The sequence below is a fragment of the Mustelus asterias genome, chromosome 11, assembly GCF_964213995.1.
Source record: "Mustelus asterias chromosome 11, sMusAst1.hap1.1, whole genome shotgun sequence".
NCBI classification, from domain to species: Eukaryota; Metazoa; Chordata; class Chondrichthyes; order Carcharhiniformes; family Triakidae; genus Mustelus; species Mustelus asterias.
This window is the reverse complement of record NC_135811.1, coordinates 95889165-96019577: the sequence shown is the minus strand read 5'-3', so window position 1 is coordinate 96019577 and position 130413 is coordinate 95889165. Positions and strand designations below refer to the sequence as shown.

Here is a 130413-nt window from a genome sequence, read left to right as displayed (position 1 = left end):
TACTCTACGGTAGTCATGATGTGAAGATGCACCCGGTGTTGGACTGGGGTAAACACAGTGCCATTAGCTTTCGGAGCCCTGCTCCTTCGTCAAAAATCCTGTCCATAGAATTTTACAGCATATAAACAGGCCATTCGGCCCAACCTGTCCATGCTAGAGTTTATGTTCAACGTAAGTGTCCTCCCACCAACCCCCCTGCATTTCACATATTGTCTTGGATAGATGATTGGCTGACTAACAGGAAACAGTGGGTGGGCATAGGTATTTTTCTGGTTGGCAAGATGTAATGAGTGGTGTGCCACAGGGATCAGGGCTGGGGCTTCAAGTTTTTACCATTGATAGAAATGACTTGGATGAAGGGACAAAAGTATGGTTGCTAAATTTGCTGATGACGCAAAGCTGGGTGAGATGTAAGATGTGAAGGGGACACAAGGAGGTTACAAAGGGATATAGATTGTTTAAGGAAGTGGCAATTGGAGAATATGTGGGAAATTTAAATTGTCTATTTGACAGGAAAAATAGAAAAAGAAGCATATTATCTAAACGGTGAAACATTTCTCAGAAGACTAAGGAAATTCAGCATGTCTGCTACAACCCTCACCAACCTTTACAGATGCACCATAAAAAGCATTCTTTCTGGTTGTATTACAGCTTGGTATGGCTCCTGTTCTGTCCAAGACCGCAAGAAACTACCAAGGGTCGTGAACGAAGCCTAGCCCATCACTCAAATCAGCCTCCCATCCATTGACACTGTCTACACTGCTTCAGAAAAGCAGCCAGTATAATTACAGACCCTACGCACCCCGGACATTCCCTCTTCCACCTTTTTCTGTCGGGAAAAAGATACAAAAGTCTGAGGACACGTACCAACCGACTCAAGAACAGCTTCTTCCCTGTTGCCATCAGACTTTTGAATGGACTACCTTATATTAAGTTGATCTTTCTCTAGTTATGACTGTAACGCTACATTCTGCATTGTCTCCTCTATGTTCGGTAAGCTTTGTCTGTATAGTGCGCAAGAAACAATACTTTTCACTGTGTACTAATACATGTGACAATAATAAATCAAGTCAAGATGCAGAGGGATCTTGGGGATCTTGTGCATGAATCGCAAAATAGTATGCAGATACAGCAAGTAGGGAAGCTAATAGAATGTTACCATTTATTGTGAGGGTAATTGAATATAAAAGTAGAGAGGTTATGCATCAGTTATACAGGGGAATATTTGGAGTACTGTGAACAGTATTGGTCTAAGGATGTAAACTAAGGAAGCAGTTCAGAGAAGGTTTACCAAGCTATGGGCAGGTTGTCTTATGTGGAAAGGTTAGACAAGATTATATCCGCTGGAGTTTAGAAATGTAAAGGATGACTTGATTGAGACAAATATGGTGCTGAGGGGTCTTGACAGGATCGATATGGAGAGGATGTTTCCTCTAGTGGGAGAATCTAGTACTAGGGGCCACTGTTTAAAAATAAGGGGTCACCCATTTAGGATAGAGATGAGAATTTTTTTCTGCCAGAGGATTGTGAGTCTTTGGAATGCTCTTCCTCAAAAGGCAGTAGACGAAGAGTTATGAATATTTTTAAGGCAGAGGTAGATGGATTCTTGATAAGCAAGGGAGTGAAAAATTCAGGGATAGGTGGGAATGTGGAATTGAGTCTCCAATCAGATCAACCATGATATATGAAATGGTGGAAAAGGCTTGAAAGGCTGATTTATGGCCCTAATTCATATGTTCACCCTGTCAGCATATCCTTTTATTCCTTTCTCTATTTTCTTTCTTTGTGTTGAAAATTATGAAGGGTTTTGATACAGACATTAAGAAGAAACTAATTTTCAGTGGCAGGAGGTCAGTAAATTGTGGTTAAATAGAATTACAATAATTAACAAAAAGGAGAAGATGAAGATAACTTTTTAACCCACCTCAGTGCAATGTCTATTTTCTTTGTGTGTAGAGAATTATTGCATGGTTAAGTTAGGACTCAGCACATGAAAGTTACAGATTCTCACTTATTTGCTTTATCTTGTGATTGCTTAACAGATAGAACAGAATCTGCAGCTAAGTCTATTTCTGTGTTTTCACCCATGCTCTTCCAGTAAGGGGTTCCATGTGAAATGAACATTTTATACAAAAGGAAAATACTTCCAAATGCTGGAAAACTGAAATCACAAGAATAGAAAAATGTCCGGAATACTCAGTAAGTCGGGCAATATTTGTTGGAGAGATCAGCGGAGTTAATGTTTCAGAAACTTTTCACCATGCAAAAACCTTTTATGCAGCCCCATTCCCCCCACTTAATTCTCATTTCTAAAAGACAAGCCAAGCTGCCAATCAATCAGCAATATTAATGCCAATTTTCTTGTTTCCTCAGGCTAAATTTAATTTTAAAATGTATTTTTCTCTTCTAAACCTTTCATTACTTTCAATACTCAGGCATATTAAATGCATTTATAGTCTGCTTTACTGGAAGGGTGTTTTACTGGGATTATAATTTGTAGCATTAGTATGATTAAGAATGTAAAATAATAGGTTGTTGTAACCTACATGATTATGCATTATTTAAATCTACAGCAGCAGTCAATGTGGCAACATGTGCATTGGGTTCTTAAGGCAGATTATTCCAGGACCTTAACCTACCCAAAGATTCCCCACATACAGCAATATTTCCTCACAAGTAATAACTGTATTGCAAATAAAAACAGAAAATGCCAGAAATACACAGTAGGCTCGTCAACATCTGAAGGAAATGAGACAAATTAACAGGAGACCCTTATTCAGACCCCATTTGATGATAGCCATGTTTTCCGACCCTCCAGGATTTGGTCGGTAAAATGAAATCAACTCTGATCCAATAGCACTTCCTCTGCCTTATGTGTTTCAGTGTCAAATTTTCTTTTGGTTATGCTTATGTGAAATACCTTGGGACGTTTTAGTATGCTAGAAGCAGTACATAAATGCAAATTGTTTTTATTGTTGCTATGTTTGCTAGTAAATAGAGTTGGCTGTGATCCCTGAATTTCTTGGAATTGCAGATCCAGTTGCAGCCTTGAAGTGCAAACCAGGTTCATTACTCTCCAGCAGAATTTAGCAGCCACATATATACAGACATGGGCATTGCCTACCCATTTTGCAATAAACACATGTTTTGGTTTAGATGATCTGTATCAGGAGACAATTAATGGCATTGTAACGTAAAATGTACAGAGATTACAATAAATAATCACTGTTGTAGAACTCACTTACTTACCAGTGCTGTGTCTGTCAAATGTAGTATGCCCATTGACATTTGGCAGGTTTCTCAATATATTTTTAAGCAGCATTATTACAGACTGTATAGCTCTCCTTTCCTGATAGAACTGACTCATACTGACTGGGATATGGTCCCAAAGTGCCACTTTTTGAGTCTTTATACTGCATTATGTATCTTCCGTAGCAGTTTTGTACAACTGAGTAGCTTGCTTGGCACGTCTAGAGGACAGTTGAAAGTCAATCATGTTACTGTGGGTCTGGAGTCACCTCTAGGTCAGACCAAGTAAAGGGCCAGGTGAACCAGGTGCATTTTTACAACAAGGAATAATAGTTTCATGGCACCATGATTGGGACAAATTTTCAACGCCAGTTTTATTAATTAATTGAATTGAATTTTTGTACTCGCTGCTGTGGTGAGATTTGAACCCATGTCCCAAACATTAGCTTGGACCTCTGGATTACTAGTCTAGTGACATTCACCACAATTGCACCCCATCCATAAACTAAAACATTCACACTCACCACCAGCAATGCACAGTGGCAGCAGTATGTACCATCTATATGATACACTGCAGCAACTTGCCAATCCTCTTCGATAGCACCTTCCAAACTCATGGCCTCTCCTATCTAGAAGGAGAAGATCATGACAACATCACCACCTGCAAGTTCCCTTCCAAGCCACACACCATCCTGACTTGGAATTATACCACTGCTCCTTCACGGTGCTAAATAGAAACCCTGAAACACCCTTTCTAACAGCATTGTGGGAGCACCTGCACAAGATGGACTGCAACAGTTGAGGAAGGCAGCTCACCACCACTTTCTCAAAGGCAATTAAAGTGGATAACAATTTCTGGCCTTGCCAGTGACGATGCATCCCATGAAATAATAAATTAAAAGATCTGTGGTTCAGTGCCACCAATGTTCACATTAAAGGACCTAAATTCCCCAATTATCCTAGTGAACCTTTCCCTGCTTGACATGTTGGTTATCAATAGCTAGACTCAGGCGTCAGATCAGATGACATTGAATTTGTTTATCAACTGCTGGTTTGCATAATATGCCTCCATGTGATTCTCTGAAAGGTTGGTTAAGTATACACACTTGTCGGGGTAAGAGTCAGGTTTGAAACCATGGATAATCTTATTATCCTTTAAAGTATTCATCCTAATTTACTTTATCCCCATTAAGTACCATCACAATGAGGAGCACTTTAAGAAATTTCTCTAGAGGTTGATGAGATTTTTTTTTCATCTCTCCTCTGCACCACTTCAGTACTGTGTCCAGTACTTTGGATATATCTGAGCCAGAACACTATAAGTGTGACATCTGAGGCTCTCCACTCAGCCCTTAAAGATATACTTTAGGATTCAGTTCTCTCTATTTATTGCTGTATCATATTGGGTTGGGCACAGTGATTCAGATTCATAAAACTTCTTGGCAAAAGGCAGTGAGGTTTGTTGGCATTATGCCAAATGTAAATGCACTGATCAGGGAAGCAAAGGTTAATGAGATTAGTAATTCTTGCACATCATTTATAGTGTTAACTATGAAGATACCTGGACATAGTCTTTTAGAGTTCAGACATTGTATGAACAAGTAGTAATTTGTTATTGCATAATAAACCCAAGAATGCTAGCTCAGCACACAAGTTCAGCTTGGATAGCTTTTGACTGGTTGATATTTGCAAGTGAACAGAGTTACTCCAGGGTGCGCCATTTGAACAGCTTCAATGGTAAGCAGATACCAGAAATGGTAGCTTTCCAGAGGAAAGGTTTAATCAGTTGCCAACCTGATTTCCTGATGTAGGAAATATGCTTTTCAGTGAGAATGATTGAATTGCTTCATTTAAAAAAGAGCTGTCTCTCAGCTTCCCTTACATGCAGTGAATCTCAATAGTTTCATAAATTAATTACAACAGACAAAATAGTCTTTTTTAAGTTAGTTGTAGTCATTGCCAGGAAGGCCAACATTTACTACCCATCCCTAATTGCTCCGGAGAAGGTGGTGGTGAGCTACCTCCTTGATACCCAACAGTCCTTTTGGTGTGAGGAGTCAGGATGAAGGTCAGCAGTAACCCTGCAAAACTACAGCAGTGGGTTGGGGGGCATATGTAGTTGCACCTTCCAGATTAAGTGTCCTGGAGTGGCTCCACCTTCCACCTACCAGCCTCATAACATTCCTAGAGATCCATCTTCTTTTCAGGAGGTCCACCTTTCTTCAATAATGGCTCAGCGATGTTGAGCACCTTTTCAATATGGCACCTGGATAGGATGGTGGACTACATGCCAACAGGCCTGCCCTTGCCGTGGAATACAGCTCAAAACACCTGGTTGCATAATTAATAAGGCTGAGGCCGGAAGCTTTGACATGTTTCCCTGCCAGCCTTCATAGCGGGCAATACTCCACATTCCCGCCTCTGCCTCTGCAACTTAGTCCTCAGATGGGAGAATTCTGGCCCAGAATGCTAATTTGGCCTCTTCCTGGGATGTACATTTCTGAACAATCTAGATCGTTTCTAGCCTCGGACTCCTTAGAATAAAATCATACAGTTGAGACCATTTAACAGAAAAATTGTGAATTTTCATCCAATCAGAATTTTATTTGTAATGTTGGACTTATATCAGGGTCCACATGCCGCTGTCCTGCTCTAAAGCTATCAGAGAGGCTTGACTGACTGCTGAATGACAAGAGATTTGCTAGGGTTTGGAATTATTTGCAGTTAAACACAGTTAGGGATAAATCAGGAGCTTGGGGCAATCTTCAGATGAGTTTTATAACTATACTCACCATCATTGATCATCTGGACAGCATTGAATCAGTATTACTGCTGCCTGAATGAAGTAGACTTTGGGGATTAGATTGAAAGCATTAATTGAAAGTAATTACTCAATAGCAATGCATCTCATAATTATGATTTCGAACATTTTAGAAATGGGGCTGGTGAGGTTTTGTCTTCATTCCATGATTATTCCCTGAATAACAAGGACGCATGTCAGACTCCTATTTATTGACTACAGCTCAGCCTTCAGCACCATTATCGCAACAAAGCTCATTTCCAAATTCCGTGGCCTAGGGCTTGGCTTCTCCCTCTGCGACTGGATCCGAGACTTCTTAACCCACAGACCTCAATCAGTAAGGATAGGCAATGAGAGCTCCTCCACGATTATCCTCAACACCAGTGCCCCGCGAGGCCGTGTCCTAAACCCCTTACTATGCTCTTTATACACTTACGGCTGTGTGGCCAAATTCCATTCCAACTCCACTTTCAAGTTTGCTGATGACACCACTGTAGTGGGTTGGATCTAAAACAATGATGAGATGGAGTACAGGAAATAAAGAATCTGGTGAAATGGTGCAACGACAATAATCTCTCCCTCAATGCCAGTAAAATGAAGGAGATAATCATCAATTTCAGGAAGCATAGTCGAGGACATCCCATGCATCTGCTGCTTTTCCAGATTGTAGCGTCTGTAAAAATTGGTGAGAGTCGTAGCAGACATTTCCTTAGCATCCTGAGAAAGATGGTGGACTTTTTTAAGGATGGAGGGACCAGGACTGCTTGTTGGTGGTCTGGACACCTAGAAACTTGAAGCTCTCAACCATTTCTACTTCATCACCTTTGATGTAGACAGGGGCATGTCCTCCATTATGCTTCCTGAAATCGACGATTATCTCCTTCATTTTACTGGCATTGAGGGAGAGATTATTGTCGTTGCACCATTTCACCAGATTCTTTATTTCCTGTACTCCATCTCATCATTGTTTTAGATCCAACCCACTACAGTGGTGTCATCAGCAAACTTGAAAGTGGAGTTGGAATGGAATTTGGCCACACAGCCGTAAGTGTATAAAGAGCATAGTAAGGGGTTTAGGACACGGCCTCGCGGGGCACTGGTGTTGAGGATAATCGTGGAGGAGCTCTCATTGCCTATCCTTACTGATTGAGGTCTGTGGGTTAAGAAGTCTCGGATCCAGTCGCAGAGGGAGAAGCCAAGCCCTAGGCCACGGAATTTGGAAATGAGCTTTGTTGCGATAATGGTGCTGAAGGCTGAGCTGTAGTCAATAAATAGGAGTCTGACATGCGTCCTTGTTATTCAGGGAATAATCATGGAATGAAGACAAAACCTCACCAGCCCCATTTCTAAAATGTTCGAAACCATAATTATGAGATGCATTGCTATTGAGTAATTACTTTCAATTAATGCTTTCAATCTAATCCCCAAAGTCTACTTCATTCAGGCAGCCGTAATACTGATTCAATGCTGTCCAGATGATCAATGATGGTGAGTATAGTTATAAAACTCATCTGAAGATTGCCCCAAGCTCCTGATTTATCCCTAACTGTGTTTAACTGCAAATAATTCCAAACCCTAGCAAATCTCTTGTCATTCAGCAGTCAGTCAAGCCTCTCTGATAGCTTTAGAGCAGGACAGCGGCATGTGGACCCTGATATAAGTCCAACATTACAAATAAAATTCTGATTGGATGAAAATTCACAATTTTTCTGTTAAATGGTCTCAACTGTATGATTTTATTCTAAGGAGTCCGAGGCTAGAAACGATCTAGATTGTTCAGAAATGTACATCCCAGGAAGAGGCCAAATTAGCATTCTGGGCCAGAATTCTCCCATCTGAGGACTAAGTTGCAGAGGCAGAGGCGGGAATGTGGAGTATTGCCCGCTATGAAGGCTGGCAGGGAAACATGTCAAAGCTTCCGGCCTCAGCCTCATTAATTATGCAACCAGGTGTTTTGAGCCGTATTCCATGGCAAGGGCAGGCCTGTTGGCATGTAGTCCACCATCCTATCCAGGTGCCATATTGAAAAGGTGCTCAACATCGCTGAGCCATTATTGAAGAAAGGTGGACCTCCTGAAAAGAAGATGGATCTCTAGGAACGTTATGAGGCTGGAAGGTGGAGCCACTCCAGGATACTTAATCTGGAAGGTGCCACTGCATATGCCCCCCAACCCACTGCTGTAGTTTTGCAGGGTTACAGCTGACCTTCATCCTAACTCCTCACATCTGCACGCCACATTGTACCAAATGTGTTTTGCGCTGGTATATTTTCCTGCTGGCACCATGCAGAATTAGACGAAGGTGGTCGTAGGTGGTTTTATCTGCATTCCATCAGTGAGATGCAAATGAAGTTCACTCCAGCCTCCAGTGGGTCTTCCAATCTGCCATTGTGGGCACCAGTGGAAGATCCTGCTGTAAACCCACGCAGGCGAAAAGTCAATTTCTGGGCCTCCCACTGAATTCCTCCCAGCCCCACCTTGAACTAGCCGGCAGGGGCTTGGAAGAACTCTGTCCCGATTTGTTAATTAGCTTGGGTCAGCCTGAGGCAGCTACAGCCAAAAAAGGGAAACCCAGCCATTGCTCCTGCACCTAATCACTGTCCAGATCTTTACTGTAAGGAGGTGTGTGTGTGTGGAAACATTGGGGTTGACTGTAATGTCCTCTTCGTATCAAGGTTCACATGTAAATAATTGTCATTACCAAGATACTGGAAACTCATGGAACCGTGCCTAATGAATGAGTCATTAAGAAGAGGAAGGGAGAATGCTGGAGAGAAATTTTAAGGAAGGATTCGAAGTTCAATTTTCTGAATGTGCTATACTTTTTGTTCTGGTTACCATTTCCCCAGTATGTCATTAACACTCACACTCTGCAAAAATTACTGTTAATTGTTGTGCAGGGGCAATGATTATATCTCAGCTTCTTCATCTCATTTGGTAAGAGTTTCTATAGTGAATAGAGGATGCAGCTTTGCGCAAATCATTCAGGGCCCAAAAGAAATGATTGAATGCCAAGCTGCATATTGAAAGAAGAACCACTCCAAGATAGTATCAAAGAACAAAGAACAAAGAACAGTACAGCACAGGAAACAGGCCCTTCGGCCCTCCAAGCCTGTGCCGCTCCTTGGTCCAACTAGACCAATCGTTTGTATCCCTCCATTCCCAGGCTGCTCATGTGACTATCCAGGTAAGTCTTACACGATGTCAGCGTGCCTGCCTCCACCACCTTACTTGGCAGCGCATTCCAGGCCCCCACCACCCTCTGTGTAAAAAACGTCCCTCTGATGTCTGAGTTATACTTTGCCCCTCTCAGCTTGAGCCCGTGACCCCTCGTGATCGTCACCTCCGACCTGGGAAAAAGCTTCCCACTGTTCACCCTATCTATACCCTTCATAATCTTGTATACCTCTATTAGATCTCCCCTCATTCTCCGTCTTTCCAAGGAGAACAACCCCAGTCTACCCAATCTCTCCTCATAGCTAAGACCCTCCATACCAGGAAACATCCTGGTAAACCTTCTCTGCACTCTCTCCAATGCCTCCACGTCCTTCTGGTAGTGCGGCGACCAGAACTGGACGCAGTACTCCAAATGTGGCCTAACCAGCGTTCTATACAGCTGCAACATCAGACTCCAGCTTTTATACTCTATACCCCGTCCTATAAAGGCAAGCATACCATATGCCTTCTTCACCACCTTCTCCACCTGTGTTGCCACCTTCAAGGATTTGTGGACTTGCACACCTAGGTCCCTCTGTGTTTCTATACTCCTGATGACTCTGCCATTTATTGTATAACTCCTCCCTACATTATTTCTTCCAAAATGCATCACTTCGCATTTATCCGGATTAAACTCCATCTGCCACCTCTCCGCCCAATTTTCCAGCCTATCTATATCCTGCTGTATTGCCCGACAATGCTCTTCGCTATCCGCAATTCCAGCCATCTTCGTGTCATCCGCAAACTTGCTGATTACACCAGTTACACCTTCTTCCAAATCATTTATATATATCACAAATAGCAGAGGTCCCAGTACAGAGCCCTGCGGAACACCACTGGTCACAGACCTCCAGCCGGAAAAAGACCCTTCGACCACTACCCTCTGTCTCCTATGGCCAAGCCAGTTCTCCACCCATCTAGCCACTTCCCCTTGTATCCCATGAGCCTTAACCTTCTTAACCAACCTGCCATGTGGGACTTTGTCAAATGCCTTACTGAAATCCATATAGACGACATCCACGGCCCTTCCTTCATCAACCGGATTGCTGATTTGAAATCAGTGGATAAATCACCCAGGGTATTTTAACTCTCCGCCCGCTTGGTTTCTGTGAGCTGGGTAGAGTTAAAAATCATAGAATGGTTACCACACAGATAGAGGCCATTTGGCAATGTTGCGCCTATGTCTGATCACTAGAAGAGCAATTCACCTAGCCCCACACCTCCTGCCTGTACCCTGAAAATGTTTCCTCTTCAGACAAGTATCCAATTCTCTTTCGAAGGCTCTTTCAACCTTCTTTTAAGCTTACTTCTACCCTACATCACCTCCAGGTGACTTCAGTGAGATTAATAACTGCTATTGAAGATCTGTGGGTGCCAGTTTGATATCACGATTCAGTAAAAAATGCATTGTGCTGATAAATGGCCTGAAAGTTAGCACTTGTTTTGTTGGCAACCCTGAGGATGATTCATTCAAGACCACTTACCTCCTTAATTATCTGTTTGAGACATTTCTGTAGACCAACAACCTTGTCTCATAGCTGGAGAGTGCACAATATGACGTGATTTTGTAAGCAGTAGTCTGTTAGTCGTTAAATTCCCAGCCTTTTTGATTTTTTGATTGACGTCTATAAATTATATTCATCTGAAAATAATTACTGATTATTGGGATTCATTGATCTAGTTTTGTTTCTCTTTCAATCATTTGAACTGTCCAAGTTACACAGTTGATGGTGGGGACTGCCATGATGCTTAATTGCATGGTGCAATTGTAACATGTTTTCTCCTTTGCAATCCTTTCCAATCCTTTCCAACCTCTTCAATTTATGTGTTACGAACATACGAACGAACATATGAATTAGGAGCCGGCCATTCGGCCCCTCAAGCCTGCTTCACCATTCAGCAAGGTCAGGGCTGATGTTTGGGACTTAATGGCAGAAAAGGAAATAAAGGAACATTGATGTGCAAGTTTGTAATGTTATTTTTTTCACATTATTGGAAAATGTAGTAGTAGAATTACTAACACTACAGGATTATACCCTATGAATCTTCAATTCTTTTATTTACTCAGCAGGCCAACATTTACCCCTCAATCACAATCATAGAAACAGATTATCTGAACATTTTCAGATTACTGTTATTGGAGTTTACTTTATGCAATTTTGGGCTGCCACATTTCATACATTACAACAATAACTCAGTTTCAAAAAAATCTTCATTGAATGGAAAGTGTTTTGAGACGTCTGGTGATTGTGCAAAGTGCTATCTAGATATGTCTTTCTTTGTCATTCATAAATCCATGATTTTTAAGATCTGAAGTGATAAGTGGCTATCATGTCTTCAGCAAAGAAGAAAATGGTAGAGCCTGCATACCATTGTTTTCATTTGCAGCAATTTGCTGACTAAGGCTAGTGCAGGTTTCCGTTGATGAGACCTATGCATAAAATGTACCGGGCATGCAAAGCTCATGAAGGCCTTTTGTCCTTTAAAGTAAAGAGATCCCCAAACAGCCACTGGAACATCCGAGCTGTGCTTCAGGTGCTAGGAATCTATTTGGACATCAACAGAGGCCCATTGGACGGTGGGGTATGTGTCACTTCTTTGTTGCTGCTATCTTAGGCCTTCAAAAGCCACATTGAGCAATGAGACTTATGTCCCTGTGGTAGCGTTATTCCTTTAATGGGCATTCCCTCAGGGCCACGTGGTCGTGCCAGACTCGATGGAGTATTAGGGTGGGAAGCTGAGCCAATTGAGTGCAAGAGCGCAAATCCTGGGCCGTGGGAGATCCACAATTGGAGCCAAGAAGGATTTGTGTATAGTCACATAGTTATTCTGCCTGGCTCATGTAAATATAGTTATTTGTTCATTGGCAATACAACCTTTTGTTCTTTATCCTCATTGATTCACCTTTGATTTATTATACTGGCGATGAGGAACAACTTTCCAAGTCTTTAGAGATCGCAATGCACAGATAGAGGGGGAAGAGACTGGAGCCTTGAAAATAAGAAGAAGTAAGGTACAAGCACATGTTAAAATGCCTTTGATTGGGAAATTAGAATAATTCAACCTGAAGTAGAAAACTGGGGGAAATATATTGAGAGGTCTTCCAAAATGAATGTGTAGCGGGAGCTAAAGATAAAATGTATCTGAATTTGGAGGCAACACCTACATTTTTCAGGGCTCAAGTTAAGCTCAACAGCCTGGAAAATGTAGATATCATAAAGCCTGTACAATTCTCAGAATAGGCAGCATCCATAGTCCCTATCCTAAAACCGGATTAGACCGTAAGAATTTGTGGGGACTATAAATTGACAGTCAATAGAGGAGCTCAAATAGACAGATACCCCATTCCTTAAATTGCCTCAACCGGGATCTTGAGTTCATGTTATACTACCTGTAACCCCCACAACTTGCCTGGGCTTGCAAAATCTCACCAACTGTCCTGGCTGGAGACAAGACACATCTCTTTAACCTGTGCTTAACCCTCTCTCCACTCACATTGTCTGTACCTTTAAGACTTGATTACCTGTAAAGACTCGCTTTCCAACCATTATCTTGTAAATTGAGTTTGTGTCTTTATATGCCCTGATTGTGAACAGAACTCCCACTCACCTGCTGAAGGGGCAGTGCACCGAAAGCTTGTGGCTTGTGCTACCAAATAAATCTGTTGGACTTTAACCTGGTGTTGTGAGACTTCTTACTACTCTCATATATGCAGTCAGAAGTTTCATCAGTACATTTATGGTTGGCATTTTACAATAGTTTCTGGATCACAAGTCACTGCTGGGCTTATTCAGAGAAGATAAGCCATTGTCACCAATAGCTTTGGCAGGAGTGCAGAGGTGGGCCCTCTAATTAACCATTACACTTTTCAGCATCGCCCAGTGACACAGATATCAAATGCGATGCACTCAGCAGATTGCCCCTGCCACAGACAGTGGCATCGCTGCCAGTTCTACAAAAAATGGTGTTGGCACTGCACATGATAGAGTCTCTGCCAGTCTCAGCGAAACACATCAGAATGTGGACAGAAAGAGACCAGTATTGTCAAAGGTGAAGAAAATGGTCATACAATGGTGGAAATATGAAAAGTCTGAGCTGTTTAAGCCTTACCAACAATGGAGGATGGAGATAAATTGTGAAGGTGGGTGTTGTTGTGGGGGCTAGGGTTATAGTCCAGTCCCAAGGAAGATGGCTATTGTTGCAAGAGCCGCACCACTCATATCCGGGTCAAAGCAGAATGAAAGCACTAACCAGAAATTATGTGTGGTGGTCAGGTCTGGATCGAGAAATAGAGAGGATGGTTAGTCAATGCCCCAATTGTCAAGCTCAACAGACTTTGCCTCCTCCGGCTAATTTGGGAGTGGCCAGGTAGACCCTAGGCAAGAATACATATCGACTTTGCAGGACTATTCATGGGCCATATGTTTCTTATATTAGTGGAAGAACACTCAAAGTGGCTGGATGTCCAGGTGATGAAGCCCACGATGGCAGCTCTCCCACCATTTATAAATTGAGAAAAGTCTTTGTCATTCATGGTATCCTGGAGGACTTAGTATCAGATAATGGCACAACCTTCAGAGTGGAAGAGTTTCAGACATTTATAAAATCAAATGGCATTCCTCAAGTTAGATCAGCGCCCTACCACCCAGCATCAAATGGGTTCGCAGAACAGGCTGTGCGAACGTTTAAGGTTTCAATGAAGAAACCAGTCAATAGACCTCTACCCTTACGTATTGCCAGCTTTTTGCTGGCTTATAACACAATGCCAAATGTGACCACGGGAGTCATGTCAAGTTGGCAGCATGACTTCCTGCCCAAACGTGGCAGGTAGCCAATTCTATTAATTAGTGATCCATTATTAGAGGCTGAGTGAAAAGTTCCAGTCGGCTGCCAGGTCCCCAAAGGCAGCAGAGGAAAGGGCACATGCCTGGAGGTGGCCTTCGAGTGGTACAACAGGGAGCCAGTGCTCTATAGCTGCCACTCTCTGCCAGCCTGGCTTCAGCTAGGACCACAGGCTACTCTTGGGAAGAATTGCATGCTCCCCCCGACCCCAACACTGTCAGCTCCACCACCTCCCCACCTCGCAACCCACCACCCAACACTCAACACTCTGGTAACCTGGCTGCTGAAGATCTTTTTTATTTTAAATTTTTATTTTGATTTGATTTGATTTATTATTGTCACATGTATTAACATATAGTGAAAAGTATTGTTTCTTGCGTGCTACACAGACAAAACATACTGTTCATAGAGAAGGAAACGAGACAGTGCAGAATGTAGTGTTACAGTCATAGCTAGGGTGTGGAGAAAGATCAACTTAATGCGAGGTAAGTCCATTCAAAAGTCTGACAGCAGCAGGGAAGAAGCTGTTCTTGCGTCGGTTGGTACGTGACCTCAGACTTTTATATCTTTTTCCCGAAGGAAGAAGGTGGAAGAGAGAATGTCCAGGATACTGGGGTCCTTAATTATGCTGGCTGCTTTGCCGAGGCAGCGGGAACTGTAGACAGAGTCAACGGATGGGAGGCTGGTTTGCGTGATGGATTGGGCTACATTCACGACCTTTTGTAGTTCCTTGTGGTCTTGGGCAGAGCAGGAACCACACCAAGCTGTGATCCAACCAGAAAGAATGCTTTCTATGGTGCATTTGTAAAAGTTGGTGAGAGTCGTAGCTGACATTCCAAATTTCCTTAATCTTCTGAGAAAGTAGAGGCTTTGGTGGACTTTCTTAACAAAAGTGTCAGCATCGGGGGACCAGGGATAAGGAAGGACCAGAGAAAAAGAGATAATCAGCCATGGATATTGAAGGAAATAAAGAAGGGTATCAAATTGAAAGAAAATGCATACAAAGTGGCAAAGATTAGTGGGAACATAGAGGATTGGGAAATCTTTAAAGGTCAGCAGAAAGCCACAAAAGAGGCTATACAGAAAGGTAAGATGGATTATGAGAGTAAACTAGCTCAGAATATAAAAACAGATAGCAAAAGTTTCGACAAATATATAAAACGAAAAAGAGTGACGAAAGTAAACATTAGTCCTTTAGAGGACGAGAAGGGAGATGTAATAACTGGAAATGAGAAAATGGCTGAGGCATTGAACAGGTATTTTGTGTTGGTCTTCACAGTGGAAGACACAAATGACATGCCAAAAATTGATGACAGCAAGGCTATGGCAGGTGAGAACCTAGAAACTATCATTATCACGAAAGAGGTAGTGTTGGGCAAGTTAATGGGGCTAAAGGTAGACAAGTCTCCTGGTCCAGATGGAATGCATCCCAGGGTACTAAAAGAGATGACGGGAGAAATAGCAAATGCACTAGTGGTAATTTACCAAAATTCGCTGGACTCTGGGTTGTTTCTGCAGATTGGAAAACAGCAAATGTGACGCCACTGTTTAAAAAAGGAGGTAGACAAAAGGCAGGTAACTATAGGCCGGTTAGCTTAACTTCTGTAGTAGGGAAAATGCTTGAATGTATCATCAAGGAAGAAATAGCGAGACATCTGGATATAAATTGTCCCATTGGTAAGATGCAGCATGGGTTCATGAAGAGCAGGTCATGTTTGACTAATTTGGTGGAATTCTTTGAGAACATTACATGTGCAGTGGACAATGGGGAACCTGTGGATGTGGTGTATCTGGATTTCCAGAAGGCATTTGACAAGGTGCCGCACCAAAGACTGCTACATAAGATAAAGATGCACAGTGTTACAGGTAATGTACTAGCATGGATAGAAGATTGGTTAACTAACAGAAAGCAAAGAGTGGGGGTAAATGGGTGTTTTTCTGGTTGGTGATCAGTGACTAGTGGTGTGCCTCAGGGATCAGTGTTGGGACTGCAATTGTTTATGATTTACAGAGATGAATTGGAGTTGGGGACCAAGTGTAGTGTGTCAAAATTCGCAGATGACACTAAGATGGGTGGAAGAGCAAAGTGTGCAGAGGACGCTGAAAGTCTGCAAAGGGATATAGATAAATCTAAGTGAGTGGGCGAGGGTCTGGCAGATGGAGTACAATGTTGGTAAATGTGAGGTCATCCATTTTGGGAGAAATAACAGCAAAATGGACTATTATTTAAATGGTAAAAAATTGCAGCATGCTGCTGTGTAGAGGGACCTGGGTGTCCTTGTGCAGGAATCTCAAGGAGTTGGTTTGCAGGTGCAGCAGGTAATTAAGAAGGCAAATGGAATTTTGCCCTTCATTGCTAGAGGAATGGAGTTTAAAAACAGCGAGATTATGTTGCAGCTGTATAAGGTGCTGGTGAGGCCACACCTGGAGTACTGTGCACAGTTTTGGTCTCCTTACTTGAGAAAGGATATACTGGCACTGGAGAGGGTGCAGAGGAGATTCACTAGGTTGATTCCGGAGTTGAGAGGCTTGGCTTATGAGGAGAGACTAGTGGACTGGGGCTATACTCATTGGAATTCAGAAGAATGAGGGGAGATCTTATAGAAACATATAAGATTATGAAGGGAATAGATAAGATAGAAGCAGGGAAGTTGTTTCCACTGGCGGGTGAAACTAGAATTAGGAGGCATAGCCTCAAAATAAGGGGAAGCAGATTTAGGACTGAGTTGAGGAGGAACTTCTTCACAAAAAGGGTTGTGAATCTGTGGAATTCCCTGCCCAGTGAAGCAGTTGAGGCTACCTCATTGAATGTTTTTAAGGCAAGGATAGATAAATTTTTGAACAGTAAAGGAATTAAGGGTTATGGTGAGCGGGCGGGTAAGTGGAGCTGAGTCCACAAAAAGATCAGCCATGATCTTATTGAATGGTGGAGCAGGCTCGCAGGGCCAGATGGCCTACTCCTGCTCTTATATTCTTATTAGGACAAGTTGTTGATGATTTGGACACCTAAAAACTTGAAGCTTTTGACCATTTCTATTTTGTCCCCATTGATGTAGACAGGGGCACATTCTCCTTTACGCTTCCTGAAGTTCATGACAATCTCCTTCGTTTTGTTGACATTGAGAGAGAGATTATTGTTACTGCACCAGTTCACCAGATTCAGATTGAAAGGGTACCTGCATCTTAGAGTGCCTCTCCCTCGCTTACCTGCCATGGCACCCTGCTGCTGAGCTGGAGGTCCTCCTATTTGCCTTTCAGCTTCGAGAGTGCATTTGGACAGTGAGCCAACCAGCTAATCACTAATGGATCGATTTGTGGAAAATCACAGATGAGCGACTGTTCCCCACACATTGCTGTCTTCTGATCATGGGGTAGGGTGCTAAAGCCCACAGGGAAAATCTTGCCCCTTATGTTTTCATTCAGCAGCTTTTTACTAACTGCTGGCAGCTGGTATTCTGGCCTTGACCTCTTGATACATCATGTGTTGCAGACACAGACTGGTAATAAAATGAACTGGACTGGACCTACATGATGAGGCACTGTTAACACTTTAGGTGCTAGTGCAACCAGGATTTCAGCAGCAGCTGTCCCTGGTATTGCTGGAATCACATTACTGGCCACCTAGATGTGAATTTCCCAAGATGTGATCAGAATTCAATTATTCCGCCTTGATCATTGTTGAGTTACTACGTTGACAGATGATCTGCCTTGGCGAAGAGCCTGAAAATCTCTATTTCATCGTGACAACCTTCTGGGAATGGTAACTGACTGTAACGTTACTTGACAGAACAAGGAAGTAAAACATCTATTCTGAGAAAAGATGTTGCAAAAGGTTTGTTATTTAGAATGCTGTTATGGCAGTAAGCTAACTGACTGTATGTGACTCGCAATGTGTACTTCCTGCAAGGATCTGCTTTGGAGCCTTAACCTTCCACTATATTTATTAATAACTTACATGGAGGGCTTGAAAGCGACAGATCTACATTTGCTGATGACACAAAGGCAGGCAACATTGCAAGCAGTGCAGGCAGAAGCATAAAATTGCAAAGAGACAATGATGGGTTCCAGTCTATGGTCAAAAGTGTGGCAACTTTCAATATACGCAAAGGTAAAATAGAACAAGATACTTTCTTTATAGGGAGAAGATGGAAACAGTGGTGATCCAAAGAGATTTGGAGGTATAGATACATGGATCATTCAAATGTCATGGAGAAGTACAGAGAATACTGAAAAAGGAAGCTGGAATGCTAACCTTTATACCTAGAGAAATAGAATACTAAAGGATATAGCCATACTTCAGCAGTATAAAACCCTGGTTACAAGGGCCGCAAATCTCCTGTCTTGCCCACTGCAGGAATTGTAGCGAGCGAAACAGAAAATTTGACCCATCATTTCAAGGTCCATTGAGCCCGGCAGTGAATTTCCATTCTTGGGGTGCGTGCGGACGGAGAATCCACTCCGAGAATTACTGTGAGCAGTTCTGGGCACCACACCTTGGGAAGGATATATTGACCTTTGAAGGAGCGCCGTGCATATTTACCTGAATGGTACCTGAACCCCAAGGGTTAAATAAGGAGAGATTTACACAAACTAAAGTTGTTTTCTGGAATTTAGCAAGTTTCGGGGTGAATTGATCAATATTTTAAAGATATTATGAGAAACAGATAGCTAAAATTGAGGCAACCATTTCTGCTTTTTGAAGAGTCTAAGACCAGGAGACATAGTCTGAAAATTAGAGCCAGATCTTTCAGAACATTTCTTCATGTAAAATTTTTTTTCTTCTTTCATGGGATATGAGCATCACTGGCGAAAGCCAGCATTTGTTATCCATCACTAATTACCCTTGAAAAGTGTTGGGAGTCGCCATCTTGAACTGTGGCTGTTTCTGTGGTGTAGGTACACTCATGGTGCTGTTGGGAAGGGAGTTCCAGGGTTCTGATCCAGCGACAGTGAAGGAACAACAATAAAGTTCCAAGTCAGGATGCTGAATGTTTTGGAGGGGAACGTCCAGGTGATGGTATTCCCATGTGTCTGCTACCCTTGTTCTTTTTGCGGGTAGAGGTTATGGGTTTTGGAAGGTGCTGTCAAAGGAGCCTTGGTTACTTGCTGCAGTGCACCAAGTATATAGTACACATTGCGTGTACTGCGTCTCGGTGGTGGAGGCAGTGAATGTTTAGGTTAGTGGGTGGGATGTCGATCAAGCGGACTGCATGGTGTTGAGTTTTTTAAGTGTTGTTGGAGGTGGACTCATTCAGGCAAGTAGAGACTACGCCGTCACACAGGATAGTTGAAACTTGGAACTCTCTTCCACAAATGGGATTGATGCTAATCAACTGCTAATTTTCATAAGAATCATAGAATCATACAGTGCAGAAGGAGGCCATTCGGCCCATCGAGTCTGCACCAACCACAATCCCACCCAGGCCCTATCCCCACAACCCTCATGCATTTACCCTAGCTAATCCCCCTGACACTAAGGGGCAATTTAGCATGGCCAATCCACCTAACCTGCACATCTTTGGATGTTAATTTTAATTTTAAAATTTTAATTTTAAAATGCTCATTTTAAATCTGAGATTCAAAGATTTTTGTTATCTAAAAGTATTAAGGGATCTGCAGCAAAAGCGCGCATATGGAGTTCGGTCACAGATCAGCCATGATTTGGATGAATGGAAAAACAGGCTTGACGACCGATGGCCTCATTCTGTTCCTGTGTTTCTATGATATAGGAATAATTCTATTTGAATTGACTTACTGTCCTTCAACCCTGCCTTGCTCATCTTTCATTCTGTACTTGTACATGACATACCTGTAGCTGTATTCTTCTTCAGTGTGGTTCTACAAATAGATCAGAACGATTTGCTGCTAATCAAGGGAGTTACATTTTCTCCATCGAGGGTCTCTGCTAAGCTGAAGACAGAGGAATCTAAACTCAGTGATATATTTGTCTGATGCAGTAGAAACCATAAAAACTGATGATTTTTTCCCCCTGTTTTTGGCAGTTGTGTCTCCCATCAAAAAGGCATTCATGTGTCGTTCGATTGTTTCTTTGAGCTCAGTTATTCTGTTGATATTTACTCTTCACATTTTAGAACCATATGTTCACTGTAATATGCTCTTCTCCTGAGAGGAGTAAATGGTCTAGGATCATGCAGCTGTTAGATGGAATCCATTATTTATTTTAAATGGGTATTGTCTATTAACGTGGAACATTTTGGTCCACAGAAGTATTACATTGGACCAATTGACTAAAAGGCCTTGGTACCATTCAATGGAATAATGTGATACTTGGAGTCACATATGTTAACAGGGTCCAAGCTGGCTAGTGATGCAGAAACCAAGACACAGAGCTTCTCATTAGTGTCCGGTCTTTTTTTTGGTACCTTTCAGTACTTTATTTCTAATCAAAAAAGCCAATTCGAATTAAGTCCAGTCATGATCCCCACATGAGGGACAAACTAGGTCCAAGCTGACAAGACAAGGCTTTACATCTCATCTTAGGCTCAATCAAACAAGATCCAAGCTGACAGGATGAGGCACTGCACCCCCTCTCGGGCTTGGTCTAATGCCAAAAGGCTGAGATGACTTTGAAAAATTGCATCAGGTAAAGTCTCAGTTTAACCTCATTGGCTATCCTGACCCTTTACTTTACCCTAGGCAAACTACAATTGCAGGCAACAGCACACCCCCAGTGCAATGGGCTAGCCTCGTGCCCTGCCTGATCATGTCATTCAGCCTTCCTCCCACTCAACCCAGAGACCCATTTATCCCCTATTTTTTATGCTGAAAGACAATTAATACACATCAACTGTTTCTCTTCACTTTAGCAATGTAAGTGACATTAACAAACCTTAACAAGGCAAATGGTAAGATGTTGAATATATATTTTCTTTAGTTTGAGACTGCTATGGTCAGTGCATTTAATGTTATTGTATTATGATGTTCAACTGTTTTTATGCTGGGATATAGTGCACAGAACTGCTTGAAATAAAGGACAATAACTTCAAGTTTTCAATTAAAAAGAGACCTCAGCGTTATTGATCATTTTCACTGGACTACATGTTGTGCACTTTTTTCCCGTTTGGACTGACCATTTATTGAGAGTTTCAGTTTCTACTACTTTCCCTCATTTTGTCCATTTTTTCTGGGTCCATCTTGTGTTTGTTGATCTGCTTCAAGGTATCCGCCAATAATGCTCTTCAGCATAATGTGAGGCATGAGAAACTGGCCCGGTCATAATGTTTTCTCTCATTTCTCCTCTAACTTGCTGGAAGATAGATTTTTAATCAGTAAGGGGATCAAGGGCGATGGGGTAAGGTGGGAAAGTGGAGTTGAGGATTATCACATCAGATCAGTCATGATCGCTTTGAATGGTGGAGCAGACTCGGTGGGCCGAATAGCCTACTTCTGCTCCTTTGTCTTATGGTCTTTTACATACCTGGGGCGGGATTTTCCGACCACACTCACCCCAAAACTGGAAAATCCTGTCCAATGTCAATGGACCTTTGCATGATCTGCCCCCACCCGCTATGATTCCCGTGACAGGAAGGACAGGAAAATTCCTCCCCTGGTTTTTCATCAGTCACTGTTAACAGCAGATCAAGATCTCAGCAGGATGGCGGTCTAATCTGTGTCTCACCTTACAGTGTGCTGATTGGTGCTTTCTCCAACAAACTTGAACTTGTCACCAGGTAATACAACCTTTACTTCTACCAGAATTGTCCTAACAAAGTCCTTTAGAATGAAGATTCATATAGTAGTGGGGTTTATTTGCCAGATTGTGAAAGTAGATATGTGATAATGTAGAATATTGTTTGCCATTATAAACATTGTCCACATTGACTAACCTGCACCTGTTTATTCTTTCCAATGTGGGGCCAGTTGGGGAACATATAAACCATTTCGGCGGTTCAGTGATAATTTGACCACATAGTTATTTTTAGAATTGGGCAACATGGTACCGAACGGTTAAGTTCTCTGACAACAATTTCGCAACAAACGATCGTCTGTTGTTTAGATTGTTCAGATTCCATCAGTGCGTGCTTCAAGTGACATTTGAATGAGCTTGAATATTTTATGAATTTCTAGGTGGATGCAGGAAATTGTGACTGCTTTGTGTAATAGGGTTAGAAAATGGAAAGTGCCTATTGAATTGCACCCCAGTATTAATTGAGTGGGAGTGAAGGAGACAAAATGGGAGAATTTTATTGAGTGAAAAGTCATCAATTTTAGAAAATAAGAAAAGGGTCACCTTGCAGTGGCACAGTGGTTAGCACTGCTGCCTCACAGCGCCAGGGGCCCAGACTCAATTCTGGCCTTGGATCACTGTCTGTGTGGAGTTTGCACTTTCTCCCTGTGTCTGCGTGGGTTTCCTCTGGGTGCTCCGGTTTCCTCCCACACTTCAAAGATGTGCGGGTTGGGTTGATTGGCATTGCTAAATTGACCCTAGTGTCAAGGGGATTAGCAGGGTAAATGTGTGGGGTTACGGGAATAGGGCCTGAGTGGGATTGTGGTTGGTACAGACTCGATGGGTCGAATGGCGTCCTTCTGCACTGTAGGGATTCTATGATTCTGCAGAGTTACCATATTAAATCCATTTTACATTGTAGCTCTTCTATTGCATGCTGTGAGAAAGTGGTGATCGTATTACCTTAGATACCTTAACACAAAGGAATAATACAAGCCCACAAACAATGACCTCTTGTATATTAGATTGTTTTTTATTATGAATTGTTAAGCATTTGCCAACATTAAAAATACAATATATAGAAGGCAATGAGTTAAAGTCTCCTGTGAATAAACACTGTTATTGTATTGAAAAATCGTAAGCCAAAAAGCAATTCTGTTTTTCTATGTTTATTACATACAGATATTGTATATCTGCTTTATTTCCTGCTGATCTCCAGGATACAGTGATATACTTTACCATATACATGTTATCCATTTACTGATTTGCGTTCAGACTCAAATTGACAATTGGTGGAAATGTACATTTTGGAAATTTAGATTTTGCTGAAAAATACAAATATGGAACAGAACTTTGCAACACTTGTTTTTCATTCATACATGACTGCATTGAAATAAAATCATAACATTAAAGCTAATCTAATTTTAAACAGGAATCTGTGTGATGCAAAGGTATCAAAGCACGTTGGACTACTGCAAATTAGTGTGGTGCATTGACTGAAAAATGGGCATAGGAACATATACTGGAAAGGTAAAGACCACTGAAACACATGGTATAAATGTGACAAATAGCTAATTAGGTATTTGGATTACTGCGTACAATTCTGGTTCCCCTGTTATAGGGAGGATGTCATTAAACCAGAAAAGGTACAAAAAAGATTTACAAGGATGTTACCGGCACTGGTAGGTTTGATTATAAGGAGAGGCTGGGTAGACTGGGTCTTTTTTCCCTCGAGCATCGGAGGATAAGAGGTGACCTTATAATGCTTTATAAAATCAGGAGGGGCATAGATAAGGTGAATAGCCAGGTCTTTTCCCCAGGGTAGGGGAATCCAAAACGAAAGGGTTTAAGCTGAGAGGGGAAAGATTTAAAAGGGACCTGAGGCACAACCTTTTGACACAGAGGGTGGTGTGTGTGTGGAATGAGCTGCCAGAAGAGATGGTAGAGGCGGGTAAAATTACAGCATTTAAAATACATTTGGACAGATACATGAATAGGAAAGGGTTAGAGGGATATGGGCCTTATGCAGACAAATGGGACCAGTTCAGTTTAGGAAACCTGGTCGGCATGGACAAATTGGGCCGAAGGGGCTGTTTCTGTGCACTATATCTCTATGACTGTAGGGGTGCTTCTTTATTTTTATATTTTCATTATAAATTCCTCTGTCCACATTTATAATGGCCATTGCCAATGTAAACCTGTCATGCTGTGATTAGACTTTCCTGCCAGAGGTGATGCCACATAACTTCTACTGGCAGGGAGCTATCATTGCAGCAGGACACATTTACAGAAACCATTATAAATGAGAACAGAGAAGAATTTTTCATAGCAAAAAGATAACAGTGTGCGCAGATACAAGATCTTTAATATATTCTAGATAGATGCAAAAATAACATTGCATAATACTGAGTGTAATTAAAAAACTGTAGTGCAGGACATTTGTCTGTAAAATTATAGATTGAAGAAGTATTTTGATATGGTGCAATATCTCCTTTGCAGAAATCAAAAGGTTACTTCGACATATCATCAACTAATTTCTATGATTTATAAGTAGCTGCTACAGGAAATTTGTGTAATTATATATATAAATTCTTAAAATGAATTATTATACAGTAGTGATGCGGTTTTAATGCCTGTAACATGCAAGGCATTACATCTCTGCCTATTACTATGGTTACTGTGTATAAAAGCAAATTAAACAAAACTGCAAAGGTACGATGTGCCATGTAATTGATATGCCAGCTATGTGATGAATGCAGAACATGTTTCATTCTATATAGACAAAAGCATTGACGCCATGCAAGGTTTCTCATTTTCGCGTGTTGGCAAGAGCAATATTCTGTCCTACTTTTAACAAATTCCATTGCCATAGCAACATGATGCACAGCAATCTTCTGAATCATTCCCCATTCTCTAGCCTTCCTTTCACATCCTGAAGCATCAAGTCTACTCCTGGCCTCTAACAAAGTTAATTTAGCCTTTGCCTTGGCCTGTGTTGTATCAGACAACACTTTGTCCATATTTTCAAATGTTACCATCAGCTAGTATAATCTAATCTCAGGTGAGAAAGGCTATGAAGCTACATTAAATCCTGCATTGCTGCTTGATGATTTAGTTCTTGATGGCAATGTTTCACTAGACCTCATCCCAATATCGGTTGCCAACTAGAAAACAAAGCAAATAACTTCTCACTTTGCACACATGTTCACTAATATTTGTGAGCTTGTTATTGTTTGATGAAGCTGGCCAGCACAAGGTCACGTCTTGTGTTTCTTGGGAAAATTAATCAGTAAAATAAGATTATGAATTCCAAAAGGAAAGAAAATGTGGTTGATAGTCATCTGTGTTAAGCTTCGTAATAATGAGAAAAAAATCTCTTTGGGCTGGACATTTCCAGCCCTTCTCGCCGGTGGGATCTTCCAGTCCCACCGAAGTTGACCCCTGCTGCGGGTTCATGGTGGGTGAGTCCTGGTAAATACCGTAGACTTTGGTGGGACTGGAAGATGCTGCCGGTAGCCACTGGCGAGTTGCCTCCGCCCACTGCTGGGGTGGGGGTGCTGGAAAATTCCAGCCACTGCCTTTAAAATCTTTCATAATACACAAGTTGCTCCACAAAAATAAAAGTACAAGTTGTCAGAATCCTCATGATTACAACTTCCGTCTCGTTTGGAAAGCAAGCATTAACTTTGCTGATTTATTTCTCATTTCTGAGAACAAGATTGATCCATCTCATGTTGGGAGTATCATTTAATGCGATCATAATTTTGATTTAAAAGCCGTAAGTATACTTTTAGACAGCTGTTTCTTCAAACTGAAATGACTTGGAAATGGAATTCTGTTTAGTACTTTAGCGGGGGTGGTGATACAGGACTTGTTTTAACGGATCAAAGCAATGCTTACTGGTAACAAGTCATTGGAATAACTGAGACCAGGGGATTACCATGCTGCCAAACACTCTTTTCGTAATTTATTCATACTTTACAATCATCTATTCCCTAAACTTTTCACTCCTCCATTCCGGTTTGTTTGCTTTAGCCAACTAGCAAGTCACATGACGTCACTTCCACTAAACAAAGTCATTACTCAATTCCTCTTTTCTGAAGCAGCAGGAGCTCGGTCTCCTCTGAATCTCTATCTTCCTCTAGTGATTCCTCAGGGATCTCTTCGATGAGAAGCTCAGTGTTGTCTTCATCTTCTATCATGTGGTCCTCCCCTTGACCTTCCATCATCTCCACCTCCTGCACCACCACATCCCCATCTCTCATTTTCTTAACCCAAAACGTAAACGGCGGAATTTTGTAGACGGTTGTCCGACACCTCGCTGTTTTCTGATGATCTGGTGTGAAGGACTTCTTCAGCCTTGCTCTTGAGTCCTTCATCTTCTCTCTCCTTTCTTGCGTCACTATCTTGTTGCCGAGCTTGTTTATTTTCTTTTCAAATGTGTGCTTTGTCTTTTGCAGGTTTTCCCTTGTCACTTGTCTGGTCTTCTCCATGCTCTCCTTTGTTCTCAGCCGGGTCTTCTGCAGATTTTCTCTTGTCTGTTGCCTAGCCTTTTCGACTGACACCTTAGAGAATGCTTTCTTGAAGTCATCCATACGCTTCATGCTACTTCTTTTCAGGCGGACTGCTGTTGTTTCTTCTTCAATGACTTCAAGTTCCACCTCTTCATCAGAGGAGAGTGAGATTGTTTCGCCTTCAGGGTGGTTCTCATTGGTCTCAAGTTCTTTTCCTTCGGCAGTTTCCTCCGGTGCTTTCATGTGCTCTTTTACGGATTTGCTAAGGCTCAGTTTTGCGGGCATTGGTGTTTCATCCTGAAAGATAAAAAATACAATATTATAGAAAGGAAGTTTCTTTGACAAAAAATCCTCTAAAAGCCATTCAGTTTTAGTGTTTGATGATATATTGCCCAGGTTAGCTCAAAGGTTTTCACTGATAGGTGGAATCCTACTATTTATCAACAATAAGAAGTCTCACAACACCAGGTTAAGGTCCAACAGGTTTATTTGGTATCACGAGCTTTCGGAGCACTGCTCCTTCATCACTCACTGAAGGAGCAGTGTTCTGGAAGCTCATAATACCAAATAAACCTGTTGGACTTTAACCTGGTGCTGTGAGACTTCTTACTGTGCCCGACCCCAGTCCAACGCCGGCATCTCCACATCATATTTATCAATAAGATGTAGCCTGATGAATTGTGATGTTTTGTGTTCTACCTTTCCTGTCTGCACACTGTTACAATCCTGTTAGACATCATTAACATTTAAAGAGAAATCCAAACATCCCGTAATTAATTGACAGAACTACATCACAAGATTTCACATTTTTAAAGAAAAACAAATTTTGTTTAATATAAAAAAAGAATTAAGCAAAGTAAGCATGTTTAGCTTAAGTCTATAGCTTATAAATATTTATGCTATGAAATGTTGGCTTTTTACTTGTTCCAAGAGTTCTGTTACCTTATGGAATCTTGAAGGTTTATTCACTTTTTCTGGGATTAAGCCAAAGATAAGCCACAGTCCTTCAGAATTTACTTTAATTCCCCTTCGTATTTCAGCTATTCCTCAAGGTACAATTTTCATGGAGATCCTGCCATTAGCATTTGGCTAAGTGACCCTATATTTACTTTAAACACCTTGTGACTATGGACTCTTCGGATCCTGGTCCTGGCTTTAGACAAACAAAGATTTTTCCCCAGTTTTCCCTAGTTTGTTTCCATAGCTTCTGTACAGAGGGCCGAAGGGCCTGTTTCCTGTGCTGTACTGTTCTTTGTACAGCTTTTTCTAAGCTAACGATTTAAGCTGATTACTTTCTACCACAAGACTCTATGAGGACCACTTCTGCTAGCTCCAAGCTAGAGCAAATCTTTCAACTGATTTTCCCTCTCAAAACCCAAACGGCTTTGACTGCTGTCAGCAAACACACACATATGGATACGTAAAACAAATTAAACAAATTCTAATCATGGCTCCATCCTGAATCACTATCTCTATGGTAATGTGGCATGATTTGGGATGATTCAAGCAGAAATGCAAACAAATTGTTTTACCTTCAACACAACTCTTTTATTCTGCAATCCATGTGAATAATTTATATAGCTAATTGAGTTTTATGAGTTTCCTTTGACATCCTGGCTCTGCCAAGATATGCAAAAATGAGTCATCTCATTTTCAGTGTTTACACTTCTAACTCTGACCTTGAAGATAAACATAAGTTAATTTGGATGTAATTAATGTTCAAAGCAAAATACTGCAGATGCTGGAATTTGAAACAAAAACAGAAAAATGCTGGAAAATCTCAGCAGCTCTGACAGCATCTGTGGAGAGAGAGGAGAGCCAACGTTTCAAGTCAGGATGACTCTTCGTCAGAGCTCATGAGTTCTGAGGAAGGGTCATCTAGACTTGAAATGTTGGCTCTCTCTCTCCACAGATGCTGTCAGACCTGCTGGGATTTTCCAGCATTTTTCTGTTTTTGTTGTCGTAATTAATGTTAAGCTTGTTTCAATTGCATTTATTTCAAGTTTGCTTATCAGCTTCTCAGTCAGATGCTTCCATTTTCTACGGTTAAAGTTTTAATTCCTAAAACTAAAAGTTATCTAGTAAAACATATAAATCATGAAACATATTTTCATAGCAACACATGATTGTTTGTTCTTGAAGCCATGACAAAGAGGAGGGGGTGAACAGGAAGGGTACCTGGTTTCTATTTGGAGATAGAGAGGGTGAGAGGCTGTAACCACTCATACTGTAGAAGTGATGAGAGTTCAGTTCCAGTTCCAATTCGAGAGTGTCTCACCAAGGTGGTGTTACAATGACCCCAATAATTTCAGTCTAGTGTAAGAAAGATCTACCCCACCACTCCCATGACATATTCAGCATTTTCTCCTGTTGGTTGAACTTGTATCCAATGATGTAAAATGTAGCATGACTGTGAGTGGCGCAAAGGTGAACTTCTCTATTAAAGTAAAACAGTACAACTCAGTTTCTCAGAAATTCAGGGCACATTGCCCATGCCTGGGCCTCCACCTCAGAATGGAAAAGTCCCAAGCAGTTTGGATGCTATGCTGAGAGACTTACAAAAGTCCCATCTCACCAGGTGCGCACCACAACCGTGAACAGGGAAAGGCTGACAGTGGCCAGACAGAAACTGGTAGCATGTTGTCACTGTCCCTTAAGGTCAACCCAACAACAGGACCAGAAAAGGTGAAACAACCTTTGCGCATCCAATCTCTGACATTCAACAGTGGAAACAGTAGGATAGGGTTTATATAGAATAGAAATGTGAGCCTGCACTGACTGTCTGACAGAGTGCCTTACCTAGGCCCTCTCCCCTGTCCAACCCCTGTAACCCCCACACATTTACCACAGTTAATCCATCTAACCTACACATCTTGGGACACTAAGGGGCCAATTTAAGCATGGCCAATCTGCCTAACCTGCACATCTTTGGACTGTGGGAGGAAACCGGAGCACTTGGAGGAAACCCACGCAGACACGGCGAGAACATGCAAACTCCACACAGTCACCCAAAGCCGGAATAGAACCCAGGTCTCCAGCACTGTGAGGCAGCAGTGCTAACCACAGTACCACCCCTTGGACTAATAATCATTGGACTAGTAATCCAGAGACATGGACAACTAATTCAGTGACACGAGTTCAAATCCCACCACAGCAGCTGAGAAATCTAAATATAGTTAGTTTAAATAAATCTGGAATTATAAAGCTAGTGTCTGTAATGTGACCATGAAACTACCCTTGATATATAATCGGGAGGGAGATTTTCACACCCCTACCCTCTCTCCCAAACTCGCCTCCAATGACATGGGAAGAATCCGGTCTCTCCTGGTTTCCCTATCTTGCTGTACTGAAATGCTTTTCAATAGCTGCGAAACAGCTTGGGCTCATTCTGTAATCCTAAAGGCCCAGGTTATACATGCAAATTTGTCCTTTCTTTCATGATACTGCAGAAGTTAAGATCTTCAACCAAACTCTCTGTTGTTAGGCTGTTTCCAACCTGTATAAATTGAGACTGTATAAACTATGAGAACAAAGGAGTCCAGGAAAAGACTGGTATGTACAGATATCTCCCTTTCAAGATGATGTGGCAATTCTTTTCATGGTACAAAATGATTTGTTATTGACGGACATTTCAGTTGCCTGTCACTCCTACGCCCGTCTTGCAAAATTAAACAACCGCCTGATCTTTCAAATAAATCCCACGATGAAAACTTATCGAAGGACGTTTACAAAGAAATTTCCACACATTTTGGGTGGTGGGATTTTCCCCCGAGTAGGCGGGAACAGATTTACGGCCAGTGACAACATTACTGCTGAGGGGAAAATCCTTCCCCTATCAGTGAACAATCAAAATGTTTCAGAGCATCAATATACAGCGAGAAGCTGCTGTACGTAGCTGTGTAATTTTCTGTGCCCTATCAACTAACTTGATGACAGAAGAGCTGGATTTTCTGGTTATACCGCACATACGGCACATACGCTGCACATGATTAAAATGGTCTTTTTTAATATGCACCTTCAGAGAAGGAAACCCACAATCCCTCCTGAGAAAGCTATCTGTAGGGGTTATCAAATGTCTCATTTTGTTATCAGGCAATCTGTCACCTTCCTGCATCCTGATTAAACTAAGGACTGGGTGGTCTGGGGTTAACACTGTTGCCTGTCGCCGGGTTCAATACCTGATTTGCGTCACTGTCTGTGCGGAGTTTGCACAACTCTCCCCGTGTCTTTGTGGGTTTTCTCTGGGTGCTCTGGTTTCCTCCCACAGTCTGAAGGACATGCTGGTTAGGTGCTATGCTAAATTCTCTCTCAGTTTTAAGTTTAAATTTATTTATTAGTGTAACAAGTAGACTTACATTAACACTGCAATGAAATTACTGTGAAAACCCTCTGGTGTACCTGAACAAATGCCGCAGTGTGGCAACTAGGGGATTTTCACAGTAACTTCATTGCAGTGTTAACGTAAGCCGACTTGTGACACTAATAAATAAACTGAAACCGAATTGCACTGTGGGGGTGGAGGAAGTCAGAGTGGGGCTTCCACTCACAGTGATGTCAACTTAGTTTTTACTCTGAGCGTCATTATTTATACTTGCCAAGATGTACACACTGACCTCCATCACCAAGAGGCGACACACTGCTATTGAAGGGGGCACACAGAGCATTAAAGGGCAGAGTCTATTTAAAGAGGGTAGAAGCACTCAGAAGAATTCAGCAAACATTTTTCACTTAAGGAATGAGCTGAGTCCTGAAATGTGGAGAGGGGATTATGGAGGGAGGGGACGCTTGTTCAGCGGTCTTCCTAAAATCAGCCAAGTAAGGGGGCTTGCCACTGGGATCTCAGGATCTGCCAATGTCTTTGATGTTGGTATCAGTGAATAATAAGTAGAGAAAAGGTATGGGTTCTCCTCAGTGTGAGAATAGAAATGCTGCAGATCGACTGGGTGGGCACACGAACATACGAATTAGGAGTAGGCCATTCAGCCCTTCATGCCAGCTCCGCAATTCATTTGATTGTACCTCAACCACACATATCTGCCTACCCCGTTAACCTTTCACCCCTTATTAATCAGGAATCCATCCAGCTCTGCCTTGAAAATATTCAAAGAATCTGCTTCCACTGTCTTTGAGGAAATGTGTTCCAGAGATGCATGGTGTTCTGAAAGAAAAAAACTCTCCTCATCCCTTACTTAAATGAGTGACCTGTTATTTTTAAACAGCGACTTCTGGTTTTAAATTCTCCCACAAGAGGAAACATCCTCTCCACATCCATCCTGTCAAGACTCCTGAGGATCTTAAAGCTTTCAATCAAGTTGCCTCTTCCAAACTCTACAACTCTCTAATCTGTCTGACCTTTCCTCATAAGACAACCTGCCAATTCCAGGTATTAGTTCAGTAAACCTTTGAATTGCTTCCAACTAATTTACATCCTTTCTTAAATAGGGAGACCAATACTGCACACAGTACATCAGACATGGTATCACCTGCATCCTGTACAATTGAAGCATAACACCCCCTACTTTTGTAATCACAATAAATGACATTTTCCTTACAATAAATGATAAAATTTTATTATCTTTCCTAATTTAACTGAGTTAACCTGTGGCTTACATAAAGAGGATTATTATGTGCCTTTTCTATCCCCTTAGCCTGCCCTACACCTCCTTGTTGTCCATTGACCAGTTGCCTCTATCAGATATCCAGGCATACTCTTCTTGATTTGGGCCATTAGGTGACACGTGGACAAGGCAGATATGACTCTGTTCATCCTTTGGTGGATTGGCAACCCATTCGACTAACCTTTGTCAAGTTTGTGAGGATTTACATGGAACCTAAAGTTGATGGTACCTTCCCACACACTGATTTCCCATTATGTCGGGGGTGTTGTTGGGGGTGTGGATGGGGGGGTGGGTGGGGAGGGTGGGGTGATGGCAAATTGATCACCGAGGCTGGCAAATCCCCAACAGGTGGTGAAATTTGCTTTGGTTTCCAGAGATCAGGCAGGAGCCAAACCGTTGGCCAAATGTAGGCATGAAGCATTCACATCGGTTTTACTAAGTAATGGACTTACCTTTTTAAGGCCATAGATTTTTCATGCAGAATTCAACCATTTGATATAGAATCCCTACAGTGCAGAAGGAGACCATTTGGCACAGCAACTCTGCACCGATTCTCCGACAGGGCATCCTTCCCAGGCTCATCCCCCCATCCCTGTAACCCCACGCATTTACCGTGCTAATCCCCCAAACCTATGCATCTTTGGACACTAAGGGACAATTTAGCATGGCCAATCCACCTTATCTGTACATCATTGGACTGTGGGAGGAAACCGGAGCACCCGGAGGGAACTCATGCAGACAAGGGCAGAATGTGTAAACTCCACGCAGACAGTGACCCAAGCCGGGAATCAAACCCGGGCCCCTGGCGCTGTGAGGCAGCGCTAATCACTGTGCTACAGTCTGGCTTGTTTTTACCTTTCCTGTAATTTTTAACCCGATAAAGTCTGCAGATAAACTAAAGTCAATTGTCTCTGGCAACTATGTGTGGAATCTGATGAGAAGGCAACAGGCTGAAGATACGCAGCCAGCTCGTCAATGCTATGGGTCACGTGTCAGCCAGCCACGAAGCAGCTCCTTGCATGCCTGCGCCGTTAATTTCTAATGTTGGGATTATATAGTTTGCACTTAACAATAAAAAGCATTGAAAAGCCATGCGTCCAGGAGATGCAATGCCTACTTTCCACCAGCATAGTTATACTACAGCCAGTGAGATAACCTCCTGAAAGCAGTTTTCACATGTTTTTACTTGTGCTTGCAGAATTATTTTTGAAGGTGAATAAAAACAAGATAAAGAGGTTTAAATTGCAATAATTCAAGAGTTTTATATCTGTACAATTGCAGAGAATTCCAGCCTGAACTGCAGTGCTGGTCCACACAGTCGCAACATTTACAAGTAAATTTACATAGCTTACGCATGCCCTCTGGTGTCAGTCATAGAGTATTGTAATGTAGTCCTCATTCTGAGAGAAAATACAGAAAACATCCCAACAGAAAATGTTGGGGAACACGCAGCAAAAAAACTTTTGGGTCTTTTCATAGGCTGAAGTATTACTGATCTAAAGTCTCAATATTTTAATCCCTTGTATGTTGTGATGTTTCCCTGTCTGTATAGTCAATTTCATTTGTATCATGGCAGCATTTTAAGATGAGAAAGATTGCAGTAAGAGGGTTTTGAATGCTTTGTTTTGATGCCATTGTTTTAATCATTATAATGGAGCAAAGAACATTTATAGGCGTTGTGCGATGTTGACATTGAGTGATATTGGCATTTTATGGTGCCGTGGCTCAGTTGCTTTTCACTTTTGCTTCAGAGTTAAAGTCCTGCTCTCGGGGTTGAAGATTACGCGCCCTCGGCAGATATGGTTCCCTCAGGAGGCACTAAAAATGGGGTGAGCACCTATCCCACCACCTCCCCACCCACGCCTGAGCTCATCTCCATAATATGGTTGGGGGGAGGGGGGGAAGAGCGTTGGGGAGGGGGGGTTGTGGATGGGCACCCTAATAGGCATCATGCCCACCATATTTAAATGATTAAGTGTCAATTAGGCTCTCTATCAAGTCAATGGACCTGATAATATGCTGCTCAAGCCAGAAAACATTATAGGGGGGGACAGGAAATCAGATTTTGTATGCTGAATGTTTAAAGGGTGGGGAGAAAGGCAGTGCCGCTCTTCAAGGGCACATTTTGCCAATCCTCACCGCCCCCCACCCCCTACAGTTGAGGACCCCCCTTTCCTCCTACCTGTTTTCACCCTGAAATCCAGACCCTCCCCCCCCCCCCCCCCCCCCCACCCACTGCCCCTCTCCCTAACATACCAAAACTCTCCCAGCCCAAGGCTCCAGGTTTACCAGGCATTGGAGTTCTTTCTTCTCCAGCATTCCCGGCAGTGGCCATTGATGCCAACCTCGCGCTGCCAAGAATGATGGGACTGCCGGCCAATTGGATTTAGAGCGGAAGTCTCAATTGGCCCTTAGTAGTCCACCCTGCAGCGCTTTATGGCTGCCGTGGTTTTCGGGTGGTGGGTAGGGGGGGGGGGGGTGACATCCGCCACCCCCAACCCCCACCCATCAAACTACTCAGCCCCAGGTCTGGAGCACAAAAATCAAGGCTGACATTCCAGCGCAGCACTGAAGGAGCGCTGCACTGTTTGCGGTGCTGTCTTTCAGAAGCCCAGCTGCCGGCTCAGGTGAATGTAATAAATCTCACAGCGCTACCTCAAAAAAGAGCAGGTCAATACCACTGAAATGTATTCCTCAATCGAAACAGATTATCAGAGTGCTGTTTGTGGGAGTTTCCTGTGTGCAAATTGGCTGTTGCATTACAATATTTCAAAAATTACTTCATTGGCTGCAAACCACTATGAGAAGCCCAGTGTTAAGACCATAAGACATAGGAGCGGAAGTAAGGCCATTCGGCCCATCGAGTCCACTCCACCATTCAATCATGGTTGATTTCAACTCCATTTACCCGCTCTCTCCCCATAGCCCTTAATTCCTCGAGAAATCAAGAATTTATCAATTTCTGTCTTGAAGACGCTCAACGTCTCGGCCTCCACAGCCCTCTGTGGCAATGAATTCCACAGACCTACCACTCTCTGGCTGAAGAAATTTCTCCTCATCTCTGTTCTAAAGTGACTCCCTTTTATTCTAAAGCTGTGCCCCCGCGTCCTAGTCTCCCCTGCTAATGGAAACAACTTTCCTACGTCCATCCTATCTAAGCCGTTCATTATCTTGTAAGTTTCTATTAGATCTCCCCTCAACCTCCTAAACTCCAATGAATATAATCCCACGATCCTCAGACGTTCATCGTATGTCAGGCCTACCATTCCTGGGATCATCCGTGTGAATCTCCGCTGTGAATCACCGTGTTGGTGAGAAGCATGATGTAATTGCAAGACTTTTATTTTAAGAAAGTTGTGACATCTTTTTTCCCCATTCTGGATGTAAAATTGGCAATCTGCAGAGGGCATGGACACTTAAATATACAAATAGAGTGTGTTAGTTCAGTCTACTTTAGAGTCAGTGGCCGGAATTTTAGCGCCTCACCCGTCCCGAAATCGGGGCGGGCGAGGGTCGCAGAACGGAATTCTCCGCTGGCTTCGGGTGGGACTTTACGAGCCCGAGCGAGGTTAAAAAATAGCGGCCAGTGTCATTAACGCCAAGTGATAAAGGTGAACCTTTGCAACCTTTACCCTCAGGTGGATTTTGAAGATTTCTCCGTGTGAGGCACAAACAAGCACAAATATGCTCGATTTTCACTCTGTGCAAGTGGCTGGGTTTTGAACGAGCTAAAATTGCTTTCTAATATCTTCTTTTTCCTGGTTGTAAGGTATCAGCGGCGGAGAAGGTGAAAAATATACATTTTAGTTTATTCTCAAAAGGCCAAAATCAAAAATCAATGCTCACACTGTTGACAATGGCTATTTTAAATTTATTAATTAAACTTAAAACTCACACAAAAGCTATTCTTTGAACATTAACCCAAGCACATTGATCTTATATTCTATGGAATCATAGAATCCCTACAGTGCAGAAGGAGGCCCATCGGCCCATCGAGCCTGCACAGACAACAACCGCAACCCAGTTCCTATCCCCATAACCCCATGTATTTACGTTGCTAATCCCACTGACATTAAGGGGCAATTTTGCATGGCCAATCAACCTCACCCACACAGTCCAAAGATGTGCGGGTTAGGTTGATTGGCCATGCTAAAATTGCCCCTTAGTGTCCTGAGATGCGTAGGTTAGAGGGATTAGCGGGTAAATATGTAGGGATAAGGGGGTAGGGCCTGGGTGGGATTGTGGTTGGTGCAGACCCGATGGGCCAAATGGCCTCTTTCTGCACTGTAGGGTTTCTATGATTTCTATGATGATCTTTGGACTGTGGGAGGAAACCGGAGCACCCCGGAAGAAACCCACGCAGACACGGGAAGAACATGCAAACTCCAAACAGCCACCCGAGGCCAGAATTGAACCCAGGTCTCTGGTGCTGTGAGGCAGCATTGCTAATTACTCTGCCACTGTGCCGCCCTATAAGTTACAGAATATGTTTGCATGTTCTCCTCGTGTCTGCGTGGGTTTTCTCCGAGTGCTCCAGTTTCCTCCCATAGTCCAAAGATGTGCAGGTTAGGCGGATTGCCAATGATAAATTGCCCCTTAATGTCCAAAGAAGCTGTAGGTTAGGTGGATTGCCCATGATACATTGCCCCTTCGTGTCCCACGATGTGTAGGTTAGGAGGATTAGCGGGGTAAATATATGGTGTTATGGGGATAGGGTCTGAGTGGGATGCTCTGTCAGAGAGTCGGTGCAGACTCGATGGACTGAATTATCTCCTGCTGCACTGTAGGAATTCTATGATTCTATGAGTTTGGGGATCTCGTCATTGGGATGTACAGAAACAACAGAATGTCAAAATAAACAGCAATGGAGAGGAGGAGTACACCATGATTTTACTTGGAAGTAATGAGATTTGAGTTTTCTTTTGCAGCCTTGCCAAGCTCGCAGGCTAGTTGATGAAGGTAATTTTCCAGGTCTGAATTGAATTAACTAAAATTGAATTAACTTGAATTGTCCTGTTACTGTACTTACAATGAACACAGCAGTGAAACTTGGCATTTTACATAGAATTGCATGGAATTTGCAGCATACTCAGCCCAACAAGTCTTTCCAGGAGTTTCTAGACCACAAGAACCTTTTCGTATCTTGGTTCATCTCACTCGATCAGTATATGCTTCTGTTTTGTCCTTCCCCATGTACTTAATTAGCGTGTCCTGAATGCTTCTATGCTATTTACCTCAACTACCCATTCTGAGTAGCAGGTTCCACATTCTAAGCACTCTCTATGTGAAGAAGTTTCTCAAAGTGGTTAGCACTGCTGCCTCATAGTGCCAGGGACCCTGGTTCAATTCCAGCCTCGGTTGACTGGCTGTGTGGAGTTTGCATGTTCTCGCCGTGTCTGCGTCGGTTTCCTCTGGGTGCTCCTGTTTTCTCCCACAGTCCAAAGATGTGTGGGTTAGATGGATTGGCCATGCTAAATTGCCCCTTAGTGTCAGGTGGATTAGCAGGGTAAACACGTGGGGTTACAGGGATAGGGCCTGGGTGAGATTGTTGTCAGTGCAGGCTTGATGGGCTGAATGGCCTCTTTCTGTACTGTCGGGATTCTATGAGTTCCTTACTGGATTGGGCTGTTGTTCTATGGTTCATTGCTGATTGAATTTATTTCTTGAAAAAGACAATGATGTGGCGAGATGGTGTATAGGTAATGCCACTAGGCTAGTAATCCAAAGGTTCAGGATACGGGCGGCATGGTAGCACAGTGGTTAGCACTTCACAGCTCCAGGGACCTGGGTTCGATTCCCGGTTTGGGTCGCTGTCTGTGTGGAGTTTGCACATTCTCCTCGTGTCTGCGTAGGTTTCCTCCGGGTGCTCCGGTTTCCTCCCACAGTCCAAAGATGTGCTGGTTAGGTTGATTGGCCATGCTAAAAAATTGCCCCTTAGTGTCCTGAGATCCGTAGGTTAGAGGGATTAGTGGGTGGATATGGGGTAGGGCCTGGGTAGGATTGTGGTCGGTGCAGACTCGATGGGCCAAATGGCCTCTCCCTGCACTGTAGGGTTTCTATGATTCTATGATAATATCTGTGGACATGGGTTCTAATCCCTCCTAGGCATTTGGTAAATTAATAGCTCTGGAATATGAAGCTAGTCTCAGTAGTGTTGACCATGAAACTCTCATTGATTGTTGTGAAAACACCCATCTGGTTCACTAATGTCCTTTGGGGAAGGAAATCAATCGTCTTTATTTGGTCTGGCCTACATATGACCACTGATCCATATGACCCAAATAATAATGTTGAGGTAGGGAGGGCTATAAACAAGCAGATAAGGGATGCGTGTAAAAACGGAACGGCAATAATCATGGGGGACTTCAACATGCACATTGACTGGCAGACTCAAGTCGGTAAGGGTGGAATGGAGGAAGAGTTCTTAGAATGCTGTCGGGATAGTTTCCTTGAACAGCATGTTACGGAACCGACGAGGGAACGAGCTATTTTGGATCTGGTATTGTGTAACGAGGTAGGTAGAATTAAGGATCTTATTGTGAAGGACCCTCTTGGGTCTAGTGACCACAATATGGTCGAATTTCTGATTCAGATGGAAGAGGATAAAGTTTGGTCTCAAACCAGTGTCCTCTGTTTGAACAGAGGGAAATATGATAGGATGAGGGATGAATTGGCTAAGGTAGACTGGGAGAGCAGGCTGGCAGGTAGGATAGCTGAGGAACAGTGGAGGATTTTTAAGGAGATCCTTTTCAGTTCTCAGCAAAAATATATTCCAGCAAAAAACAAGGATTGTAAGAAAAGGGAGAACCAGCCGTGGATAACGAAGGAAATAAAGGAGAGTATTAAAATAAAAACAGCTGCGTACAGAGTGGCCAAAAATAGTGGAGAAACAAGTGATTGGGAAAAATTTAAGAAACAACAAAGAGAGACTAAGAAAGCGATAAAGAAAGGAAGGATAGACTATGAAGCTAGGCTAGCAATTAATATAAAAAATGATAGTAAAAGTTTTTATAAATATATAAAAAGGAATAGAGTGGCTAGAGTGAATGTTGGACCCTTGGAGGACGAGAGGGGGGAGTTAATAGTGGGAAATGAGGATATGGCTGAGTCTTTAAATAAGTTTTTTGTGTCGGTCTTCACGGTGGAGGACACAAATAGTTTGCCAAATATTAACGATAGAGGGTTGGCAGCAGGAGAAATACTTAATACGATTAATGTTACCAGAGAGGCAGTGCTGGGTAGACTAATGGGACTGAAGGTGGACAAGTCCCCGGGTCCGGATGGAATGCATCCCAGGGTATTGAAAGAAATGTCAGAGGTAATAGTGGATGCGTTAGTGATTATTTATCAAAACTCGTTGCATTCTGGGGTAGTGCCGGTTGATTGGAAAACGGCTAATGTTACGCCGCTGTTTAAAAAAGGAAGGAGACAAAAGGCGGGTAACTATAGGCCGGTCAGCTTAACGTCTGTAGTAGGGAAAATGCTGGAATCCATTATTAAAGAGGAGATAGCAGGGCATCTGGATAGAAATGGTTCGATCAATCAGACGCAGCATGGATTCATGAGGGGAAAGTCGTGCTTGACGAACATGTTGGATTTTTATGAAGATGTGACTAGGGCGGTTGATGGAGGAGAACCGGTGGATGCGGTGTTTTTGGATTTCCAAAAGGCGTTTGATAAGGTGCCCCATAAAAGGCTGCTGAAGAAGATTAGGGCACACGGAGTTGGGGGTAGTGTGTTAAAGTGGATTGGGGACTGGCTATCCGACAGGAAGCAAAGAGTCGGAATAAATGGGTGTTTTTCCGGTTGGAGGAAGGTAACTAGTGGCGTGCCGCAGGGATCGGTACTCGGGCCGCAACTGTTTACCATTTATATAGATGATCTGGAGGAGGGGACGGAGTGTAGGGTAACGAAGTTTGCAGACGACACAAAGATAAGTGGAAAAGTGAATCGTGTGGAGGACGGAGAAGATCTGCAGAGAGATTTGGACAGGCTGAGTGAGTGGGCGAGGATATGGCAAATGGAGTATAACGTTGAGAAATGCGAGGTTATACACTTTGGAGGAAATAATAACAAATGGGATTACTATCTCAATGGAAACAAATTAAAACATGCTACCGTGCAAAGGGACCTGGGGGTCCTTGTGCATGAGACGCAAAAGCCCAGTCTGCAGGTACAACAGGTGATCAAGAAGGCAAATGGGATGTTGGCCTATATTGCGAGGGGGATAGAATATAAAAGCAGGGATGTCTTGATGCACCTGTACAGGGCATTGGTGAGGCCGCAGCTGGAATACTGTGTGCAGTATTGGTCCCCTTATATGAGGAAGGATATATTGGCATTGGAGGGAGTGCAGAGAAGGTTCACCAGGTTGATACCGGAGATGAGGGGTTTGGATTATGAGGAGAGGCTGAGGAGATTGGGTTTGTACTCGTTGGAGTTTAGAAGGATGAGGGGGGATCTTATGGAGACTTATAAGATAATGCGGGGGCTGGATAGGGTGGAGGCGGAGAGATTCTTTCCACTTAGTAAGGAAGTTAAAACTAGAGGACACAGCCTCAAAATAAAGGGGGGTCGGTTTAAGACAGAGTTGAGGAGGAACTTCTTCTCCCAGAGGGTGGTGAATCTCTGGAATTCTCTGCCCACTGAGGTGGTGGAGGCTACCTCGCTGAATATGTTTAAAACGCGGATGGATGGATTCCTGATCGGTAAGGGAATTAAGGGTTATGGGGATCAGGCGGGTAAGTGGTACTGATCCACGTCAGATCAGCCATGATCTTATTGAATGGCGGGGCAGGCTCGAGGGGCTAGATGGCCTACTCCTGCTCCTATTTCTTATGTTCTTATGTTCTTATGATGTTGTGAGACTTCTTACTGTGCTTACCCCAGTCCAACGCCAGCATCTCCACATCATGGCTACATGTGACTCCAAAGCCACAGCAATGTGGTTGTCCCTCAACTGCCCTCTGAAATAACCTAGCAAGCTGCTCAGTTGTATAAATCAAGGGCAACTAGGGGATCAACAATAAATGCCGGCCAGCCAGTGACGCGCATGAACAAAATAAAACAAATTCCGGATTTTAACAACCTACTGAATGAAAGTCTGGTTCTTTAATGTTTGTCCACTGGTTTCACACCTCCACTTCTGCTCTCAAGGTATCGTCCCATTCACCCGGTGTGACATCATGCCAGCATGAATCACTACTGGTTTTCAAAAATTACAACCAGTCATGTTGACCATGCTGGGGTGCATGAGTAAGTATAGCCCCTGGGTGGGGAGGGACATACTTAGGCTGTGCCACCCTGGCAGTGCTAGGTTGGCACTGCTGGGCTTGGTGGGCACTCTGGAGAGCTCTATGTGCAGTAGGAGGGGTGTGCCCCAAAGCCTGTGAGGTAGGGGTGAGTACCCCGATGCCTGTGGCAGGGGGAGTGCACCAATGCCTGAGTAGTGTCACCCTGAGGCTTGTTTTGGTGGGGAGAGTTGCCCTGATACTTGGGGTGGGGGGTCTTCCATGTTCATGGCAGTAGGGTAGTTTATTTTCACGGCAGATTGGGGCACCCTTTAAAGAGGGCACCCATACCTCTGTGGAGCCAGCCTTGCCAGCTCTATCAGGCCCCACCGCACCAGAGTGATGGCATAAACCATGCCCCCAGATTCTCTGTGCCAGAAAACCTGGAGTGAAAACTCAGCTGTGGAGTTGGAGAGCTACACACTGGTTTTCAGTCTGAACCTGACACTCTTGACAAATTTTGGGAAAATTCCGCCCATGCAGTTATAAGACCATAAGACATAGGAGCAGAATTAGGCCACTTGGCCCATCGAGTCTGCTCCGCCCATTCAATCATGGGCTGATATTTTTCTCATCCCCATTCTCCTGCCTTTTCCCCATAACGCCTGATCCCCCTTATTAATCAAGAACCGATCTATCTCTGTCTTAAAACACTCAATGACCTGGCATCCACAGCCTTCTGCAGCAAAGAGTTCCACAGATTTACCACTCTCTGGCTGAAGAAATTCCTCCTCATCTCTGTTTTAAAGGATCGTCCCTTTAGTCTGAGGTTGTGCCCTCTGGTTCTAGTCTTTCCTACTAGTGGAAGCATCCTCTCCAGGCCTCGCAGTATCCTGTAAGTTTCAATAAGATCCCCCCTCATTCTTCTAAACTCCAACGAGTACAGATCCTGAGTCCTCAACTGTTCCTCATACGACAAGCTCTCCATTCCAGGGATCATTCTTGCGAACCTCCTCTCGATCCTTTCCAAGGCCAGCACATCCTTCCTTAAATACAGGGCCCAAAACTGCTCACAATACTCCAAATGGGGTCTGATCAGAGCCTTATACAGCCTCAAAAGTAAATCCCCACTCTTGTATTTTAGCTCTCTCGACATGAATGCTAATATTGCATTTGCCTTCCTAACTGCCGTAAAAAAGTTATACTTTTGATGTATAATGACAAGGCCCTTTCACCTTTTCTTCAGTGAGACAGATGGCAAATCTGGCCTTCAATCAACCAGCTGTGACTACAAATACCTGGGCGTTGTTCAGAGGCGAAAATTCGATCCCTGAGAACTAAAAATGAACAACAGTAGCCAAAGGCATCATGTTTCCACTCCCCCACCAACTGACTGTCAACCTAGCCTTGAGATTTGGAGGAAGGATTAGAGAATTGCTTCGGCATTGAGCTGCCTTGTGTTCACTAGCCAGCCATTTCAAAGGAAACTGTCAGATAAAAGTTAATTCAAAACATAAACAGCTCTCCAGACTCCTCAAGTGCTGCTTTTAGAATTGGAGACAAAAAGAGTAGGCAGGAAAAAGGAAAGGCATTGGTGCCCACTTGAATGCAGCTGGCAAGCAGAGGGGCCTCTGCTGGATCTCTGCAGATGTTGGGCATAGGAAGCAACTAGCTCCTGTTCTGAGTCAGTAGAGAGGGTGGGCCTGGGGTGGTCAGGGGGCGAAACCCATTCCAGGAGGGGCCACGTGCATAGGCCGACAATGGACCATATTTTTTGCTGATTTGTATTGCAAAATTGCAATCGAGCTCCTATGAGTGTGTAGGATTCCAACTTGCTGACTTCTAATGTGAGTATAAATGGACATGGCTAAAACGGAGGTCAACATATATACTGAATGCATGCAAAAGCATGATTTTGGGGGCCAGGAAAATGGATGGGGTTGTCTTATTTTTTGGATCGACTTATATAGCGTGATTTGTGTTAAGTCTCAGGAATGTGGCTTAAACCCATGAACTTCTGAGTCAGGTGAGAGCGCGACCACTGAGCCAGGACACCTGGTAACAAGTGAGGGTACCACACCTTCAAGAATTGTGGAATGCAATCCAAATTTCTGCCCAGTCAGAGTATATTTGAAGGTCAGAGGGGTAATTCAGACTGAATCTTTAGCCTTGTTTTCAAGGGTTTTACTCTCAGCTAGGTCAGCACAGCCATCAGTGTCCCACCCCATGGACAAGAAGATTTTGGAGAGCATCCAATACTTCCCCCGTCAAACCAGGGTGAGGGATTGGCCACATTTATGGTGCCATCTATCCATCCCAGGGCATGAGCTGCACAGAATGTGCAGGAGAAATGTAAAAGAAATGAAATAAACTTTCAACATCATTTCAAAAGTTACAGCATGGAATGTTGGACAGTGAGGAATAGAGGGAGTGTCCAGAATGGAACCCTTTTGAAGAAACAGAGGGCCTGTGTGCTATAGCCCCAATTTCTGATAATTCGATTTTGCTGCATTTTTCCGCAAGCTTCTACTCATGCTTTTGGAATTAAGCAATTAAAGTTTCAGCCCTACGCACATAAAGGAATTAATAGATAGCAAAGTTCATCACAGTCCATCAGAGGTAAAGAGCAACCCTGTCAGCAAGAGTGGGACTGAATGTTCCAACATTTGGGGTCACTTTAATCAAATCCACTGGACAGGAAACTGATAGAATTAGATTCATCGTGCATTGCCCAGATTTACTTTCTATTGATTTCAAGTTAGCTTAAGTTTACAATGACCATCTGTTCGAGTGAAACTCAGTACTGATAAGTTGATATGGCGATACCGCTGTTGCTGTTAACTGGGTCACACTGCACTGTTAAGCTTGAGCTAAGTTCATTCCATAATGGAACCAGTTCGCTACCTATGGCTTGTTTTTCAGCCCCTGCAGAGGCTATTTTTGCATAGATGGGGCAGCAGCAGGCTGTCGATCTGCATGTGGCCGATCCATTTTGTTAATCACCACTTTAACCCAATTTAAGGAGGCTGACTGGGATGTCGTGGTTGGCCTCCAGGTTCTTACAGGTGGCAAGGATCCGTTTAGCTGCACAGAGGTAGGTGGCTGTCCAGCAACAGACTGGAGCTCAAATGTTATAGCCATTCACGCCGACGGGATTTTCCCATCTTGCCGCAGTGAACGGAGATTTGGCTGGGCGCCAAATTCTCTGACCTCGCTGCAGCAGGAGCAGGACATGAACGGACAGTAAGATTGCACCCCACCCCCCTCGCACCCCCCCCCCCCCCCCCCCCCACCCCCCCAGGTGTCCAGTACTCCAGGCAGGCTTAGAGGCACTCACTGCCCGCCCAATTGGCTGCAGGAGCCACAGACCACCCAGCAGAAAGGTCCCCGGAGACAGGGCACCCCCATTTTGTGGCACCATCTCTTTTACTTACCTTCCAATGCTGCTAATTGCTGGAAGGTCCCGAACTGCCTCTCCAGCTTTGAGATCCCACCCGTGGTCTATAATTGGATGGGAAGCCCACCCTCAGGCCATGAATTGACTATTCCAGGAAAAAGGCTCACTCTGAATGACTATCCAGCCACAGAATGTGGGCTCCACATTGAGCCTGACAACCGGATTCACAAGCAGGGAAATTCCAGCCCTTCAACAAAAATATGCATGGAAAGATAAAGGACAGAAAGGAAAGGTTAATTATTTGAAACAGATTTATATCTATTAACAGTGGGGGCACTCTTCCAACTCGACAGTATTTGCCAAACATTCCTCGTGATTGTTTACATGCAGAGAGGGATCATTAACCACAATGGAATGGTATCATCCACCTCACCCACTGCATTGCCACAGAGAAAAAGTTATCTGTTACAAGATGTGTAGATTAGATAGAATAGCCAGGGGAAATGCGTGAGATTACAGGGTAGGGAAGAAACTCTGTCAGAGAGTCGGCACAGACTCGATGGACTGAATGGCCTCTTCTGCACTGCAGCGATTCTGTGATTCTATGACAGCCTGCAGCACCCCTGCAAAGCCTGTAAAGTCAAAGTCAGTTCTCTGAGCAGATTTTTTTTTTAATTTTTTAAAATATTTTTCCAATTCAATCAAATCAAATCCAATTCAGAGTCTCAACAAGTTGAGACATTTCAGATCCAGGCTGACAAGACAGGGCGAGCGACCAAACCACCCTGTCCTGGGCCTGATCTACATGAGCCAAGCTGATTGGAGAAGGGGGAGGTTCCTCCTCCAAGACTTGAGCTCATTTGCATCTTAGCCAAAAGGCCGAGATGCCGCTTTAAAAAATTGCTTCATATGAAACATATGAAGCTTCAGTGTAACCTAATGACCTCAACCATGGGCTGCCGACCATACTACACTTGATCTTAGCCAAAGGCCGACACTTTCATCAGATGATGAAGCGAGGGACTCCGATAGCAGATATCGTATCTACCATTGGGTGAATTTACACTGTGGCCAACATGGTGACTTTTCTGAGGTGTGGCCTGCAGACATCTCCTCTTGAGTGCTGATGCTGATTTTTTTAAACAATACATTCCTGAAAATGTTTTATCTTCTGATTCTGACCTTGTTTGGCAACCACAAAGAGTAAGTCATGGAGAGTGATGGAGAACTGGGATCCCGATTTCCACCCACCCAGCACTGTGACACTGAGGTCAAATGTCATGTAGTTTACTACCGCTGAGTTCTGAAACATCAAAAGTCACTTTCTATCCCAATATCTTTTTGCTTGTTTCATTGGAGCTGTCCTGGGCCCGTTGCCACTTCGTAATGAGCTGAATGTAACATTTTACTAAAAACAAAAGAAATATCTGAGAAGATCCGGGCAAACAGATTCTGCTAATTACAGTATAATGTACAAATGCTTACTCTGTTCAAATATTCCATTCATTTCCACCCTATTGACAGATTATTTTAGCTGTTGCCTTAGCAACAAAATATGTTAGTCTCCCCTCCCCCACACGATTTTATCTGGGGATGAGTCATGAGACTAAAAACAAAAGTGCAATGAAGTATCTGGAAACATGTTATCGGGCCAGTGTAAAGTGCCAGTACCATTCCACAGAACTTTCTGATTGTTCAATGCACCCTTTGCTGTTTTGAAAATGCACGCACTTTTCTATAATCTCAGTTAAGATTCACCAACTGTCCAACAGTGAACTGCACATTTTGAGTGAGTAAAGTTTATGCCACTGTTTGCTTGCCCAACATGTGACTCAACGAATAAATTCTCATGCTTGTGCCCAAATCTCTCCAGGGTTTCACCCCACCTTATCTCTATAAAGATCATCCACCCGACAACCCTTCGAGACATCCGTGCTTCTCCAATCCTGGCCTCAAGGGCATCCCCAATTTCCTTCACTCCACCATTGGTGACCACAGAATCATAGAATCATAGAAACCCTACAGTGCAGAAAGAGGCCATTTGGCCCATCGGGTCTGCACCGACCACAACCCCACCCAGGCCCTACCCCCATATCCCTACATATTTACCCGCTAATCCCTCTAACCTACGCATCTCAGGACACTAAGGGGCAATTTTAGCATGGCCAATCAACCTAACCCGCATATCTTCGGACCATGCCTTCAGCTGTCTAAGCTCTGGAATTCCCTTCCGAAAACTCTCCACCTTTCTCCCATTCCCCCCACAGCATGGTAGCACAGTGGTTAGCATTGCTGCCTCACAGTGCCAGGGACCTGGGTTTGATTCCCGGCTTGGGTCACTGTCTGTGTGGAGTCTGCACGTTCTCCCCGTGTCTGCATGGGTTTCCTCCGGGTGCTCCGGTTTCCTTCGAAAGACGTGCTGGTTAGGTGGATTGGTCATGCTAAATTCTCCCTCAGTGTACCCGAACAGGCACCGGAGTATGGCGACTAGGGGATTTTCACCTAGCTTCATTGCAGTGTTAATGCAAGCCTACTTGTGACTAATAAATAAACTAATAAATTGATGATTAGGATGTGTGTGTGGCCAATGTCTAACGGTAACAGGCTGTGAACACAGTGGGAAGAAATTGCTTTGTTTAACATTGTAAATGGGTTCAGGAAGATTTCCGTTGGTCTGTGGGAGCTCGCACTGTTGAAAGATATAAACTGGTGGAAACCTTTCCAAGCCTATTTACACCATGACTTCATAAAGCCCTCATCCCCCACTATTTCATTTAATGAATAAACAGTTAAAGCAATTGGAAACATGCTGGATTTACTTCAATGTTCAATCCCATACAATACTAAGAGTTACCTGTAAACTCTGTAGTTTTTTTTCAATGAAAAGACTAGTAGGCATTTATTTTGGACTTAAAAATATTCTGTTTTTATTTGTTTATTGGATTTGGGCATCACTGGCAATTCCAGTTCTCTGCCTGCACCTAGTGGTTCACAAGGCAGACTTGCGTCTGTTTCCATAGCTAGTTATTCCTGGGACAGATCACTAGTCTGTCTCAACATTCCTAGCAAGGCTCGTATTTATTGCCCGTTACTAATTGCCCTTGGGTGAGCTGCCTTCTTGAACCACTGCAGTTCATGTGGTGAAGATACTTCTTGAGTGCAACTACATTGGGAGTTCCAGATTTTGACCCTGCCACAATGAAAGGACGGAAATATATTTCCAAGTCAGGATGGTGTATGACTTAGAGGGGAACTTGCAGGTAGTGGTATTCCCATGTGCCTGCTGTCCTTGTTGTTCTAAGTGGTAGAGATTGTGGATTTGGAAGGTGCTCTTTTATCCATACTTTTAAGTACTGAACACTTTCAAATCCTTACATCATTATCCACCTGCAATACACTTTCTAGGTTGTCTGTCTGCTTTCACTGTTTTTCTGGCTTGAGCAAGGTGTAGATCATTGTCCAAAGGAGACCACTCAAGGTTGGAGCTCTATCTCTATCCGACCTGTAATAAGTCTTCGGAGGCAGAAGTCCCTTCACCAAAATCCCTTTATTTACAATTCCAAGAGCAGTACACAGAGTGCTATCAGTCAGCAGTCTACCTTCGGGAGTGCCAGAGGAACTGACACTCTCAGTTAAATACAAGGAAAAGACTCCCTAATTGACCCAACAACTGACTACTTAATCAGGGAGTTCACATTCCAATAGGCCAACTTCAATGGCCTGATTGAAGTCATTACAGAGAAACACCAATACTTTCACTAATTCTCCTAACAATTCAGGAGAGTTAAAATTCCCTTTGATAGAACAAAGTTCCTACCTTCTGGGAGCACTAGATGAAGATACTCAAGATTTACTAAAGCATCTGATAATTTTTTGACCTCTGTTGACCAATCGTTGTTGACCAAAAACTTTTTGACCAATTACACTATGATGTGGAAACTAGTTTTGCTAATGTCTTCTGCAGCATTGCTAGCATTCACGATTTCAACAACTCTTTTGTATTAATTAATGCAATTCATGGACCTAAAAGGCAGAGAGGCAAAACCTATCCCTCCATGTTATATGTGGGAATCCCATGTGTTAAAACAATGGTGCAAAATCAGGAGAACATAAGAAGTAGCCAAATGTTGAGGAAAGCGGGAGATATTTGCAGAGTGGCTTTTCTACTGTACTATTCAATTCACAGTAAGAAGTCTCACAACACCAGGTTAAAGTCCAACAGGTTTATTTGGTAGCAAATACCATAAGCTTTCGGAGCAGTGCTCCTTCATCAGATGGAGTGGAAATGTGCTCTCAAACAGGGCACAGACACAAAATCAAGTTGCAGAATACTGATCTCCACATCATGACTATTCAATTCAAACATAGAAACATAGAAACTAGAAGCAGGAGTAGGCCATTCAGCCCTTCGAGCCTGCTCCACCATTCATTTAGATCCTGCCTGATCATCAAATTCAATATCCTGATCCCCTCTTCCCCCCATATCCTTTGATCCCTTTAGCCCCAAGAACTATATCTAGTTTCTTCTTGAAATCACACAATGTTTTGGCCTCAACTACTTTCTGTGGTAGTAAATTCCACACATTCACCACCCTCTCGGTGAAGAAATTTCTCCTCACCTCAGTCCTAAAAGTTTTACCCCTTATCCTCAAACGATGTCCCCTAGTTCTGGACTCCCCCACCATTGGGAACATTCTTTCTGAAGCTACCCTGTGTAACCCTGTTAGAACCCAGGGTAGAATTTTATAAGTTTTTGTGAGACGTCCTCTCTTCTAAACTCCAGTGAATACAATCCTAACCGACTGAGTCTCTCCTCATAATGTGGAGATGCCAGTGTTGGGCTGGGGTAAATACAGTAAGAAGTCTAACAACACCAGGTTAAAGATAAACCTGTTGGACTTTAACCTGGTGTTGTTAGACTTCTTACTCTCTCCTCATACGACAGACCTGCCACTTCTTGAATCCATCATTTTGCACCCAACTGCAATATAATCAAGCTTTATTCAGTGTTTGGACGACTGATGAAGCAGGTGCACTTGTTCTGTACAATGTTAGAGACAGTTGATCTCTCAGTGGTATGGCAACACCCTCTCAACAGCAGAAAATCCCACCCAGTGAGACAGCTGCAACCTGATCAAAAGTGCATCTGGAGTGATGGGAATTCATGTGCCTCAGCAGTTGACCACAAGAATGTTCAGCATGCTTTAACCAGGAAGCAGTGTTTTTTTTTCTGTATTCATACCTTTATCTTAGATTTTTTTTTGATGCACCAGGTTCTTAGCTGATGCCCTTCACCATGTTCGCTCCAGCACGTTCTCCAACAGATCCACCTTGGAAACTGTTGTCAACAGACAGGGTGGCACAGTGGTTAGCACTGCTGCCTAACAGCGCCAGGGCCTTCGGTTCAATTACAGCCTTGGGTGTCTGTGTGGAGTTTGCATATTCTCCTCGTGTCTGCGTGGGTTTCCTCCGGGTGCTCCGGTTTCCTCCCACAGTCCAAAGATGTGTGGGTTAGATGGATTGCCATGCTGAATTGTCCCTTAGTGTCGGGGGACTGGCAGGATAAATACATGGTTTTATGGGATAGGGCTGAGGTGGGATTGTTGTCGGTGCAGGCTCGATCGGCCGAATGGCCTCCTTCTGCACTGTAGGAATTCTATGATTCTATGAGACAATTCTGTGATTTAATGGACAGGTGGAATGCTTAGGGCTGCTCCTGTGGGTGCAGTCAATCTCGGAGGAAGGCCCACCTCTGTAACCACAAGTGGTGCCTCCAAAAGATTTAAAAACTGGAATCCGCCCAGGTGAATCAGATAAGCAGACTGGGGCTTGGTTCTGAGAGGGAGAAAAAACAGAAAACAGCAAATGCTCAAGATGCAAGGAATATTTGGTCAACATTCTAAAAGAAAAGGTTGGGAAGGTTCTTGATGACTGATTAAGAGTCGCATCCTAAACATTAATCTGTTCTGTTTCAGATCCTTGCACACTTGTGGTTCACTTTGCTGATTTCCTTCTCGATTCAGATGTTAATCTTTTATTTTTTTACTTCTTTCTTTCAACCCGGCACGGTAGCACAGTGGTTAGCACTGCTGCTTCACAGCTCCAGGGTCCTGGGTTCGATTCCCAGCTCGGGTCACTGTCTGTGTGGAATTTGCACATTCTCCTCGTGTCTGCGTGGGTTTCCTCCGGGTGCTCTGGTTTCCTCCCACAGTAAGAAGTTTAACAACACCAGGTTAAAGTCCAACAGGTTTATTTGGTAGCAAAAGCCACACAAGCTTTCGAGGCTCTGAGCCCCTTCTTCAGGTGAGTGGGAATTCTGTTCACAAACAGAACTTATAAGACACAGACTCAATTTACATGAATAATGGTTGGAATGCGAATACTTACAACTAATCCAGTCTTTAAGAAACAAAACAATGGGAGTGGAGAGAGCATCAAGACAGGCTAAAAAGATGTGTATTGTCTCCAGACAAGACAGCCAGTGAAACTCTGCAGGTCCACGCAACTGTGGGAGTTACAAATAGTGTGACATAAATTCTGATTCTAGGATCGCATGATAAAGACTCAGGAGGAAAAAAGCAGAAATATTTATGTGAAATAGTGTGACATAAACCCAATATCCCGGTTGAGGCCGTCCTTGTGTGTGCGGAACCTGGCTATCAGTTTCTGCTCCGCGACTCTGCGCTGTCGTGTGTCGCGAAGGCCGCCTTGGAGAACGCTTACCCGAATATCAGAGGCCGAATGCCCGTGACCGCTGAAGTGCTCCCCAACAGGAAGAGAACAGTCTTGCCTGGTGATTGTCGAGCGGTGTTCATTCATCCGTTGTCGCAGCGTCTGCATAGTTTCCCCAATGTACCATGCCTCGGGACATCCTTTCTTGCAGCGTATCAGGTAGACAACGTTGGCCGAGTTGCAAGAGTATGTACCGTGTACCTGGTGGATGGTGTTCTCACGTGAGATGATGCAAGAAAGGATGTCCCGAGGCATGGTACATTGGGGAAACTATGCAGACGCTGCGACAACGGATGAATGAACACCGCTCGACAATCACCAGGCAAGACTGTTCTCTTCCTGTTGGGGAGCACTTCAGCGGTCACGGGCATTCGGCCTCTGATATTCGGGTAAGCGTTCTCCAAGGCGGCCTTCGCGACACACGACAGCGCAGAGTCGCGGAGCAGAAACTGATAGCCAGGTTCCGCACACACAAGGACGGCCTCAACCGGGATATTGGGTTTATGTCACACTATTTCACATAAATATTTCTGCTTTTTTCCTCCTGAGTCTTTATCATGCGATCCTAGAATCAGAATTTATGTCACACTATTTGTAACTCCCACAGTTGCGTGGACCTGCAGAGTTTCACTGGCTGTCTTGTCTGGAGACAATACACATCTTTTTAGCCTGTCTTGATGCTCTCTCCACTCCCATTGTTTTGTTTCTTAAAGACTGGATTAGTTGTAAGTATTCGCATTCCAACCATTATTCATGTAAATTGAGTCTGTGTCTTATAAGTTCTGTTTGTGAACAGAATTCCCACTCACCTGAAGAAGGGGCTCAGAGCCTCGAAAGCTTGTGTGGCTTTTGCTACCAAATAAACCTGTTGGACTTTAACCTGGTGTTGTTAAACTTCTTACTGTGTTTACCCCAGTCCAACGCCGGCATCTCCACATCATTCCTCCCACAGTCCAAAGATGTGCGGGTTAGGTTGATTGGCCAGGTTTAAAAAATTGCCCCTTAGAGTCCTGGGATGTGTAGGTTACGGGGATTAGTGGGTAAAATATGTGGGGGTCAGGCCTAGGTGGGATTGTGGTCGGTGCAGACTTGATGGGCCGAATGGCCTCCTTCTGCACTGTAGGGTTTCTATGAACCCCCAGAACCACTGGGTTAACAAAATCTGTGTACTTCATTTGGAAATCAAGAAATTCTGACAGTCTGGAAAGGAATATTCAAGGCTGTAGGTTCAAAGATTTTTAAAAATGCATTGATTTTTTTGAAGCGGCCAAGAGCCACAAATGAGAAATTGCTTTAAAACATTCTCTCCTTTGTGTCTCACAGGTTGGGGTCGCAGTTTGTGCCCTCTGTTACTGCATGCCCAACTGCCCAGGTTAACTGCTTGGTTGAATAGAATAGAAACCCTACAGTGCAGAAGGAGGCCATTCGGCCCATCGAGTCTGCGCCGACAACAATCCCACCCAGGCCCTATCCCTGTAACCCCATATATTTACCCCACTAATCCCACTAACCTACGCATCCCGGGACACTAAGGGACAATTTAGCATGGCCAATGCACCTAATCCGCACATCTTTGGACTGTTGGAAGGAAACTGGAACACCCGGAGGAAACCCACACAGACACGAGGAGAATGTGCAAACTCCACACAGACAGTGACCCAAGCTGGGAATCGGATACAGGTCGCTGAAGCTGTGAGGCAGCAGTGCTAACCACTGTGCCAACCTGGGCAGTGCTGTCACTGTTCTAAGCAAGCTCACAGGGTAGTGACATTCCCCTTTGAAGGGGATTCCAGTTTATCTCCACAATGAATGACCTAGCAGCAAAATTACATGTTGAGAAATTGTGGGGTAGATTTTTTATCCTTCCTGGTGGGCGCCATGGACAAGTTGGGCCAAAAGGCCTGTTTCCATGCTGCAAACCTCTATGGCTCGATGTGTGTTCAGTATCATCCAAGGGGAGATGAGAGGGAATTCAGAGGGGGGAAGTGCCCACAAGCTTCCATCAATCAGTTTAATTGGAAGGCAAATGGAATAAGACCACAAGATATAAGAGCAGAATTAGGCCATTCGGCCCATCGAGTCTGCTCTGCTATTCGATCATGGCTGATATGTTTCTCAATCCCATTCTCCTGCTTTTTCCCCATAACCTTTGATCCCCTTACCAATCAAGAACCTATCCATCTCTGTCTTAAATACAATGACCTGGCCTCCACAGCCTTCTGTGGCAATGAGTTCCGCAGATTCACTACCCTGTAGCTGAAGAGATTCCTCCTCATCTCGGTTCTAAAGAGTCGTTCCTTTACTCTGAGGCTGTGCCCTCGGAATCGAATCTCTCCTACTAGTGGAAACATCTTCCCCATGTCCTCTCTATCCAGGCCTTTCAATCTTCTGTAAGTTTCAATGAAATCCACTCTCATCCTTCTAAACTCCATCCAGCACAGATACAGTGGCTGGAATTTTACCGGCACGCCCGCAAGGCTCACAGAGCGGCAATCTCCGTTGGCTTTGGGTGGGATCCTACGAGCCTCAGGCGGGTGTGCCGGTAAAATTCCAGCCAGGGTCCTCAAACGCTCCTCATACATCAAGCCTTTCATTCCCGGGATCATTCTTGTGAACCTCCTCTGGATTCTCCCGAAACCCAGCACGTCCTTCCTTAGATATGGGACCCAAAATGTGGGATATGTGGAATGTGCTGTGTTGCAGGAGCACAGTCGTTATCACACAGTTTTCCTCTCCTCCTTCCACTCTGCTGAATCTTGTCCCCAGCGACGAGAAGTAAAAATTTTACACCATGCATTTCAAAGACATACGATCTTGCAATTTCGTCAGCAGCTCATTAATAATGAAGACCAAGAAACAGGTATTCTCCCAACACATTATCAAATGAGAAATGTCACTTTTTAAGTTGTACCCAGTGGTCCTGATCACTATTATCTTCTTCTAGAGGTGGAAGTTCGGCACAAAACACTATCCAGCGTCTTTAGCATAATAAATATCCTGAGTTCTTCCCCGCGGTACATCAAACATCATTTAAGAGCCACAGAGTTATATTTTTGAGGGGACAACTTTCATTAAACCAAAGAAAGGGCTCAGGTTATTTAAAGGAAGCAAGCAAGTGACTTGAAATGATCTGCAGGATGCAGAAGCAGAGAGGTTATTATTCATTCATGGGATGTGAACATCGCTGGCAAGGCTAGATAGAATTCACTGCCTATCCTGAATTTCCCCTGAGGAGGTGGTGGTTAGTCGCCTTCTTGAACGCTGCTGTCCATGTGGTTTATTTTATTTATTCTTTCACTGGAAATGGGCATCGTTGGCTACGCCAGCTTTTATTGCCCATCTCTAATTGCCCTTAAGAAGGTGGTGGTGAGCTGTCTTCTTGAACTGCTCCAGCCCATATATTGTAGGTACACCCACAGTGCTGTTAGGAAGAGAGTTCCAGGATTTTGACCCAGCGACAGTGCAGGAACAGCAATATAGTTCCAAGTCGGGATGGTGTGTAGCTTGGAGGAGAATTTCTGGATGGTCATATTCCTGTGCATCTGCTGTTCTTGTCCTTTTAGAAGGCAGAGGGCATGGGTTTGGAAGGTGCTGTCGAAGCAGCCTTGGCAAGATGCTGCAGTGCATCTTGTCGATGGTGCATGCCACTACCACTGAGCGTTGGTGGTGGAGGGAGTGAATGTTTAAGGTGATGGATGGGGTGCCAATCAAGCAGATTGTTTGTTCTGGATGGTGTCAAACTTGTTGAGTGTTTTTGGAGCTGCACTCATCTGGCAAGTGGAGAGTATTCCTGACTTGTGCCTTGTAGATGGTGGACAGGCTTTGGGGCATCAGGAATTGAGTTACCCGCTGCAGAATCCCCAGCCTCTGACCCGCTATTGTAGCTACAGTATTGATATGATTAGCCCAGTTCAGTTTCTGGTCGGTGCTAACACCGGATTTTGATAGAAAGGGACTCAATGATGATAATGCCATTGAATGTCAAGGGGGAATGGTTAGATTCTCAGTAATTGGAGATGATCAATCCTCACACTTGTGTTGCAGAAACGTTAGTTGCCAATTATCAGCCCAAGACTGAATGTTGTCCAGGACAAAGGCTGGTTCCGTATCTGAGGAGTTGTGAATGGTCCTCAGCATAGTGCAATCAGCAGCGAATGTCAGCACTTTGACTTTATAATGGAAGGAAGGACATTAATAAAGCATTTGAAGCAGATTGGGCTTAGGACATTACCCTGAGGATCTCCTGAGACTGAGATGATTGAGCTCCAGTAACCACAACCATCTTTTTTTGTGTTAGGTGTGACTCCAATTAATGGCAAAATTTCCCCTGATTCCCATTGACTCCATTGGGCTCCTTGATGCCACACTCAGTCAAATACTGCTTTGATGCCAAGGGCAGTTACTTTCACCTCGCCTCTTTAGTTCAGCTCTTCTGTCCATGTTTGGACCAAAGCTGTGATGAGGTCAGGAGCTGAGTGGGCCTGGCAGAACTCAAACTGAGCATCAATGAGCAGTGTCAGTGAGCAGTTAAGGTACACCCACAATGCTGTTAGGGATTTCCAGGGTCTTCATATTATCTTATATTACTGGACTAGTATTCCCGGGCACCTGGATTAATAATCTGGAGACATGGGTCTAGATTTTACACTGGCCTTCTGTGACGGGTGGGGGGGGGGGGGGCGGGCGGGGGGCACATAATTCCCAGCAGAAGGCCTTCCCATCACCTACCTGCCTCCACTGCAATTTTACCATTGGCAGGTAGGTGATGGGAAGGCCTTCTGCTGGGAATTATGTACCCCCCCACCGCACCCCCCCCCCCCTCCCCCACCCCACCCCCACCCCTCACCCGTCACAGCAGGCCAGTGTAAAATCTAGACCCATGTCTCCAGATTATTAATCCAGGTGCCCGGGATTACTAGTCCAGTAATATAAGATATATGAAGACCCTGGTGGTGGTGCCGCCACCCCACCAATCGACTAATTGAGGCCCTTAACTGGACAATCAATGTTTGCTTAAGGACCTCATCCTGCTGCCATCAGGATTGAACTGGTGGCAGGAAAAGCCCATGCCAAGAGACAGATTTCCCTGGGCAGACTGGTGATGGATAGGGGGGAATCCCTTTTGAACAGGTAGCCGTTCTTCACATGGGTGGGCTACACACTCCGGCCCCCTCTTTGACCTTTTAGCCAGGGAAGCACAAGGATCATGGTGTCCTGTAAAATCCGGTGCACAGTTTCAAATCCCTCCATGTCATTTTGGCAACTTACATTTACCTAATTCAGTAAATTTAGAATCAAGATCAGCATGTTAACTATGAAGCTACCAGATTGCCATAGAAACCCAATGTTGTTTAGGAATGGAAATCTGCCTTATCTATACATAGCTCTGGACGAACAGCAATGTAGTTAACTCTTAATTGTCCTCTTCAATGTCACAACAAGTCACTCTGTTTCATTAAGTTCTGTATCACACAGTTGCAATGGCTCAAAAAGGCAGAACACCACCACATTCTCGAGAGAAATTAAGGATGGCCAGTAAACTTTGTCCCTTCTAGTGACACCCACATCGTGCAAATGAACAAAGGAAAGTACTTTTTCAACACGGTATTAATCATGTTATATTATAATGTTTGGTAAGTTTAATTGAAGTGATCACCAAGCTAACCTAACCAATGGAATTGACACTAAAGTCATTGGGAGGGGGAGGATACAGGCTGAAAGGAATGTTCCAAATCGTATAGTACATACTGGAAAACACAGTGCTCTGGGCTTGGCTTTGCTGGAATAGAGTCCAGTATCTGTCATTTGAAAGATATCCAAAGCAGCTGATAAAGCGAGAGCTTTAGTGACTCCATTCATCAGCTGACATTTCCATCTCACTAGTGTCAGCTTTGAAATTCCCGTCCTGCACAATTACTGAATCTTGCTGACTTAACTCTTTCAATACTGAAAATTAACATTCTGATTTGGAATTGCTTTTAATCCCCCACGCAGGAAAACAGCCTTGCCATCAGTTTGACCCATCTGGGGGATACTGAATGAAGTCTTGGCTAATTTTAAACGTGGTTAATTTAGCCAATGAGGCATTGACATGCCTTTCACAAACTTCCCTCACCAATGTTGTCCCTGGCTCAAGATAAGTGGTTGTAAGAGCTCAAGGAGGTAAAAGCTGGTAGAGGACAGGAGGAAAGCTTAGGATGTCGGAGGCCAAAGCTTTTCTTGTGGGGCTTGGCGGGGCAATTCCCATGACCCATAAGGAATCCTTCAAAATAAATATAAAAACCTACAATACGGTGCATTGTATGAACCTGGCTCCTATTCTGAGCAAGTTTGGCAATGGCAGGGATGTCGACATTCCTGCCTGTGATAACCCGGATGACTTCCATAGGGAATCTCTAATTGATCTCCCTGTGGGGCTTGTCAAATACGAGTGCCCTTGGTAACAGGCAATGGCCTCATCAGGTAGAACTTATCACCTGGGCCCTTTATAAGGCAGACACCGGGAAAAGTCTGCAGAACTCTTGTTCTGGCTGGGACTTGAGTGAGAAATGTTGTTCCAATTGGGACTCATGCGTCCTAGAAGGTGAAACCCTGGATGGCGAAACCCCGGATCAAAGCCCCAGACGGTGAAACCCCAGAAGGCGAAACCCCAGAAGGCATAACCCCGGAAGATGACAGCTAACTTACAATGGACTCCATTTTCATTGGAAGGGAGGTTGTTTGCTGCTGTATTAAGAAAGGTATATTTGCAGTTGACATTGTGTTTATATCAGCTTGTTGTTTTAATAATTTATCATTGTGAAATTATAATTTATTTGGATTGTAATGTATTTGGATGAATTGTTTAAATGAAAAGAAAGTTGGGACCAGGGAGTAGTGGCTTTATTTTGTGTTTAACAATAAATTTAACAATAAACACCATTCCTTTCCAGTTGGGCTTCCTGAGTTATACTACCCGACTCAGGCCGCTGGTAAAAACAGATAGGTCGCAATTATGTAATTGGAGCTTGATCTACATATTTAAAAGTGCCCCGCGTGTCTTAGGGTGAGGAGTATCCTTTGCGTCTGCAATTTAAAATTACAGTTTGCCAAATCTGGCTGGAAACCCCAGTGGGTAAATTCGCCATTCCAAAGTTAATAGTTTTCAATGGGTTTAAATTGCTTCTGAGAAGGGCTGGTTGGCTCAGTTGTCCAGATGGCTAGTGTATGGTTCAGAACAATGTCAACAGCACAAATTTAATTTCTATTCTGGCTAAGGTAGACTTGGGATCTGCCTCTTTGCCTGCCTTCTGCTTGTAGAGTGGTGACTCCTCAGGCTATATAACCTCTCTCTCTTTCTTTCTAATAGAGAGATGTCTACAGTCCCATGTGGACAATGGCTAATTATTTATCCATCTACCGATTGATTCTGAAAAGATTTGAAATTCAATCGAAAAATATTGATTCCGATAAGCAAATCTGCAAAGATGAACCCACTGCCCCGGACAGAGTTCAGAGGCAACAACAAGGTCCTGAAGCAGGTTGGTTAAAAGGCTGGTTAAAAAGAAACAATAAAACCAAAAACAGCCATATAGCCTTCACTCCCCACACACTCTCCATTCCCCATCCATGCCAACTCATGCTATATCATATCCCCCAACCAAGGTCCATGGCTCCATGTGCCCATCTATCCATGCCCTCATGCCCCCTTATACCCTCCATGCCAAGCTCTGCCCCTTTAACACACCACATGGCCCCTTATACCCTTCATACCAAGCTAAGCCCCTCTATCCATTCTCATTGCCCTTCATGCCAACTCAGTGTCAACTCATGTCAACACATGGTCCCCACCCACCACCCTTTTCACTTATACCCCCCATGCCAGCTCGCCCAGTATCCACAATGAACAGATCTCAGGAGCCACGCTGATTTTAAGTAAAATTAAGTTCTGAGTGTCTACTGATGACTTCACTGTTAAAAAAGAATGCGCTCATTGATAAAAAACACATTCAGTACATTTAAATTCCTTCAACTACTTAATCCTCTGTGAAAACAAACATTTCATTCAAGTACCTAATCATACATAGAAATATATTTAGAAAATAGAAGTAGGAATAGGCCATTTGGCCCTTCGAGCCTGCTCCGCCATTCATTATGATCATCAAATTTAGTACACTGATCCCGCCTTCCTCCCCATATCCCCTGATCCCTTTAGCCCCAAGAGTTTCTTTTCCTTTTTGAAACCACACAATGTTTTGGCCTCAACTACTTTCTGTGGTCGTGAATTCCACATATTCACCACTCTCTGGGTGAAGAAATTTCTCCTCACCTCAATCCTAAAAGGATTGTGTCTGCATGGGTTTCCTCCAGGTGTTACGGTTTCCTCCCACTGTCCGAAAGACGTGCTGGTTAGGTGCACTGGCCATGCTAAATTCTCCCTTGGTGTAGCCGAACAGGCGCTGGAGTGCGACGACCAGGGGATTTTCACAGTAACTTCATTGCAGTGTTAATGTAAGCCTATCTGTGACACTAATAAATAAACTTAAGAACTATCAAAGGCTGGATTGCATATGTTTTTAATCATAATCCTTAGTTCAAAGACCCAATTTCATCATCAAGATGAAAAAGGACAAGAGGGAAGGTGAGATGAATAGGTTAGACTGTTCGGATAGGTTAGGTCGTTTTGGAGGTTGCGAAAAAGAGAGGCTTACAGTATTTTTTAACTGGAAAGATGGAGGCTGAAGGGAGACCTGATAAAGGTCTAAAAAATTATGGGAGGCATAGACAGGGTGGATAGTCAGAGGCTTCTTCCCAGGGTGGAAGTGTCAATTACAAGGGGGCACAGGTTCAAGGTCAGAGGGGGAAGGTTTAAGGGAATGTTTTTCATGCAGAGAGTGGTGGGGTGCCTGGAACGCACTGCCAGTGGAGGTGGTGGAAGCTGGCACATGAGCAACATTTAAGAGGCATCCGGATGGGTAGATGAATAGGGATGGAATAGAGGGAGAATGGACCGAGTAAGGGCAGTAGGATTTTTTTTAAAGTTTAGTTAGGGCATCATGATCGGCATGGGCTTGGAGGGCCAAAGAGCCTGTTCCTGTGCTGTACTGTTCTTCGTTCTTTGTAGTCGACGACTCTGCCAGGAATTTTGAAATACCTGCGGATGCGTGCAGCAGAATAAACACATAAGTGATGCATTTGAAACTCAAAGCAACTAGAGAGGGACGTTTGGAGGAACGATGACAATGCGAGGAGAGGAGAAATTTGTGATTGAGAAAGGTCAGTTATAGAGAAGGACCAGCGACTCAATGACAAGCTAATTACCTAATTAGTCTAACTGATATTACATAAAAATTTGAGGGAAATACGAGAAACAGATATGTGATCTTACTGGGGGTGCAAGAGGGATTGTTGTTCATTAATCTACCCAAAGATGTTCAGTTACAGCCTTAAGTACATTTTGTTTGAGATAAATTAAGCTGCAGTAACACAATACACAAGATCACATGGTCTGACCAAAATTACTTCGAGAGAAAGAATAAACCCAACTCCCATCCTTCCGAAGGTCCATTAACATAAACCCACACAATGTCACTGAGGGCTCTTCACTGCAATGATGTATTTAATGGTTTATAAATAAAATAGCAACTGACTTCTACAGCTGCACAATTCTTTGACCAGAGTTAACTTCAACATTCAGGCCTCGCTCTTTGTTTATGATCCTCAGCACTGCTCCAGCGAGTCACTGAAAATGTCCCTTTAAGGGAGTATTCGTGCTGATTTTTGGCAGCTGAATTCGGCCCATAAACCAAACAGTCTCGCTCACAGCATGGAAAAAATTACTGCTCTTGCATCCCCTGGGCCTCTTTGATAGTCTGATGGAAATAGAACTCACAGCCGGCTCGCAGAGTATGTGTATTTTTCTTTAAAGCTGTGGTACAGTACTGGAAACAGTGAAATGATTTGGCACAAGAGAGCATCGCTAGGTCTCTTTATACAAAGAGCGAGCTGCTGGCAGGACAAGTCACAAGGAAAAATTTACACACCTTTCTTTCCTCGACAAAAAAAAATCAACTTATGGTGCGCAGCATTTAATACTCTTTCGTAAATTTACTTTTGCCCTGATTGCAAAGCAATTTTACTTGTCTTGAAGGCATTTTCTGTTTCTTCTGTCCTCTTCTTATGGAAGTAGAGACTCTTCCTGGGTCCACCCTCTAATTGTTGTTCTTTGTGCATGAATATAGAATGTTGCTGGTTAGGTGACCATGAAATAGATCACAGTAAAGTCCAATCTGCTCCTCAAGGGCAAAGGCTTTCCAGTATTGGACCACTGAACAAGAATGTTGATCACCTCACCCTCCCCACGCCCCCCCACCCATCCAACTTATTCCAGAGCTATGTCAGCACTACTATCACTGAAGCTGAGTTCAATTCTTTAGTTGGAGATTGGATATTGGATCACTGCTGGTCGGTATGGCTCACTTCGATACACAAGTGTGAACATAGCAGTGATTCATAGAGTCATAGGGTGGGATTTTACAGCCTTGCTCGAACAAGACCGGAATTCCCACCCGAGTTCAATGGACATTTCGGTTCTCCGCCCCTTGCCCGCTCCGATTCCGTGGCTGGCAAGGCAGTAGAATTCCAGCAATAGAATCTGTACAGGGCAGAAGTGGGCCATTCAGCCTATCAAGCCTGCACCAACAACAATCCCACCCAGGCCCTATCCCTGTGCCATCACATATTTACCCTGCTACTCCCCCTGACACTAAGGGACAATTTAGCATGGCCAATCAACCTAACCTGCACATCTTTGGACTATGGGAGGAACCCCACACAGACACGGGGAGAATGTGCAAATTCCACACAGACAGTCACCCAAGGCTGGAATTGAACCCAGGTCCCTGGTGCTGTGAGGCAGCAGTGCTAACTATTGTGCCACCCTGTTGTCCATTGAAGAAACTCAAGATGAACACCTTAAAGGGGCTGCAACCAAAAAAAAAATTGCTCGATGGATTCCTAGATTTGTAGAATTGTTCTGTATTCTCTGGAATTTGGAAGAATGCAAGATGCTCTCATTAAAACGTATAAAATTCCAAGACAACTAGACAGGGTAGATGCTGAGAGGTTGTGTCCCGTACAGAGGCTAGGTTTAGAAAGCAGGGCCTCATGATGAGGGTTCTACAATTTGGGACTAAAATGAGGAGAAGTTGCCTCACTGAGAGGGTTGGGAATCTTTGAGATTCTCTACTTCAGTGGGCTATGCAAATGCTTAATCGATCAGTAAACTCAAGAGATAGATTTTTTTGGACACTGCGGAATCAAGGAATATTGGGATAGGGTGGGACAGTGGAGTTAATGTAGAGGTTCAGCCATGATTTTATTGAATGCTGGAACTGTCCGGAGGGGCTGTGTGTCCTTCTAATGCTCTTATTGCTCATGTTCTTAAGCATCTGACAATCTTGAGATTCACTCTGTACCTCAGATTGACACCAACAGAAAAATACTCACAGGTGAAAAATTAAGTGTATAAATATCTTTCATTGTCCACCAAACAAAATGAATGGAGAGCATTTTGTGTACAGTATTCCAGAATCTTTGGTTTTATTCAATAAATCATTCACCTCGTTACTCCCATGCTTAACACTGATGCTCTATTAGATGTAAATAATCTATTTATAGAGAGTTCAAAGTTTGCATTATGGTAATCACGATAAGATTATAGAATCATAGAACCCCTACAGTGCAGAAGAGGCCATTCAGCCCATCGAGTCTGCACCAACTCTGGCAGAGTATCTTACCCAAGGTCTCTCCCCGTAACTCCACACATTTCCCATGGCTAATCCATCTAACCTACACATCTTTGGACACTAGGGCCAGAATTTTACCGCCCCGCCCATCACAAGAATTGGAGCAGGCGAGGGGCAGACAATGGAAAGGTCCGTTGACCTCGGGTAAGATTTTATGGTTTCGGGACAAGCGAGGCACTAAAATCCCACCCTAAAAGTCAATTTACCCTGGCCAATCCACCTAACCGCCACACCTTTGGAGTGTGGGAGGAAACCGGAGCACCCAGAGGAAACCCACGCAGACACGGGGAGAATGTGCAATCTCCACACAGACAGTGACCCAAGGCTGGAATTGAACCCGGGTCCCTGGCACTGTGAGGCAGCAGTGCTAACCACTGTGCCACCGTGCCATCCAATGATGACAATATCCAGTCAAACATCTGGCAGCCCATCTTTCAATTGTTCTGCAAAATAGTTACTGCACTTTAATGTATCACATGCGTTGAATGTACATCATAGAAACAGGATATTGGGCCCAACTGGCTGCTGCCAGTGTTTCTGCTCTACAAGAGCCTCCTCCCACCCCTTTTCAACTCACCCTATCAGCATAACCTTCTTTTTCCTTATCATTTACGTGTTTATCTAGCTTCTCCTTAAGCTCATCTGTGCTATTCGCCATGACTGTTCCTGGTGATAATCATTCCCCCATTTCAAGGTCAATCCATAAGGCCCTCATTAGCTATTTCCATCCCTACCTTTTGCCTCTTGCATAAATATGTTTTAGATTTAAATTACCTTGGAAGGTACTGACCTCCTCAGAGAGATTTTTTCTGCAGTAAATGTTTTAAACATTTCTCCTTTTTGGACTTTTGGAGGGGAGGCAGTGGCATAGTGGTATTGCCACTGGACTAAAATCCAGAGACCCAGAGTAATGCTCCATGGATCCGGGGTCGAATCCCACCACCACAGATAGTGAAATTGGAATTCAATAAAAATATGGAATTAAAAGTCTAATGATTGATAAGCCTCTAAGTTGCAGTCCAGTAATAAAAGATGATGCAAGTCCAGCTTCTTCGCAAACTCACTTTATTCTCTTTTATAACTCCACATACATGCACCCAACACCCAGTGCCACCTGCAACCCCTTTATACACCCCGGAGAGTACTATTAAACAATTAACATACAAATTAGGTCTAAAGTGGAAGGTTGCAGTTAACAAATTCCCAACAATGGTGGCCATGAAACCATTGTCGTAAAAACCCATCTGGTTCACTAATATCCTTTAGGAAAGGAAATCTGCGTCCTTACACGAACTGGTCTATACGTGATTCCAGACCCACTGCAATGTGATTGACTCTCAAATGCCCTCTGAAATGGAGGGCAATTGGGGATAGGCAATAAATGCCAGCAACGCCCACATCCCGTAAAAATGAATAAATAATACACTGCGAATATTGGCATTGAAATTCTTAATGAGGATGCATGTCACTGTTCACACATTAATCTTGACTTTAGCTGATTTTTATTTCTATTGAGTTCAATGAAAATTGGGGAAGATATGTAACAGGTGACTGAATCGACATCAGCAATTCTTATACTGACACAAAATCAAAATTATTCCCATCATGATTTCAAGACAAATATATTGATGAAGTAAGTGAAGGCAGAATCCGGGTAAATTGCTTTATAAGTTCCAATATTTGGTAGCAACATTTTAAATCTATTGCATTTGCCAGTGTCATTGTGTCAATGCTTATTTCTAAACACTACGGCCATGAGCTACTGAGTCTGCCAGGTTGGGATAGTCTGCCCGTAACCACTAAGCACAGAAGTGAGAAGTCCCTGTCACTTTTCTTTTAAGTATCTGCACTGTGAAGCTGGCATCCAACATTTGTGCATTTGTGTATTTAGCCGGAGCGATGCAGTTGAAATTAATCTCATAGATGTCACAGAATTGGCTTCATTGATTAATGACCCCTGATGTAATCGCGCTAATAGTTTGGTGCAAGAACATTGCAGTAAAAGTCCACAAGGGCAACTGATACCTTTTCACATGAAGAAGTGCAAGCAAAAAAGACAAAAACTCTCAAAAATTCCTTTGCTTTTTAAGGAGAGGCTTACAAGGACTTGTGTTTAAAGTGAGACAGAAATCCAGAATCTAGGCCGGAATTCTCCGGCCGTTCACATAAGAACATAAGAAATAGGAGCAGGAGTAGGCCATCTAGCCCCTCGAGCCTGCCCCGCCATTCAATAAGATCATGGCTGATCACATCCCGCCACCGCTGCCAGCAAGCACGGGGAATTTGGCGCCCTGCCCAAATCTCCATTCACTGCAGCGGGACAGGAGAATCCTGCTGGCGTGAACAGCCGAAGAATTCCGGCCACAATCTTTAAAGAAACGCGCAAAGATATTCAACCTTCAGCCTTTCATTCTATCCACTGTGACATCGCTGTAAACACAGGGAAATGCGACAGTGCAAAGCTAAATATTCCATTTACTTTCCTTTACCGAACACTATGGGCTCGATCCGACCTGACATTCACGCCACGCTCCCGCTGCAGCAAGGTCGGAGAATTTGGCAGCCTGCCGAATCTCCGTTCACTGCAGCGGGATAGGAAAATCCCACTGGCGTGAATGGTGATAAGATTCCGGTCTACAGATTTGAACTTTTACTGATGGATGCTGGTTTATTAAAGCTTAAAATAAATGAGTAATAAAATGGGAAAGAGAGAAATCTGAGCTGAATGCATTACACATTTGTACACAAATAAACTTACGTTTATACAACATCTTTAACTGCAGCACGATCCACAATGTTTTACAACTAATTAAGGACTTTGAAGCAATATTACGGTAGGAAACACAACCAACTTGTACTTAGTGAGCTAATAGCAATGTGAGAATGACCAGATCATCCACTTTGGTGGTATTGGTTGAGGGATAAATACTGATTTGGGCACCAGGGACAACTCTTCTATTCTTCTTTGAAATAGTATTAAGAGACCTGACAGGGGAAAAGGGGTCTTTATATAGCCATAGTACAGAGCATGATTTCAGGACCTGTAAATATCTGTTCAGTTACCAGAAGGATGTGGAGGCTTTGGAGAGGGTGCAGAAAATATTTACCAGGATGTTGCCTGGTATGGAGGGCATTAGCTATGAGGAGAGGTTGGAGAAACTTGGTTTGTTCTCACTGGAATGAGGGAGGTTGAGGGGGTGACCTGATAGAAGTCTACAAGATTATGAGAGGCATAGACAGAGTGGTTAGTCAGAAGTTCTTTCCCAGGGTGGAAGAGTCAATTACTAGGGGGCATTGGTTTAAGATGTGAGGGGCAATGTTTCAAGGAGATGTACGAGGCAAGTTTTTTACACAGAGGGTGGTGGGTGCCTGGAACTCGCTACCAGGGGAGGTAGTGGAACTGATACGATAGTGACTTTTAAGGGGCATCTTGACAAATACATAAATAAGATAGGAATAGAGGGATATGATCCACGGAAGGGTGGGGGTTTTAGTTCAGTCAGGCAGCATGGTCGGTGCAGGCTTGGAGGGCCGAATGGCGTGTTCCTGTGCTGTAATTTTCTTTCTTCTTTGGTAAATGTACTGCTTTGTATAAAATAGAGTCACAGACCATGGAGATCCCAAGTTTGGTCTGCACTTTGTGTGCTTGAAGATTTATTTTTACCAGGGTGTCACAGGGTCACCGATCATTAATTAACACCCCTGGACGAGGGCTTAGGGAGACATGGGGCATCACGATAGCACAGTGCTTAGCACTGCTGCCTCACAACACCAGGGACCCGGTTTGATTCCTGGCTTGGGTGACTGTTTGGAGTTTGCATGTCCTCCCCGTGTCTGCGTGGGTTTCCTCTGGGTGCTCCGCTTTCTACCCAAAGATGTGCAGGTTAGGTGGATTGGCCATGGTAAATTGCCCCTAAGTGTCCCATGATGTGTCGGTAAAATGGATTAGCCATGGAAAATGTGTAGGGTTACGGGGATAGAGCGTGTTGAGAGGGCTTGAGTAAAATAATCTGTCAGGGAACAGGTGCAGACTTGATGGGCCGAATGGCTTCTTGGGCACTGTAGGGATTCTATGATTAGGCATAACTGCTGTGTCCACAGATGGTTCAGAGATCTTTCCTGGATGTCGACTGAAGATTAGGTTCAGCTGGAATGCCTTTCTGAAGAATAGTCTCTGCCTGAGTTTATATCCAAAGAATGCCTGTACCCCATAGTGAGTGTTTCAGGAGTGGGAGGGAGAGGACTGGAAAGACAAGAAGTAATTAAATGATTCATAGAACTAGGATTTGCTGACTTATCACCAGCTCTACAGATCTAAATCCTTCCTAAAGCAGTAATGGTGGAGGTATGGAAGTGGAGTATTCTGTCCCGAAGCTATAACTGGCCACCAGAAAGGTCTGTCCCAACCTCTTGAAATGGAACAAGAACAATAAAATCTGAAAAAACTCGGCAGGTTCAGGAAGCATCTATGGAGAGAAACAGAACGAACATTTCAGGTCGATGACCTTTTCATCCGAAAGTTCTGATGAAAGGTCATGGAGATTTTCTTGATAACCCCTTCAAAAAGCTTGTGCAAATTTATAAGACACAACTTCCCACACATAAAGCCGTGCTGACTATCCCTAATCAGTTCTTGCCTTTCCAAATGCATGTAGATCTTAGCCACCACTGACGTTAGGCTCACCGGTTTGCAGTTCCCTAGCTTTTCCCTGCCGCCCTTCCTAAATAACAACACATTTGCCTCCTTCCAGTCAGCCGGCACCTCATCCATGGCTGTCGATGATACAAATATCTCTGATAGAGGTCTGCATAATTTTTTCCCTCGCTTTCCACAATGTTCTGGGATACATTTGACCAGGCCCCAGGGATTTATCTACTTTTATGTGTTTTAAGACTTTCAGCACCTCCTCTTCTGTAATGTGGGGCCTGAAACAAAATCTGTTTTGCTCCACAGATGTTTCCCGACCTGTTGAGTTTTTCCATTGTTTTATTTTGTTCTTATTTCGGATTTCCAGCACTTTGCTCTTGAAATGGAAGGTCCTTTCATCTTTCATACAGAAGCTATTTAATTTAAAATTGTACCTTTTATTGCCTATTTCTGAAGTTGTACTTCTGCGTTTGCGGTAAGTGGCTGAGGAAACAGCCTGCTTCTACTTCAGGAAGAACAACTTCAAAGGACTTACCTTTTTAACCAGCCCCACTGTGTTAACCTGCTGGATGAGAAGGCTCCTCATTAGTACAGCTGCAAATAATTTCTTTTCAGCTGCTCCAGTCAGATGTTCAAGATGGAGTTTGTCTACCGAAATAGAGGCCGGAACTTTCCGGCTGTTCACGTCAGCAGGATCTTTTGGTTCCACCAACGGCGTGGCCCAGCCATGGGTTTTCCGGCGGCATTTGGGTGTGAACATTGGGAAATCTCATTCACAGCGGCGAGACCAGAAGATGCCACTGCCAGTCAATGGTGCCTCCCGCCATGAGAAAGACATCGTGGGGACGCCAGAGAATCTTGTCCAGAGTGTTGGCAGGCTAATTAACCACAGAAGGAATGGTTGGAGGTCAATCATCTCAGCTCCGGGACATCGCAGCAGGAGTTCCTCAAGATAATGTGTGAGACCCAACCATCTTCAGCCGCTTCCTCCATCATAAAGTCAGAAATGGGGATGTTTGTTGATGGCTGCCCAATATTCACCATTTCCAATCCTCAGATACTGAAGCAGAAAAGTCCAAATGCAGCAAGTCCATGACAATATCCTGGTTTGGGCTGATAAGTGGCAAGTAGCATTTGTGCCACACAGGTGCCAGACAAGGACCATCTCCAACAAGCAAGGATCTAACCATCACCCCTTGACATTCAATGGCATTTCATTGCTAAAACCCCCAATGTCAACTTCCTGGGGATTTCATTCACCAGAAACCAAACTGGACTAACCATATAAATACCATAGCTACAGAAATAGATCAAAGGCTAGGAATCCTGCAGCGAATAACTCACCTCCCGACTCCTCCTGTCTACCATCTACAAGGCACAAGTCAAGAATGTGACAGAATACTCTCCACTTGCCTGGATGAGTGCAGCTCCAACAACACTCAAGAAGTTCCACACCATCCAAGACAAAGCAGCCCATTTGATTGCTATCCTTTCCACAAACATTCAATCCCTCCACCACTGATGAACAGTGGCAGCTGTGTGTACCATCGATAAAATGCACTGTAGGAACTTACCAAGGTTCTTTGGGCAGCACTTTCCAAACTCATGACCACTACCATCTAGAAGGATAAGTGCAGCAGATACCTGGGGACACCCCTCCGAGTCACTCATCTTCCTGAATTGGAAATATTTTGCCATTCCTTCACTGTTACTGGGTCAAAATCCTGGAACTCCTTCCTAACAGCACTGTGGGTGAACCTATATCTCAGGTACCTCAGCAGTTCAAGAGGACAGCTCACCATCATCTTCTGAAGGACAATTCACCCTATCTGTAACTGCAACACTATATTCCGCACACTATCCTTTTCCTTCTCCCGTATATATTTTATGAATGGCATGTTTTGCCTGTGTACGCGCAAGAAACAATACTTTTCACTGTATTCCAGTACATGTGACAATAAATCAAATCAAATCAATTAGGGATGGGAAATAAGTGCTGGCTTAGCCAAAGATGCCCACATCCTGTGATTGAATTAATAAAACACTGACAAGCCCAATATATGCATATAAGACCATAAGACACAGGAGCAGAATTAGACCACTTGGCCCATCAAGTCTGCTCCGCCATTCAATCATGGCTGATATTTTTCTCATCCCCATTCTCCTGCCTTTTCCCCATAACCCCCTTATCAATCAAGAACCTATCTATCTCTGGCTTAAAGACACTCAATGACTTGGCCTCCACAACCTTCTGCGGCAAAGAAATACGCAAAGTGATTGATGCCTATTTCAGGCATGGGCACGGCATGTTAATTGTTTTGCCTTTGTCAACATGGCAGGTGGCATGTACTGAGTCTGCGCCTAATGCCTGCCATATGGAGGCAGGTAGGCAACCGTAAAACAGACGCTGCATGACTGAATTTCAAGGAACCCAACTTGGGACCTTCCTGATTTAAATGCTTCAGCTCCACACTGGCATTTCACATACCAACTGAGGCATAGATAGGGTCGTCTGACTTGCCCATACATGACCATGGCCTCTGCCAATCTCACAAGCGCTTTCTCCATTTGCCATGCTATCTCTGAGCCTGACAACCCTGTCAGTGTGACGTACGTGGGTTTGGGTTCAGGTATCTCAGGCACGGTGAATAGTAATCTAATATTCTTGTGATAAATTAATTGAATTGGAAGGCAGTAGCACAGAAAGCCCTTCTTCCCAGCAAGCAGCAGCTGAGATTTTTCCCGGATAAATTGGATGCTGACAGAATAACAGAACATCTTATGAATGACAGTAAACTCTAGTCATCCCTTTTATTGTGAGAAAGAACCTCAGTGACTTACCGTACGCCATCCTTTAAATCTGTACTCATGACACGACGGCACAAAAATAAACTTGAAGCATTCCAGTAAGCTATCAGGCAAACAGTATTCTCTGTCAGTGCATTAAACACTTTCACATCTAGCAGAAACCATTTAAGCCAAAATATTGGCCACTCACCAGTGTCTGGTAAGCTTGCAATAACCTGTTTAGGAAAATCAATGGTGATTATATGGAATGACTCATATCTGATAAGTAATAATGTTAAGTATATTTACAATAAATGTAACTGCAAGAATCCTCTCCCAAGTGTCTTTATATTTGATTTTTAAAAAAAGATGCATATAATTGATGGAATAATTTCCTCCCTTCAAAAGATTTTTTTAATGATGCAAATATAAGAATAATATTGTATTACAAGAAACAAGATCTATTTTTAAGTCAATAATGGAAAAAGAATTGGTTTACGTGCCTTTGCACAGGTACTCATCAAAGCATAGATCTTAATTCACAATATTATTTTGCAAAGAATTTTGCTTTGCTTCAGTTTAATCTTGATGACTCATAACCTCCTGTTGAACATTTGATCTTGTGTCAACTTGTTTCCATTCCTACTCTGAATGAAATGGCTTAAACCATCCAAAAAGCCTCTGAAAATAGTTATTCTTGGCTCTAAAACTTTCAGTTTATTTATTTTTTATTCATTCGTGGGACATGGGCGTCGCTGGCTGGCCAGCATTTATTGCCCATCCCTAATTGGCCCTTGAGAAGGTGGTGGTGAGCTGCCATTTTGAATCGCTGCAGTCCGTTTTCTGTGTGTTGACCCACAATGCAGTTAGGGAGGGAATTCCAGGATTTTGACCCAGCGACTGCAAAGGAACGACGGTAAATTTCCAAGTTAGGATGGTGAGTGGCTTGGAGGGGAACTTGCAGGTGGTGGCGTTCCCATGTATCTGCTGCCCTTGTCCTTCGAGATGGAAGTGGTTGTGGGTTTGGAAGGTGCTGTCTAAGGATCTTTGGTGAATTGCTGCAATATATCTAGTGGATAGTACACACTGCTGCTACTGAGCATCAGTGGTGGAGGGAGTGCAACGAGTAGGCTTAGTGTCACAAGTAGGCTTACATTCACACTGCAATGAAGTTACTGTGAAGGTCCCCTAGTTGCCTCACTCCGGTACCTGTTCGAGTACACTGAGGGAGAATTTAGCATGGCCAAAGCACATCTTTTAGACTGAGAGAGGAAACAGGAGCACCCAGAGAAAACCCATGCAGACATGGGGAGAAGGTGCAGACTCTGCACAGACAGTGACCTAAGCCGGGAATCAAACCCAGGTCTCTGGCGCTGTGAGGCAGCAGTGCTTGCCACTGTGCCACCATGCCAGCCAAAACTGAGCAGCTGACTGACATTCGAGTGGACAAACCAGAAATGGCTAAAACTTTTAAACCGGACACATAACATTTTCCAAAATTGCTTCTGTATCTTGTGATTAACAGTCAATGTTGTTGTGGAATTCAATTAATTTTCGTCATCAACAAAACAAGTATCAGAACTCAAGCCACAATCCAACTATTCTGCCCTGACCCTACTCCACCCTTGGATATGACGCAAGGTGGGAAAACTATCTGAGGCAACTAAACAAGAAGGTATTACATTCACAAATAGTATTGTGTTCATTAATTTGCCTGGGACATGGAACTGTTGTAGGTAAGTGGATTTCTTTCAGGCAAATGTTTTGGCTATTTTGATATGTTCAACCATTCTTTAGAATAGTACAATTGATTTTTTTTCTATGAATTACTGTTGTATATTTCAGACCTTCACTGTTCTCCTTGAAGAAGATAAAGTATCATTTCCACTGCAGTTTACATTCACTGCCCGGTATGTTAGTGGGACCCAAGGGGATTATAACAATTAGACCTTTGTTATACAAATTGAATGGTGTAAACGCACATGCGTTCTGCTCTGATTTTCAGAAAAGTTAAACAACAAGCACTTCAGTAAGATGAGCTGAGTTATGAACCATCGGGCTTTATTTCACAGCAATGAATGTGTGGGGAAACACTTAGAGTAAAGCTCTATTTACTTCAACTTAATTCAGCCACAAGTTAAAGGAGAAAAAGAATAAAGGTATTTTCCTGGTCAATCACAGCTCTGAACCTGGCTGATGAGCTTTGAACTCAAGGTGAGAGAACCTTCTCAAGCTATCTGTATTGGCCGTAGGCTGCCTGCTTCTCTCATAGAATCCCTACAGTGCAGAAAGAGGCCATTCGGCCCATCAAGTCTACACCGACCACAATCCCACCCAGGCCCTCTTCCCGTAAGCCCACATACTTACCCTGCCAATCCCCCTGACACTGGAACCAATATTGCACAGCCAATTAACCTAACTCGCACATCTGTGGGAGGAAACCGGAGCACCCGGAGGAAACCCACGCAGACACGGGGAGAATGTGCAAACTCCACACAGACCTGAGGCTGGAATTGAACCCGGGTCCCTGGCACTGTGAGGCAGCAGTGCTCACCACTGTGCCACTGTGCTACCCTCTCTTTTGCTCCTGAACTGGAGAGACAGGCTTCACCTCTAAATCCTTTGAGCCCTTCCTGTCCAAGTTTTTGGCCCACAGACTTGTCAGCTAACCTGCCTACCACTCCTTGCTTCAGGTTCCACTGCACCTACTTTCTGCTGTTCCCACATGACGGATCACAGAATAAAATGGTCACAATGGCAGGAAAACTTCAGCGTTGAGACCTATGCTGCCACTTCCTTTTCCTCCCTTTGTCCCTGGTTGAATTGATTCTGGATACTTTCTGACTTTCAAGTTCTGGCAGAGTGGATGGCATCTTATTTTGCCCCTGCACACACCCTGTATGCTGCCTTGAGAGAGATGTGGAGTTGCCGGCGTTGGACTGGGGTAAACACAGTAAGAAGTTTAACAACACCAGGTTAAAGTCCAACAGGTTTATTTGGTAGCAAAAGCCACAAGCTTTCGGAGCCTTAAGCCCCTTCTTCAGGTGAGTGGGAATTCTGTTCACAAACAGGGCATATAAAGACACAAACTCAATTTACAGAATAATGGTTGGAATGCGAATACTTACAGCTAATCAAGTCTTTAAGGTCCAAACAATGAGAGTGGAGAGAGCATTAAGACAGGCTAAAGGGATGTTGTGCAGACACAGGCTCTGCAGAATCTCACTGGCTGTCCTGTCTGGAGACAATACACATCTCTTTAACCTGTCTTAACGCTCTCTCCACTCACATTGTTTGGACCTTAAAGACTTGATTAGCTGTAAGTATTCGCATTCCAACCATTATTCTGTAAATTGAGTTTGTGTCTTTATATGCCCTGTTTGTGAACAGAATTCCCACTCACCTGAAGAAGGGGCTTAAGGCTCCGAAAGCTTGTGGCTTTTGCTACCAAATAAACCTGTTGGACTTTAACCTGGTGTTGTTAAACTTCTTATTGCCTTGAGAGAGGCCAGGGAATGGCCTTTCGGGAGACAAGATCACATCTATTTTCGGTGGAGATCTTGGCCCTTTTGACTAATACCTTTTCAGCATTAACTACATGAGCTAATGATTAAGGAAGGATACACAACACAAAATCTGGAGTGGAATCCTAGGTGATTGGTGCTTCTCTCAAGTCCAAAGATGTGCAGGTTACGTGGATTGGCCGTGCTAAGTTGCCCCTTAGTGTCAAGGGGAGCAGCAGGGTAAATGCATGGGGCTATGGGGATAGGGCCTGGGTGGGATTGTGGTCAGTACAGACTCAATGGGCTGAATGGCCTCCTTCTATACTGAAGGATTCTATAATTTTATGATTCTAAGTTAACACTCCTCTGGCAACTCCTGCAATCAACTCGGCTTGAAAGGTATACGCTTCTGACTTTCCTCTTGGCTACCAACCTACAAGATTAACACAGGAGGTTACAGATGCTCGGCAAGTCTGCATCTCCTAAAGTCAGGCTGCATAACAGACAGAAATAACCTTTTGGCTTGAAAGCTGGAATGAGAGTTCTATGTGCCCTAGCATGACCACCAATCCACATTCCACGGCAAGTGTCTGCACAACAGTTCTGTCTGACTGTGCGCGACACAAGCCTGATGTTGACATTGCTGCTGTACAAGAAACCAGATTGGTTGACGCAGGCTCTACCTGAGAGGCTAATTGCACCTTCTATCGGCATGGAAAAGAGTACTGAAGACACCATGTAGGTTTCACAATGAGCAACTGGCTAACAGCTAACTGAGTCGCCAGTAACAACCTCACCTCCCTGCAGCTATCATCGAATGGAGATGCAGTCAATATGCGGAGCTACGTGCTAACTCTCTACACCAGCATCTCATACAAAGGGCATTTCTATGACTCACTAGGTGACATTCTGGGGAACATTTCAAATGGAGAGAACTCAGTGGGTGGCACGGTGGCACAGTGGTTAGCACTGCTGCCTCACAGCTCCAGGGACCCGGGTTCAATTCTGACCTTGGGTGACTGTCTGTTTGGAGTTTGCACACTCTCCTCCTGTCTGCGTGGGTTTCCTCCGGGTGCTGCGGTTTCCTCCCACACTCCAAAGATAATTGGCCATGCTAAACTGTCCCTTAGTGTCGGGGGGGCTAGCAGAGTAAATACATGGTGTTAAGAGGATAGGGCCTGGGTGGGATTGTTGTCGGTGCAGGCTCGATGGGCCAAATGGCTTCCTTCTGCGCTGTAGAGATTCTATAATTCTAATCATCCAATTCTTCAATGCATGTGTTGGGGCAGACAGTATTTCATGGTGAATATGTGCTTCTGTCATCATGGGGTGGGTAAGATCAATGATAATGGACAATACCTTGAGCTTTTCACCCTGAATGAACTTTACGTCACTAAGACTTTCCTTCAGAGCAGACATCAACACGGCCAAGATCTGGACATGGGCTAAAGGCTAAGATCTGAACATGGGCACCTACCTGACCTAGTATCGCAATAAGGCAAGATCTGCCCAGTGTTCTCCAAACCCACACTGGCCAGGGCGCAGATTGTGACACTGACCACTCTACTGTCAGCAACAGAGTTAAGGTACATCCCCAGATAGGGCAGCCCAGCACGCATCAGCATCTCTTGCACAACTGATGGTGCTAAATACCAGCACTACCTGGGAGAGCAGGAAGCACCAACGTTGGTACTGATGAAGTCTGGAATTCACTAAGTCGAATTATCTATGAAAAAACAGAAGCACCATTCGGTAACGGTGGAATCTCACACCAAGGACAGGTTTGAACCGACTCAGTGGAGATGACAACAATCATTGATGCAAAAAGCAATGCCTACATCATGCACAACATAAGACCTAAGAACTATAGCACTGCACCACCTGGAATTAGCCAAGACAGTTGGGCAGATGGTAAGGAGATAATGTGCAAATAAGCACTGGAACAGCTAATGTCAAGAAAGCCAAACTGTCTGGGACAATGGAAATCTATGAGTTGAAAGGATCAAGAGGGTGCAATGGACCTATCACCACCAAAATTTCCCCCTTGAGTTGGCAGGTGGTGAAGTACTGACTGACAGAGGTAAAAAGATGTCCCGCTGGGCCTAATGAGTTTATATCTCCCAGTCCTCAATTGGTGCTCTCTCATAGCTGCTGGTCATTGGTGAGTTAGGTGAAGAACCCTCATCACATTGCTCAAAGAGGCCATAGACTGCTTCACAAACAAAAAATCCCCCAGCAAGGATGGAATCCGAGACAAACTGCTCAAATACAGAAAGTCACATCTGTTGCCAAATCTTTATCTATTTGTCCTTCTCAGATCGGCTCTGTGCCACAGGAGATGCAAAAATCATCACACTGCACAAAACCAGAGGCAACAGAAGAGACTGTGACAGGTACTGAGGCATTTCACTGTTTAGTATCAGGGGGAAAGCCTTTGCTAGGGTCTTTATTAATCTCAGTGTACATTCAGACCGAGTGTACCCTGAAGCGCAGTGTAATTTCTTTGCCGACAGATCTATGGATATGATCTTCTCCATACACCAGCTACATGGGGAACTATAGGAAACAGGGTCTACATCTGTACCTTCCTTTTGTGGACGTCACTAATTTGACACCATCAAACAAAATCGGCTGTCCGCCAAAGCTCCTCAGTCTCATCTACTTTTGCCATGGCATCATGCGCTGCACTGTACAGTTTGATGGTTCCACGTCCAACAATTTCAGAGTGAAGAATGGAGTGAAACAGAGCTGTGTCCACATCCCCACTCTCTTTGGCACCTTCTCTACGCTCCTGGCCTTAGAGGAGTCTACATGCACGCTAGGTCAGACAGCAAGCTCTACAATCTCTCAAGGCTGAAAGCGAGGACAAAAACACTCCTGTGCACTGATGATGCTGCACTAATTGCTCACGTGGAAACTCAACATTGACTCATGGACTGTCTCCCTCATGCCTGTAACTTATGTCTCTGATTATAATCATCAAGAAAACTGTTGTCAAGGGACAAGGTGTTACATCTTCACTTCCGATCACACTAAATATACACCCTGACTGAAGTGGCAAAGAAGGGGCAGCGTGGTGGCACTGTGGTTAGCACTGCTGCCTCACAGTACCAGGAGCCTAAGTTTGATTCCCGGCATGGGTCACTGTTTGTGCGGAGTCTGCACGTTCTCCCCATGTCTGCATCGGCTTCCTCTGGATGCCCTGGTTTCCTCCCACAGTCCGAAAGATGTGCTGGTTAGGTGCATTGACCATGCTAAATTCTCCCTCAGTGTACCCAAACAGGTGCCGGAGTGTGGCGACTAGGGGATTTTCACAGTAACTTCATTGCAGTGTGAATGTAAGCCGACTTGTGACACTGACAAATAAATTAAAAACTTTAAATTTGACAACCTCGAGTCCATGTTGATAGATGAGCTGTCTCTTGATGCAGAACTCAGAATGTACATAAGGAAAGCAGCCTCTTTGGCTGACTCACGAAATGTTCATGGAATAACATCAAGCTGACCCTTGGGATCAAGCTGATGATTTACAAGGCCTGTGTTCCCAGCACCTTCCTGTACTGCTGTGGAACTTGGACAACTTACACTTAACAAGAAAAGGAGATTGACAATTTCCACCTTCAGTGTCTGTGGAATACTGTGTACAGTTCTGGTCACCCTATTATAGAAAAGATATTATTAAACGAGAAAGAGTGCAGAAAAGACTTTCTTGGATGCTGCCGGGACTTGATGGTTTGAGTTATAAGGAAAAACTGGATAGACTGCGACTTTTTTCCCTGGAGCGTAGGAGGCTTGGGGTGATCTAATAGAGGTCTATAAAATAATGAGGGGCATGTTAAGGTAGATAGTCAATATCTTTTCCCAAAGGTAGGGGAGTCTAAAATTAGAGGGCATAGGTTTAAGATGAGAGGTAAGAGATACAAAAGGGTCCAGAGGAGCAATTTTTTCACACAGAGGGTGGTGAGCATCTGGAACGAGCTGCCAGAGGCAGTAGTAGAGGTGGGTACAATTTTGTCTTTTAAAAAGCATTTAGACTGTTACATGGGTAAGATGGGTATAGAGGGATATGGGCCAAATGCAGGCAATTGGGACTAGCTTAATGGTAAAAACTGGGCGGTGTGGACAAGTTGGGCTGAAGGGCCTGTTTCCATGCTGTAAACCTCAATGACACCCAAAGCTCCTTTTCAAGGATGCGTGCAAGCGTGAGACAAAGGTCCTAGACATTAACTATCACACCTGGGAAGACCGAGGAAAATAGCAACACCTCTTGTGGGCTGGCATGCACCACCACAATGAACAATGGCTACAGCAGCTTGGTAACAGGTGGCAATGCTCAGAACAACAACTTATCAGCAATCACAATATGAAGGCACCCCATCTGAAATGGATTGTTTACTGCATGTCCACCATCTCTTATAGGTAGAGTAATGCCAATGACTCCCAGTATTGTCCTGGAACTGCCAGGTGAAAGGTGGTGGTACTTGGATATTGCTCCAAATGGCCCCAAAAGCTGTAAATGGAAAAGATCTGGTAGAGATCCACATGCCTTGATTCTTTACCTATTGAGAATCACTGGCCTTATCCACATTCACCAGTAAAAGATTTTATTTTTGTCCACCTGTGGCCCCATTAAGTTTTCTTCACACTTCTTGCACTGCCTCAGTGGTGACCCTACCTCCTGGGGCCACCTTGCAAGTAGCGATCTTGCTGGAAGCCCAACATGAATACACGCAGATGACCTAGTCTGCTGGATAGACACTGTCATTGAAAACCTCTGACCTTGTGGGATTCTCCGATGCCGCTGCAGTGAATGGAGTTCTGGCTGAGTGCCAAATTCTCCGTTCTCACTGGCCGTGGGACAAGATTGGAGAATTCCACCCCGTATTTCTGTGATTTATGGCTGGAACTCTAAGATGTTGTTTGCCTCGCCACTGCTGCCAGCGAGAATGGAAAATTTGGCGCTCCAAATTCAGAATTCGTGCCGATCTCTCTCCCCCACTGAATAACGTGAAGTAAAATAACTGGGAGACGTTATTGATGTTATCGATGATGCTACGAATTGCTTTTAAGCTACAAAACTGAACGAAAGCATGCATTGGTCAGAATGGAAAATTAATGTTCAAATTATGAACAACAAACTAACCTGAAAATGTAAAATCCTACAAATCGGGCTTGAGAGAAATGAAAGAAAAAGGAGTTGAGGATCAGTTTTAGCTGCAGCTTTGAGTGCCTTTCAGAATTCTCATTGGATCAGAATAATAAGAATTTCCAAATTATCCACTTTCTGCAGTTTGTGCCTGAAATAACAATACTTCTTCTGAACTTGACATTTAAAACCCAAACTGATCACAAATAGATGTTAAAAGAGACGGTGAAACTCGTTTCATCTCCCCTGGTATCCATTCTATTACTTTATGGGTACATTATCTAAGAAATGGATCAATAGTGAGCATTCGTCCTCTCCCAGATATTAAAAGGTTTGCTTAACATTATTCCCTTGGTATCTTGGAACACTCGAGGGCCCTTGTGCATTTTGATTGTCACATGACCGCAACATACAATATCCATTCAAAAGTTTTACTTCCCCTTATTTACTGGTCTGTTTCACAAGAATCCTGATAAGCTTGGTGTTTGCAATGTATGATGTTAACTGCATAAGCTGACTGGGTATATCCTGGGTATCTCCACATCATGGGTATATCCTGTGCAGGGTCCTGTGAGGTATTGGCACAGGAGCCACATGTATATTAAACTCCAGTGCATGTATTTATGAGCGCGCTCTTGGGAGCCGTGCTCCCCCCAAAACCGGAAAACCCCACCCAAGATCAACGGACCTTTGTGTGTTCTCCTCCCTGCCTGCTACCATTCCCATGGTGGGCAGGACGGGAAAATTCCCCCCCCATTCGTATTTACTGATACATTGGATTTTACAATGGGGAGGAAGGAGTACAGAACACCATGTAAAAGTCAGACTTCATTTCGCAACCAATTCAAACACCAATTTAAAAGCTCAAAAACCAATTTAAAGGGGCGGCACAGTAGCACAGTGGTTAGCACTGCTGCTTCACAGCTCAAGGGTCCCGGGTTCGATTCCCGGCTCGGGTCACTGTCTGTGTGGAGTTTGCACATTGTCTGCGTGGGTTTCCTCCGGGTGCTCCGGTTTCCTCCCACAGTCCAAAGATGTGCGGGTTAGGTTGATTGGCCAGGTTTAAAAAATTGCCCCTTAGAGTCCTGGGATGCATACGTTAGAGGGATTAGCGGGTAAAATATGTGGGGGTAGGGCCTGGGTGGGATTGTGGTCGGTGCAGACTCGATGGGCCGAATGGCCTCCTTCTGCACTGTAGGGTTTCTATGATTCCATGATTCTCTATATGTGGGGATGAGGAGGCCTTGCGGTGCATCAGCTAGTGTCCCTCTAAGCCAGACGTTCTGGGTTCAAGCCCCACTTCAGTTCTTAGTTAAAGTTTATTTATTAGTCACAAGTAAGACTTACATTAACACTGCAATGAAGTTACTGTGAAATTCCCCTAGTTGCCACACTCCGGCACCTGTTCAGGTCAATGCACCTAACCAGCATGTCTTTCAGACTGTGGGAGGAAACTGGAGCACCCGGAGGAAATCCACACAGACACAGGTAGAACGTGCAGACTCCACACAGACAGTGACCCAAGCCGGGAATCGAACCTAGGTCCCTGGCACTGTGAGGCAGCAGTGCTAACCATTGTGCCACCGTGCCACCCCTTGATGTGGTCAAACAACTTAAGTACCAACCTGAAAATCCTTTCACCATAACATTAGTGACAAATAGTGAGAGTGGGAGGGTTTCCTGGTCACTGAAGTGATGGAAAGAACATTGGAACCTTGACCAGCACTACCCATAGCTCCAGGCTATACATGTTTATAATAAGTGCATGTTGCCAAAGCAACTCAGACTTGCCGGAATTTTACCGTCCCGCCTGCCACGGGAATCAGAGCGGGCGAGGGGCGGACCATGAGAAGGTCCGTTGACCTCAGGCGGGATCTTTAAGTTTCGGGGTGAGCGAGGCCATAAAATCCTGCCCACTATGTGTATATCACACCACCATATGTGGTAAGTATCCTTGCAGAATGTGTGTTTTAGTTTTGGACAAATTATGGCATTTTTTTGACTCTTGACTTAATTTACCTAGACCAATAAAAGAAGCCTTGAACTGCCTAACCCATCAGGTTTGGCGTCCCTCTTAAAGAGGCCATGGTTCTACTGCCTTAGGGCTAATGCTGACCTGACAATGAAACAATTTCTTCACCAGGGCTGAACCAAGACTCCATTTTGTATCTAAGCAGAAGACACACATTTTGGAAGCACAAAGCATTCTGGTTAATATAACTGGGCACATAGCTCTATATTTCACGGCCTATTTATATGTGAGAGGAATAAACTGACATAGTTTATTGTGCCTGCAGATGGAAGCTCTTTCTCAGGCAAGGTTTAAACATCTCTTTCATAATATTTGCCTTTGGTTTACATATCATCTGGTGTTTCAACTGCTAAGCTAACGAGCTGAAGGGAAGTGTCCCCCTTTCAAAATGCAGAGCAGTTGTCTCCATTAGCAGGGGTGGAAAAGGTACATTCCTGAAAAGAACAATGTCAGGAACAAGCAAGTGTTCTGCTGGAAAATTCAATTTGCTCCACAGAGGAATTGATTGTTTAGCTTTTAATCAGTGTGGTTTTTCCACAGCTTGGAACATGAGCTTTGCCACAGTGTTATGGAGACCAGAAGTAAACTGTCTCAGAATAGGAAATCACCCCGCACGTATAGGTCAGTTTGCTGACAGGCCTGTGAGGTCCCCTTTTGCCCATTGTTTTCAATTAGACAATGCAACTTGGGTGTGATCCAATGTACTTCCTTTTGAAAACATGTAGTGTAATGTGCGACGATATCTTGCACTCTTATATTTACATATTTGTTTTCAAAGTCACTTTTCCCCAAATACTTAGATCCATCCCTGCAGAAATAAGCAAGACCCGAATTCCTGTTGATATTAATTTTCACATGAGCAGCAAATACCATCTGTCAGACCCCAATGAATCACTTGAAGTTGAGCCAGGCCACAAATAGACTGCTGTTGGATGAGATCTGCAGCTGTAAGTGAGTCCACGCAATGGGCTTGGCTCTGGGATTTATTAGTCATGCACATTTCCACTGAGGAGGGAGGGCTTGATGAATGATAGAGGCGCAGCGTTGGAAAACAAGAGCTGAACTGTGGGCTTTGCTTATCGGACCAGAGGCAACAGTTGTTGGAAATGGAATCCTTTAAAGGATTTCTGCACCCCGTCCAAAGAAAATACGCGACGAGGATTTTCTAGTTTTCTCAGGCATTACCCCAAGAAAGCTCTGTCGAGTGCCAAGTCAAAATGCTTGCTGCGATGCTTAGTGCATCTCTGCGAAGGGGAAAGTTAATACTCTGCTGTCCCATGACTGAAAAGAGAGAATTAGCATTCTCTGACGCCGTACAAAAGACAGATCAAGATTGATTTCTTCCAACCACTGTTAGAAAATTATGGGAAAAATGTATTGGCGGGAAAATGCATGGGGATGATGAGGACAGAAGGTTAAAGTTTATTTATTAGTCACAAATAGGCTTACATTAACACTGCAATGAAGTAACTGTGAAAATCCCCAAGTCGCCACACCCCGCGTCTGTTCGGGTACACTGAGGGAGAATTTAGCATGGCCAATTCACCTAACCTACACATCTTTGGACTGTGGGAGGAAACTGGAGCATCTGGAGGAAACCCACGCAGACATAGGGAGAATGTGCAGACTCTGCACAGACAGTGACACAAACCGGGAATCGAACCCAGGTCCCTGGCGCTGTGAGGTAGCAGGGCTAACCACTGTGCCACCATGCCGGTTAGCAAGCAAGGGGAATAGGAATGATTGTGTCAATGGACATTAGGAAATGGTATGGGTGCCTGTGAGATGACTGAGAGGCGTGCTGTGATCTGTGACCATGATCATAGGTCAGCCATGTTCGTATTGAATGGCGGGGCAGGCTTGAAGGGCCGAGTGGCCAACTCCTACTTCGATTTCTCGTGATTTTGCGTTCCTATGGGATACTTAAGGGCTGATTTGGCCATGGACCAAATTTTTTAAACTGTATTTCTCCATGGGATGTGCATCTCACTGGCAAACCCAGTACTTGTTACTCATCCCTGAATGCTCTTGAGAGCAGTTAAGAGCCAACCACATTGCTGTGGCTCTGGAGTCACATGTCAGCCTGACCCAGTAAGGACAGCAGATTCCCTTCCCTAAAGGACATTAGTGAACCAGTTTTTACCACAGGCAATGATAGTTTCATGCTCCCTATTGCTGAGATTAACTTTTAAAACCCAGATCTTTTTTATTCAATCAAATCATAGAATCCAAAGAATCCCTACAGTGCAGAAGGAGGCCATTCGGCCCATCGAGTCTGCACTGACCACAATCCCACCCAGGCCCTTTTCCCGTAACCCCACATACTTACCTTGCTAAATCCCTCTGACACTAGGATCAATTTAGCACGGCCAATCAACCTAACCTGCATATTGTTGGACTGTGGGAGGAAACCGGGGCACCCGGAGTAAACCCACGCAGACACGGGGAGAATGTGCAAACCCCACACAGGCAGTGACCCAAGCCAGGAATCGAACCCGGGTCCCGGGAGCTGTGAGGCAGCAGTGCTAACCAGTGTGCCACCCCAAATGTTTTAATTAATTGAATTTAAACATTACCGGGTGCTGTGGCTGGATTTAAAACCCATGTCCCCAGAACATTAGCCTGTACCTCTAGTCAGGTGATATTGCCGCTATAACCACTATCTACCCTGATTTGTACCTGCCTGAATTCCTCCACCCCTGAATGTTTAGGAAGCGTAGTTCCAAAGCCTTGAGCCACAAATCCAGTTTTAGTTATTTAAGGCCCTTAACATGCCTCAACCATAGTTAACAATGATGCATTAATAGTTACAGTTTTAAGTATGCATTAAATAACCAAAGTTTCTGACCCAGTGCCAGGAAAGCTGGGAATGGTGTAAATAGGTACCCATGAGAAAAAGTCTATCACCATATTCTCAACCGAGGCTCAGTAACAGGGACAGACTGACTCTTGAAGTGTTATTTACTCTTAGAAAGCTTGAAGCCAGCTCTGAGGACATGGCGTGAATTGTTGGGGATTTTGTTTCCGAGTTTAGATTCAGTCAAGGGTGGGGAAAGAAAGAATGGTACCATGGTGAATTCAGGCTGGGCCAGGAAGAAGCTCAGGGGAACTGGAGGGTGCGGGAAAGTGGGGTGGCGGGGAGGGTGAGTGTGGGGGGGGTGGGTGGGAATGGGGTGGGTGGCAGTTGGGGGAGCTGGGGGAGGGATGGGGGGGAGTTGGAGAGTGCAAAAGGGGGTTCTGGTGTTTGAGAAACAGGAAAAATATGATTGTCAGCTGAGAGACAGATCTCAGGTAGAATCATAGAATCCATACAGTGCAGAAAGAGGCCATTCGGCCCATCGAGTCTACACCGACCACAATCCCGCCCAGGCCCTATCCCCAAAACTTTACTAACCCCTTGACACTCGGATGAATTTAGCATGTCCAATCAACCTAATCCGCACACCTTTGGACTGTGGGAGGAAATTGGAGCACCCGGAGGAATCCCACGCAGACACGGGGAGAATGTGCAAACTCCACACAGACAGTGACCCAAGCCGGGAATCGAACCCGGGTCCCTGGCGCTGTGAGGCAGCAGTGCTAACCATTGTGTCACCATGCTTCCCCTAGGTAGGTGCTGCTGTACCAATAGGACCATCACTTTGGAGACACAAATTGGTATAACATCATGTAACAGATGAGTAACACTATTCATTTGTCAACAGTCTCAAAGTAAGCTCTCTTTTGCTTTAAAAGGCATAAAAATAACCATTCAACAAATCGGTTTGACTGCCCAAGGATTCAGTTGACAGCAGCCTTGGTCCTTCCTTGGAGCTCAGTGTAGGGGTTACAAATGTGTTTGCCAACAATAATCTGAGGTCTCTCTGAACCAACAGAAACTGAGGGGCTTTCTGCAATGTTGGACACACCACATCCTGCAGATTAAATTTTAAACTAAGGTCCATCTGCCCTCTCAGGTGAGTGCAAAAGCTCATAGAATCCCTACAGTGCAGGAGGCCATTCAGCCCATCAAGGCTGCACTGAACACAATCCCACCCAGGCCCCATCCCCAACCCCACACATTCACCCTGCCAGTCCTCCTGACACTCAGTGGCAATTTAGCATGGCCAATCAATCTAACCTGTGCATCTTTGGAGTGTGGGAGGAGACCGGAGCACTGGAGGAAACCCACGCAGACACGAGGAGAACATGCAAACTCTACACAGACAGTGACCCAAGCTAGGAATTGAACCCAGGTCCCTGGCGTTGTGAGGCAGCAGTGCTAACCACCGTGCCACCGTGCCACCCTGCTATTTGTAGAAAAAGCAGGTGAGTTCTCCCAGTGTCCTGGCCGATATTTTTCCTTCAAGCAACATCACTGAAAGAGATTATCTAAACATTGCTGCTTGTGGGAGCTTGTTGTGCACAAATTGGCTGCTGCGTTTCCCAGGCTACAAAGTGACCACCCTTCAAAAATGCTTAATCGGCCATGAAGTGCTTTTTAGATGCGCAAAGATTGCGAAAGGTGCTATATAAATTCAAATTCTTTACAGAGCCTCTTAACTTGACTCAATGAATGGGGTTTTCTGGCTCCTACACCAGCTGGCATCGTCGTGGGTGGGATGTGAAAAGTTGAAGAGTCAAAATGTTCTTCAAATTTCCCTGTTCTGCCCATGGCGATGCCAGCTGGCGACGGGTCCAATAAATCCTGTGCAATGGGTTTCTCATCTTGAAAAGTGTATTTGTAATCTACACGTTTGATATTTGATGATAAAACTACTTGATTGTTGGAATACTCCCAATCGTCTCCTCATCAAATGTCCACACAAGTGCACTTTCCGGAAATGTATTGTAATAAGATGTGGGAACAGTAGTCAATGTTCTGGTCACCACATTATTGGAAGGATGTGATTGCACTGGAGGGGGCGCAGAGGAGATTCACCAGGATGTTGCCTGGGATGGAACATTTAAGTTATGAAGAGAGGTTGGGTAGGCTTGGCTTGTTTTTGTTGGAGCAGAGAAGACTGAGGGGCGACCTGATTGAAGTGTCCAAGATTATGAGGGACATGGACAGGGCAGATAGGGAACAGCTGTTCCCCTTAGTTGAAGGGTCAGTCATGAGGGGACATTGGTTCAAGGTGAGGGGCAGGAGGTTTAGGGGGGATGTGAGGAAAAACCTTTTTACCCAGAGGGTGGTGACGGGCTGGAATGCGCTGCCTGGGAGGGTGGTGGAGGCGGGATGCCTCACATCCTTTAAAAAGTACCTGGATGAGCACTTGGCACGTCATAATATTCAGGGCAATGGGCCAAGTACAGGCAGATGGGATTAGGTGGGAGTTAAGGTGTTTCTAATGTGTCGGTGCAGACTCGATGGGCTGAAGGGCCTCTTCTGCGCTGTATGATTCTATGATTCTAATCTTATCCCCACTCACTAGGCCATGGGCAGGATTTTACGGCCATTTCCGTTGGCAGGATCTTCCAGTTCCACAAAATGCAAATCCTGCTGCTGGATCCCCGGCGGTAGAGAGTGCAAACAGCTGGAAAACCAATTGACAGGGGTGGGATTGAAAGATCCCACCGGCAGCCAATGGTGAGGCTGCCTCCGACATCACCTAACATGCTGCGGGCAGCATACGGAAAATCCTGCCCCATATGTCCAGAGGACATTGGCAGCACCCCAAATGTCAATTAGTTCGAATCACAGAATCATTCAGAATCCCTACAGTGCAGAAGGAGGTCATTCAGCCCATCGAGTCTGCACTGACAACAATCCCACCCAGGGCCTATCCCCGTAACCCCACATATTTGCCCCACTATTCCCTCTAACCTAGGCATCCCAGGACACCAAAGGGCAATTTAGCATGGCCAATCAACTTAACCCGCACATCTTTGGACCTAGCACAGGCTGGAGATCCAATCTGGGATCTTCGCGGTCTCTGAATTTAAAAGAATTTTGCTTCTACTTCCAGTAAAATTCTGAGGAAATTCCCAACATCTGTGTTCCAGCAAGAGGCACTGGATAATCTTCAGAAGTGGGAACCTTGGCTGACTTTCCTTTCCCTAAGTACAGTGAAGCCAATTATTGTGTCGTAATTGTCGCTGTGGTTCACACCAGTTGTTTGGTGTTGTTTGAGAGATAATGATTGACCAGGACACCTGGAGAACCCCCTCACTCTTCTTCGAGTTGTGAGATCTTTTACGTCCATCAAGGAGTCACCTTGGTTTAGCATCGCACCTGATTATGGCATCTCAAACAGTCCAGTGCTCCGTCGCCATAGCACTGCGTCATGTGCTCAACTGACAGGAGGTGGGACTTGAAGAAGCACTGACCCGCAGAAGTAGGAAACATGAGGTATACTTTCAGGTGATCAAAAACACAAGTTGCACCATCAGTCCTGTCAACTGGTTCTCATTACTTTGCCCACATACAAGGAAACCAAGCTGGAATGTCGAATTCTGAAGCAGAACATGCAAAGGTTGTAAGACCTGTGGCGAATGACATATGAGCAATCATGGAATCCTACAGTGTAGAAGAAGGCCATTCAGCCCATCAAATCTGCACTGACTCTCTGAAAGAGCATCTTACCCAGGCCCACCCATAGCCCCACACATTTACCCCACTAATCCCCCTAAACTACACATCTTTGGAAATTAAGCAGCAATTCAGCATGGCCAATCCGCCTAACCTGTACATCTTTGGCCAAAATTGAACCTGGGTCCCTGGCACTGTGAGGCAGCAGCGCTAACCACTGTGTCACCTTGCCCCCAATTGCAAGCCATGATCAGCCATGCTCCTGTTAAATGGCAGAGCAGGCATGAGGGGCTGAATGGCCTACTCTTGCTCCTTGTTCGCATGTTTCGTAAGCTGCCAACCTGCAAGCAGTGATTGCCTGAGAATAGCACCCGAAGCAGGTAGAGATTACAGAACAAGCAGGTCACAATTATAGAGAGGCTTTCTTTATAAAGAATGTATATTGCTGCAATAGAAAAACACCAGGCTCCACCCTACATTGCAGCTCGAACTCAAGAGGTCAGATTGCAGCTGAAATCTGGTAAATGTTTACATAATTCGCCGCGACCTATTATGCTTGGATGGGGATCTGTGTACAGGGTGAGTGAGAATGGTACACTGGAATTTAAAATGTGAATCAGTGCTATGTCTGGTTTATGCTGGCATTTTTATCTGGACTAGCTTGTACCAGTTCCCAACGCCCATACTCATGTCTATTTGAGAAATGCACTAATTTGATCTACAATACAAAAGAAGCTCGAGAAAGCCAAAAAAAACACTTAAAGGGGGTGTGTGCTGATGGGGTTGGTTCCTGGAACATTCAGCTCCAGAAACTCTGATAAAATGAACCAAGTTATGAGTGTTGGAAATCTGTAAGATAAACAGAAGTGCTGCAAGTACACAGCAGGTCCATCAACGTCCGGAGTGATAAGACTGGCTGTGGTTCCAAGGCCAGAAGCTTTGTCGGAACTGAAAACTAGAATCAAACCAAAATCCTTTTTATTGAACTGAACAAAGCAAAGATGGGAAGAGCGAACAACGGACAAAAGTCAAGATTCAGATATGCAAATTAGTATCATGTCAAGGCAGTTGATTATTTATTCGCAGGACATGGGCGTCGCTGGCTGGCCAGCATTTATTGTCCATCCCTAGTTGCCCAAGGGCAGTTCAGAGTCAACCATATTGCTGTGGTTCTAGAGTCACATGTGAACCAGACCAGGTAAGGAGGGCAGATTTCCTTCCCTAAAGGATATTAGTGAACCAGATGGGTCTTTCCAACAATCGATAATGGTTTCATGGTCATCAGTAGATTCTTAATTCCAGATATTTTTATTGAATTCAAATTCCACCACTGCTGTGGCCGTGTCCCCAGAACATTAGCTGACTTTCTGGATTAATATTCTAGCGATAATACCACTCAACCATCATTGATGGGTTTAATAGTTGGCAAGGAAGATTTTTTAAAAACATAGCATATACAGAAAATTCTGAGAATATTCAGCTGGTCAGGCAGCATTTGTGGAGAAAGAAACAGAGTCAAGGGGCGGGATTTTCTGGCTGCACTCAACCCAAGAGTGGAAAATCCTACCCAAGGTCAACGGACCTTTGCATGGTCCTGTCCCGTCCACCAGGATTCCCATGGCAGGTAGGACAGGAAAATTCCACCCAACATTTCAGATCAGTAAAAAGAACTTAACAATATCAGAAATAGGAGCAGGAGAACTCTTGATGTTCACTCCAATATTCAATAAGATCAGGGCTGACCTCCGACCTCAATTCCATTTTTACGCCCTATCTGTTGATTTCCTTACTGACCAAATAAATAAGGGAATGAAGGGTGGGACTTGAGCAAGATCCTGTTCCAATGTTTATCCCTTTCTTGAATGACAAGAAGTTCCAGCGGAGGTGGGGATATACTTAAATTGACCGGGTATCACCCCAGTGGAAATGGGCCCACAGTGCTATCTCAAAATGGATTATTTCTTTCGCAAATTCTGTAATCTTTGGTTGAAATAATTTTTAGTACCAGCAAGGATAGAAGCTCTGTCCTTTAGGGATTTTGGGTCAAAATGGTTACTATAAACGTATCCATCCATCAAACATCCATTCCCTCCAACATCAACACACAGGCCAGGACTTTCTGGTCCTGACCATGCAGGAATTGTTGCGGGATGGATGGGAAATTTGACAGACCAGACAAAAGTCAGTTGACTCCGGGCGGGAACTTCTCAGCCACAGTGGCAGCAATGTGTACCACCTACAAATACACTGTGGCAACTCACCTAGCCTTAGTCAATATGTCTTAAAGCTGAGACTTCTACCATCTGGGAGGACAAAAGAAGCAGACACATGGGAACACCACCATGTGCAAGTTCCTCTCCAAAAACAGCTGACTTGGAACAATATCGCTGTTCCTTTATTGCCGCTGGGTCAAAATCCTTCACAAGAGTACTGTGGGTGCACCTAGAGTACATGGACTGCAGCGGTTCAAGAAGGTGGCTCACCACCACCTTCTTAAGGAAATGTGGGATAAGCAACAAATGTTGGCCTAGCCACGGATGCCTACATCTCAGGAAATAATTAAACAAATCACAATGATGCAATCATATCATTAATTGCGCCATACCAACAACTTGGGTGGCATGGTGACACAGTGATTAGCACTGCTGTCTCACAGCGCCAGGGACCAGAGTTCGATTCCCGGCTTGGATCACTGTCTGTGCAGAGTCTACACGTTCCCCCTGTGTGGGTTTCCTCCAGGTGCTCTGGTTTCCTCCTACAGTCCGAAAGACATGCTGGTTAGGTGCATTGGCCATGTTAAATTCTCCCTCGGTGTACCCGAACAGGTGCCTGAGTGTGGTGACCAGGGGATTTTCACAGTAACTTCATTGCAGTGTGAATGTAAGTCTACTTGTGACACTAACAAATCAACCTAAACTTTAAACTTTCCTTTAAATAGCATTTTTAACATAGAAAAGCATCCCACAGCACATCACAGGACCATTAACAAACAAAATTTGACACTATGGCAGATGGCAAGTGACCAAAAGCTTGGTCAAAGAAGCAGATTTTGAGGAGTGCTTTTTGGAGAAGCAGAGAGGTGGAGAGGTTTAAGGAGGGAATTCCAGAGTTTTGGGACTAAGCAGCTGAAGGGATTGCCCGCAAATGTGGAGCAATGAAAACCACTGGGGTGCAAGATGTCAAAATTGGAGGAATGTAGAGATCTTGGCACCTTTCTGTGTAAAATTCCAGCATTGTGTACCTTGGATTGTTTTTACCGGGACTTTGACTGATCCTAGATTTCCCTCACTGATGGGTGTTCATGTGTAGCCTGCGCCCTTGGTGTGTGAGATGCCACAGTGGACAAATGGAAATTGCAAAAAGGGCGAAGATAATTTCTCAAGTGAATCCAAAATGATTATTAATAGCACAGCACACTGCCAAACAACAATTTGATTTTCTGATGTCTAAGGAGCACTGTGCAACATGTCCCAACCACTTGTTAGCTGAAGATATGTCGGCAAAGATCAAAGAACAAAATGTGTATGTTCCTTCATGATTTGCTGTCCCCTGGGGTAACGGTTATAGTTTGGGTCTGAGATGCTCACTGGCGGAGTCCATATTGAAAACCATAGTTCCAGTTGTGGTGATTTGACAACTTCAAGAAGACCATTGAGAGCAACCAGCAAAACGTGTCCAAAAAAACTGACCACATGCCCATTTCCCCTGCCCTCAAAGCTGCCCTTAACTTGGCAGTGACTGGCAAGAACATTTGTAACAATGGCTCTCTTGAAAGCATTGGTAAGTGCTAGAGTTTCTGCACACGAGGTCAAGGTGAGTTGGTTAAAAGAAACCTAAAGTGTAATGACTTGCAGAGATGAAGGCAGTTTAACCATGACAGCATCAGAATCAACAGGACCTGAGTCTGGTAATAAGAGGTTCACTCAAACCTTTGGTGAGTTTTTCAAAACTGGGGTTGGTATGTTTTTCTAGAAACTTGCTGCATTACAGCTACAGTCATAATCTTGAAACAATCTTGACATAGTCACTGGTTATAATTGCACCGACCATAGCTGGAAACACACAAGACGCAGCTCCACTCATGATAAATCTGCTTGGCATGACATTTATTTTTTTCTTAAATCAACGTCTACTGACGAGTAACAGAGCAAATCCATTCATTGCGTTCTATCCGAGCTGAAGACAATAGTCACTGTTCAGACCTGCTGCCTGAGCCAACCAGTCACAACACTTACAGGCTCAAATCATGGAAATAAACTAACTCAGTTCCTGCAGTACATTCCTAACTCTTCATATCTCTACCTTATATGGCATTTTCTAATCACGCTTTTTATAATGTTTCATCATGTTAGTAACAGCTCAATGCATGTCAAAGAATTCATTTCTTTTGCCGTGTAGTTACTGTTATTATGTAGGCAAAAGTATCTAACCGAATATCCATCAAGTCCCACTCCAAGGCTGGGATTTTCCAGGATTTTCTCCCCCCTGTCGCCAGGATCTTCAATCCCGTTGAAAGTCAATGGACTCTTGCAGTGATGGAGCCGGGAAATCCCGGATCTGGACTTGAGCACAAAAGTCAAGACTGATATTGCAGTCCAAGAGTGAGGGAATGCTGCACTGCCAGAGGTTCCCGCTGTCAGGTGAAACAATAAAACAATGCATCGTCTGTCCTCTGAGGTGGATAGGAAAAATTCCATGGCACTATTCTGAAGCTGAGTAGCGAGGTTAACTCCAGTGTCCTGGCTAATATTTATCTCTCAGTCAACATCAAACGGCACGTTCTCCCCGTGTCTGCGTGGGTTTCCTCCGGGTGCTCCAGTTTCCTCCCACAATCCAAAAGACGCGCTGGTTAGGTGCATTGGCCATGCTAAATTCTCCCTCAGTGTACCCGAACAGGCACCGGAATGTGGCGACTAGGGGATTTTCACAGTAACTTCATTGCAGCGTTAATGTAAACCTACTTGTGACACTAATAAATAAACTTTAAACTTTTAAACTTTAAAAAAGCCGATTATCTGTTTTTTTTATCACATTGTATTTTATGGGATCTTGCTTCGAGCGAATTGATTGCCCTGTTTTCTACATTACAACAGTAATTGCGCTTCAAAAGCACTTAATTGATTGTAAAATGCTTTGCAATATCCAATGGTTAAGAAGGAGATTGTATAGATGCAGTGTGTGTGGTGTGTGCTTTGTGTGTGTGTGTGTGGTGTGTGCTGTGTGTGTGTGTGGTGTGTGTGTCTGTGTGTATGGGGGGTGTATATGTTGTGTGTGTGTGTGTGTGGTGTGTGTGTCTGTGTATGGGGGGTGTATATATTGTGTGTGTGTCTTGTGTGTATGGGTGTGTATCTATGTGTGTATGGGGGGTGTATGTGTGTGTGTGGTGTGTGTGTGTTACATACACCAACATAAATGCACACATATACTCTAACACGGATATTAATATTTCCAGTGAAGGAAAAGCTTACTGTTATGGTTGTTGAATTCTCGTGTAATTTAGTTTCTCAAGTTAGAATTGAGAGTTTTGCTAAAAAAAAATGCATGGCAACTAAACTGAAGAACTTGGTAACTTATTAATAGTATCTGGATAATAACATAAAGCAGTTAATTGTTGCAGATACGCATGGACACGCTCTGAGAGCATCAGGTTCAGACAACTCCTGCACGAAGCAGGCTGAGGCAGAGAAGCCAACTCGTCTGAAATAAATCCAATATCAAGTAACATTATTTCATTATAAACTAACTATTGGCAGCAACATTACATTTGTATATAACGGTTGCGGGTGACAAAAGAATTCAACGCTGCGAGACAAAGAAAGTCTGTTTAGTTTGATATGAAGTTAAAAAGTGGGTGTATCAATCAATACATTCCTCCCGCAAGCACTGAGCAATCAAATGCACCATGGTTTTATTCAACTTGTAAATTAATTTACACTTGAAACCACAATAGCTTCATCAAATATGTGCACCAACATATATTTGAATAGAAAAAGAAAGTTAAAAGCGGGTGTCCACATTTGAGATCATGAAAGTTGTGGTAATAATCAGCCCGACACTGCCAAATCTATTACAAATTAACTCAAGTACATGGGGGAAACATTTGATTGCAAGTTCAATCCCTGCTGGCTTCCTGTGTGGGATGCAGTGGTAGGTATTTTCGGTATTGAAGGCATTTGGGAGGTGTGATTCAACTCTGGCAAGAGGGAGGTGTGTAGGCCATCTTTTATGCTCCACACCCAATATGATAGTGGATGAGGCATCCACTGTCGACCCTACCCAGCCCTCTTTCCAGTGACTCAAATGGGGAAAGAGGACAGGGTAGGGTGTACAGTGGATACCTCACCCACTATCGTCCAGTCTGCACCTCGGCCAAAGCTGAATTTCACTCCCTCAGGCTTGGTGATGTGCATTGGCTGTTACTTAGCACATTTCCCTCGCATCAGCGACTACACTTCAAAATTACTTCATCGACTGCAAAACTCTTGGAATGTTGTGAGTTTATGAAATTATGAATATGGTTGCTTTTCTTTTATTTTCCAGGAGGAACATCGAACCCTGGATTGCACAATTTGGCCACTGGATTCTCACAAATTTCTTTTATGATATTATAGAATTCCTACAGTATTAGCACTGCTGCCGCAAAGCGCCAGGGACCTGGGTTTGACTCCCGGCTTGGGCCACTGTCTGTGTGGAGTTTGCACGTTCTTCCCGTCTCTGCGTGGGTTTCCTCCGGGTGCTCTGGTTTCCTCCTACAGTCTGATTAGGTGCATTGACCTGAACAGGCGCCGGAGTGTGGCGACTAGGGGAATTTCACAGTAACTTCATTGGAGTGTTAATGGAAACCTTACTTGTGACTAATAAATAAACTTTAACTTTAAAAAAATCTTTAGGAGGTCAGTCGGTCCATTGAGTCTGCACCGACTCAGAAAATAAATGTATATTTCCAATAATATTTATAAAAATTATTCGGTACACTTTCCTGTGCCTTTTTAGTGTCAGGCATTGTTCAGCACTCTCTCTTTAGAGTGAAATAATCTTGTGGGCTCAAGTCCCACTCCAGATGGTCCAGGGATGTGGAAAGCTCTATATGAATACAAATGCCTTTCCTTTCTCTGTTTGATGCCTTCATTCGACTTTTAACTTTAAGACTCAAATTTTTCTCAACAAGCTGAGCTTGGATTTGATGTTCTTTCCCAAAGCTGCGATCCTGTTGGCTGAATATGAATTGTGCAGTGTGCCTAATTTCCAGGATGCACCACTTCCATTTAGCCTGTTGCACTGATGGAATAGAATCATAGAATCCCTACAGTACAGAAGGAGGCCATTTGGCCCATCGAGTCTGCACTGACAACAATCCCACCCAGACCCTATCCCCGTAACCCCACGTATTTACCCTACTAATCCCCCTGACACTAAGGAGCAATTTAGCATGGCCAATCAACCTAACCCACACACCTTTGGAGTGTGGGAGGAAACCGGAGCACCCGGAGGAAACCCACGCAGACACGAGGAGAATGTACAGACTCCACACAGACAGTCACCTGAGGCCAGAATCGAACCTGGGTCCCTGGCGCTGTGAGACAGCAGTGCTAACCACTATGCCACCGTGCCGCCCTATATTTTTCTTTAGCTTCTAACATTTTCTATACAACATATAGGCCCGACTTTCCGCTCCTGTTTTCGTCAGGCGGGTTTGGTGATGGGTGTGGAAAGACTTGCGAGTTGTCCAAATTCACGCCAATGTAAAAGCTTGATGCAACTATCCCCCTGACCCTCCCCATCAACCCCCCCCCCCCCCCCCCCCACCCCATCCCCCACCAGTGGGTTTCCCAACATTCAACATTAGGAAAATTATTTCCATACATTAGCATATAATTATTAGGCCTCGACACCTGGATTATCTTCCCCTGTAAGAAAGCCCATTCACATCGTGAGGACAGACCGGTCTGAAACCCAACTGGTCTCCCACTGGGTGCACCGACTGGGCAGACCTCCCAGAAGAGCTCAAGTGAGTGCATCACTCATGGGGGGGCATGCCCAGGCACTACCCAGGCACTGCCCACTGGCACTGACCCCGGCCTGGGAGTGCTTGTGGGGGTGGGGAGTTCTGTGTGAACTACTGTGCACTGGGGCAGCCTTCAAAAATGGCATGCTGATCTTTGCAAGCCCAAGTTGCTGGCAGGGTGGGTTCAATCAGCGCCCACTCGGCCAGCATGGCATCAAGTGACCCGCCCTTTGAGATTTCTGAGTCTAAGTCCCGTACGAAATGACGGAGGAAGCCACTATTGGCGCCAACGGCTTCAATGCTGCTTTTCCCACTCACTATCAGCTATCACCCACCTGTCCAACTATATATTTCATTCCATTTCTATCTCTCCTCAGTTCTGTAGCCAGATGGATTCGAAATGTTAACTCTGTTTCTCTCTCCACAGATGCTGCCAGACCAGCTGAGTTTATCCAGCATTTTCTGCTTTCATTCCAGTTAAGTGTAGTCCATTAATATTAGGAGTGATACCTCGTGTTGAGGAGATGCAAGTCGGGAAATTGTGAGCCTGGCATTGCCTCATTTTCTTTCCAATAATGTAAACCGTGGAAGCCCTGTGATCTCCAGACTAGTCCCACTCCGTAAGGAGCAGCCGATTGGAGAATCAGTCCTGTTGTTTTCAAGTTAGTATTGATTATTGAGCCATTTATGTGAATGTTGAGGGGTGCTTGTGGTGAGGCCGCACCTGGAGTATTGTGCACAGTTTTGGTCCCCTTATTTGAGGAAAGATGTAGTGGCATTGGAGGCAGTTCAGAGGAGGTTCACTAGATTGATTCCAGAGATGAGGGGTTTGTTGTATGAAGAGAGATTGAACAGTTTAGGCCGACACTCTCTGGAATTTAGAAGAATGAGGGAAGATCAAACTGAGATATACAAGCTGACAAAAGGTATGGATAAAGTAGACTTGGAGCGGATGCTTCCTCTGGTAGGGCATTCTAGGACGAGAGGTCATAGTTTTAGGATAAGGGGTAGCAAATTTAAAACAGAGTTGAGGAGAAACTACTTCTCCCAAAGGATTGTGAATCTGTGGAATTCGCTATCCGAAAATATGATGGATGCTGGGACAGTGAATAAATTTAAGGAGGATTTAGATGGATTTTTAATTGGTAATGGGTTGAAGGGTTATGAGGAGAATGGGGGTGAGGAGCATATTAGCCATGATGGAATGGCAGAGCAGACGCATTGGGCCGAATGGCCTAATTCTGCTCCTATATCTTATGAACTTATGAAGATTGGAGCATTTTCAATTTTATGCATTCAGTGTTAGCCTCAAGCACTCCCCCGTGCAGGTGAAAGTACAATTTGATCCAGACATCGATCTAATCTAGCCCAACAATGTGCCTCACCTAACTTTAGAAAAGCACCCTTCACCACATCAGTCTGACATTTTGCTATTTGCCGCAGCAGCTAATCCGTGGCCTCACTGAGTGTGATTACTAACTTGTAGCAGATTGCCAACAGTTCAGAGTGACAAGCTCAGAGAACTACTTGGATTGTGAAGACCAACTACGCACTAAATCACTAACTCTTGCATTTGACGGGCAGAAATCTTCATCCAATTAATCTGGGCAGGGTTTGAAACCAAGGTGAAGTATTGCATGTTGACCCAGTGCGTCGGCCATTCCCCGAATATTTTAAAACCTAGCACAGCTCTGGGTGTTGTTGGCTGGTGGGGCACGAGTCCTGACATGGGCTTTGATTTCTTTTGAATTGGTTATGGGAAGCTCGGAGCAGAACTGAAACACATCGCTGGTGGGAGAGAAACCAAAGGTTGGATCAAGAGCCTGTATCCCTCTCACGTTGCTTTCAACCCTCAGTTCAGAGTTACACAGGGGGCAATTCATTGTCAATCCATTGTTGGGAAATGAAACCAAGAAATCATAGAAACCCTACAGTGCAGAAAGAGGCCATTCGGCCCATCGAGTCTGCACCAACCACAATCCCACCCAGGCCCTACCCCCCACATCTTTACCCACTAATCCCTCTAACCTACGCATCTCAGGACTCTAAGGGGCAATTTTTAACCTGGCCAATCAACCTAACCCGCACATCTTTGGACTGTGGGAGGAAACCGGAGCACCCGGAGGAAACCCACGCAGACACGAGGAGAATGTGCAAACTCCACACAGACAGTGACCCGAGCCGGGAATCGAACCCGGGACCCTGGAGCTGTGAAGCAGCAGTGCTAACCACTGTGCTACCGTGCCGCCCATAGTTTTCTAGAAGGGATGCCCCTTTATCATAAGGATCAAAATATGCTGCAAACGCCACTTGAATGTTTTCTAAATTTCCTTTCGATGCAGAATTAGAATCAAAGAATCATAGAATCCCTACAATGCAGAAGGAGGCCATTCGGCCCATCGAGTTTGCACCGACCACAATCCCACCCAGGCCCTACCTCCGTAACCCCATATATTTACCCTGCTAATCCCCTGACACTCGTGTTAATTTATCATGGCCAATCAAACTAACCTGCACATCTTTGAAGTGTGGGAGGAAACCGGAGCATCCGGAGGAAACCCACGCAGACACAGGGAGAATGTGCAAACTCCACACAGACCGTCACCCGAGGCCGGAATTGAACCTGGGTCCCTGGTGCTGTGCGGCAGCAGTGCTAACCATTGTGCCACCATGCTGCCCATATCTAAAGATAATGAACGGAATTTTCCCATTCTGCCCGCCACGGGAATTGTATTGTGTGGATGGCAGACCATGCAAAGGTCTGTTGACCTCGGGCAGGATTTTCCAGTTTTGGGGCAAGCATGGCTGGAAAATCCCACCCAATGGTTGGGGGAATCCACAACAGGAGCTGTCTTTTGTGGGACTGGAAGATCATACGGGAAAGGCTGGAAAATGCCCGCCCAACACATGCAGATTTGTGCTATAGATAATTCTCCTCCACATCATGTTTTTGTTCAATAACGCACCCACTGACTAAGTCCGGGGAACTTAGGCACAGGTTTGCAAAGTTCACGGCTTGGCGACACTCCACTATTCCACTGGAAGTGGCTAGAGTTTACCAAATGATAACCACGTATTTTATCAGTGAAGATTCTCCACCTTGGTCTATCTGACCCTTCAGAGCCTGAGGTTTTCAAAGACACCCAAGGCCAAGTGGGAAGAATTCCTGTTCCAGTGACAGGTCTACATCTCCAGTCTCAATCATGGGTCAGTTGGGTTGGTCAATCATCTACAGAACCCCCAGTATGTGAATGTGTCTGAGTCAGATTATCAGCTCTGCCACAGACTGCAGGCTAGCTTCCAATCTCCCATCAGAGGATATCCCATTGATAGAACTATAGAATCCCTATAGTGCAGAAGGAGGCCATTTGGCCCATCGGGTCTGCACCAACTCTCTGAAAGAGCATCGCACCCGGGTTCTCCCTTCCTGTAACCCTATGCATATACCATGCCTAATCCACCTACCCAACATGTCGTTGGATACTAAGGGGCATTTTAGCATGGCCAATCAACCTAACCTACACATCTTTGGATTATGGGAGGAAGCCAAAGCACCAGAGGAAACCCACGCAGACAAGGAGAGAACAGGCAGACTCCACACAGACACGGGAAGAATGTGTAAACTCCACACAGATAGTCATCCAAGTCGAACCCGGGTGCCTTGTGCTGTGAGGCAGCAGTGCCCTTTAGTGCATAAATGTTTGAGCAAATACAGTGCTGCTCTGAGATTTGGATTAAGCTGGAGCACTGCACACTTGGTAAAGAAAACACACCCCGTGCAATTTAAAGCAGCGATAGGCAGCACGCTTCAGTAATTGGGAATTGTGTTGACAAAAACATTATAACATGGAGCAGGGGAGGCCATTCAACCCCATGAATCCACTCCATTATTCAATAAGATAATCTTCTACCTCAACTTCACATTTTCACATATCCTGTGGTCCTATCAGTGTCCAGCATTAGCTATATGAGTACTTAACGAGTTTTAACTTAGTCAACAAATGTAGAAAACCTCCTGTAAAAGTGACATGTTGTCTTTCTCTACCGCTAACTCGGGGTGGAATGTATAATACAATGAATAAGTTCAATTTAGGAATTGATCACTGAATGTCTTCAGTAAGCTGACCTTTAGGGGAGAATATTTTTGAAGGTGGGTGTCTGGCACAGGTCCTTGTTTTGATGGTTGGCTTCAGTCCCGGATGATAGTTCCACATCCAGCACATTCTTTTCTCACTAGTATTATATTAATCCCTTGTGTCTATTGTCACGCAGGGGAACTGAACATTTTCATATCCCAAGAAATCTGAAGATAGCCTCATAAATCAGAAGCAAAAATGAGTGAAAATAACTCTGACTGTCATTTTTCTCTGGAGCCAAGCATGTTTTCAGCTGTGCATACTAAAGGTTTTAAGGTATTGTAGATTAAAGTTTATTTATTAGTGTCACAAGTAGGCTTACATTAACACAGCAATGAAGTTACTGTGAAAATCTCCTAGTCGCCGCACTCAAGCGCCGGTTCGGGAAGACGAGTTTAGCACGGCCAACGCACCTAACCAGCACGTCTTTCAGACTGTGCGAGGAAACTGGAGCACCCAGAGGAAACCCACGCAGACACTTGGAGAACGTGCAGACTCTGCACAGACAGTGACCCAAGCCAGGAATTGAACCCGGGTCCCTGGCGCTGTGAGGCAGCAGTGCTAACCACTGTGCCACTGTACCGCCCCATCATTAACAGCCTCAAAACAATATAGAGCCATAAGTGAAATGGGGATCGGCTGTGCTCAAGTTTGGAGAAAAGAGTCCAACACATGTTTTCCATGGACTTCTGACAAAGTTCCAATATTTCCTTTGAACTGTTTCATCTCTGAAGAAACTTGAAAGGTGTCAGGTCAAAAGCAAGAATGATCAACGTTGATTTTATTAGAAGAGTATTATTGACCATTTTATTTTCTCAACTGCGTTCTTATACGATTATGCGGTTATTCATGTTTTCTTTCTCACATTTCTAAGTGGTTTGAGCATATACCAAGCAAAGCATGTACAGTTTGCTTACTGGCTTTGCCAGAATAAGCTGAAAGGAAAGTTGCTTTGCTCTCTGACAGTGCAAGACTTCATAAGGCCTGAAAAAAGTTTGAAGACAGCTTGTAGAATTAAGTGGGAGACGATGGAACAGTGATAATATCGCTGTACTGGTAATCCAGAGGCTCAGGCAGAATTCTCTGCGTGCATGGGTTCAAATCCCAACATGGCAGTTGGTGGAATTTGAATTATAATAAATCTGGAACATAATGTGACCATAGCGAGATTTTCCCCGTACCCTCGTGGCATGTTTCATGGTGGCGGAGGCTTTACCGCCATTGCCCAGCAGAGGGAGCTTCTGATCCCGCCTCTGTCAATGGGGTTTCCCCTTCTATGCAACCCCCTCCTCCGGTCGCTGGGAATCCCACAGTAGGGGTTTGCCGTCGGCAGGACAGGAAGATCCCGCCGGCGAGAACGGCCAGTAAATTCCGGCCCACGTAACTATCATTGACTGTTGCAAAAACTCATCTGGTTCACTACTGCCCATAAGGCCATCCTTGTCTGATCTGGCCTACATGTGATTCCAAACCAAAGCAATGTACTTGACTCTTAATTGCCCCGCTCCCCCCCCCTACCCCCCCCCCCCCCCCCCCCCGTCTCCCTTCACCCCCCGAAATGGCCTCAGTTAATGGGCAACTATGCCTTTTTTAAAAAGTTAATTTTACAGAACATGGGTGCCGCTGGCTTTGACCAACATTTATTGCCCATCCCTAATCGCCCTTGAGAGGACATTTAAGAGTTAATCACATTGCTGTCAGTCTGGAGTTACATGACTAGGTAAGGACAGCAGATTTCCTTCCCTTAAAGGGGCATTAATGAACCAGATGGCTTTTTTTTTGACAATCAACTCATGGTCACCGTTGGACTGTTAATTCCAGATTCAAATTCCACCACCTGCCATGGTGGGATTTGAACCTGGGTCCCCAGAGCATTACCCTGGTTCTCTGGATTGCTAGTGCAGCAATAATACCATGACACCACCGCCAGCATCCCATTAAAGAGTGATTACAACTCAGAAACAGGCCATTTGGACGAGCAGACCAATTATGCTGTTTATCTTCCTCCCACATAACTTAATCTCACCCTTTTAACATATCCGTCCATCCCTTTCTCCCCATGTAGCTTCTCCTCTCCATGTGTACTAATTGTCTCAACCACCTCATGTAGTTGCAAATTCAACATTCTCACCATTCCCTGAGGTTCCTCCCAAATATCTTACTGGATTTATTAATGATTATCTTATGCCTGTGGATCACAATTTCTGACTCTGCTAAAGGTGGAAACATCTATCATTAAATTACAAAACCGCAAAATTATTGTGTTCTAGGTTACTCTAATTTCTGTACGCAAGAGGATCCTAAATTGGATAGAGGATAACTACTGGTCAGAACATGCCGAGATCAATTAAAAGGTATTTTCAGTTACTGGTAGATTTCCTCATAGAATCCCTAAGTGCAGAAGGAGGGCATTCGGCCCATTGAGTCTGCACCGACCACAATCCCACCCTATCCCCGTAACCCCACATATTAACCCTACTAATCCCCTAACACCGGGTCACTTTAGCATGGGGCCAATCAACCTAACCCGCACATTTTTGGATTGTGGGAGGAAACCGGAGCACCTGGAGGAAACCCAGTCAGATACGGGGAGAATGTGCAAACTCCACACGGACAGTGACCCGAAGCCAGAGTTGAACCCGAGTCCCTGGTGCTCTGAGGCAGCAGTTGCTAACCACGGTGCCACCGTGCCGTCTGTTGATTGACAGATGCCGATGCATTGCTGGTTCCTCCTCACGATAAATAACTGTTTTTCTACTTTTCAATATAATCTGGCACAGAAATTTGGAGAAGGTGTGAGATGTGAAAGATGATAGCTGGGCGGGATTTTCCAGCCACCCTCGCCCCAAAACTGGAAAATCCTGCCCGAGGTCAACGGACCTTTGCAATGGTCCACCCCCCTCCCCCCAACCCCCTCCCCCCAGCCCACTGCAATTCCCATGGCGAGCAGGACAGGAAAATTCCCCCCGTTGCATCTCAAATCATCTTTATAGATCAATGATATGGCTGTAATCATATCTTCAAAGTTAAGGCACAGACAGAGGCCATTCAGCTCATTGTCAGCTGACGCTGATTTTTATAATCCCATTCCTCTGTCTTTCTGTATATATTTATATACTCTTACTTTTTAAACACCCATCCAATTGCCTTTTAATAATATGTTAAAAGCCATCTGGAAAAAAAAAACCTCTGTGAAAATGGGTCTTCTAATTTCCCCCTCTTTGTCCCCATGGTAATTTGAATTCAATCCCCATGTTACCAATTCATCAATCAGTGAAGACAATCTATCGTTACATTAAGATTTTATTCGTTGCGTTTCATTTTCATTACAGCAGTGGCTAAACTTCAGAAAAATACTTCATTGGTTGCAAAGTGCTTTGAGATGGCGGTGGTCATGCAAGGTGGTATATAAATGCACACCTTTCTTTCACTTGTGTCCTATCATAGTCTTTAGTCACTTTGAAAACCAGAAGCCTTAACCTTCTGAAAAGCAGCCTGGGTTTTTCAAGCCTGTCTTTATGTCTAAAACCTTTTGCTTGTGACATTGCTGCAGTGAATCTTCGCTGCATCCTTTCCACAACTTGATCACCTCCCCGACAGTGGGAATCGCATACAATCCCCCAACTCTGACCTAATTAATGCCCGCACAAATGTAACAATTCTTTCCTTTCATACTCAATGCCCCCCCCCCGCCGTGAACAAAACCAAGAATCCCACTTGCCTTTTTAATGACATTTATTTCCATTCATTTTAATTTTAAATCCGCAGCTGCCACAAGTGTTAGAAGTGGATTTCCATTTGCTAAAACTGCCCCTCGAATGGGAGCTCTGGGTGTTCTGAGAACCAAATCTGAACATCCATTGACTTTCGTTGTTGCTGAATTCCCCGTTATTTTTGTCCTTTATATTGGGCCCTACCCAGGCCATGCAGTGTCGTCCAGTGGAGGGAGGGGGGTGGGGGTTGGATTGCAACATACTGTCAGGCATCCACCATAGACTTTTATGTGGCATGCGAGAAGTTGGAAATGGTACAGACAAACATTCACCCCAGGAGCAAAAACTTGCTGGAGAAACTGTGAAATTTTATTTTTCAATAATTCACTTGTATCAGCTATGCTTTCCAGTCTGCATAGATTTATTGGAAGAATATCATAAGAATACCTGCAGCTAATAGTCTTCTTAATGCAGTGCCACACACACAGACACCAACACATACACCGACACATATACACATACACATACACACACACTCACACTAACATACACAGCCACACGCGCCCATACACGCAAACACAAACATGCACACAGACACGCACACAATCACAGTGCAATAAAGTTGCTGTGACATCTTGAAGGAGATTCCCTTCGAGCACTGTTAGTGACAGTGCAATGGGATCATTTTCTGACTTTGGCTGTGTTTTGTAACATTTTTACTGTTCCACTCAAATTATCTGTGAATGGAGATCTGTGTTGGCAATAATATTTCTGCTACATAGCAACCAGACAATATCATCCAGCTAATAATCTGCTCACTGCTTAGTGCGCTCAGACTGCCTTGATCTGAATTGTCTGATGCACACGATTAAGATTTGTTGTTTTCTTTTGTACCAGGGGATCGGAGTCACATTGTTCGCCCCGCACCAAAGGTTCACTGTGAAATAGCTCGAGTAAGTGTCATTTCACACAGTCCGTTGATTAAGCTCCCTACACATACAGTTAGATCTCACCACAGCAAACAAGCAACCCCACCCCAACTCCTGGGTGAAGTTTTATCACCATCACTTTTGATAAATGTCAGGAAGTTATGTGTCAGATAAAGCGAATCTGGTTCCTGCACCAGGTGGGTTAATTTTTCCCTAAAGTCATTTCAGCATGTATAGAACCAGAGAGATATGGTATAAGTTCCCTAAATCATTTCAGAATGTATAGAAAATGATATTGGTATCAAACTGAGCTCTGTCTGATCACACACACAGTACAGACACACAGATACACACACACATACACAGTACACACACATACGCAGTACACACACACGGACACACACAGTACAGACACACAGATACAGACACACACACACAATACACACACACAGATACACACACAGACACACACAAACATAATACACACACGCACACAACACATGCACAGAGACACACAATATACACACAAATACACAGACAGACATAAGCACACACACAATACACAGAGACACACTTGCACGTACACACGCACACACATACATACGCACACACACACACTAATTATTAACTTCAGTGAAAGGCTTACCTGGTAAATCATGACTTTGAAGTTATTCCGTTTCAATAGTGTGGCCTCATTTGTCTCGAGTTTCTTGATCTGTGCGCCTTGCTTCTCCATGTTGTGTTTGATGGTCTTCACGTTGACGTTGACTTTCCGAATCTTCTCCAGCATCTTGTCAACGCTGTTGCTGGTGTTCGCTTGCGACTTGGTCAGCTTGCTGAGCTCATTCTGGATGTTGAAGACGGCATTTTCCATCTCCAGGTGCCGCTGCTCCAGCTGCTGCTGGCTGGTTTGGATCTTGTCAACCATCCCCATCACCTTGTCCAAGAGGGTGAGCACCAGCACCCCATTGAACTGGGCCTCCGGCTTCGGGGTTTCATCCTGCTCCTGTGGCTCAGCCACCTCGGGACTCTCCTGCTCTTCAGTCTGCATGGAGTCTGCCATGGTTAGAAATGTCAAACTGGGATTAAAAATACCAACTGAACTCAGGCTCACTGTGCTGGGATCTAAGCCAGTGAGTGGAGAGAGAGAGAGAGAGAGAGGGGAACGTATGTGTGTGCTCTCACTCCAGTCACACAGCTGCTCAAGAAGCATCCAAAAAAGTTTGCAAGCTTAAAAGGACATGGGCTAACTCCACCTAGCTGTGTAGAACAAGATTGCTAAAGTACATATCAGCCCCCTCCCTAAATTATTAGAATAGTTGGGAAGGAGTTGAAGACTTTCAATGCAAGCACAGGCACATCTAATGAGGAATGCACATTGCCAACATAAAATATCCCAGATCTTAGACAGGAATGTACACAGAGCGGGGCTCTGCACTTTGTATTTGAGATATTTTGGAATTCCTGATAAATAAATCCAGCTATGAAACAGATTGCTGCACAAACTAGCCACGCATACGCACACACACACAAAGAGATGACTGAATTTCCATTGTCGAAAATTTACTTGGCTAAGCGGTTTGTGTTTGTAAAGAAAGCTGGATTTTAGTACAGAGTCCAAGCCACTGTTTAATCTGACCACCGTTAAAATCCTATCCATACTTTATAGCAACCTTGAACCAATTTCCCTCAGAATGGGCATAACCCTCTATTTAGCTTCCCGCACAGTTCTTTGTGTTTCCCTGCAGTTGCTAAAACTTCACATCTGGGTAACATTCTACAAATGGAGCAGATGTGTATTAGCTGGAAACACTTTCCCAAGATTATTTTTGATTGAAGTCAGACAACAGAAATAAGATCATACAAACTGGGGCGAGGAACTCATGTAAGACTTTATGAGAAGACACTTTGGACAGTAAAGGATTTGGACAGAATAATGGATAAGGAGTAAGGAACAACAAGATTTATCTATTACTGTCACAAGTAGGCTTACATTAACGCTGATGCAATGAAGTTACTGTGAAAATCCCCTAGTCGCCACACTCTGGCGCCTGTTTGGGTACACTGAGGGAGAATTTGGCATGGCCAATGCACCTAACCAGCACGTCTTTTGGACTGTGGGAAGAAACCGGGGCACCCGGAGGAAACCCACACAGACACGGTGAGAACGTGCAGACTGCACAGACAGTGACCCAAGCCGGGAATCGAACCCGGCTCCCTGGCGCTGTGAGGCAGCAGCTTTAACCACTGTGTCATCATGCCTCCACAAGAAGAATGTTTTCTCCCTATAGTGTTTAGTTTGCTACAATGATCACAAGATTGCCCCTTTTTTCTAGCACAACTCAAGAGCCTCGCAATTAAGCTTATTTATATTTTCCCCCTAATTTTCTCCTCTTTTTCTCCTCAACGTTTTTGGGATTCACTCTTGGCTGATCGACGGCTCAACCTTTCCTTGGCTAGTTGCCGTTTTGGAGTGATATCAGGGAGCGTTTTTATGCTATTTAATCATGAATATCAAGCCCGTTCCTGTCCTCATTGGGAGGTGGATGGTGGGGATGAGGAGGCAGAGGTTGATGGGGAGATGGTGGCGGGCGTGCAAGAAGGGGGAATATCCCAAATTGATCTTCCACTCCAAGTTAAGTTATTTGATAAAATTTTGGGGTCAGTTTTTACTGGAGCCAGTCTAGCTGGGGATTGGGCACTTGCAGTGCCTCCGTGTGAGCAGAGGAATTCAGAGCAGGAGTAGGCCACCCGGCCCCTCGAGCCTGCTACCGCATTTGATAAGATCATGGCTGCTCCGAATGTGCCGTCAACTCTACTTTTCTGCCTGTCTCCTTATATCGTCTGATTCCCTTGTCAACCAAGAAACAAACTCTGCCATTAAAATATTCAATGATCCGGCCTCCACTGGGAAGCGAATTCCACAGACCAACAACTCTCCGAAAGGAACCCTCGTGTGTTTATACTCTGTCCCCGAGTCCATCCTGTCAATTCTCCTCAGGTTCTTATATGTTTCAGAATGAGCAGGACCTAGCGAGGGCCTGATTCTGGTTGTCCAGTTCGTTAACATGGCCAAGCCAGACTCCCACCACAGTCCAGACGTTTGGCCTTCCATTGGGAAATGGGGATGGAAAACACAGCCCAGTTGAAGGTCTGAGAGGCCAGGAGCTGCCATTTTGGCTGCTGGAGAACAAATAGGGCGCGATCTTACGAGCTCGCCAAGCCGGTCGATCAACGTGGCGAGCCGGGAAGATAGCACGGGAGGGTAGAAAACCGATTCGTGCCCCGAAAGGGTGCAAGGCCTATTTACATAAAAATAATGTAAGTTAAAAGGACTTTCCTGCTCCTGCATGGCTGCTTCCCCCCCTTGCCAGCAAGATGTTGGTGAGGCCGCAACTGGAGTATTGTGTTCAGTTTTGGTCGCCTTGCTTTAGGAAGGACGTTAGTAAACTGGAGAGAGTGCAAAAGAGATTTACAAGGGTGTTGTCAGGACTCAAGTGACTGAGTTATAGGGAGAGATTGGACAGGCGAGGACTTTTTTCTGTGGAGCGTAGGAGACTGAGGGGTGATCTTACAGAAGTGAATAAGATCATGAGAGGCATGGATAGGGTGAATGCACTCAGTCTTTTTCCCAGGGTTGGGGAATTGGGAACTAGAGGGCATAGGTTTCAGTTAAGAGGGGAAAGAATTAATGGGAACCTGAGGAGCAACGTTTTTACACAGAGGGTGGTACGTATGTGAAATGAGCTGCTGGAGGAAGTGGTTGAGGCAGGGACATTGACAACATTGAAAAGGCATTTGGACAGATACATGGATAGGAAAGGTTTAGAGGGATATGGGCCAAATGCAGGCAAATGGGGTTAGCTTAGATGGGCATTTTGGTCGGCATGGACCAGTTTGGGCCGAAGGGCCTTTCTCTGTGTCTTAGATTCTATGATTCTGTACGTCACAGCGGCGAGAATCACTACTGCTCTGCAGTACTGGGGGCCAGGCGCCATGGCCATTCCAGAGGGATTAGTGGCCATTGAAGCCCCTGGGTGGTCAGGGGCATGGCTGGTCAGTGCCCACCTGGCATGCTGGCAGTGCCCACTTGGCACTTTGGCAGTGCCGGGTTGGCATCTGGGCAATATAAGCATGTCGGGGCAGTGCCAAGGGGGTAGGGCCTGAATGCCTAAGTGGGGATGGGGATTGAGTGGGATTAAGTGGGAGTGGGGGTATGATGGGGGGGGGAAGGGGTGTTCATGATGATGGGAGGGTTTATGTGGGGGGAGCGCTGCAAGTGGGATGGTCGTGCAAAGGTGTGTCTTGGAGGGGGTCGTGATGTGGTTGCATGTTGACGGTCTGCCAAGGGACTTATCAGGAGGGCCCTGATGCCAGCGATGCGTGTTGGTGTGGGGGGGGGGGGGGGGGGGGGGGTGGCTGCAGTGACAATGTCAGAGATGATAGGGGTGGGGAGGAATTCTCCCGATTCAGCAGGAGGTCAGGATGCCCTGCGCAATGGCGCTTGAATGCTTTGAAGTCGGCTTGAAGCCAATTGCGGGGGCTGAGCTCGCCCAAAAGACTGGCATGGAGGAGTCCCATTTTCACACTGTTACGATACATAAGGGGGAATTTTCCTGTCCACCGCTCAGGGAATTATAGTGTGCAGGGAGGCGGACCATGCAAAGGTCCATTGACCTCAGGCGGGATTTTCCGGTTTTGGGGTGAGCGTGGCTGGAAAATCCCACCCTTAGAATATTTTCTGAAGATTCCATCCATAATGTTCAGAGTGTTGAGATAACTTAATTTGTCAGCTTTCTTTTAATTGCTGCCCCACTGCTTAGATCCTTTGGCGTGAGAGGGCTCAAGACCCACGGTCCACCACCAGCGTATTGAGCTGAACATGAACATAGCCACTAAATAGGTGTGAGGAGAGGAAATCGAGGTGAAGTCCTGGAAATGGATCCTTGCTGCCATATCGAAGCTGGGCCTGTCTCTAACGCAGGGATGAGTCCTGAGCTGGAGCCCAGAAATCCCAGAACAACATAAAGAGCTAAACAACTGAGACCTGAGAAGAGGATTAGTGACAGTTATTCAGTCACTGTAGGTTTACTGACTGATAATCACACATTGATCACTGATAAAATACTGTAAATATCTATTGTCACCTCACATTATGTTAGGTCTGTTAGCTTTGTGTGTGTTTTTTAACAACGGTGATTGTCAGGATGGAGAATCACAGTGGTTAGCACTGCTGCCTCATGGCGCCAGGGACCCGGGTTCAATTCCGGCCTCGGGTCACTGTCTGCGTGGAATTTGCACATTCTCCCTGTGTCCGCGTGGGTTTCCTCCTCCGGGTGCTCCAGTTTCCTCCCACATTCCAAAGATGTGCAAGTTAGGTTGATTGGCCATGGTAAATTGACCCTAGTATCAGGGGATTCGCAGAGTAAATATGTGGGGTTACGGGAATAGGGCCTGGGTGGGATTATGGTTGGTGTAGACTTGATGGGCCAAATGGCCACTTTCTGCTCTGTAGGGATTCTATGATTCATGATTCTCGGGGAGGTGATTGCCTCGTGGTATTATCGCCAGACTATTAATCCAGAAACTCAGCTAATGTTCTGGGGACCCGGGTTCGAATCCCGCCACGACAGATGGTGGAATTTGAATTCAATAAAAAGAAAATCTGGAATTAAGAATCTACTGATGACCATGAAACCATTGTCGATTGTCAGCTGGTTCACTCATGTCCTTTAGGGAAGGAAATCTGCTGTCCTCACCTGGCCTGGCCTACATATGACTTCAGAACCACAGCAATGTGGTTGACTCTCAAATGCCCTTGGACAACTAGGGATGGGCAATAAATGCCAGTCAGCCAGCGATGCCCATGTCCCATGAATGCATTTTAAAAATTCTCACCCATAAACTCAGCCCTGTCAATCATGTTATTTATATGAGTATGTTAGACGTAGATGAAGGATGTTTGAACTCTCCAAATTTCTCAGTCCTCAAAGTCTTGGGAGTTGAGAAATTTGGAGAGTTCTTCCTCTAAATCCATGAACTGAAGGATTTATTAGAAGTTGGGGATATCGTTCTTGTTTTGGACGGTAGGTCTGCTGTGGGTTTGCACAGGTTAGCTGGGGTCGAAGCGTCTGTGGCTGCTGCCAGGCTGCAACATTTGTTAAAGGAATTTTCCCAATAGCTGTCAAGGAGCTGACAACAGTGCCCCCTGTAGGTGGGAAATTTGCATCAACGTTATTATTGGAAGTGCTAATGAATAATCTGTTCCAGACTTCCAATTTTGAGTTGTTTAAAGCCATGGCTTATTTCACACATTGGTACCTGATATAAATAATGACATCAGCTCATGTAAGACAGCCAATTGCAACTTAATCCAAAGATTATTCACTGTATTGGGTCCGATACACTATTCATCTTTGTTCCTTGAGGTATTGAAGGGTATTCCAGCTTCAATCCTGACACTCTGCCCTCAGTTAGAGTCATGACAGTCATAACGGAATCAAAGAAGGCCATTCAGCTCATGAGTCTATGCTGCCTCTCTGTAGAGCAGTTCAGCCAGCCCCATTCCCCTGTGTATCTCCATAGCTTGGTACGTTTAGTTCCCTAATTTCCTTTTGAAATCATTGATTGTCTCTGCTTCCAACACCCTGGTGGCACAGTGGTCAGCACTGCTGCCTCACAGCATCAGGGACCCGGGTTCAATTCCTTGGGTGACTGTCTATGCGGAGTCTGCACATCCTCCCCGTGTCTGTGTGTGTTCCCTCTGGGTGCTCCGGTTTCCTCCCACAGTCCAAACATGTGCAGGTTAAGTGGATTGGCCATGCTAAATTGACCCTTAGTGTCAGGGGGATTATCAGGGTAAATACAGGCGGAGGTTTGGGGTTTATGGGGATAGGGCCTGGGTGGGGCTGTTGTTGGTGCTCCAGGCTCGATGGGCCAAATAGCCTCCTTTTGTACTGTAGGAACTCTATGATGATTCAATGGGTGGGGTTCTCCAGCCGTTCATGCAAGCGGGATTCTCCAGTCCCACTGCAGTGAATGCAGATTTGGCTGAGCGCCAAGTTCTCCATCCTCTCTGGCAGCAGCAGTAGGGCGTGAATGGCCAGAGAATTCCGGCCTGAGTCTCTGGATTACTAGCCCAGTGAAAATACCATTACACCATCGTCTCGCCACAGACTTTGCATGGGAATACAGCTAAAATGGTCTTGTTAAAATGCCACCTTACCTCACGAGTGTAATCAAATATCAAACCCAAACTGATATTAAAGTGCATTGCATAAAATTACATTGAACTTTCACCTTCTGAAAGCAAGATGAGAGCTTGTCCATGGAGGGCTAGCCTTTGAACAGAAAACTGTTTGCAGCTGTATAACATCTGTACAGTGGATGATAATGGGATTGATAGTTTCATAGAATCCCTGCAGTGCAGAAGGAGGCCATTTGGCCCATCGAGACTACACCGACAACAATCCCACCCAGGCCCTATTCCTGTAACCCCACATATCTACACTGTTAGTCCCCCTGACACTAAGGGGCAATTTAGCATGGCCAATCCACCTAGTCCGCACATCTTTGGACTGTGGGAGGAAACCAGAGCACCCGGAGAAAACCCACGCAGACACAGGGAGAACATGCAAACTCCACACAGGCAATCATCCAAGACCAGAATTGAACCCAGGTCCCTGGTGCTGTGAGGCAGCAGTGCTAACCACTGTGCCGCCCCAATTCACAATGGGAATTTGAGTAAGAGGACATCGTTAGATTTTATTGCATTGCGATTGGCACTCCTAAATCTAAAGCCTCAGAAGTGGCTGTAAATCGCTTGAAAAATGATTATAACAGATTCATCTGAATGACAAGCTGGTCAGTTAGAGCGGAGTGAGATATCACTTAGCTATTGTTCTAGTGTCAGGTCAGGCTCTGACTGTTGATTCGGACTGCTCTTAGACTGCACTTGTATCAAAACCCACATCACATGAACACTCCTGTCACTGTCCAGTTACTCCGACAGCACTTGCTAAACCCGCCACCTCTACCACCAGTGTCCCTGTCCTTACCTGGTCTGACCTACATATGACTCCAGAACCACAGCAATGTGGTTGACTGGACCACACAGATGGTCACCCAAGCATGGCGTGAATCCAATTTTAAATAACAGAAGACAGAATTCTTTGGAAAAAATGGTCAACTTGAGTTTGTTTCCTGGGTGTATAGACGATGCTAGGATTTGCACTAACTTAACTCTCTCAGATTGTGCTGGGACCTAAATACCCCTGCGGAACTATAGACTATCCAAACGTTTGCTGTTATCGTGGAATCCCTACAGTGCACAAGAGGCCATTCGGCCCATCGAGTCTGCATGGACTCTTTGACAGAGTGGCCAGAATTTTACCGTCCTGCCCGATACAGGAATCAGAGCTGGTGATGGGCAGACCCTGGGAAGATCCGTTGACCTCGGGCAGGATTTTGCGGTTTCGGGGCAAGAAAGGCTGTAAAGTCCCACCCATTATCTTACACAGGCCCTCTCCCCTGCCCTATCCCCATAGCCCCACACATTTCCCATGACCAATCCATCTAACCTACACATCTTTGGACACTAAGGGGCAATTTAGCATGTCCAATCCATCTAACCTACACATCTTTGGACACTAAGGGGCAATTTAGCATGTCCAATCCATCTAACCTACACATCTTTGGACACTAAGGGGCAATTTAGCATGGCCAATCCATCTAACCTACTACACATCTTTGGACACTAAGGGGCAATTTAGCATGTCCAATCCATCTAACCTACACATCTTTGGACACTAAGGGGCAATTTAGCATGGCCAATCCATCTAACCTACTACACATCTTTGGACACTAAGGGGCAAGTTAGCATGGCCAATCCATCTAACCTACTACACATCTTTGGACACTAAGGGGCAATTTAGCATGGCCAATCCATCTAACCCGCACATCTTTCGGATTGTGAGAGGAAACCGGAGCACCTGGAGGAAATCCATGCAGACACAGGGAGAACATACAAACTCCACACAGACGGTCACCCAAGGCCAGAATTGAACCCAGGTCCCTGGAGCTGTGAGGCAGCAGTGCTAACCACTGTGCCACCATGCCATGTTGCATTTAATGCTGTTTCCTTTGGACAGAAAGACATAGGGTTGCTCTCAGAATTAACGAATTCACCGCAAATCTGTTTTCAATGCTTTTGACCCTGGCCTAATAATTTGGTACAATTTCTTTTCAAATTCCCTCACAACAGCCTTTGAAAAACTGATTTCCCTAACTTCCCGTTTCGCTGTTGACGAATGGACCGTGAATTAAAAGCACTTCCGACCCTTGATTTTTGCAGGAAATGTAATCAGATGCAAGGTCACGCTAATGGCCAGACCCACTCAAACATTCAGTACATGGTGAGAATGAGGAAAGATATGCTTAGTCAACACTAAGAACAGCGGCCAGCCAATTAATTCTATCTTGCAGTTCTCTTCATTACCACACGGGGGAGATATCACACTCCCCCACCCTCCCCGGCCTTTATTAGCTGCTGCAATTTATTATTGTCTGCTTAATTCGGTTAGTTTGTTATTTAATAGTTAGGGTCAGAGTACGTTATATTAATGCACAGATTTTACTGCATATGCCTTGGAAAACAACGTCCACCATGACCTCGTTTCGTGACACACGATTAATGTTGCTGTTTCTAAATATACGGAGTTAATTATAGTGCGAGTGTCAAATTCTGTACACTGATAGTCATGCCACGTGTTGCAGAGATCAGATAAATGCAAAGAGGTTTGTCCCTATCGAAAACCTTCACTTCAACATGTGAAAAACCGATTCTTCCGATTGTTGAGGTGGTTTATCTGAAAGGCTCACTATCTCTTTGCGCAGGTCTCCCTCTGCAGAATAGTTAAAAGGGAATTAACCAAATGGAAAAGTAGCAGGGGGGCGACGCTCTTGTGCCTTGATGCTAGTCATCAGCTAAGTTACACTAGGATCGCAGGCACTGCTGACTCTTATCTTTGGCTTCCTGCAAGTAGGTGTCATTAAGTGTCAGCTGTGGGTGGCAGAGTGGTTGGCACTGCTGCCTCACGGCGCCAGGGACCCGGGTTCGATTCCCGGCTTGGGTCACTGTCTGTGTGGTGTCTGCACGTTCTTCCCGTACCTGCATGGGTTTCCTCCGGGAGCTCCGGATTTCTTCCACAGTCAGAAAGATGTCCTGGTTAAGGTGCATTGGCCGTGCTAAATTCTCCCTCAGTGTACCCGAACAGATGCCGGAGTGTGGTGACCAGGGAATTTTCATAGTAACTTCATTGCAGTGTTAATGTAAGCCTATTTGTGACACTAATAAATAAACTTTATAACAGGTGCAGTTGGTAACACTCTCTCAGAGTCCCATGCTCCCCTCCAGAAACATGAGCACATATCCTGTGCTGTCTTTCCAGTGCAATATCGAGGGAGTGCTGCACTGTCGGTTGCGCTGTCTCTCAAATGAGATGTCTCTAAATCCAACTCCAGCAAACAGAGCAGACAGTTTCACTTGGGTGGTGGGAAAACATTGGGAAATGATAATTCGGGACAAAATGAATGGTCACATGGACAAATGCAGGTTAGCTAAAGAAAGCCAGCATGGATTTGTTCAGGAACTATCATTTCTCACATACTTGCTGGAGTTTCATGAAGAGGTAACGGAGAGGGTCGATGAGGGTAATGCAGTTGATGTGGTGTATGTGGACTTCCAAAAGGCGCTGGGTGCAGTGCCACACAACAGACCTATGAGCAAAGTTATGGCTCGTGAAGTAAAAGGGACGGGAACAACATGGCTATGAAATTAGCTGACCTTGTCTGTCTGGTGGTTGATGAAAGAGCAGACATGTCAGAAGATGGGTATCAATCACTAGCTTGACACAGCTGTGTGCAGCTGATTGTGAGATACCACACAGGTGCCCCACTGAGTCCTGAAATGAACTGGAGAAGTTGAGGGTCACCGTGACCTTATAGAAACATAGAAGCGAGAAGCAGGAGTGGGCCATTCAGTTCTTCAAACCTGCTCTGCCATTCACTATGATCATGGCTGATCATCTAATTCAATATCCTTATCCCTCCTTCCCCACCATATCGCTTGATCCCTTGAGGCCCAAGAGCTATATCTAATTTCTTCTTGAAATCACACAACATTTTGGCCTCAACTACTATCTGTGGTAATGACCTTCAATATCATCAGCTTGGGGTGACCCCCCCCATATGCAGTCGGAAGCAATTTCAGGACCTATCAAGTTGCAAAGGGTGGCACAGTGGTAAGATGTGTAGGTTAGGGGGGTCAGTGGGGTAATGGGGATGGGGCCTGGGGGTATGCTGTGCCGGAGAGTCGATGCAGACCTGATGGGCCGAATGACCTCTTCTGCACTGTAGGGATTCTATGTTTCTGTGACATATTGTCTAAATTTTGGGCTTTTTTTTTAAAGAGTTGAGAAGTAACCTGATAGAACTCATCAAGACAATGGGGCACAATCTTCCGGCTCTTCACGCCAGTGGGATCTTCTGGCCCCACCGATGGCGCACCCCTCTCTGTGTGTTTCCCGGCAGTGTGGGGACCAGAATATCCCACCGCTGGCCGACAGTGCGCTGTTCACTCCACCGAAAAAAACTCCATGAGGGAGGCCAGAGAATCCCGGCGAGTGGCCTGAATTCCATAGATCCGGGAGGGACACGCGCCCAGCCCGGAAGTGTGTAAAATTGCGGGAGAAGACATTGGGAGCATTTCCTGATGTCATCACACATGTTTGCAATTTTAAGGTTGTGAGTATGTGCACAAATTGGATGCTCGCCCATTGACAATCAAAGGGCCGATTAAGGACATTAAAAGTCCAGTTGACGGGGAATTTACACGGCCTGTGCTATTTCTAGCTCAGTGCACAGGGCAAAACAGATGGACGCTATTTAGGCTTTTTCATTTCCTCATCCATGGGTGAGATAAAAGACGCCCGGAGCAGCAGCAGTTTCTCTGGGATAGAATTCATAGCTGCGAGAGTTTAGCTTGAGTTTCCGAGTTACTGTTTCACATTTGAAGTGACTTTCAATATTTCAAGGCTTCACTGGAAGGTTTTCCTGAGGATTGGAGGACAGAGTTCCTTCATTTGCAAGACACTGGCCCTCTGCATCTGATCCAATGGGGAGCGTCCAGTCTGCTGGTGGGACTTCCTGTGAAGAGGAAGAGAGAGGCAGGAGGGAGGGTGAGGAGGCCAGGTGATTGCAGGCAGCATCCCAGGCAGAGAGCTGTAAGAGGAGAGGCTTGGGCTCAGGCCCAGTTGGTGCAGGGCCAGCAGGGAGGCCAAAGTGGGAGGGGCAGTAAAGACGTCCCCACCCAGCGGCTAGAGTATACAGACAGCGCGTCAACTACCTGCAAATGTCTGAGGTCCAGCGCTGCAGGAGGCTCAGCCTCTCCAGAGAGACGGAGACATTCATAGAATCCCGACAGTGCAGAAAGTGGCCACTCGACCCATCGAGCCTGTACTGACCACAATCCCAACCAGACCCTATTCCCTGTAACCCCACATATTTATCCTGCTAATCTCCCTTACACTAAGGGGCAATTTAGCATGGCCAATCTACCTCACCCGCACATCTTTGGAGTGTGGGAGGAAACCAGAGCACCCAAAGGAAACCCACGCAGACACGGGGAGAATGTGCAAACTCCACAGAGACTGTGACCCGAGGCCGGAATCGAACTGGGTCCCTGGCGCTGTGAGGCAGCAATGCTAACTACTGTGCCACCGTGCCTCCCACATGCTCTCGATATTCATCGCGGAGAGGGAGGATTCCATTTTGGTGAGCTGGGGGACAGAGGCAAACTGGGAATTTTTGAAAATGTGAAGTTGCTGCCAAATGTAACAGCAGGAGCTCAAATATAATTGAATTACTGAGAGGCCGCCTGGCTGCCAGTTCAACAAGCCAATGGCTGAGGACTGTTTTGGCAACTGTGAAAGGTGGACGGTGGTGAGCCACGAGGTGGGAAGGGAAGGTTGCAATGGGGAAGCTGAGAGAGATTGTGCGGCAGAAAAGGGGAAGGGGTGTTTGCCAATCACAATAGAAGATTTGCTTTAGGCACCAGAGTTGGGGGGGGAGTGGGGGGTGGCGAGGAGAGTACTTCTGCTTCTCCTGGCCCACAAGCAGTGCTATAAAAAGGTCCTTGGCTACTTTATCTGGCTGTTCCCATCTCCCTTCAGCTGCCAGATTTCATGAGCCTTGGGAAACTTGCGTAGCAGCCATTAAATTCAAATCAAGATCCCAACTACACTATTGGAATCTGATTTAAATCTTGTCATTATGGGTGGCAAGGTGACACAGTGGTTAGCACTGCTGCCTCACAGCACCCGGGATCCGGGTTCGATTCCCAGCTTGGTTCACTGTCTGTGTGGAGTCTGCACGTTCTCCCCGTGTCTGCGTGGGTTTCCTCCGGGTGCTCCGGTTTCCTCCCACAAGTCTGAAAAGACGTGCTGAATAGATGCGTTGGCCGTGCTAAATTCAGCCTCAGTGTACCCGAACAGGCGCCAGGGTTGGCAACTAGAGGATTTTCACAGTAACTTCATTATAGTGTTAATGTAAGCCTACTTGTGACACTAATAAATAAACTTAAAGCTTTATGACTATGGACCTGCCTTTTCAATTGAAAATACTCAAAAGCTCCGAACATCCACTACAGTTCAAAGAGAAATAGGTGCATGTGTGATTGAATTGGAGTTGGGTTTCACTAATTTGATAATTTGACCACCCCTCGCCTGCTCTGGGTGGTGGGAGAGCTCTCCCCCGTGGATCTAAATGTCCTTATCATTGTGGTTTTCCTGTAGATAGGGACTTTTGCCTGCCTCATTAATACTGCACCAACCCCAACCTATTTCCCAAGGTTGGAAAGCCTGACAAAACCTGACTGGCCTCTCAATGGAATTCCCACCATCAAAAGAGAACTTGTCACTGACAATGAGGAAAATAAGTCAACACTGCTGTGCGGACATCACCTTGTCAGAAGGAGTGGAGAACAGGCTCTGCAAATGTCCCCACTGGCATTTACATATGTTTTTCATTCGTGTGAGATGGGCGTCGCTGGCTGGCCAGCATTTTTTGCCCATCCCTAATTGCCCTTGAAGTGCAACTGAGAGTCAACCACATTGCTGTGGCTCTGGAGTCATGTGTAGGCCAGACCAGGTAAGGATGACAGATTTCCTTCCCTAAAAGACATTAGTGAACCAGATGGGTTTTTCCGACAATAGACAATGGTTTCATGGTCATCAGTAGATTCTTAATTCCAGATATGTTTGTCAAATTCAAATTCCACTATCTGATGTGTGGGATTCTATCTCGGGTCCCCAGAACACGAGCTGAGTTTCTGGATTAATAGTCTGGCGATAATACCACTAGGCCATCACCTCACCACATATGGCTTCCAGAAAAGCTTAGCCGACAGCTATGTTGCAGGGCAGAATTGTAAAAATCCAGGTCTGGATGGAGAGGTGATAGTCGGCCATCTTCCTTCCTTCAGTGAAGGAAACTTCATTCCTACAGCTCTCAGGTATCCCAGTTTTCATTGGTGCCTCGGTTGGCGAATCACCACCAGCGACAATCAACCATCTTCAGTCTAAAGAACAGCATGGATGTGAAAAATCCAAAGCAATAACATTTACTGGCCCTTTGGCCAACCATCCCCAGCATGGTCCTGAATTTCACCCTGTCAGCACTTGCTGGTTTGAGTTGACGAGGATACGGTGAAAGGTGAATTCCCCACCTTGTGAATGGATGGGAAGGTTCGCTGATACATCTTCTCAGATGCATGATAACATCTGTATGATACAATCCTTAATGCTCTTTCCAAATATTATTTCTTTACTTGTTAACCCAAATGTGAAATGAAGACTCATTGCATCATCTCTTATGGCTGCATGTTACGGGGGTGGGTGGGTGGGGGGTGGTCGTGGGCGCATAGCTGACAGCGGGTCTCCTGCCCCTCACTGGGGAGGAGGTCCCACCTTCGGGAACCTGCTTGCCAGCCCGATTGCCCGGTAGCTCCAGCCGTCCTGACGACAAGAGCTCAGCAGTGGGCACTGTCGTGACTGAAACCAGTCCCTAGAAGGAGGCCCAATGGGTCCCAGAGTGAGGTAAATCTGGGATCTTGGGCCGGAAGGTTTTGGCCAGCTTTGGGTGGCGTGGGAGCACGGGGTGGGTGGGGGTCTGGTGGGTTTTGCAGAGGAGGTAGATAGGAAGGAAGGGGGTGTACTATCCTGGCGAGGTGCCTCCAATGTACAGGGCAGATCATATGAATATGGTGCATTTGTCCAATTCATAACTGGTGAGTAAAGTAACATTACAGTTTATTTATTAGTCACAAGTAGGCTTACATTAACACTGCAATGAAGTTACTGTGAAAATCCCCAAGTCGCCACACTCCAGCGCCTGTTCGGGTACACTGAGGGAGAACTTAACATGGTCAATCCACCTAACCTGCGCACCTTTGGACTGTGGGAGGAAACCAGAGCAACCCCATGTAGACACGGGGAATACATGCAGACTCCACACAGACAGTGACCCAAGCCAGGAACCGTACCCAGGTCCCTGGTGCTGTAAGACAGCAGTGCTAACAACTGTGCAACCATGCCACCCTAGATGAAGCAAGGGAGAAGTTCCAATGTTTATATTTATTTTGCCTGCTGAAATCAAGACGTAACACGCTGTTTTCTTTTCTGCAACATTCCTCAAGGCCCTTAAAATAGTGTAGCTGTGTGCCTCCCCTAACTTACAAGTGTTTGGGTCCCCTTATCTCAGGAAAGATATACGATCACTGGAGGCAGTCCAAAAAAAGTTCACTAGGTTGATCATAAGACATAGGAGCAAAAGTCGGCCATTCAGCCCATTCAGTCTGTGCCATTCAATGAGGAGGAATTTCTTCTCTCAAAGAATATTGAATCTGTGGAGTTCTCCACTGCAGAGGACTGTAGAGGCTTGTTCGTTAAGTGTGTTCAAGGCCTAAATGCAGATTTTTAACCAGAGAGGATATCAAGGGTTATGAGGATAAGGTGGGAAAGTGAAGTTGAGGGGAGGTGATGGCTTAGTGGTATTATTGCTAAACTATTAACTCAGAAACTCAGCTAATGTTCTGGGGACATGGGTTCAAATCCCGCCACGGCAGATGGTGGAATTTGAATTTAATAAAAAATATCTGGAATTAAGTATCTATTGATGACCATGAAACCATTGTCGATTGTTGGAAAAACCCATTTGGTTCACTGATTGCCTTTAGGGAAGGAAATCTGCTGTCATTATCTGGTCTGGCCTACACGTGACTCCAGAGCCATAGCAATGTGGCTGATTCTCAAATGCCCTCTAAACAAGGGCAACTAGAGATGGGCAATAAACGCTGGCCAGCCATCAGCGCCCATGTCCCATGAGTGAATAAAAAATGTTTATCATGGGTGACACAGTGGTTAGCACTGCTGTCTCACAGTGCCAGGGACCCAGGTTTGATTCTCTTTTGGAGAGTCGATGGGCCAAGTGGCCTCTCTGCACTGTAGGGATTCTATATCGGATCTGCCACGGTCTCAATGAATGTGGAATGGACTTGATGGGCTGAATGGTCAACTTCTGCTCCTACGCTTTCTGGTCTTATATCTTTTTTTAAAGCACAACCTAGTATTATCCAAGCACTACTTCCTGACTTGGCTTTTATGGCGCCTTCAATGTAGTAAAACACCCCACAGTGCTTTATCGGTGCATTACCAAACAGTTTTTGACACTGAGCCATTTAAAATTGGATTATTCACAGATAAAGGACTGAAATTAGAAAAGATGGATTTGGAATCCATTTTCAGTTGTATTATTCAAACTGCTCCTGGTTACCACTCTTAAAAAGTCAAGGAATTTTTTAAAACACAATTTTTTAAAAATTACATCTTAAATGTTGCTCAATTACATGGATTTGGGGAAACATAAATAAGCTTGACTCGAGACTGGGGGAAAATTCATCCTTTTACTGAACGGACATCATTTTGGGTATCTGTTGCTTTGATTGTATCCAAAGTGAAAACTCTTTCTTTATTTTTCCCCCCGCCCACTCTTTCCCTCTATGTTATCCCCCCTTTTCCTTACCTTTGCTTCCCTTTCCCCCTTTTTCTCAATTTTACCTCTCTCCCACCCATCTCCCCCCTTCCCCCACATCTTCATCTGTCACAGTTTGCCCTCTGATTTCAGTTTCTCTGCCGTTTGGCCATCCACACCTTCTATTCTCTCTATGGGCTGCCATTAGCCACCTTTCCCCTGGTTTTTGTGGCTACGACTCATCTTTCATTCCCTTGCCCTGCAGTGTAAATATCTCCCACTTTCTTTGCCTTTCAGCTTTGACAAAGGGTCGTCTGGACTCGAAACGTCAGCTCTTTTCTCTCCTTACAGATGCTGCCAGACCTGCTGAGATTTTCCAGCATTTTCTCTTTTGGTTTCAGATTCCAGCATCTGCAGTAATTTGCTTTTATCCAGTGGAAACTCTACCCACCTTATGTATTACCGGGATCACAGCACTGTATACGGATGTGACAATTGTTGCAAAGTATCTGTTTAGCTTAACCCTCTCTCCACTCACATTGTCTGTATCTTTAAGACTTGATTACCTGTATTTCAACTTGCATTCCAACCATTATTTTGTAAATTGAGTTTGTGTCTTTATATGCCCTGTTTGTGAACTGAAATCCCACTCACCTGATGAAGGGGCAGCGCTTCAAAAGCTAGTGGCTTTTGCTACCAAATAAACCTGTTGGACTTTAACCTGGTGTTGTGAGACTTCTGACTGTTCACCCCAAGTCCAACGCCAGCATCTCCACATCATAGAAGGTCAACCAGACCTCTACCTGAGAATGCAAGAACTGCACAACCTCCGAAGGACTGAAAAATGCCTTGTAGCCACAGGGTGGCATGGTGGCACAGTGGTTAACACTGCTGCCTCACAGCGCCAGGGGCTCAGATTCAATTCCAGCCTCGGATCACTGTGTGGAATTTTCACATTCTCCCATGTCTGCGTGGGTTTCCTCTGGGTGCTCCGGTTTCCTCCCACAGTCCAAAGATGTGCTGGTTAGGTTGATTGGCCATGCTAAATTGACCCTCGGTATCATGGGGATTAGCAGGGTAAATATGTGGGGTTATGGGGCTAGGGGCTGGGTAGGGTTGTCGTCAGTGCAGGCTCAATGGGCTGATTGGCCTCCTTCTGCACTGTCGGGATTCTATGAATCTAAGATTTAATACCATAAATTCAATGAAAATCATTCACAGTCCAAAGATGTGCGGGTTAGGTTGATTGGCCAGGTTTAAAAAAAAAATTGCCCCTTAGAGTCCTGGGATGCGTAGGTTAGAGGGATTAGCGGGTAAATATGTGGGGGTAGGGCCTGGGTGGGACTGTAGTCAGTGCAGACTCGATGGGCCGAATGGCCTCCTTCTGCATTGGAGGGTTTCTATGATGATGTCTATGATGACCATCTTTGTTACAACTATGGGTTATAAACTGGCTCCATGCTGCGTGAATCTAACTTTGATGCTGCATGTTTTGTCTTGACTATGTCTTCAGTTGAACTATGTGGATGCCCAGCATTTGTCGTGGGTTAAATAGCAAATGGTCTTCTCTTCAGCAGTTCTGGAAAGCCCCAAGTGAAAATCAGGAATTTTGATGAATGTATTCCCTATCCAATACCTATCCTCAAGGCACCATATGTATGCATTGGACAAAGCGATTCTGAGAGCAGAATTGTGTTTATTTACTATCTTCACAAGCAGAAGTTTGATAATACATGACCTCAGCAAACAGTTTACTGTATTAAATTATTGGTCTGAGAGGATTATACCCATTAGAATGCTGACTTGATTTTAATCAGACCCTGCAGTGGGGATTAGCACAACACTCAGAAACTCTCCCTCAACCTTTCCGCACCTGACGGTACATAGGTCAGACTTTTGTCTATTTCTGCAGCTAATTATTCTTGGAACAGGTTGCTTGTCTGTCATTAGGGGCTTATAGCTTGAGAGACACACTACATCAAACATAGCCACACTCACAGACAAACTAAGGGGCAATTTAGCATGGTCAATCCACCTAATCTGCACAACTTTGGACTGTGGGAGGAAACCGGAGCACCCGAAGGAAACCCACGCAGACACGGGGAGAACATGCAAACTCCACACAGACAGTGACCCAAGGCTGGAATCGAACCCAGGTCCCTGATGCTGTGAGGCAGCAGTGCTAACCACTGTGCCATCGTGCCGCCCCAAAATTCAGAATAAACAACTTTAATGACTTTGCAATATGCAAAGTCTTGACCTCGAGTGGGATTTTATGGTTTGGGGATGAGTGAGGTTGTAAAATCCCGTCCATTATCTTTCAGATAAGACATAAGCTTCACCTGCTTAATGAGGTGGATGTAAAAGATCATATTACACCATTATACAGGGAGTTTCCTGCTCAAAACCAGCACCAAGCTCATGGTCTACAGAGCAGACATGTCACCGCCCTCCTGTATGCATCAGAAACATGGGCAATGTACAGCAGACACCTCAAACCCCTGGAGAGATATCACCAACATTGCCTCCGCAAAATCCTGAAAATCCACTGGCAGAATAGGCGTACCAATGTGAGCGTCCTTTCCCAGGCCGATATCTCCAGCATCGAGGCACTGGTCACACACGATCAGTTGCGATAGGTGGGCCATATCATCAAATGCCCGACACAAGACTCCCGAAACAAGTGCTCTACTCAAAGCGATCACTAGGCGGGCAGAGGAAATGCTACAAGGATAGTCTGAAAGCCTCCCTAAATAAATGCAGCATCCATCGACTTGTGGGAATCGCTTGCCTCCGAACGCACAAACCGGAGAAGTAGCATCTGCGAAGGCGCCAATCACCTTGAGCATCAGCGGGTGGAGCATGCGAAGGCAAAGCATAAACAGCGGAAAGAGAGCGCAGAGTCCAGAACATCCCACCCACCCATCTCATCAAACACCACCTGCAAAACCTGTGGCAGAGTCTGCAGCTCCAGGAGTGGACTATTCAGCCACCGCAGAACCCACCTCCCCGGAGTGGAAACAAGTCTTCCTCAACCCTGAGGGACTGCCAAAAAAAAGCTCAATATTTATTCCTCAATCAACATCATGAAAGCAGGTTATTTGGTTATTACCAGATTGCTGTTCATGGGAGCTCATTGTGCACAAACTGGCTACAACATTTCCTACATTTGGGGGTCTTGTGGCATAGTGGGTAGTGTCCCTGTCTCTGAGCCAAAAGCTCTGGGTTCGAGTCCCACCCCAGGACTTAACGGCCAAGGAAGGTGTGCTCATAATGCAGTCAAACAGGTTGAGTGTCAACCTGCAAATCCTTCCAAACATGAAAATGGCTGGCAGTCAGAGCTGGAGATACTCCTGGTCAGCCAAACTTGATGTGGGGTGGCGCCTCTCAAGTTAAAAGCCTCTGGTAACAGACTAGTGAACTGTTCGAGGAATAACTAGCGAGGGACACAGACGGAAATCTGCCTTAGGTGTGGGAAGAGAATTGGAAATTGGAATTTCCTACATTATGACAAAGGTTATACTTCAAAAATATTTCATTGCTGTAAAGCACTTTGAGACATCCCGTGTCATGAAAAGTGCTATCGAAGTGCATGTTTTTCAGTGATAGATCTCTGCAGAGGTGGAAAGAGCAAGAATCCTCCTCCAAGTCCATAAAGATGCTGTGGGCCACTGGCCTGAGCTACTCCTCTAGTCGTTATTCCCTCGTGCATTTACAACCCCATCCTCACAGGATCTAAAGGATGGTGCAGTGTCCAAGTAGCTTGGGGCGGATAAGTTGCAGTAAGACGGCTGCTTGAAGCATGTGGCTTGCCGCCAAAGTTCAAAAGGGACCTGAACCACTCAGATTGGCTCAAGTCTCCTCATCCAGCTGACCGTTGGGTGGTTATCACGCTCTGTCTGATAACCTTCAAAAAGTGACCCCAGTACTTCAAATCACAAAACATCAATGTGTGTCTGTGGCATGAAGCAAGTCATGAGTTATCATGCCCTAACAATGGATTATCTATCAGTTTTTTCAATGTGCCTATCATATGCCTGAATGCCTGGGGAGCTGTGGTGAATGCTGACACAAATATAACAGTTCATAAGTCTTCTCTTGAAGTTCATCAAAAGGGAATGTGCAATTATGTTGCAATTTTCAAATCCAACGTTAGTGATGAATTGGAGAGTTGCTTCCTGAAAGGCCATATTTGTGATGAGTATACACAGCGGCACCATCCTGACTTGAAAATATATCCTTCACTGCCGCTGGGTGAAAATCTTGGAACTCTCTCCCTAACATCACTGTGGGTGTGCCTACACCACATGGTCTGCAGTGGTTCAAGAACGTAGCTCACCACAACCTTCTCAAGGACAAGTAGGGATGGGCAATAAGAAAATGCTGGCTTAGGCACGCCCATCTTCTGCGAAAGGACAAAATAAACACTGGTGGCCGTGCCTTCAGTTGTTTGAGCCCCAAGAATTTCCTCCCTACACCACTCTGCCTCTGTACCTCGCCTTTCCTCCTTTAAACCACTCATTAAAATCTACCTCTTTGGCAAAGCTTTTGGGCTTCTGACATAATGGGATGAATTTTCCCCTTGTGCCCGCCATGGGAATTGTAGTGGGCAATGGGCGGACCTTGGAAATGTCCGTTGACCTCGGGCGGGATTTTCCAGTTTTGGGGCTGGAAAATCCTGCCCTTTTTGTGACTTGGTGTTTTGCTTTGTTTGATAACACTCCAAAAAGGAGCACCCGGATGAAACCCACGCAGACACAGGGAGAATGTGCAAACTCTGCACAGACAGTGACCCGAGGCTGGAATCGAATGCGGGGTCCCTGGCGCTGTGAGGCAGCAGTGCCAACCACTGTGCCACGGTGCCACCCAGTTTGCTTTGCCCTTATTGAGAAAACCAATTGTTACATAAAATCTGGCAAAAATAACAAGATTTTTGTTATCTTAAAGATGCTTTACGAATATAAGTTGTTGTTGTGCATGTCAGTGTACATTTACACTTATAGAAAATGCATATTCCGAAATGCTGGGAGGGCATGCTTCAAATCGTTGTTTAACTCTGTTCCACAAATGTGCAGTATATTCACTTCTCCAATTAAATTGCTGTTGAATAGCGATGGGTGGTGAGAAGTGGTAATAATTAAACATGTTGTTATCACACCGAGTTGAGATCTATTGGTTTGAAAGACAATGTAGGTGGAGATAAGAAATAACAATGAACAACAAGCATCAGTGTTACCATTGTATTTGTAAAAGATAAGAGTGGTGTTCAGTTTCCATTAGCTTTGATGAAAAGAAGATTGTCAAAGTAGAGACTTTGTTTGTTAAATGTTAGATGAAGAATATTCAACTGACTTTCCTTCTCACGGTTTTTCTCCGTACATTTGCTCTACAGGTTCTTATTGCTCTCCAACCAGGAGGCTGGACAATCCAATCCGTCAACATTTCCATAGGTTCATCAGTGTCAATCTATTGGGTGGAGAAATATACTTCCATAGTGCAGATAAAAAGTTTAAGGTTTATTTATTAGTGTCACAAGTAGGCTTACATTAACACTGCAATGAAGTTACTGTGAAAATCCCCTAGACACCACACTCCGGCACCTGTTTGGGTACACTGAGGGAGAATTTAGCATGGCCAATGTACCTAACCAGCACGTCTTTCAGACTGTGGGAGGAAACCGGAGCACCCAGAGGAAACCCACACAGACACGAGGAGAACATGCAAACTCTGACAGACGGTGACCCGAGCCGGAATCGAACTAGCATCCCTGGCGCTGTGAGATTGCAGTGTTCACCACTGTGCCACCATGCCAATGTTTGTGGTTTGGCATTCAGAGAGCAGATCACTGTTTGACACTATAACATTTCTGAAGAATTAAACTTCAATTTTCTTCAGGAGGTCTGGCTGAAAAATTGATATGCCAAGCCATGATTCGCCTAAGGTAGGTTAACACAAATTAAAAGGAGTGCCACAAACCACGCTGAAGTTACCTGCGAGGGTGGCTCAACTTGGTTTGGGGTGATGTATGGTTTTTTTGGAATATTGTGAGGAGTCACGTAAAACACCAGTGAGGAACCAGTCCAGTCAAAGTATAAACAATTTTTAAAAATACACAATGAAAAGGACTATAATGCTCTAAGACGCTTTAGTACATGAATAACTAAACACACGCGCAGTTTATGTAGAAATTACCTCTTGTGCCAAAATGTATCTACAATCCCTGAACTTACTAAGACTTCCCTTCCTAAACAACATACCATAGAAACCATAGAACCATAGAAAATTACAGCTCAGAAACAGGCCTTTTGGCCCTTGTCTGTGCCGAACCATTTTATGCCTAGTCCCACTGACCTGCACTTGGACCATATCCCTCCACACCCCTCTCATCCATGAACCCGTCCACGTTTTTCTTAAATGTTAAAAGTGACCCCGCATTTACCACTTTATCCGGCAGCTCATTCCACACTCCCACCACTCTCTGCGTGAAGAAGCCCCCCCCTAATATTCCCTTTAAACTTTTCTCCTTTCACCCTTAACCCATGCCCTCTGGTTTTTTTCTCCCCTAGCCTCAGCGGAAAAAGCCTGCTTGCATTCACTCTATCTATACCCATCAAAATCTTATACACCTCTATCAAATCTCCCCTCAATCTTCTACACTCCATACAAATGAAATAAATCTGTAAGTCAAATCCAGCTTACAGCTACCACACAATACATGGCTGGTGGTCAAGTTTTCTTGGTCTAATGAAGATATTTAAACTGCCTTTATGAAGGTTTCCTGAAATGTCTTGACTCTAAGACTTAGATGCAACACCACAGCATCTCTGAGAAGGAAAAGATGTGATGTGGAGATGCCAGCGTTGGACTGGGGCAAACACAGTAAGAGGTCTCACAACACCAGGTTAAAGTCCAACAGGTTTATTTGGTAGCAAAAGCCACCAGCTTTCGGAACAGGCTGTTCCTTCTTCAGGTGGGTGGGAGTTCTCACTTTGTCAGGTGGGTGGGAGAACTCCCACCCACCTGACGAAGGAACAGCCTGTTCCGAAAGCTGGTGGCTTTTGCTACCAAATAAACCTGTTGGACCTTAACCTGGTGTTGTTAGACTTCTTACAGTAAAAGATGTAACAGGACCCCATGGCTGTGAAATGGGTCCTCGTCTCCTGGCTGTGAGTTGCGGACTGGCTTCTGGCTGTGAGCTGTGGATTGGCCTGTCTGCTGCTGAAGTGGGTAACAGTTACAGTTTCCCATTTTGCTATTTCAAACTCTAGAGTCGGCTGTCTACATATCTCAAATTCATTCCTTTTGTGGACCTTAGCATTTCTATAGTCCTGAATCACCCAGTCATTTGGGTAAACTGTTTCTACTTGAGGAACTTGACATTTCTGTAGTAGTCATCCAAGTAATCTGTCTCTACTCCTGGAGTAATACACACTTTAGATGCTCTCATGCCTTTGGAATGCCCTAATTGCTCTTAGAGACTTGCCCGCCCCTGGAAATGCTGGTTGTTACTGTTGCTAGGCAGATTTCTACCTTCCAGGCCTTCTTAAACGTTTGTTACTGCAAGGCAAATCCTTGACAAGAGGTTTGATTTCATTGGTTTCTCACTTTAATTTAGCCAAAAAATCATTATTTGTTGCCAATGAATCAATCTCCCGTGGAATATTTGCATCAGTTTGCTTCCGAAACAGTTTGAGCACATTTGGCTGATCTTCATTGTGGTGTTTGAGCAAACATCATCCCATCCTCCAGGGCATTCTGCATTGCAAAAACTACATGTGCTACTGTCACACTCAATAGTCTGGTGCAAATATGAACTTGAAGCTGTAATAACTTGAGGGCGACTCGGGGTGACTTCAAGGTAAAATTTGCCAACAAATAATAAGCATTTGCAAGCCATGGACAGATAGAACTATAGCATGACCACACACTTTGCTCCCTGGCCCCAACTGAGGTTCCTCCCCAGGCCTCTAACCTGCGTCCTCGCTCCTGAGGGACATGGCTTTCTGCATTGACCTTCCATCGGGTATCGCTCAATCACATGACCCTCAGGGATCACTCCCTTAAAGAGTCCACACTACCGCAGAAGCGTACTTGCAATGATAGTGGACTTTGATCAAAGAATTCATTTTTATAAAGTTCTTGTAGGCAATAATAGGGAGGCTGTATTTGATATCCATCCTTAATTGTTCCAAGAAATTAGCACTGGACCTCCTTGAAACACTGGACTTCTTGTGCTGATAATGCTCCAATAATGGCATAAAGCAGAGAATTCCAAGAACTTAACTCAATGTTGACAGAAGAGTGGCAGTATATGTTCACGTCAGGTTACTTTGTGGTTAGGAGGGGAATGTGATCTTGATAATGTTCCTATAATGTTGTGTATCTTGCCTTTCTCGGTGACAGACTTTATGGGACTGAGAGGTACTATTAAAGCAAGCTTGGTGAGTTGCTGCGTTAAATCTCATAGTTAGTACATATTGCAATCACAGTACATAAGAGATGGAGGGGTTGGATATTGACTCCAGTGACAAAGGCACCTGTCAAACACACTGTTCTGTCAATATTATTGTGTTCCTTCAATGCCATACCCACTCAAGAGAATGGTGTTTTTAAAAATCTGCTCATGGGATATGAGAGCTGCATTTATTGCAAATCTCTAATTGCTGTCAGGAAGTGGTAATTTTTTAAACATTCATTCATGGAACATGGGCGTCACTGGCTGGCCAGCCTTTATTGCCGCTTGTTGCTCTTGGAGGTCAGTTGAGAGTCAACCACATTGCTGTGGCTCTGGAGTCACATGTAGGCCAGACCAGGTAAGGATGGCAGATTTCCTTCCCTAAGGGACATT

The 130413-nt window shown here is 44.7% G+C and overlaps 1 protein-coding gene across 1 annotated transcript; it reads right to left on the bottom strand.

The window, feature by feature from the left end:
- Nucleotides 1-22800: 22800 nt before the first annotated feature.
- LOC144500701 (caveolae-associated protein 1-like) lies at nt 22801-105993 on the bottom strand. Its single transcript, XM_078224034.1, has 2 exons — nt 105127-105993; nt 22801-26604 (listed from the first exon to the last, which is right to left on the bottom strand). Exons 1-2 carry the CDS (start codon nt 105691-105693, stop codon nt 25873-25875), a joined length of 1299 nt encoding a protein of 432 aa, XP_078080160.1. The 5' UTR covers nt 105694-105993; the 3' UTR covers nt 22801-25872.
- Between the last annotated feature and the right edge of the window lie 24420 nt (nt 105994-130413).

What these genes read in the sequence shown, in the direction of transcription:
- LOC144500701 (XM_078224034.1), bottom strand. Translation starts at nt 105,693, where the DNA reads ATGCTTCTTGAGCAGCTGTGTGACTGGAGTGAGAGCACACACATACGT. An exon ending in TCAAAGTCATGATTTACCAG is followed by an intron (nt 26,605 to 105,126) that starts GTAAGCCTTTCA and finishes TTTATCTTTCAG; the next exon opens with GATGAAACACCAATGCCCGC.